Source organism: Carassius gibelio, chromosome A11 (genome assembly GCF_023724105.1).
Source record: "Carassius gibelio isolate Cgi1373 ecotype wild population from Czech Republic chromosome A11, carGib1.2-hapl.c, whole genome shotgun sequence".
Classification (NCBI taxonomy): Eukaryota; Metazoa; Chordata; class Actinopteri; order Cypriniformes; family Cyprinidae; genus Carassius; species Carassius gibelio.
The window spans coordinates 11,543,536-11,655,377 of NC_068381.1; the positions used below are offsets into that span (position 1 = coordinate 11,543,536).

The 111,842-nt window shown below is 36.6% G+C and overlaps 3 protein-coding genes across 20 annotated transcripts; all 3 read left to right on the forward strand.

The window, feature by feature from the left end:
- Positions 1-1,201: 1,201 nt before the first annotated feature.
- LOC128022356 (pleckstrin homology domain-containing family A member 6) lies at positions 1,202-81,650 on the forward strand. 18 transcript variants are annotated; one of them, XM_052609817.1, is made up of 29 exons: positions 1,202-1,372; positions 15,977-16,104; positions 37,100-37,319; positions 43,247-43,330; positions 46,121-46,253; positions 47,212-47,322; positions 47,498-47,570; positions 53,553-53,653; positions 62,157-62,356; positions 63,321-63,758; positions 64,361-64,859; positions 65,298-65,384; positions 65,739-65,792; positions 68,150-68,230; positions 69,000-69,068; positions 69,175-69,255; positions 69,439-69,588; positions 69,702-69,797; positions 70,185-70,296; positions 70,893-71,029; positions 72,254-72,436; positions 73,322-73,388; positions 73,586-73,689; positions 73,917-74,093; positions 74,467-74,616; positions 74,727-74,860; positions 75,212-75,354; positions 76,110-76,206; positions 78,779-81,650. In XM_052609817.1, exons 5-28 carry the CDS (start codon positions 46,137-46,139, stop codon positions 76,202-76,204), a joined length of 3,459 nt encoding a protein of 1,152 aa, XP_052465777.1. In that variant the 5' UTR covers positions 1,202-1,372; positions 15,977-16,104; positions 37,100-37,319; positions 43,247-43,330; positions 46,121-46,136; the 3' UTR covers positions 76,205-76,206; positions 78,779-81,650. The 18 variants fall into 18 exon arrangements, with proteins under 18 accessions (XP_052465777.1, XP_052465776.1, XP_052465769.1 ...); XM_052609816.1 differs by lacking the exon at positions 37,100-37,319; XM_052609809.1 differs by lacking the exons at positions 1,202-1,372; positions 15,977-16,104; positions 37,100-37,319 and adding an exon at positions 26,684-26,992 and having other exon boundaries at positions 64,370-64,859.
- Positions 81,651-82,957: 1,307 nt separating this feature from the next.
- On the forward strand, positions 82,958-84,613 carry LOC128022358 (vesicle transport protein GOT1A). Its single transcript, XM_052609826.1, has 5 exons — positions 82,958-83,105; positions 83,365-83,456; positions 83,792-83,970; positions 84,196-84,259; positions 84,461-84,613. Exons 1-5 carry the CDS (start codon positions 83,081-83,083, stop codon positions 84,500-84,502), a joined length of 402 nt encoding a protein of 133 aa, XP_052465786.1. The 5' UTR covers positions 82,958-83,080; the 3' UTR covers positions 84,503-84,613.
- Positions 84,614-84,756: 143 nt separating this feature from the next.
- kiss1 (KiSS-1 metastasis suppressor) lies at positions 84,757-86,752 on the forward strand. Its single transcript, XM_052609827.1, has 2 exons — positions 84,757-85,989; positions 86,293-86,752. The coding sequence occupies exons 1-2, from the start codon at positions 85,905-85,907 to the stop codon at positions 86,553-86,555; spliced, it is 348 nt and encodes a 115-aa protein (XP_052465787.1). The 5' UTR covers positions 84,757-85,904; the 3' UTR covers positions 86,556-86,752.
- Positions 86,753-111,842: the final 25,090 nt, after the last annotated feature.

Sequence of the window (111,842 nt, forward strand, 5' to 3'; positions counted from 1 at the left end):
ATTTATAGGGATCTTTATGTGCTGTGCACTTCTAAACATTTTCTCAGAGAGAGATTATCTTTCACTCGCGATGCAGAGGAAAAAGGAAAATAAAGAAAGTAGCTGAAAGTGTTTTACCTCATTTATAATATGTAACGTTAGGTTATTTTGTAACATCATATTAAACCACTGTTAACTGCTTAAATCTAAAATGGCAACATCAGTCATTGGCTCTTTTGTGTCTCGTGATTTTCATTAAGCATGAATTGTGAGTTTTCACAATGTTGATGTGTCACTATTTTGGATTTGAGTTGCTGTATTCCTTGAATTAATTAGAATATAAATCTTTTCAATATAGGCTACTCAAACTTTCTATACTGAATGAGTTTAATTGTTCAACATTCAAAGTGATTTTGTGCCCTCACAAGAATTGAATATGGTGCATGAGTCGCATGAACTACCTTTGCACTTTGTCATCTTTATTGTTTTTTTTTTGTTTGTTTTTTTTTAAACATTAAAGTGTGTTTTGTGTTCAGCCAAAGCGAGTCATATGGGTTTGGAATTACAATTTACTATTGCTTTAATATTGTTACAGATGGTTCATGTTGGTTTAACAGAAAAATCAAAGAGTCTGATCTTTTTCTAAAAAATCTTTTAAAAAATGATCAAATGTAAGTTTTTGGCATGCTTGCAATAACATTTGTCATGTGATTGATAATAATGAAAGTATATTATGTGTGTGTGTGTGTACGCGCACATGTAGCTCAGTTTACAAAGGGTTAATCCATGACTCTAATCCGGAAACACGCTTGTCATTGGTGGGCTACTTGCCTATAGGGTGGGCTGTGAGAGATTACAGTTTAATTTCTCCCCCTTTTTTAATTAAACAGAAGAAGAAAAAAACAGCAGCTATGATAACGCCACCCACCGGTCTGTTCCTCACTGTACCTGTCAACATAATGGTCCCCCATCCATCTCTCTCTCTCTCTCTCTCTCTCTCTCTCTCTCTCTCTTATGCCCCCTTCCCTCCTTTCCTTTTCCAGCCAGCAATGATTGACAGCTCAGAGCAGGTCATGTGACGCTCAAATACCCAGGGATTTTCAGTGAGCATGCTCCATAGTGTCCCTCCTCCCCCCTGCCTCCATTCGTCCAGTACGCTTGTCACTCCCTCCTTTATCCATCCTTTCCTGAAAAGGGGATGCTGTTATTGTAGCATCTTGCCGTGACTGCCTACACCAGTTAGTCTTGTTGCTGTTATCAGAAGCCTTGCGTATAAAGGGACGATTATTGATTTTTTTTTTCTGATACATTATTTTGTATTTTTAATATTATAATTATATTTACATTTTATTTTGTGGACATATCAAGGATATCCAAACAACTTATAGCAGTGGTAAGTGATGATATTTGTGTATGTGGGATTTTATTTGTTTATGTATATGTAAAGACATATTGTTTATTTATATGTCTTTTATTTTTATTAAGATTTTTTTTTGGGGGGGGGGGGCAGGGGGTATATCAATTGTTTGCCTTTTGTTGTTGTTTTTTTGTATGTTCACACACTTATGATTAATTGATATGATAAGCTTTTAAGTGAATATTTTATAGCCGTGGAATATTTTATAGACTGGAACATCCAGTCCAACATTTTTTGTCCTGAGGTTTGTCCTCACACATCGGGCACATTTTTGGGGTGTTGTCCATGATTACAGATGCTGAGGTTCCACCAGATGGGCTTCAAGCCTGTTTGTCCCCCCCAGCGTGCCGCCACCTGTCTGTCTTTCGTTCTCTTTTGCCTCTGTCCATCTCTTTCTTTTGCTCTTGTCAGTGTTGGGTTTGTTCCAATCAAGTGTCTTCCAGCATGCAGAGTATCCCAGCAAATCTGAGCGAGAACAAGCTTTGCCAAGTCAGAGCTATTTGGATGAACCACATTTAGATTGAGAGGTTAAACTCAATTGACTTCAACCGGCATCCTCTTTAGTGTCTGCTTGTGTAATGGATTTCTCCCAGTGGGGGTGTGCGTTCTTGATTCGGATAAACGTTGCTCATCTCTAAAGGAAAGATTTTCAAATGAAGCACTAATCGAATGTAAAGCTGTGTTTGGTACTTAAAACCATCTGAATCCAAATAATTGGAGGGGTTTTATTATTATATTTATTTATTATTTTTTTTTATTAAATGGCATTTAAATGGATTTGTAATGTGCTTTCATGAGGGAGAGAGTGTGTGTATGTGTGTTTGTGCGGAAAAGAGATGAATGCGGTGCTTTGCCCCTAAAAAAGACGCATCTGTTCTGGAAGCACACTAGCTCTCTGTCCTAGTGTATCTGTTTGTGTTGCCACTCTCTCTCTCTGTTCTGTTTATCTGCCATGTGATTGGTTTGTGCAAAGGAAATGCACTTTTGTCTCTGTTTCTCATTGGCTGGAGCATGTATGATCTGTTCTGATGGCTGGTAACATTGGTGGTGGTTTGTGTGAAGCCTGTGCTGTCAAAACAGGAGGGAAATGTGTGCGCGTCTCAGTCTCTTGTATGCATCAGCTTCACTCTCTAATGCAGTGCTGATACTATGAGCGCCCAGAGTGAATACTGAGTATGGAATGCGGTACTTCTAGATCAGGATGCTGGAGAACCCAATATGGCATAGATCCTATTTATTTTTTGGAATCATCTAGCAGTTACTGAAGGCTTGAGTGCATTCATGTTGCTTCAGTGTTTATGGAGGTGGTGCTATATTTTAGCACATGCTATAGTGTATTTAATTAGGCATGGGAAAATGCACAGCACTTAGCTAAATAGCCTCCATCATTGTCCTTCAGAGTAGATTACTGTGAGCCAGACAGTGTAGGTAGGAGAGGTGCTGTGCTGGAGAGAGCCTGGCATTAAAGTGTTAATCTGCTCAATCGTCACCTTTATTAGGAGGGTTCCCTCACTCAAAAGGCAACTCATTAAATATACAGTATGCCCAAAGGGTGGTTGAACACTTAAGCCACACTTAGCCACAGTGCTAATATATATTTTAAATACTTAAGCAAATAAAAAAAAATAGTTTAAGTACTAAAATTACTGAAACTAAAACTGAAATAAAAATAATTATATACAAAAACTATTAAAAATGACAAAATCATATCGAAACTTAAATTATTATTAAAGTTAAAACTGAAAATATGAAAATGAAAGAATAATATAATTATTCTAAGCAAAATATTAATAAGTACTATCAAAGTATATAAATAATAAATAACATGGATCCAGCTGACATTTATGAAGAAAATAATAGTATACTGGAATAAAATAAGCTGAAGTTGAAGTACCAAAACTAAATAATAATAAAAACAAATAAAAATGACAAAAGTGCATAACAATATTATTAAAACTATTAAAAAGGTCAATAAAAAAAGTCTAAATATTAATAAATATGTAGTAGTATATAAATAATACTACATATTAAAAACAATCACATTTCAAGCAAAAATAGGTTTGTTAGGTTTGAAAAAATATTTTGATACAATATTCAGAAAGTTAATTGCATATATTCATTTAAATTAAATATCATTTGTATATATAATAAATATTAAATACAAATTAAATGCAATTAATCTTTAAGTAGCTTAAAGGTCCAAATAAATGTTTCAGGGACAGCTGTATCCATTTGCTGAGATATGAAGGACAATAGAAGATATGGGAAGAGAGGGTGGCGTTTGAGTAAGTGGGAGACGTGAGGTGAAAGAGTGAAACATGACAGATGGAGATGGTTGGGGATCAGGTGCATTTTCCCTAAGGCGCAATGATTTTATTTCAATGCACACAGAACCTGTTTACGCTGGATTCTGACACCAACCCATTTATAAGATTATTCTTGCATAGAAATAAGTACTAATGCATATTTTATTATCACAGTGGACATCTGAGCATGGTGGCACAAGACAGATTGCCTCTGTCTCTGGTCCGTTTAGCACAGGGGACCACGTGGCCTGCCAAAAGCTGTGCCAAAGCCGCTACAGATCGCACTCAACTGGATCTTAACCCTTTTAACTCCTGTTGCTGTCTACTCCACACCAATAGGAAGTGACTGGCAAGGTCCAAGGGTGTCAATCCCTTTATGGATCGTGCAGTGGTTGTTTCACCTGCCTGGATGTTTTGGCTAATCACCTGACCAACCTTGACCAATCAGTCAGTTGTTTTGCTCATGTGAAGCAGATTGACTGACAGCCTGAGGTCCACAGAAGTATGGTAGTATACAGTGATAACCCAAGTGCCCTGCATGGCGTTCACCTGCTGTGACAAGCTATTCAACTGGAATAATTGAACTATTCAGCTGGAATTAAACTCAACTGACTCTGAAAACACAGATAAATATGCATGTCAGTCTTCAACCAAGCACCTGGCAGATCTTATCAACCCATTCAGGTCTTTACAGAGCTGAAAACAGATCTAAAATATCCTAATTTCCATATCATCCACAATATATGGTGACAGATCTTTTGTTGTAGTGTATGAACAATTTAATTCCCTGCAGTATAACTGTATGCGTTCTGATTCTAAAACTTCTAATGCTTTAAGGTAATTAAAATAAAGCTGAAAAACTTCAAAGTGTAGAATAAAAACAAAAGTAGTCTAAGTAGTCTACAGTAAAGTAACTGAATAAATAAATAAATAATGATAAAACAAAATTTACTGAAATAAAACTAGTTTAAATGACTCGAATTGAAATAAAAATAAGTTAAAGGTATTAAGCTTTTAAGAATTAAAAGGAAAACTGAAAATAAATAAAAATTATATCAAATTTAAAATAGCAATACTATAATATTTATAGTTTTGGAGAAAAAACAAACCTTATATTTATATTATATTGATAATTATTACATATAGTGGTGATATGAACAATCGTATATGATGCAGTATGAAAGAATATAGCATTCAACCGCCCCATAGTATACATTTTAATATTACACTTCCATTCAAAGACTTTTGAGTAAACTGTAATGTAAGGAGTAAGTCTCTTATGCTCACCTAGTCTGTGCTTATTTAAAAAAAAAAAAAACAGTAACATTTTTAAATATTTTATATATATATATATATATATATATATATATATATATATATATATATATATATATATATATATATGATTTATTCCTGTGATGGCAAAGCTGAATTTTCAGCAGCTAGTACTTCAGTCTTCATTGTCACATGATCCTACATAAATCATTCTAATATAATGGAAATATGAAATTATCAAAAATATTATCAAAATCAAGAGAATTATTATATTATATTATATTATTTCGGAACATACATATGTTCAAGAATACATTGTATTTATGTGTTTTTCTGTCCTGTCACACTTAGCTTGCTCTTTAGTAAAATGACACTATTTTCTGTAGTGAATTGTGAATGCGTGAGCATTTACAGACACAGCATGAGCTTTGCGACAAGCATTAATTGTAATGAAAACAGGCGTGCAATGGAACAAATGACACTTTTGTTTATCAAATGTATTTCTGACATCACAAAAGCTTTTATATGCCACTGCAATGAAACGATGAATTTCATTGTGTTATTTTTCAACACCCACACAGCACAGAACCATTAATAATAATACGATTTTGACAACAAATTAAGTTACAGTCACATCTAGTCCTTCCTGTAACTTCTATTGCTACATAGTTACATTCATATCTTTACATAAAATCCCATAATGTTTAGTTAAACCTCTACAGTTCAGCTTTAATGTGATAAACTTAAACCCACAGGTATTACATTTACAGCTTTACCAGGGAATGAGTCATATGAGGAAAAGAGATGGAAATACTCAGATAATTAGGCCTAATGTTACAGTATAAATCAACGCTAATGTAATGCTAATCTCTAAAGGATCCCAGGTCCATTCTGCCACTCAGCAAGCGATCTATTAAATGCAAGTGTAAGCCCTGCAGACAGTTTTATCAGGCACAGAGGATATAGACCCATTAGGATTTCAATGGCATTACAGATCCTCTTTACTCTGTAGATTGGTTGAGCATTGTGGGACTAAACCAGACTCCAAGACGCTCTCTGTCTTCTCCCTTAGGTCTAATTAAAATGCTTTTTAGTCTTGATTCCAAGCTAGGTGATGACACACCATAGTATGCACCCCAAATGCACTGGCAATTGTGTGAAATGTCTACATTTATAATGTGTTTGAACACTTGTGAGAGTGTGTTTACATAATTAGCTGGAAGTCTGTTATCAGCTTTGAAGTCTCTTGAGTTATGATGGAAGTATTCAACTCGACTTTACTGAGAAGTCACATCTCACTCTGTCAGCTCATGATTGCAGAGTCTCTGCATTGATGGCCTGCGGTAATGCTGTTCACACGCTTCTGGAACATTATATTCTTTCTCAGCTGAAGTGCAGTGACCCCAAAACATTCATGTTGACTTAATTGGACAGGCTGACATTTGCAAGTACAGCCATGCTTTTGGAGGGTCAGTAACAAAAAAAATCAGGTCACCTTTGAAGAATCTCAACAACCTCTGAAGCCTTATCTTCCCTGCAGAAATTTGTTCAAAGTTTAAAAGATCAAAGAACAGACCCTTTTTAAGGACAACAGCATATTCTTAAGAGGTTATTCATGGAGAAAACAGTAATGTGTGTGTGTGTGTGTGTGTATGCACGCGGCAAAAATATTGAAATAATAAGAAATGTTTCTTAAACACCAAAACAGCAAATTACAATGATTTTTAAGCTGTTTATCCAAAAGGCACCAGTGGTTTATTGGAACATTTATTCCATGTTGCAGATGCTACTGAAGTGTCCAAACAACTCTAGAAATAAAAGGAAAACATCTTTGCATGGTAAAGGCATGAATCATATATTAATTATACATAATCACAGGCTTTGTTCATTTGTTAAATGTGAAATGAGAGCGTAATTTTGGTGTCGAGGTCTTCAGGTTAGCCCAGAGGTCCACATTTGTAATTAGTGTTGAATGGTAGGAGGAGCGTGCTGATCAGTTTTGTGTTTTTGTGCTTCTCAGATGTACAGCATCATGTAATTCTCTCCGCTTACTGGATTGTAAATTGGTGGTCTGGTCCACTTAAGGCTCGGCCGGTCCTTGTCATATGTTGTAAGAAGCTTGAATCATCCCTCCACCACCTTCTGTTGCTTGAGTCTGTTGGGTAATTTCCAAAAGAGTGTGAGATCAAGACTATGCCTTTATAAATGAAGTTGCCAGTCCAGGCCTGGTCTGTCTAGAATATTGTTTTATTAACTGTAGTAAATTTTTAGTGAACATAAACACACTTGAAATGATCTTTCATTTCTTTTGTCAGGTCATGTTGGAGTGACCCATTTTTTGGGCACTGTATTATTTCCTGCTGCCATTAAAGTGAAAGAGAGTTTAATCTCATTGTTTAATCCTTCCTCTGAATTGTTTCGGCAAAGCCTTGACAGAAAGCTTAAAGAGGCCAAAACTTGAATATCTATGGATGCATTGCTGTGACATGTACCTTTTTATGGGCTTCTTGAAAACAGATTTGGCATCAATTAAGATGTACTTGAAAATAAACGTATCTTTTCAATTTCTTAGCCTTGTAGCATCCTCATCATTTCATATAGGAGCAAATGATAAGGACGTCTTTGCAATGTCTAGGCGAACATGTAGTTAAATGGATGCAAACAAGAAAAGAATAATCGCGATTCATTATGCAAATTTAATTTGGAGCATACAGATGACTGATTGTCTTTTGTCAAACATACTTCTGGGCCCCGTTTACTGATAAAACACAAAGCCTCCCCAATCATTTTCATATCATTTAATCCTAATCCCTGTGATCTACATCGACACAAATCACGCCACAGGACCAAGTCTGAGGGAATTACAGTAGGACGACAAGACAAGACCTCAAATGGCAGCATTAGCCTCTCTAGTACTCTTCAGAGTTTTGTGAGTGGACTTTCTCTACTGTCTACTGATTGTTATAAAACCTGACCAGCTGGTTGGTGCATGTGCATTGTCTGTCATATGTTCCACATTTTTCTTTGAATCTGTTATTTAGACTGTGGTAAGTCAAGATGATTTCCTTTTTCTCTCACCCTTTCTCTCTCAAGTCTGTGTTGTTTCTCTTTATTCATCCAGCCAGCCCACATTTTCATAAAGAGAGGGATTTTTGTTGAATAGGTGGGAGATTCAACACATTCTGTGAGTCATCAGGCTCTGCTAAAAAAAAAAAAAAAAAAAACACCACAAGGACAAAACCGGATTCAACTAGTAGTGTATTGTAGGAGAAAGTACCCAGTAAGTTTTTGAATGGTGTTAGCATTTAAAATGCTGCGTTAAAGGCACAAATTCCGAAGAATAGGAGAACAAAACTTGCTTAACAATTGGATAAAACAATACATTTTAAATTGTATTATTATTTCTTCATTCACAGTAAGTAACAAAGAGGTCCACTCGATTATTATGTTCCACTGACAAGTCTGGTTTTCGTCATGGACTACTGACAGCTAGCATAATGTATCATAATGCAAAAAGCAAGTTTTCATTTGCTGATGCAATTGTAAACATCTTTAATTTTACGAGAAAAACGAAAAGGAAAACAAATATATATAAATAAATTGTATCTATTATAATAGGAAGGTATTAAAAAATAAGATCCCAACAGGGCTTTTAATTTGAAGTCTGAAGTGTGAAAGTCAGTTGAACAGCTTGACAAGGTTGTCAAATAATATAATAGCACCATTATTTGTCAGACAGTTGAAGCATGTAAAGGTGTGGTCTCCTGTTAATGCGTGCTTCAAGACACAGAACACAAAAGAAAGAAAGAAAATATTCCTGTTTTCCAGAACTCCTCTGATAATCCACAGATAAGTTGTTAGACAGGTGTGTAGGTGTGCATCGCACGGAAGATGGAACAAACAGGACATAAACCTTACAGACGACGGACCTTTGATGGATCTATGATCTTTGGTTTTGCAGGACATGAACTGAATGATAACTTGCTGACTCAGCGCACGGACTAATGCTGATAGATAACACGTATCTAAAGCTGTAATCCACAGTGATTATTCAAAACTTTCACGAATTTAGCCACAGGCACCCGGCTACCGAATATTCAGAGTCATTTCACGGTACAACTGTGATTCCTGTTAATCACGGAACTTATGTATACAAGGTAAGAACCTTCATGTTACAGATGAAAGTTTTGGTCTCAAAATGTTTTGCTGGACAAAGGCTTGAAGAGTTTCATTAAGTCTACTGAAATTGCAGCTACAGAGTTGTTTAGAAAGATGCTGTTTTAATCTGAAAGCTGTAATATTGGTTTATCCAGCTATGTGTCTCATTTACATGCTTTGCAAATGATCAGCAATTCTCAAAGCTGCTCATTTGAAAAGCAGAAGTGCTGGCCAAACAGACAGTCAGCACAATATCCTCTTGGGGGTGCGATTTACTGTGAAATATGACTGGCAGTCTGTGTCAGCAGAGAATGATGGGATGTGGGTTTATGGTACTCCTCTAGTTGAGCTGGAGCTGGATAATCTGCGCTCTCCATTAAATGATGCCAACAGGCAGCTGGATGAGCTTTTAGAAGTGAACAGGAAGAGTCTGTCAGTTGCAGGATGCGGGAGCACGCTATAGCAACACTGTACAATCTAGTCTTTTTGGATAAAGATGTATTTTTGTTGACAGGAACAGTATTTAGAGGTCAGGAAATCACTGAAAAAAAGAGGGGGTAATGGTTTTGAAAAAATTATGTAAAAAGACTCGTGCCACACATGTGATGAGGGAAGTGTGCTAACTGCTAGGTATCCAAACCTATTAGCAATTGCATGAAAATAACAATTTTACAATTATAGCTTTTTGTACTGAAATGACTAACAATTGCACATTAATGGGAATGGAGCATCCTTTCTTTGTCCTCTCTGTCTCTCTCCTTTTGTGTTCGGTTGGTAAGAGGGTGGGGCAAGAAAGTTGGGAGGGGTCATCATTAAATGGCAGAACCAATAGCAAAACATAATTGACTTAAATAGCAGTGCCTACCCTTCCTCCACATCCACACAAGCCCCTCGCTGTGATCGCCTCCTTTTGTTAAACTCTCTTTTCTCTGTTGCGGCCTCCTTGCCACGTGCCAAGTGTTTTCGTCACAGCAGATGTCTGACACAATCTGCTCTAATCTCTGTTGTGCTTCTTTGATGTCACTGGCCTGTAGTGAGTTTGGAATAGTTTGAAACCTGTTTTAAGTCGTCTACAGAACATTAGTTTGATTTCGATATAAAGGCTATTGATTGAGTTAATGACCTGAAAGAATAAAGAGTCTGTTTAATTAACAGAGACAGGCAGAGGACAAATCTCTAACACACAGCAAGGACCAGGGCAAGAATAGTCAATAGACAGGGTGTGAATTCGATATGGTCCGTGCTAATGAATTTAGAAACCCTTTGATAAGGGCCAGCATGTGGTCTAATCATCAAAGATGCCTAACAACACGCTGACTAATTAGACTGAAGATTCAGTAGATTTGGTCTCTGGTTATCTTTCTCAGAGGGCTTTAGCCAGTCTCTCCACATCAGTATCTAAGGCTGGAGACTTGGGCTGTGTTCAAGGGATGGTTCACCCAAAACTGCATCATTAACTCCCCCTTATGTTCTTCCAAATCTGTTTGAGTTTCTTACTCTGCTGAGCACAAAAGAAGATATTTCTGTTCCCAAAATACTCCTTCCGGTTTGTCACAAGTTTCGGAAAGTTTTTTTTCGAGTATGGCTCTGTGTGATGTTAGATGGAGCGGAATTTCCTTATATGGGTCCTGAAAGCACTTCTCCCGGAAGAGCGCGTGCTCCTGTATAGCACAGCACTGAGAGCACAACAGACTTCACTGATCAGAGCGAGAGCGTCGCGAAATGTCACAAAAGAAGTGTGTTTTTGGTTGCCAGGGCAAGACAACCCTGCACAGATTACCAAAAGAGAAACAGCATTAAGGGACCAGTGGATGGAGTTTATTTTAACAGAGCATCAACGGAGTTGTGCAAGTGTTTTTGTTTGTTCCCTGCATTTTACAAACAAGGCCCAGTCTGACGCCGGATTTGCGTATCGTTTATTTCTTAAGGATAATGCAGTCCCAACGAAAAAGGGTCACGATCGTGTGCTGGAACCGCAGGCGGTGAGTAAAACTGCTTTCCTCACGGTAAAGCCACAGCTTCCAAACGCTTTCAATGCAAAAGCCTACTGGCGCTCGTGATTTCTTTAGCTCAGCCCACACGTCACGCCTCCAGCCTGGTCGTGTTTTTCGGGAAAAATCGGTACAGACTATCTTTCTCTTATGAAAATAATAAAACTAAAGACTTTTTGGAGTTATGAAGGATGCAGTACTACTCTATAGGTACTCAAGATTAACAGGATATTAAGTGAAAACGAGCATTTCACCCCCCCTTTAAAGAAGCTGAAAATAATAAGAGATAAATAATATACAACAAAAAAAAAAATATATATATATTTAGTTTTCTCATCAGACTACCCAAATGTCAAATATTTTTGAACAAATTGGATAAAAAGAACAAATCAGATTTGTTAACTAGATGCAACACACTGAATTGAATATTATATTGAGGAAGCAATGTAGCATATTACTTTTTAAACATTCATTGTTGGTTAAAGTATATTATTTCAAATGCTACTTTTAAAAATTGCAGCAGTATGAAGCTTGTACTTCATTTGTAAAGTTATTTATTATTTTTAAATGCAATGGCTGCACTGAAGTGTAACCTCTCTCTCTGTAGATCTTCCTTTATTATGAGCCAGTTTTACCACCCCAAGTTTCAGGAGCAGTCAGTGGAAGACCAAGGAGGGTTTAAGATGTTACATGGACTTGAATGGAAAAGAGGGCATGTGTCTTTCATGTATTACGACTGGCCTACTTTGATAGTTCTTTAATTGCTCCAGGAAAATATGGCCTTATTGTCGTTTGCAATTTATTAAAAGTCTTCTACACTCTGGAGAGGTTTAGAGGTTCATCTCTTAACTGAAGAAAATTAAATGGAAAAGTGCATTAAGTCATGGCCCTTTATATCTATATGTTATGTGAACAGGGGGGGTGATAATTGTTGTGTGTCATTGGGAGAATGGAGTTGTGGGAAATGGAGTTCTTTGGGGAATGAGGACATGTATACTCTGCAGGGAGGGAAGCCAGCACACAGTTTGGGAGAGGATGCTTAACAAGAGTCATCCTCACTGCTTCACATGCCAGAGCGGAAGTAAAAAGAGAGAGAGAGAGAGAAGAGAGAAGAGTCAGTGCTATGTATAGAACTGGAACTACTGGAGCTTCATCCCATTGGGGTCAACCACAGACAAACAGCCTCCCAAGATGGCATCCTGTGGGGGATAGAATGGGTCAAGGGCTCAAGCTTAGTGCACATTGTATGATTTAAGGCACAATTTTGCTGTGTGAGCCAAATTTCTGGATTTTTGCAGTTTTGGGTTGGCGGTTCATAGTGGGTTGCCCCAAGGGGATGCAAAGTGATGCAGTTTTTAAGACTTGAATTTCTAATGTGCACATACGATTAATTTTAACAGGATTATGATTGATTGATTTATTGTCTCTTTTTTTCTTTCAGTTTTTATGATATGATTTATTTATTTATATGTCCCCTTCAAGATGTCTTGCCCTCCACTGCAGTCCAGTGATGGTCACTGATAGTCAGTTTTATTAGCATGCAGTTAGCACATTTCCTGAAGCCCATGTCCTTCTCTCTTACAAGCTCATCTCTCTCAGGCACTGAATGGTCTCTGCTCATCTGTCCTGATTTACCACAGCTCAACTGATAGGGCATGGGAAAAGAGCCCGCTCTCATGTCTTCAGAGCCATTAAAATCAGTGGATGGCTTCCTAATATGGACAAATTTCCAACATAATGGCACCACCTCCATGTTTTTCCAGCAAAATCACACTCCTATCTAGATCAATGTTTTAGTTTTGAATATTATTGTTTAATTGATTCAGCTTTTTGTTGTTACTTTTAAAAATATTTTTTCCACTTTTGATATGCATCAGTTTTAATGGTAAAGAAATAATAAAACAATATTATTCAAATGCGATTAATATTTTTTGTGGTAATCCTTTTTCTCAGTACAATATTAGTATCATAAGTATCGGTATTTCCTATAACATCAATCTGCTCGTTAAACTAGCTATACACTACCATTCAAAAGATTCAGGTAAGATTTTGTTTATTTGGATATTAATTATTTTATTCTGCAAGGATGCATTAAATTGAAAAGTGACTGGTGGTGTCACTTAAAGACATGTACAATGTTACCAAAGATGTTTATTTCAAATAAATGCTTTTGTTTTGGATTTTCTGTTCATTGGTGACCATAAGAGACTTCTTTTAAAAACATAATTCTGGTCAACCCCAAACCTTTGATTATCAACCAAGTAAAAATTATAACCATAATAAAACACTTATTGTTTGAATACCTCAATATGTTGAACTTCAACATTTGTAGGGCTGAAGATATAAAGATTTAGTCTTTCTTGAATTCATTGCGCTTTGACATTTTATATCTTTCAAAGTTCTGTGTTTTTGTCAGGTCAAGACTGAGAAATTTTAACTGATGATCTTTCAAACTTTGCCATGTTGCAATGTTGATCATGGCCATGTATGCAGCATGTTCTCTGCACTGCCTGGTTAATGACCATTGGACAATCCAAAGGGTCATTTGGCTGTCCTCTCTGGATCACGTGTGCTGTTAGTGACAGCATCTGGACACTGTCTGAACTTTATTGGTCATAATACTGTCAAAGTTGAAGACACCATAATCTCTCTTGCTCTTTTTTCATCTGCTCCAACTAGAGACACATGGTTTTTCCATGTTAAGTTCTACACACTTGTAGGGGAGCTGTGTGTCAACACTCTGCGGTACAGTTGGCCAGCTCACCTGCTGTCTGAGAAATAGGTCTTTCTTGTGTCCTTTTGTCCTGTTAAACCAGGTAAGACCAGATGGGAAGGAGAAAATTGAAGGAGCAGCAGCTTGGGGAGCGTGCAATCTCAGCAGAAGCATGAAGATCTGGTACCAATAGACTTGATTTTACTTGAACAAAGAAGTATCATGGTATTTTCCCACCATTCTCTCTTGAGCAGAACACACTGATTTAGTTGCGAAGCAGAGTAATGCCATACACAGATGTGCTGTGTAGGTGAAGATTTTTTGTTTCCAGTGATAGCCAACCGTGTTCAGATAAGCAAAAACAGCTTTTTGTTGTAGCCTCAGTAAATGTGCCATTTGGTTCTCTGAACAACAATTATACAAAATATGAAAAATAGTTAGCGCACTCCCAGCAGGCCTGCAGTAGCTCGGCGTGAATGTTGGCTATTAGAATGGCTTTCATTGGCTTGTTCCAGCAAACATGACTGTTCTACAGTAGTGGGCCTGACGACACTTAACCTCCAACATTGCCAAATACTGTAGCATTAAACATAAGTAGAAGCGTGGAGAAGGCAGCGGAGTCTCGGGTGGTTTAGCTTGTTGGGTACAGTATGTATGATTATAGGGAAATATAACGCCTCAGAGCACTTCAGTAATTACTCACAGGCATACTGGCACATGTGCTGACTTTAAGGGATCATTTCTGTGGTTTTCGCGAAAACAAACAGGAAGGCTGCAGATAATCTTATCAATGTTTTTGTGATATTAGCTGTTTTGAAAAGATACAAATTAAAGCCAACTTGATGCATAAAGATTAGTCTCACTAACATTAGCCTACTTTGGTCGTTCACTGAATGCAAAATATCCTGTTCACATGATGAACTCTTATTAAAGCAACTTTAGGTTTCTTGTTCAGAAAAAGTTCCAAATAGCAAACCAAAACTCTGCATTATGCTCCTTCATATGGTTTTATATGATCTGATTGTTCAGACAGCTCAGTTAAGCTAGTGTGGGCAACATTCAGGGGAATTGTTGGTATAAAATGCATTATATAACACTTCTAAATAAGTTATTTTTTATACTGTACTGTACTGTGATTCCTAAATTCACTTGTTGCTTTTGAAATGACTGATTTTACTTTTTACTCAAATTTATTAATCTAATTTAACACTAAATACACCACTAAATAAATGTTAATATTGGTCATTTATTGGTTATCAGCCATAACATAAAAAAGTATCAAAATGTATATCAGTATTGGACAGAATTTTAATATTGCTGCATTTATTAAATGTGTGTTGAAAGTTCCAGTAATTGTAACTCAAACCCCAGATAAGCTAGATAAAATGTAATGCTTTTTCTAGTGTGATATTTGGCAGCACACATACACACAGAGATCTGATTGGGTGTTCTGACACAAGAGGCCTGTATGAAATCAAACATATGTATGTGTGTCCTCAGTACTTGTCTTTGTGTGCTTGCACGAGCACGTGAGGAACAATCAGAAGTATTCAGGGCGAGCGAGTAGATGATGATGAAAAGCGTGCAGTCAGTGTAATAAAGTCCTATATCCCAGTCCTCTATGCCTCTCGGGAGATCGCTTTCTTTAATATGATTGTTAGCCTTGTCCAAATGCTCAGTCAGACACTGTCTCATGGCCAGCTACAGTGCACCTGACCTCAGCCCTTTCCCTTTATTAAAAAATGTTGCTATGGTTTTTTTTTTCTCTCTGGAACAATCATGCTATTACGGGAGGGAACCAAGTGTGGGAAAATTACAAGTGCTCTGTTTCTGTGTGAGTATGTTTAAAAAAAGAAATCTGGCTGAAAGGTTATATTTTTACGTACGACCCTGTGGATGTACAGTTCACCTATTCAATTTTCTTTTTTGAATCTGGATTGGAGGGAAAAAAATAGCTGCTCTTACGCACCAGGAAGGGATCTTCAGGAGAAAGAAAGGAGAGGGGGAAATGATTGTCTGAGGGCCACAGGTGGTTTCAAGTTTCACCGTCTTTACCCTGGAGCTTTTGATTCTTTGAGCTCCCTTTCTCTCTCACTCACTCACTCACTCACCCTCTCTCTTTCTTTCTCTTCACCAGCCACCCCCCTTCAGACGACACCACCACACTTCAGGAGCACAGTAACGGAGAAGGGAGGGAGGCAGTGAAGGAAGTGCATCGCGAGGAAGTAACAGAGACGATTCTCAGCCACAAAAACTCCCAGCAAGGTAGGATCACCTCTTTCTTTTGGGGAATCTCTACCTGGGTGAGAAATAAGAAGGAAACGGTTGGTTTCCATTCTCTCATTTTCAGTTGCTAGCTCCAGGATAGATGTGAGGTAATCAGTAGGTGCTTGCGAGTTTGTGTGTGTGTTCAATATGTGATACAAGGTGTCTAGACGAAGAAGGTGGTTTGAATGCATTGTCTGAAGACCAGAAGAGGCTAGTCCAAATGTTTCTTGTTTTACAGAAAACAACATTTTGCAGATCTAGGGTAAATGTGTAAGATATCAGTGTTTAGATACAACCATCTGAAGTTTAAATGTGAACACCTAAAGGACTTCCTCTGATCTTCTAGAAGTGATCTAAATAATCCAAAATATCAGTGTTGTTTTAGTATAATTTATACTAATTAAGTTTTTATCAATATTTTGAATTACCTTTTGTTTGTATATTTTCAGTTTTCATTTTACTTAAACCTTTTGTCATTTTGTGTGTGTGTGTGTGTTTTAATAACATAAAAAAAGTTGAGTTATTTTTATATATATTATGTATTTATTTATATTTTTCAATAATCCCATTTTTAATAGATTTAGCGTTAGTTAACTACAATATCCCTGCAGCATATGCAGAGGTAAATGAACTGAATAAGTTATGATTCATCAGGTAAGCTTAAAAGCAGCAAAAACAGATGACATACAGTGAAGATACATGCACAAATGCTAAAACAGATGTTTTCTGATGTCATCCAGATGCCCAGGTGTGTGGAAAGCAACAAATAATATGCCCTCGTCACCTCAAAACAAGCGAAAACTGTTAATTATAGAAGCGAATCATTCCTGAATGGTGTTTCACCAACTCCAGATGCTTGATTTACTCTTTTCTGGTGAACCGAGCACCTTCTTTGTGACTGGTATATTCCAAATTCTGGAAAACAAACTGATTTGCAGAAGGGTTGATGCCCCTGTAGGCTTTTGATGTGCATCCTGCATTTTGGGTTTAAACCTCTGATTAGAATAAGCCACAAGACAGCTTGAAAATGTAAATGGGAGACCATAAACTCCTGGACTTAATTTAAGACTTGCTAATTGATACGCTATATTTGGATTTCGGTGGAAATGCAAAGATGCTAATTTGTGCTGGGGAGGCTGCCATCATCTGCAGAAAAGACTGCATAAATTAAACTGAAAAATGTGCTAAAAGTTATGAAACACCCTATTTAACCCACTTGCAGTGCAGTTTGGGTTATAAAGCCTAATTTTTGCATCCACAACAGCATACATTTGAAAGATCCACCCATTGCTGTAATTGCATGTTAATATCTGATCTTTTTAGCATTGTTGCTATGGCAGAAGTCAGCAGGCAGAAGTTGTTTTGGCAGTGGCGGTTGTCGGATTGGCCGCTCTTTGGACGAGGCTGGCGTCCTTCAACATAACTAACACAGGGTGAATAGTGGCCTCGGTGTCTGGATGGACAGACTTGGCACTAGCCGATGGATCACGGTGAACAAAAAGCTTGAAGATGACAGACGGGAGAGGGGAAGAATACCCCACTTTTGTCCTGTGCCTAAGGAGCTCTTCAGTGTTGCATGTGGAGGTGTGATGCTTATCTGAGTTTGTTTGGGGATAAAATCTTATTTAGACGCACATTTCCCCAAAAAGCAAGCTCGACATTTTAAGGAAAGCATTTAAAGTAAACATTGCCAAGAAACTGTCCTAGCAAGAAAGTTTATGCATACAAAGCAGATATCTTAGCATATCTAATTGGATGAGAACAACTGTTTAATAACCATATGAATCTCATGAAAAGAAACATTTTGGGGAAATTTAATTCAAATATACAGTGGGTATATTATAATAATTATTTTCTTTATTTTGAGGTGATATGTGACCCAGACATTTTTAAATGGAATTCACAGTTATTTAACAACTATTCCTTACTGTTCTTAAACATGAAGGAGCAGTATGTTGATGATAAAATACTAACCTGAAATAATTACTTTTTTCAAGCCATGGTAATATAAAAAAATAACATTTTTGATTTTATACTGTTTAAATACCATAGATCAGGGGGGAAAAAACATGCAGTACCATAGTATTTGTAAAAGTAACCAAGTATTACCATGAATGGCTACAGTAGCTTTGCCACTACCACAGTATTTGCTTGCAAAGTTTGTGAGTCATAAAAACTCCAGACGCAGATCCTTAAAAAAAGCTGAGACTAAATAACAAGGCAAAAAGTCTGTTGTTCAACAGAGAACACGGTCTTAAATAAAGGGCCGAAGCTGTGAGATGAAATGGCAGTTTTTTATTGTCTGTTCTTGATTTACTGTGCAAGGCCACCTGGGGTCCTAATTAGCCACAGCATTATTAGAAATAGCCAGTTTCCATAGGTGTAACCCCTCACATCCAGCACACACACAGAGTAAATTAGAGCTTTCAGTATCTGTGTGCACAAGTCACTTCCTCCCACGTCTGTCTCTGGAGCATCATCTAGATGGAATATTTCTATAACATCTAGAAATAATATTTCACAATGTTGCTGTCTTTAAGTTACCTTTATTTTAGTGCTGTATACAAAATAGAGATTGTTAGATTGTTTCAGGTGACACACACACACGCACACACACACACACACACACACACATATACACACACAGGACATTCAATCTATAGTCTTGTTGTCATATATTACAGTTTTGCTGTTTATAGTAACTCATATAAATTTATTTACATAACATATTATGGCATTTACCATTAAAATTATGATTTTTTTTTTTTTTTTAATGAATATGCATACTTCTCTGTTAGAGTAGACAACTTTATGTGAAAAGAGTAGTATGTGTGAATTCACAGCATTCATAAAAACTAAGTAGGCAGAAAATATTCAGTTGACATATCCAACTGTACTGCTTTCTCAAAAGTCAGATTTGAGTGTGTCTGGCCACTTTGGGATGTGTGATAACCCAGTGATTTGGAGCCGATATTTCCTCAGATCTGCAATCAGCTCTTTAATTACTCTCAAAGAGATTATAGTAAAGTTGAGTGGAGAAACTGGTCCAGAAAACAAAGATGACATTTGTGTTGCTTGTAGAGACCTGTTAATCACACCCCTAGTATTTCGCCACAGGCAAGAAGAGGAACGGGACAGAGTTAAATACCTCTCTGATGAGACGTCAGACAGATAGAATAGAATGCACTTTTGTCTAAACACGGCTGGATTTCATCAGGATAAATGTGTTGAAATCTTTTTTCAACTTGTACATGTGACTCATACAAGCCACTAATACACACAAACAAACATATGCTTTCCAAAACAAACCCACACCCTGAGATTGAACCTCGTCCATCTGGACATGACTGTTTGTAATCGTTTTCCAGTCCATGAAGAAATCCTTTTAATCATTTCCTGTGAACCGCTACTAACCTGACCTGGTCACTGTAAAGCATTCTGGATTAAAAGTTAGAGAAATCATTATTTATTTTCATTTCTCTCACCACATGTTGTTTCTGAATTGTTGCCAGGGAATGGTTTCCCTCATGAAATTAATGTGATCTCTATTTAGCGAGAGAGACAGTGGAGTTATTATTGAAAGAGGGCCACAGGGAGTCGACGTTAAGCATAACAAGGAAGTTTGTGTGCTTTCACAGAGGGTTTTTTTTTTATCAGTTTGAAGAAATATACTTAGAACTTGGTGTATTAATTATTTTATTTTATTTTTTTAATCTGCCTGTTCTTCTCCAAACGTTTTTTCCTATGTAGGGTTGCTGATTGCTTAAACCCGTCCACTTTATTTAATTACATTTTTTTAATCGATTCTTGTTTTATTTAATAAAATATATTTTATTTGTATTTATATAATACAAGTTTTTCCATTTTATATTAAAACATTTTTAGGCCTTTTTTCTAACTTTGAGGTGAATTAATGCTGTAAAATAATGTGAATTATTTAGTAAACAGCTTCATGAGGTGCATCCTGGGATGCATTTTAAACATTATTGAAGGAGTTTACATGCATGCTGGACACATGCTAAAGAAAAAAAAAAAGTTTTCAAGATAATAATATGAGCAAAAGTCAGAAAAGTGTATCCAAACTAAGGCTAATTTTTAAACAAGAGGAGCTGAAGTAGAATATTTTAGTGTTGGTGAGTAACATTCCGTTCTCTCATGCTCCTTTAATATCTAGCTGCTTATCAGAATTTTAATGCAAGCTCACGTCTCACTAGGGATTCCAAAATTAGTGCCACTGTTGATAAGATAAAAGGTTTAGTGCTCTTTTCCCATTGGGTTAGTCCACTCCGTGCAAGTAGCATACAAATAACTTAAATTCCGCTTGTTCATGGAACCTGCCAGTACCTGTTCCTTTTTATCATTTTACCTGTTCTGCTTAGGCTAGGGATAATGGGACTTTCTGTGGACCATTTCATCCTTCCATCCTATCAAAGTGCAGTCCAATAAACTCTCTGATGGCTAGGGAGAAAACAAACTTATCACTAATGGCATCAGATTGTTTTTGGTTTCCTATCGTCGACAACAGTAACTGAGAAAGAACAGGTGTCCTTTAAAGTTTTGTACCCTACACTTCGAGAAGAGAAGCTTGTGGTTGTGTCGGTTTACAGATTAGTGGTAAATTACAAGTTAATGGTCTTGAATGAAAACAAAGGATTGTGGTGCTGGAATGTTTTAATTGGCCTAAGAAGGGGGAGATTTGTGGGTCTTAAGAGACGTTAGACCCCAGGCAATGAATCAAGCTGCTGTGTGGTCGGACAAATAGTGATAAATAACATTCCCCAGCAGACCTCGCCCGAGCATGCGTGTGCCTCAGATTATCTCCTGTGTTGAAAGGACTCAACGTGTGAGTATGTGTGTCTGTGTCTGTGACTGGCCATCTGTGTTGGCTCGCTGTTGATAAAGTCACTGAATTTTAAGGCCGAGAGCCATGCCGGGTTGAAGTCCGACCTTGGCTTGTGCCAAAGGTGAAAGCACTCTAGACTCCTCATTTTGAGACATCACAGACATAAATGGACTGGAATTCCAGATCACATCATTTCTGAGAAAACCTTCCCCTGCTGTACTCAAATATTTGCCCTCTTGTTGAACTGTAGATACAACAATCCTTCAGGCTTTTATTTGTACACTAGATCCATGTCAAGTCTATTGTATTTGATCCTGTCTAGCTACTGTTCTTCCCTATGAACAGATTGTATGTTGACTGTGTGTGTGGTCATTTGCATGTGGTTATGCTTATGTAACCAGAGCAAACAAAGTGTCCTCATACTGTTGCTCTGTCCCTCTGTTGGTTTCCCTCGCACCCCTTATCCACACACACATCCCGTCTTTTTCTGAAATAAATGTGTGTGTTTGTGCAAGGCTAGAGAGCTGGCACAAACTCCATGGTGACCAGGGAAGCATAAATGAGCCACCTGTCAAAAAGCTTTGTAGGATGGTGACTGAGCATACACTTAAAAGCCAGATTGTATGGACTCTCATATTTATGTTTTTACAGAAAATGACAATTAATATTATTATGATATTATTATATTATAGATAATTCTGCTATTATTTACCATGGCCTGAAATTTGTTTTGGTAAATGGGGGGAATTCCCCCTTTAGGTGGTTCTTATGGGGATATTTTTTTTTATTTATTTGAGGGGGAAGTTAGGGTATTTTTGTTAGACATATTGTTAGAAACTTTAATCGTCCAATCGCATTTGTGCTTTACAATTTATAATGTTGTTGATTCATATTAAGTTGTGAGGAAGATTCTTAAAAAGAACTTTGATTTTAAACTCTGAATTTAATTTATTTGAACTAAAAAATACAAGTAAACCGTCATTAAATAAGAATATTTAAATGATAAGCAATGGCACAAACAAACACAATAACAAAGATACAACTAAAATGAACTGTCCTTTAAGTTTGTCAGTAACAGTAATATTCAGGTACAGAAAAACCACAGAAACTGAATCTATTTTACTGTAAAATAACACTGGTTAGTGTTCACTGTATAAATACCGATTAATTACAGACAGCAGCAGGTTTATTTAGACTGCTGTCTCTTTAAGAACTCGTGCACAGATCTGTTACACATACGTTTTGTTCCTCAACTGTTTACATTCACTTAATAGCCTACAGTATATACGTTTAGTATAAATCGACTTAAGAGGTTAAGTGAATGATCCTCAAAATGGGATTTTGATATAACTTTGCATGTTTTTGGCCGTTTACACGCAATAAGGTGCAACACAACTTCATTCTGTAGTCATGTGCTCTCAGATGCGGCTATGTGTGCGTGGAATTTCGTGTGAACTCACAGAAAGGCGTCACAGAGAGCGCAGAATTACTGAATTTAGTACTTGAATGTTTACAATTGTAAGACTCAAAAGCACGTGCAATTGATAAATTCCATCTTCTGTACCTAGCGCCTACCACAATTAAATATTGGTGGGAATTTCATGCGTTACAAGTGTGGAAACTGCGGGAATCAGTAGAATAACACGCAATCCAAACAATCCCGCTCCGAAATTCAAGCCCTATTCACAGTGCTGGTTATCGTTGTGATTTATAATGAATGGGAAGTGAAGTTTTCACCCTCTTAAATTTGTTTATGCTATAGCTTAATGAGCTATGATCTGTGCAAAATATTCTGAGTGTTCTAAAGATTTGCATGACAAACAGTTTCTTAACAAATTCTGTAACATTCTGTTGTACCTGAAAGTAGAGCCGTCTAGAATCTACATGCAGAAATGCTTCTCTCCTGTATGAATGCAAAGGTGTTCGTGCCAGAACTTCAGAGCACACTTTTCCCATGAGTCCATTTGTGTACTACTAGTCTGGTGTACAATGATGTGTGAATGAGGTGGTAATGGAACAGGAAATGGATATGACCTTGCCTCATGTCACAACTTGATATATTACTGAGATTTCAAAGGGATTTGAATAAATCCTCAATATCTTACTGAGAAACAGAATCCTCATGGGCATACAGGTAGATCAAACCAGTAAATGGTTGTTTTTGCAAATTTTTTCCACATTATTTAAAAAATAAATAATTTATTCATTGTAGTCAGTCCATGTTTAATTTCTTTTTACAATAGATCCATTTGTTGTTGTTGTTTCTTATGTTTTTAATACTTAAGTCAGCTTTTTCTTCATAAGACAAGACTTCATTAAAATACAAAATCTGCATTTATACTCATCCTGTTGAGAGCCAGCTGGATTTTGGGATGTTTCTGGCATGTTTTGCCTACCTCCCTTGTCTTAAACCTAAAATGTTTGTGAGAAGGCAGCCAGAGTGTCTGATAAGATGAACGCAGTGTCATTGAGGAATGTGCAATGATACGGCATGGACACAGAGGGCCTTATATTCTGCATATTAGCCTGTGCATTCTGGAAAACAAGTAGCCACATTGCAAGCAGTAAAAGGACATGCATGGCCATCAGATGAGGACAGTCTTCATTAGAAGTTTGTTTTGGTAATCAAGAGCTGGGACAGATGCCTTTTAAATGAAAATTGTACCCACTGCTAGGGAACAGAGACGGACTTGAAAGTGAAATTAATATTTTGTCATTATTTGCTCATTCTCATGATGTTCCAAATCAAATGACTTTAGGCATATAACATATAAGACATGATGTTCATGATTCTCTTTTCCATATAATGAAAGGGAATACTGACCAGGGGCTGCCAAGCCTAAAAAGTAATTCAAAATACCATAAAGTAGTCTATAATACCCGTGATGTTGAGTAAAGAATGAATATACATTTTTTCTGTGAATTTTTCCTTTAAATAGGATTGAGTATGCAAGGAGTAGGGGAGTACAGAGAAACTTTGTAGAGCTGGTTCTCACTGTTTTGTACACTTCTGATAAACAAATAGAAGACTGATAAAATGGTAACATCCGCTAAAGTAGCGATCTGCATGGTTGTAAATAAACTGTGACCTTGGAATAATTGAAAGGCCGGAATGCTTACTGGCAAAACTCCACACAGGCTCATTAGCTTATAAACAGTAGCAAGTAATGGCTTGTAGTTATGTGGCGATCCTCATGAACATTACATCCTGTTCTGTACAAGTCAGCCCATTCTGCTCTAATAATTACAAATTGATGAAATAACCACTGTAGGATTATGAACATTGCAGGCCAGAAAATGTAAATACAACTAATTATTAGTTATGTGGCCAAACATTACTAATAATTCCTAGGGGGTGTCCACAAACTTTTTTTCTTTCATTACCATTGACCTTCTACTATGACTACAAAGAAATCCCTGAAAAAGCCGTTATAGAGGCTAAAAGCAATCAAGCAAATGAGACCCTTTTAAAATTTCAATGAAAATTACTAAGAATGAATTGTGCTCGCTTATTGCACCCTTTACGTACACTTTGGCAGTAGGCCTATAATCTAATATAATATAATAAGTTTACTTGCCCAATTGATATACTATTTTACACACACGCATAGATAAAAATCATAAGTTCACAAGTATTAATCACATTGACAGTGTTTGCTCAAACTGATTTGCTGAAATCAAAACAGAGACGATAATTAGATGAGCGCCAGCCAATAAGATTGACTTTTGCATATTAGTTCTGCCTACTACAAGAGAAACCAGCATATCTTCTACTAATTCTAAATGAACTATTTTATTATTTTGACAGGAAAATACAACAAAGAATATTTTTTACATTCAGCGTGTTGATTCAATGTGGTATGTAAGACTCTCGCTCTCTCTCTGTGCATGTGTGAGAAATAGTGCTATCTGCAAAGTGACGGTGAATTGTGTACCTTCACACCTAGAGCTGAGATATGTCAATAATACAGGTTCACTGCGTATCCATTGAGATGAACTAAAATAACACAGATCGCTTGATGGAGAGTGAAACTAGCGAGAATATATCTATGCTAAACTTGCAGTTAGCCTCTAACACACACACAGCCGAGTAAAATCAAATTATTTTTTAGCCAATGGCTAAAGATAGACATTATTTAGTCACATATTGATTTACAGTGTAGAGGGTTGGTTTATTTGCATAATCTATGTGTTATATTAGTACCTAACTCAGTAAAGGAATTATAAAAATGATGAGCAAACATGGCCAAAAATTAATGCTGAAGGCTATTTGGAATATAGTGCACATTATTTGGACTACATTTTTTGTTTAATTGTAGGTACTAGACAGCTACTGGTCACAGTTTGCTTTCATTGTATAGTAAAAAAAAAAGAATAATACTACAAATTCTTTGTATGTTCCATATAAGAAAAAGTAATAGAGGCTTGGAACGACCATAGAGCACATTGATATTGACAGATTTTTGAGGGCTGGATAAACTAAAGAAATTGTGTTAATCAAATGGTGTAAATATATCTGAAAGTTTCACCAGGTAACTATCATTGCTGCTGTTTGGTGTAACATTTTCACCAGGCAAATAATGTTGTGCTTACTGTAAGTTAGTGCACTATTAATTTTAGAAATCAGATTAAATGTAGTTTACTGTCGTTTAGTGCAGTGTTAATTGCACCAGGCAAATTGCAATGAGTTTATTGCAGTTTAGTGCAACGTTAATTAGTCCACCATCACCAAGTCAGTAGTGTTGTGCTTACTGCTGTACAGTGCAATGTTAACTGCACCAACCATTGCTGAGTTTTGAAAATAAGATATTCTCAGTAACTTGAATATTTTCCTAGAAGGCATGTTTAAGCCTAAACAATGGCAATTACTAAATTTACATACTGTATGCTGCACTATTTCTGCACATTAAAAAAGTTTTGAATAAGACCCAAGTTTGGTGCAACTATACTAGGGGTGCATGATAAATCACATGCAATATTTAATGCACATCTTGTCAGTTAAGCCAGTTCTGTAATCAGTAAATCTACATCAAGCTGTGCAAAACACAATCATATTTTGCGCATGTTTTGCGCAGCTTGTCAGTGAACAACGGCTCTGTTCAATTAATGCTGCTCCATGTGAAAGCGCGCAGGTGATGGAGATTTACCGCTGATTACAGAACTGGCTTTACTGACAAGTTGCGCATTAATATCGCATGCGAGTTATTGTGCAGCCCTTAACTATACTTACCCCACGATATCTTAACTTTAACATAAAATCTAGCCCGCTTCCTTCAACCTTTAGCAGACATTCTGAGCATGAAGGGTTTGGACAGGATATGATTACGCTCCCACAAACCCCTGACAACGAATTGCTGGGAAGCCCTAGTACGACATAGTCCATCCAAACCTCTGATGGACTGCCCTACTTCACCATGTTATATAACATTTCTGCAGCCCATTAGCACTGAATCAGTGGCCCTTATATTCACTTCCACCATTCCAATTGATAGTACAAAATAATCCAGGAGTAAGAACAGTCTTTGTTTTGTTAACCCATGGGGAATGAGTGACAGGGGGCCACTGAAAGGGTTAAAGGACAGACCACCACTCCAATCAGAGTTAATGATTAGAGTAGAAACAGAAATGCAGAAATGAGGGAGCATGCAGGGGCTGTGCTGTGGGGGGATTTGTAGAGAGAGGGAGTGAGAGCAAAGGGGAGAGAGAGAAAGCCACTGTGCTTAAATCCAGCTGGCTGCCTCCCTGGGAATGTAATCCATATGTGAGCACGAGTTTCTGCAGGAAAAAGAAAAGATATTACCCGCAAAGAAGCGATTGTTTCTGGTTTTCTTGTTTAAATTCCACTCATTCTGGCCCCTGGATCCTGGCGCTGGTTCAACAGCCAACACAAAAAGAGAGGTATAGTGTAGAGAAGGACAAAGGGAGAGTTGTGGAAGTTGGAGAGGATAAAAACGAAGGCAAAAGGAACAGTAGAGAACAATATACCGATTAGGGACCTGAGAGAAGAATGAAAGAGGACACGCAGGAGGAAGGCGTACTGAGGTAGGTCTAAAGTTAAAGTTTTATTTTCTAATTAATACTGGTTTAGGTGCAGAGGTAGAACTTTGTGCTAGGCTGTTTGGACTACGTCTGGATAGGAAGCAAGAGGAGACCATGTGTTTTTGTAAGTGTGTGAATGCATGAAAAGTTGGGGGCGTGGGGCTTCTGCAGGATCCAGAAGCCTGGAATATAGGACCACAACAAAGATTTGACAATCTTACAGCATAAGGGTAAATGGGATTTGCTTTAATGTTCATTCATGCATAAACTTAAAATAGCATTGGTTATATTTGATGTTATTGGATAATCAGTTGGATTCTGAACGTGCCCCATACCAGTATAGTTTATTTGCTCAGCCTATTGTTTTTGTATGCTGGCTCAAGCATTTTATCAACTGAATAGGTTCTTTTTCTTTTACTGTAATGACTCTGAGATTTATTTTTGTTGCATGGACACTCCCTTCAGCAGTCCCTGCTTGAAAATCCATTTTAAGCTTGTAGCTGGTTTGGAACAGGGTAATTGGTGTAAATTAGTCATTAGCTGGTCCAAATGGTCATTAGCTGATAGGTGTCTTGGTGTCTAGTCAATCACCCTGGACCAATGTATAATCAGCTTGGACCATTAGCACACTTCAAGTAGTGGCTTAAAATGTGTCTTCATCTTGGACCTGGTGGAAACTGCACACTTGCAATGAGTTTCTAGTGTTTCATGCCAAGAAGGTTATCAGGTTTAAGAGCCACCTCCCATCCAGAACCCTTCACTTGTTTTTAAAACATTATCAATAATGGCTTACCTCTATGTTTTTTGAAGATATATCCCAAATAAAATGTCGGGCTGCAGGGATTATTGAACAAAGTGGGAATGGATATTTTCCTCATTGTTCCCAGATGCATAATCTGTGTAAATGTGGAGTTTACTTGCTGACGTGAACGACAAGCTCCAAGTCCTAATTACACTTGGGAAAAACAGGGCAGGTCGGGGTGTTTTGACTGGAAGAATTTTCCTCACTTTTAAACACAGTAAGTTCAAAGCATGAAAGTGCTGTTAGGCAAGAGCAACAACTTGAATTGTAGAACAATAATGCTAGTGGTGCAGAAACGAAGCCTAGTACAAAGTCTCGGTATTTCTAAACAGTGTGTATCATGAAGGATGTTTTGGCAGAGACCAGAGAAGAACCCCAGAGATCAAAGTTCAACAACTTGCAAGGTTCAGAAAGCTATGCTAGGAATGTCCATTCCTGTTCCTGGAGGGTCAATGTCTTGCAGAGTTTAGCTTCTACCTGCCCAAAACACACTTGCCTAGAAATTTCTAGTAATCCTGAAGACCTTGATTTGCTGACTCGGGTGTGTTTGATTAGCGTTGGAGCTAAACTTTGCTGGATATTGGCCCTGCAGGAATATGATTGGGACACCCTGTGCTGTACCTGTATCTGCTAAACCTTTTGTTTGTCCTATCATGCCATGAGAGGATGGCTTCTCTGGACAGCTACACAGGTGGACAGTTCTCTTATACATAAGTAAATGTGTGCTGACAGTGTTTGTAAGGGTGAAAAGACCAGAATTCCGTAAGGCTCTGTGGTTGGCAAGACTTAGGCCCCGTTTACACTCATGCATTTTGGTTTTAAAACGCATAACTTTTGCCATGGTTGTGCCTATCGTTTACACTACTCCAGTGTTTTTCGCCCTTGGAAACTGAGACTTTTGAAAATGCTGCAGACCCTGTTTTAGTTTGAAGACTCCGGGTTGCGTTTCAGTGTAAATGGATCAAAACTGAGACGACCTTGACGACTGTGTAAACAATAACGTAATGCGCTTTGTTGTAGCCATAGATGTATAGATAGATTCCCCATTCGATCACTCCAAGCACGTAGACGGGTCCGCGATCTAAATAATAGGGAATCTATCTATTCATATCTATGGTTTTACCTGTATGAATGGACACGTGACATGCGTTTTAGGGTGTGTAGTGTAAACGGAGATCGTTTCTGAAATGCAGTGGAAACGCCAGTGTAGATGAGGATAGTTTTCATTCTAAAACACCATTTTAAAATGAAAACGCACTAGTGTAAACGGGGCCTTAGAGGTATTATTGGGTATTTGTTTTGAAATGATCTAGTGTCAGCACAATATGTCTTATTTTTTTAAGATTGCAGCATGCTAGGCTAAGCCCTCAGCCTAGAGGATGTGTGTGAGGTAAGAATTCCATTGGATGTGGAATCGTATTCAAGATTTTTCTTAAAATGCCCCACTTCAGCCGGTGTTATTGTGTGCAAGTGACTACGTCTCATCCTTCAAAAAGGATTTGTCAGAGGAAAAATAATTAGTTCCTATTCAGGTGGTTTGAAGTGCTACTTCAGGCTTCAGGAGTGTCAGGAATGTATAATTTCATTGTATCGTACTTGTCTGAATGCCATCATCCACAAGGTGCATGACACGAAATGCAGTCTTATCAACATATCTCAAGTGAAATGTGGACATGCACGTCCTTACACAGTATAAAACTAAAGTTTGAGTTCAGGTGTGTTATCATCTCTCATGTTCCATTGCAGTCTTACTATAGTGGTTTATCTAGGAGTGGCATCTGTTGTAGCTCGGCCTAGATTTTCTCTGACCTGACACAGGAACAGGTGCACAAATAGGACTACTGCTGTATGGACAAAGACCAATCTGATTGGCATGCAAGTGATCTACACTGCCGTGTCACTTGCCTGTGCAGCATTTTGACCTTTTCCAGATTCCTTTACTGAGTTCTAAGCCCATTCACTGAGTAATGACAATAGTGATCTCAAATGTGCTGAGTATAAAGTATAAGTTTATCAATTTGTCTTTAAATGTATCCAATAAAACAATGTTGCTACAACCATGCACAGACTGACATCTTTTGCCGTTTTGTTGCTTGTCATTCTATCCCGCAATGAACATTTGGTTTTTAAGATGGAATCTTCAATCAACTAAGCCAAACTAACGTTAACTAATGAACCTCAGAGCCTGAATTTCGTTTTGGAAAATGGGGGGATCTTATGGGGGGGATATTTTTATTTGAGGGGGGAGTTAGGGTATTTTTTTTAGAAATACGCCATTTTGATGTAATTTTGGACGTTTATGTGCAATAATGATGCAACACAACTTCATTTTGTAGTCGTGCTTCACGCTTAACTTTGAGCTCACAGAAAGGGATCTCACAGAGAGCGCATATTTAAAATTGTAAGACTTAAAAGCATGTGAAAATTATACATTCCCTCATCTGTCCCGAGTGCACTTCGGACACCCCATGCAATTGTGTTTGTCTGTTTGAGATTTAGTTCAAAGGACACATGCTTTGTATAAAGTTGTGGTCTGTGTACTTACATTTTTTTCCCTTAACCCCAGTCTCAGTCTTAAGGCATGTCTTGTGGTTAGAGGATTTGCTAACTCTCCTATGTTCCTAAAAGGATATTGCAACCTCCTTAATCGCTTGTCTCAAGAGTGGTCCTTGATGAACCCTGGTTAAGTGGAAGGATCCTGCAACTCACAAGGGGTTACAAGAGGACTAATGAGAACATTTAACCAAAACAAATCTGTTTCATTTTTGATTAACCCTCAGGTCCTAAACTATTTCCTCTTATCTTTTATTTTTCCAAAAGCTTTTTTTAATCTTCATTTTTCCACAATTTCTTACAATATTAAACATCGTAATGTAAGGTAAGGTTTTTATGTTTTATTTCTATTTTTTTCCCATTGGACATTATTGCAAAAAACAGTATACCATATTATATTTATTTTATTTATTATTTTTTATTACATTTATTTTTTGTCGTTGTTGAATTACAGACAATAATGTTAAACTTGCTTTGATCTAATAGGATAATATTGTAAATGTGATACTGTAAAAATTTATTGTAGTTGTAAAACAGTTTTGTGAATATTCATAGTGAATTTTTGATGGCAGTGAAATATGATGTTTAAACCCATGCTGATGTAAACAAAACAGTGGTGCTGACTGAAACATCCGAAACGTGTGTATAAAGATGCATATGTGTCTTGTCAGACAGTGCACAATCCCGATATACACATAGAATTTCACGATAAACACAGAATTTTGGTGAATATTCGCGCAAACATAATTCTATTCATCCTGATAAAATAACTACTGCTTTCAACTGCTAAATATGGAGCCCCACACATGCCATGCAGGTAAAAATATTAGGCTAAATCGTGTGCACGATTTACTAATTAGTTCCCTCAATTTACTAAAATGTGCACACGATTACTATTGCGTTCCCTCGATTTACTATTTCATTCACTCGATTTATAAACTGTGCACACGATTTACTAATTCGTTCCCTCGATTTGCTAATTAGTTCGCGTGATTTAGCAAATCGAGGGAACGCAATAGTAAATCGAGGGAACGCAATAGTAATCTTGTGCACGTTTTAGTACTTTGAGGGAACGAATTAGTAAATCGTGTGCACAATTTATTTATTTTTCTTGCATGGCATGTGTGGGCCTCCATAGCTAACAACTGATTTTTCTGTTCTTTTCATCAAATAAATGCAGCACCTTGGTGAGAAAAAGAGACTTCAAGTAAACTTACTGACCCCAAATTTTTTAATTGTAGTGTATATATGGGAAAAACCTTGTTTTATGTTTTGTTTTGTTTTTTGGCATGAATCTACACACAGTTGTATTCTCTTGTAGAACGGTTTTAAAAGCTGAGTTGAATTTTTGCCAACAGAGGCATTCGATTACCCAGATCTCCCCTTGATCTGATTTTCCTGTAGCACCTCCACCTCCATCAACACTTGTCTTATTTCTGGCAGCGAAGGCCTGCTTTATTCATTCTGACAATCCTGTCTGTAATCGTAGACCTTTTGAGGTCTGTGTGTATGACTGTTTGTTTGTCTTTCCTCCTTTTGTAATAAGGCACCTATTGTTTGTTTAAATGAAGCACTGTGATGTGGCACAATTATTTGACTAAAAGAAATTACATAATGATTAGTGTTTTCATAAAGCAGCTTGTTTAATTGGAACCATGAATGCACATATATCAGTGTTGAGTGAACATTTGGCAGGTCTCTTCGTAAGTAAACACACTTGCACTGTTGAGCAATGATTCTCACAGTTACCAAAGAAAGCATAGCTCAGCAATGTTCTGGAAGGTACTGTTTGACTTGGTCAGGGAGAGAGCGATGCCCATCTGTGTATATTTCCAATAGAAAGAGAGAGAGAGTATGTGGATGAGGCAAAGAGAGATGGATTTGAGCTTCGGCCAGATAACCTGAGAGTGGGCACTAATTAATCTTCACCGCGGTGATGTCATCAGGGTGTGTCTGACAGATTTACTGTCTGCTGGACGACAGGAGGGATATTCACAAAGACCGATCTGTGAATCTTTTTACAAAATATTTGTGTAAGCTTTGTGTTTTCGTGGCCCGAAGCCAGTTTCACCCACATGATTTATCCATTGTTTATGTGCGAATATTTAATATATCATGATTTATTGAGTATGTGGCAGGCTATGGGAAACTACTAACAATCAAATTAATAAACAAAATAGATGGTGAGAAAGTCTGAGTGATGAGCTTATTGAAAATTGTAGTGCTTTAGGATTTCATTACTTTATAACTTGCAGCATAAACCTCTTCATTGCAAGGGGACTGACTGATCCTTAAAGGGATGGCTCATGTAAAAATTAAAATGTGGTAATTATTTATTAAGCCATATATGGTCATTTTGTAAAGAGTTGGGTAAAGATCATTCAAAATGTTTTACTTTCATGATCCACAGAAAAATAACTGCAGATGGGTTTGACATGACATGAGGGTGAGTAAATGATGACTGATTTTCATGTTTGGGTGAACTGTTCCTTAAAAAGTCAGGTATTAAATGCTGTTAGATTAAAGGAAAAGCATTTTAACGGACGGTCTCATGCCACACTGAGCACAATACTCAATAGGATAGTCCTGAGAGAAAGCTTTGTCAGCAGCTTTTTTCCACCAGTGTTCATTGATCCATTTGGGTGAGTCTTAACAATCAATACTCACTGCAGCCTCCATCATTAATTAGACACACAGGTACATTTCCCCACCTCTGCTCTTTTATTTTATTACTGCTGCCTTCCTTTCTCTTGTTCTCTCTCACTTTCTTTTCTCTTCTTTCTCTGTGCTATGAGATCACACTTGGTGAAGGTACAGAGGCCTGGGCAGCTCTTGGCAGTTCGAAGATGTAACCTTAGCTTTGAAGAACATGAAGGGAAGTAGTGGGAAACTCCCTGTATCGGTTTCCATGATGCCTCCTCCTGAAGACAGCCACTCACAGCAAATTATACGCTGCTCTGGGATCAACCCCAGTATTTGCTTTGTTTTCCTTTGGAGATATCTAAACTTTCTTAAAACAAAGTTGCATAAGTTTCCCAACCATTTTTGTCTTTTGTACCCTAGCTTTAATATCCCATTCACCACCTGAAAGAAAATGTGTCCCTTTCAACTCATATAAGAGCTATTTTCAGAGAATGTTTTAAGTCAGATTTTTCTTGTTGTTTTTCTTGTTTCAAACATTATCCTCTCTTAACTTTGGCAAATATGTATTAAATTGATAAAAAGTGACAGTAAAGACATTTTAAAAAGTTACAAAAGGTTTTGATTTATAATAATAATACATACAGAATCCTGAAAAATATGCATCTCAAAAGGTTTTCACAAAAAATTTAAGCAGCAATGTTTTCAATATTGATAATGTAAAAAATGGTTCTTTGGGAAGGCAGCAATTCGATTTGATTCATGACTCATACTGTAGGTTTTCGATTCGATTCAAGAACGATTTTTGCAAATTTAGAACAATTCAATTTGATTTGAGTCACAATTCAATTTGATTCGATTCGATTATAACAATTTAAATCTGCATTCTTAAAGTGCATTCACAGGAATATTTAATGTTTCCCCTAAATTGCAATCGCAATCCTTTGACAGTCTCGGGTGGAAAACAGTGGAGCACATGAAGGACAGTTTAGAGGCACAATTTACGAATACTCTTCAAGGTCTCCATTAATTTGTGCATGTAGCAATTTAATGTGTATATATTTTGAAAGCATTGAATCGCTATAGAAATTGTGATTCATTCGATTCTTAGTGTTTTGAATCGATTAATGTCCGAGATCGGCAATTCACGATTCAAAAATCATGTTTCAAGATCGATGCATATGAATCATCAGGGTTAGTTATCGATGCATCGAGAAAACGAGTGAATCGTTACACCCCTATGTAACACTGAAGAGTAATAATGCTGAAAATTCAGATTTGTCATCACCGTTAGTACATTAAAATTAATTCAATTATATTTAAATTTCAACATAATATGATTAATTTATATATTTATATACAATATATTAAAATAGATAAGTTAATTTAAGTTGCATTTATGTTTCACAATGTTATGTTTTAAAAAGTTTTTACTGTATTTTTATTTAAATTATTATTCAAAACTATGTTTTGGTGAGCATAACAGGTTTTCAAACACCCTTTTTCTTTTCTTTCTTTTTTTTTTTTTTTGGTAGTGCACGTTTACAACAAAAAAATTGCCATTGCGGTAAAAAACAAAATTTTTATTTTTGTTATATTCTCTAGATTTTTTTTTGTTTTGTAATGTTGTGCTCAAGTAAAATTATATTGAAATGTCACTAGGCTAATATTACTTGAAAACGATACAAAAATAAGAATCAAAATAATAGCATTTACAAAGGTAAATAAAGTGTTTGTTTTTTTGTTAGTTTTTTTTTCAGTCTATCCTAACTTAATTCATCGTGTGCCGTATGTTTTCCTTTTTTTAATTGTTTATAAACACACACACACACACACACACACACACACACACACACACACACACACATATATATATATATATATATATATATATATATATATATATATATATATATATATATATATATATATATATTCCAGCTGGTGTATTTTTCTGTGAATGTTTGTGGTACCTCCTTCAATAGCTCTGTCCTTGACGTTCTCATTGCGAGATGAGTCATTGCATGTGAGTGTGAACACGCGTGTGCGATCTTAGGATTGCTGTTGCTAGGAAAACTGCTGAAACACCACGTTTACTTCTTCTCTTACCTCCAAGACAACAAATACTGTGTAAAATGATTTAAAGCTATCTCATTGCATAATTAATATCCATGATTAATTTAGTCTATGAGGTCATGCATTATATTTGTTTGCATGTTTGTACCTATTCTATGTCTACGGACAGACATAAGAAGGCCATTTGCTCCATCTGTAGCATTGAAATAGACTCAGCGGAAACGTTGCTGTTGTGACCTTCAGTAAACAGCCAATAGTCAAGATTGAGCTTATTCGCATTGTGGTTCGGTGTGATGCTGCTGCTGCAAGCTCATCGGAGGCAGCACTCAAGTCTAATTATTCATCACCCATCACTCCCTCTTTCCCCTCTTATCATCCCTTTTTTGCATTGAACATGCATTTTCAGATCTGTCTGATGATATGAAGCTCAAGATTTTACTCTCAGCTGAAACCTAAAAACCTGCCATTATGCCAAACACCAGCAGCCAGAACATGCTGGTTCCTTTTACAGGAGCACTGTAGATCATGAAATACCAGTGGTGATGTTCAGGGTTAACTTGTCAGATGTATAGCTGGGTGTGTTTAAAATATTTTAAGTGCACAAATCTGTTTTAAATACTCAAATCTGACATGAACAGTTAAAATACTCTGAAAGTCAGAGATCACTCTGTTTTGTGTTTTTAATTTCAATGCAAAGACATTTGTAACAAATTATATTATCAGCCTGACAATTTGAGTAACATTCTTGAGAAAAATTATTTTTAATTAATAATAAAAAATGGTTTTCTGTCTTTTTTTTAAATGAAAACTCAGAACTCAGACTCCAAAAACGTATGTAAAACATCATGTGTAAAAACTGAATGATCAATGCACCTAACAATAGAATACAGTTTAAAACATTATTTTTAGAAATAATAATAATAATTAAATATTTTAAGTAAAATAAATGACATTTTCAATCTTATATTTTGAGTATTTTAAATATTAATATTTAAATATTTTTAATTTGGGATTCTGTATTTTTAACAATTATTTATTTAAAAATAATAAATAATAACAAATAAATAATAATCTCACATTAAATCTCACGTTTTGAGTATTTTAAAATTAATATTGAAAACAAAATCAGTATTTAATAAAATTTCCGTATTTTTATTGATTCTTTATTTAATTAGATATTAAATCCCATATTTTCAAAGTGGTTTCACCCCACAGTAAAGTGTTGACAGCAATAATTATTTCACTTTTCATTATTCACAAAAATAACACTCAGATTTCCATCTTGCCAATCTAAATGAGTAGATATTATATTTCATAGCCATAATCATAATTCCACCCCTGCACAAAACATAAACCACATATTGTTTTAAGTCTGTCTGTGGTGTTCTCAGATGATCTCTGAGTGGGCGTTTTTCGTGGAGACAGCGCTCATACGAGTCGTTTGAGTCCCTCAAGCACAGATGACAAACTGGCTCTCTGGCTGACCTTCACTCTTTCACCGCAAAGACGCTTTTAATTTGAGTGTGTAGCTCTCGATTCTGAGCGCAGCACAGAAGGAAGGTTTTTTAACAGCACAAACTCAGCAGGTAAATTGTTAGCAAATGGAAGTGCTGTTTAGACTCGGCATGCCACGTGTCGTTCTGTACAGCAAAAACCAGACACATTACAAGCTTATATGGTACATTCCATACCAACTCTGTCTCAGTGTTGAATGAATGTGCGCTCTTTATATCCAAGGTTTAAGAAAGGATAATAGCTGAGGAATGAATGCTGATGTCTTACAAAACACAATACGGATTAGCTGGGAATGCAAATGATTAATGTGAAATCTATAGGGTTAGTTTAAATATTCAAGAGTTCAGTTAAAATATTCATAATATATTCATGACCAAAGATCAAAGATAAAGAAAGCAAGAGATGGATATAAAGGTTTGAAATCCAGGGTGAGGAGGGGGTAACAATATGTAGGTTATGCCTTCAGAGGGCCAGGTAATCTGCCTCCTCCTATTTATATGTGTCCCTATCATATCTGTCCACAGCAGGGGACTGGGTACGGACACCATCTGGTGAGACCACTTATAATTGAGGCCCACGGATAGAAGAACTTGGACGACGGCCGTGTGTTTATAGTGGATTTGACAGCTGACACATCTCACTGAGGCAAAGTGCAAGACTGACCTCAGCAGATGCCACAGGCTTCTTTTATCTACGTGGATGGAAACTATTAATTTCTTCTTGATCAAGATACACTAGGAACAGGTATTACATAATCTTTCCACGGTCACTAAGGGTTCTTGTTTTATCTCAGCTGCATAGAAACTGTTAACTTCAAAACTATGATATAACTAGTCAAGTGGTGCGTGACTGTATAAACAATGCTAGAGTGTGGTGGGTGTTTGCCACAGTGTAAAGCAGTCACTAGGATGTTCATATTGGTTTCTAGGGTATCCTGGGGAATGCGATGGGGTTGCTGTGTGGTTGATTAATGGTTGATTGGGTTTCTGAGCGTTTGTTAGGGTGATGGGTTGTTTCTAGATACCTGCTAGAATGTTTTGGATGGTTGCTAGGGTTGAAATTGGCTGCTAGTGTGTTCTTGATGTTTTGAAAGGAACTTACTCGAAGATAAATGAGTCATTAGAGTGAGAGAAAATGGTTGTATGTCCATTGACATAATTAAAGTCAATATGACTTGAGTATATATGACAAAGTGGCATTTTAACCACATAAACACATTGCATTACACCAAATACACAAAATAATGTTATTTTTAGCAATGTCATATAGGGCTGCAACTAACGATTATTTTGATAATCGATTAATCTGTCGATTATTTTTACGATTAATCGATTAATCGGTTTATGTACTTATATTTTAGTTTTTTTCCCCAAGTAAATTATTGTAAGGGTCTTTATCATTCAGCATTGATTTTTAAGAGATTTTAACCATTTTGCATTGTCATATCCTCATCAAAAATATACCTGGAGTTGTTTTATTATGTTAGTAATCCTTTGTCGAACTCTTCTGCAATCAAAACACTGATCCATACTCTAGCAAAATTCACAAGGAGATTTCAAATATTGTTTTCACCATGGCAGTCCTTAGAGCTCCTAAAGTAGTTTAACATCCCAAACAAAGCTTAAGGAATCTTTGAGAACATATTTTCACGAAGTATAAGGATACAACAGAATAAAATTGCAGTGCATTGTATTTTATTATTTACTGGGAAAAAGCTTTATAGCTTATGCTGTGAAATTGTAAACAATCCTTCGAAAAAAGTGCCAATGGCATGAAACCTGAATGGAACTCACAATTTAAAGTAAAATCCATCAGAAGGTCGTCCAGAAAAAAAAAATTGGGACACACACAAAAAACCTGCTGTGTGAAAAAGAGCAGTGAATACTTAGAAAAGAAGTGCATTTTAAATATACTCAAACATTTACCTCTCTCATTCAGTCATAATTAGGCTGCAAGTCTGAATTATGAACTGGTAAACGACAAACTGATCACATAACATGCTTGTAAAGCTTTAAATGTTAACTGTTAAAAAGCAATGTTATCAGCTTTTACGACTAAACATTTGCAAACAACCTTGTACTGGAGAATCTGCACAAATAAAATTCTTAGGGGCCGTTCACATATCGCACCTAAAAACGCGCGGAAAACGCTAGTCGCGCCGCTTTCTCCTTCTTTCCAAAGCGCTCGGGCAGAAGCGCCCCTGAGGCTCTGCCTTTGCTAAGTAACCATGACGTGCTCTCTCCATGACGTGCCCTCTCCATGAAGACCCGGAAATTTCAGCAAAGGATAAATGGATGCGGTGTGGACGCGCCTGGAAAAACGGGCGCATCACACCGCGTGCGTGTCGCGACCGCGTCGCTTCCATTATGAGAGTGCATACTGCGCGCCTACATAGGAAATAACGAACTTGAGCACGCAAAAGACACGATATGTGAACGGCCCCTTAAACAGTTCAGTAGTGCAGAGTTTACAGGTTACTCTTCATTTTAAAGGCTCAAAGTAAAGTACTCCCACTTCCCGCTGAATGCTGCAGAGACGCTGTTCGGGAAGCACGTGACATAAAACGAGGCCAGCTATTGGCTATTCGCTACTTCACCTGCTGTACTGGCTGAGTAAAACCTCCGGTGGCTCATTACTGCCACACTTTGGTCACGCAGATTTGAAATATGCACGAAATGAGCCGCTTATGGCAAATAAAATTTATTTAGCGACGAATCGATTACTAAATTAGTTGACAACTATTTTAATAATCGATTTTAATCGATTAAATCGATTCGTTGTTTCAGCTCTAATGTCATATGATTCCTTGTTGATAGTTGGTTGGTGCGTTTTTTTGCCACGCCCCTCCTCCACTGTGATTGGTTAGCTGACTGAAAACTGACGGTGATGAGCGGTGCGCTTTGCCCAAAGTTGAACATTTATTAGCACTTTGTTGTTCTGCTGGCATCCTAAAAATGTGGCGCTCCCATTAAAAACAATTTTAAGAATATGCTAGCCTCAGGAAAAAATGCTTTGGTGGATACACTGCCTCAGTCTGTTAAACAAGTAGATCCTCGGCTCTCTCGGGGCCTACCTGCAGTAATGATGTGCCACTGTTTTTCTTCATTCGACTGGTCATGACATTCCGGTGTTTATATTTCATGATTCTTCATTTAAGTGATTATTTAGCATTTTAGCGAAAATTCTAATAGTGTTTTTATTTTTCTAATAATTACTGCAGATAGAATATTTGAATATACAACTATTCGTGCACACCCCTAATTTTAATATGCTTGAATTTTATTGTTTTTAATGCTGAGCTTATCTCTGTGTGAGGTACTGATCTAATTATTTCCTTGTTGGTGTTATATGTGTGTGTCTCTGGGTAAGGTTTGACAAGGGGCTGGTACAGATGCAAAGCCGTCTACCTGTTTTTTGCCTCGGTCACTCCCATTCACCACAGCCAAGGCTGTCATGGACATCTCAGGGGAGTTCTGGTCATGACTCCTCCTCGGTTAGGCTTGTGGATAGCATCTAAATCTCAATCTGATTTGTGACAGGAGGCCCAACTTGTGTTTGTGAGAAAGAGAGAGAGAGTCGAACGAAACCAGTAACCAAATAAGCTGAGCCGAGCAGATCTAGAAGGCAAGAGAGCCAGAATGAGATATAGAGGTTGAGCCAGTGAGGGAGAAAGAGAGAGAGCGTGTGTCTGTGTGAAGCTGGCTGGCAACAGCACACATGCTCAAGGGGAGAAAAGAGGACAGCAATTATTGTGTCCAGCACCCTACAGCTCCTGCAATAAAGGCTCGCTGCTGTCGGCATAACAAAACTGCTATTCTCTCCACCTGGCCTCATCCCACTGATTTATATGATTGATCCGGAGGAAAATGCTGAAGTTCCGCGCGGACCGGCGAGTGAGGTAGGTAAGGCAGGATGTTGGGAATGAATTTATAGCGGCAGACAGCGGTGTGAGGGGAAACTCTGAGCTGGAGGTCAGGCAGGACTGCAATGCAGTGCCTGCTTTCCCATGGAATATCTTTACGAGATATTGAGGTTTACTCTCAGCAAGTTTGATTTGTGTTGACACCTCATTTGTGTCCCTCCTGGATTCCAGTGTGGATGCCTTCAAAAGCTCTATTCTGATGCTGCTGAATCATTTCGTGTTCACTAACAAATCAAGTATTGATTAGTGGTCATATTAGCGATGTTTATGAGCCTCTATGACCAGTGCCTCTATGTAGGTTTATAGGTTACACACGAGCAGGTGTGCTCCATTGCAAAACCACATTGGAGCACGCACATGTGTGCTCACACATCTCAACCTGATTTTGGTGGCTGGGCTGTTGTGCTAGATTTACCTAAGTGTTTGTCCTCTGATGTTAAATGGAGTGCAGGGCTCTGTTATACGTACCTTTTTGGTGTCAAGAGGTAGATGCCTTCGGCATGAGTGTATTCTTGGCTTGTGTTTCTTGTCCCCGACCTATCAGGCCACGTGTTTGTTGTGTGTCTACAGAGACTGCACAGAGTTTGTGTTCTTTTTGTGTTCTTTTTGTGTTCTTTTTGTGTTGTCCTTAAGTGGTTAATGCCAAAATTTGGCATGTTGTTCGAGTGCACTTCTATGGCCTATTTAAAGAACACTTATATGGTGGGTTTGCTGTATGTAGGAATACCATCAAACTGAAATGATAAGACAAGAGCAAGAGGAATATAAGGGCCTTGAGTCTAGTGTCTTTTCAGGAGAGCCAAGAAATTGTTAACTGATGGCCATTGGTTACCACATTGATCTGGGGTAGTCAGGATTTCAGATTACAAATGTGTAAACTTTGGGTTAAAGTTTCTTACTTGCAATATTTATGAGGTTAATGATATTGGTCAAATTGAAGTATGTGACTTTTGCACATGTGTAATTATCATCTCATAAATTCGCTAGTAGTGTTGGCTACGTTGTAACCTTTTCTCTGGTAATGAAATTAAACGGAGCATAAAGGTTTATGCAACTGCACATGAATATTTCATGCAGCAAGAATTGTAAAGTCTAAGATTCGTTGTCGGTTCCTGTAAAATGCTAGCACCTTCACAATATACATGTAGTGTGTAGCTGAGACAGTAGCAAGCAACTGGAAGAACTAATAAAATCGAGTTAATGTTGTTATGAACAAAAACATCTCCCAGTTGTGTAAATGTAGACATTTAGCACTTTGAATGAAGTTAGCATAACATTTAGCATAACATGCTAACCCCCTTTCAAAATGTGAAATATTTACTTACTCAAGGTCGTAGTGGTCTTAACTATGGGTTAGCTTTTTTTAACCCCAAGTAAAGCATAGTGTGAAAAGCCTTAAAGAACTCATTAAGTCATGTTCGCCTGGCAATGATGTATGGTTTAAATGTGGATTAAACTCTAGCTAGTCACGTGACAGTCATGATATTAAATGTATATTTTTTTGCCTTCACTTATAAACATTTACCATGACTTTTAGACAACAAGGAAAATTAATTGCTAAATTATGCACATAATGAAATGCATTTAGCCATGTACTATAATTCTGCATCATTACAGTAACATATTACGTAGGTTCATTATCTTTTATAAGGGAGAAGTTAATTTCCCTTACTATAAAGTTTGGTGTCAGTGTCAAAGTCTGTGTGTCCAATACTTTTAGCTTTAGCTGATTTAGCTTGTTAAATTAGACAGATGCCAACATGGATAGGTAGTATATCTCTTATTCTCATATCTTTTTAGAGTTATGTGTTTTTGTCTTTTTTTATTTGTATTACTTAATTTCAAAAAATTTTATTTCAGTTTTAGTGTTAGTAATTTTTATACTTAACCATGTCAACTTATTTTATTTTAATTTAGTCTGTTTCTAATATTCCAGTTTCTTTATTTTTGTTTCTTCTCATATTTAAATGTTATTTTATTTTAGCTTCATTTAAATTAACAAAAACAATTTTAATAATTTAGTTTTGGTTCACAATAACAACGCTGCACTTGTCCAATGTAAAATCTGGTTCCTGAAGCAAAACAAGTCTAAATTTCACTTTACTCTAACTGTAGAATGACTGAAATTATATATTATGGCCTGGATCTCCTCTAAATGCTGGTTTGAATGTCTCTGCATGTCCCTCACAGAAAACAGAGAAAACGTATTTGCTTGCTCCCTGTTCAGCAGTTGTAAAATCAGTAGCCAGGAAAGTGACATGCAGCAATGCAAACACTTGTAGGATTTACACCCGAGACACAAGTTACAAGTGCACATGGGAGTACACACGAGCCGAGGTCAGAGAAAGTGTGACAGGAAGTTGAAGCTCCATTCTTCAGGCACTGTATATGGACAAATGACACGGGTTCTCTGAATATAGACTCAATAGGTGTGTAAGAGCTCTGACATGTTGTGCTGCTAGAACTGTTCTTGTTGATATTTTGACACTTTACACACTCTTTCACAAGAGCTGACAGCCATTAATTTCCACAGCAGTTGTATTGATCGGACCTAATGTTGTAATGCTGAATTATTAAACAGGTTTTAAGCCACAAGAATGAATTGTGGAGCATCTTAAACAAATGGAAAATCAGTTCCCAATGCTGTTGGCTTCATATTCTTCCAGAGAAAAAGAAAGATGGTTGTGGATGGATTGAAATGTGTTTGTCAATGAAATTCTAAGCAGTTTTTTCTTCTTCTTCTTTTCAGTCAAAATGACCCTAATGGAACAGCTGGACACCAGCAAGTGATCCAGACACATCTAGAAGAGAACGGACCTTTGAAACCCTTTCTGTGAGTGAGCTTTAGTTTATTCATTTGTAAATGTGCTGCTGCTTTTATACTGCCTTTGTTAAATCTGTGGGGGACAAAATCTGTTTCTAATAAAAGCTGCTCTTTTCAACTTTATATTCTGAAAAATAACCTGAAAAACATGGTTTTCACAAAAATATTAAAGGGGGGGTGCTAAAATGCTATTTCATGTATACTGAGTTTTTTACACTGTAAGAGGGTTGGATTCCCATGCTAAACATGGAAAAAGTTTCAAAAATTAAGTTGTACGTTTGAAGGAGTATTTTTGTTCCCAAAATACTCCTTCCAGTTTGTCACAAGTTTCGGAAAGTTTTTTCCGAGTATGGCTTTGTGTGACGTTAGATGGAGCGGAATTTCCTTATATGGGTCCTGAGGGCACGTCTGCCGGAAGAGCGCGCGCTCCCGTATAACAGAGCACTGAGAGCACAACAGACATTCACTGATCAGAGCGAGAGCGTCGCGAAAAGTCACAAAAGAAGTGTGTTTTTGGTTGCCAGGGCAAGACAACCCTGCACAGATTACCAAAAAAAAAAACAGCATTAAGGGACCAGTGGATGGAGTTTATTTTTACAGAGCATCAACGGAGCTGTGCAAGTGTTTTTGTTTGTTCCCTGCATTTCGAAGATGCTTGTTTTACAAACAAGGCCCAGTTTGACACCGGATTTGCGTATCGTTTATTTCTTAAGGATGATGCAATCCCAACGAAAAAGGGTCACGATCGTCTGTTGGAACAGCAGGCGGTGAGTAAAACTGCTTAAAATATCTCTGCCTCCTTGATAGTGCGTCCCCTCCCATGCCGGAGACCCGGGTTCGAGCCCCGCTCGGAGCGAGTCGTTGCTGCTGCTGCTCTCGTTCAGTTTCAGCCTCGGGATCTGATTCTGGATCATAAATAAACAGCTGAATCTGACTGTAAGCCATGGTTTGTTTTGAATGATGGTTTTTCCCTCACGATAATGTCACAGTTTCCACATGCTATCAACGCAAAAGCCTACTGGCGCTCGTGATTCTTTAGCTCCGCCCACACGTCACGCCTCCAGCCGGTCGTGTTTTTCCGGGAAAAATCGGTACAGACTATCTTTCTCTTATGAATATAATAAAACTAAAGACTTTTTGGAGTTATGAAGGATGCAGTACTACTCTATAGGTACTCAAGATTAACAGGATATTGAGTGAAAACGAGCATTTAAAGGATTAGTTCACTCCCAGAAGAAAAATGTCCTGATAATTTATCCACCCCATGTCATCCAAGATGTTCATGTCTTTCTTTCTTCAGTCACAAAGTAATTAAGATTTTGAGGAAAACATTCCAGGATTTTACCCATATAATGGACTTCAATGGTGGTCAACGGGTTGAAGGTCCAAATTTCAGTTTAAAAGGGCTTTACAGGATCCCAGTTTAAGAACAGGGGTCTTATCTAATGAAATGAAACATTTCAAATCAGCTGTATCTTAGGTAAAAATGAAATGTAATTTTATTTGGACAAGAAATCAGTTTACTTGCTGATAGAAACAGTGTTCTCAACGGTCACTGTCACTCACGTCGGTGGAAATCATCAACTCTCACTGAAAATGAATCATTTCCGTCTCTTTGTTGCAGCAAACGTCAGTGTGAACGCCCTTGACGAGACAGAGAAACAGTTACTTGTCAGACCAGCCCTGTTTTGTCTGCCTTTTTGTATAATAGCCACTATACAGTAATTGTAGACTAGCGGAAACACAAATTTATACAAACAAACAGCACTGCCCGGATAAATCACACGTAAAGCATTTTATTAATTAGTCTTGAACTATGTCATATTACATGTGGAGGATAAACACATCAGGATTTCATTGATTTCGTCTATAAATTTACTAAAATATTCCTCTTGGACAAAGAAAATGCACTTACCTCTGTCAAGATCCCACTCTCCTTTGGATCGATGTAATGCTGAGTCGAGAGCCGAGAGCACATTATTAAGGGGCAATGCCATTAAAACCGAGATCCATCCAGAATTTAATTTAATTAAATTCCTGGTAAGACACAGGAAGCAGCTGGAGCATACTCAGTATCTCCAGCGAAGGTGAAATAAAGCCATAGATCATTAGCACAGAGATGATTCTAGTGTGGGAATCATGTCCTAATGTATAATTGTTATTGTCATATGAGTGTTCCCACTTTGTGCTAATGATGGTGTGTGTTTTTATGTCTCCATTTGAAATGTGTTAATGCTCTGTTCCTTATGTTTATGTGATGTTCTTAGCTTCGGAGACTCATAATGACTTGCGTATGGCTGTAAACTGACTTCGGATGGTGCCGTGCACCACAGCAACCTTTCCAAGATGGAAGCTTTAGCCACCGAGCGGCTTTAGGGGATTGTAAATTCATCTGTCTTGCTGATCGGTGGATCGAAGGGTGTTGGAGAGGGCCTGGGTGTCCCAGTAAGGAGATCAATATGATTGACCTGGGACTGCGGGCCTGCATCCACCAACTCTTTCTCTTTCTTCCTCTTTTCGCCCACTCCAATCACATTCTTTGTGAACCAACGGCCTGTTTTTAAACTTCAACATCAGGGGTGCGGCCTTTGCGATGGTGCCAGTTGGGAATAAAAATAGCTGCGCCCCAAATGCCTGTGTGCTTCCTTCCCATAAACCCTCAGTTTTTCACCAGTTTGAGCTCAGTACATTGGTTTGAAAATGATTCCCCTGCATTTGTGCGCTGAACGCAGGCAGATGAGAGGTTTGTTACGTATCAGAAGCTGGGATGGCTCAGTGGCTTTGTGTGTGTGCTCACAGGAGCTCTGATTCGGAAATGAACGGCAAGGCGGTTGGCAGGGGGCCAGTGAACAAAGCCAGTGAAGCAAACAGCAACACCAACAATCTCAGCATGGTGTCTGAGACGCCCCCGGACTCCCAGAACTACTCACGGGTCAGTACACCTGCTGTAAATTAAATAGTTGACAGAACTAGAAATTATAATAATTATTTTTATTAGTATTGTTATTATTAGTATTATTATTATTATTATTATTATTAATAGTAGTAGTAGTAGTAGTAGTAGTAATAGTTAATATTTAATAGTTAATATTAATGATTAAGTTAATAATAATTTGTAATTATTTGTATTATTATTAAATTTTTATGAATTTTAAAATGAAGTATTCTTTTTGTATCCATTAATATTGTTTAATGGACCTCAGCTAACATAAACTTATGTTTGTGAACTAATATTAACAAAGATGAATAAATACATTTTGTTGTAACTGTAGAGTTTTCATTATTTTTATTATTATAAAATATATTTTTAATAACTCGTAAATACTTTGATAAATAATACTTAGAAATGATTGTTGTTGATGTTATTATTATTGAATTTTAAATCTAAAAAAAATATTTATTAATTTTTTTTTACTATATTACAATTTTGTAAGATTATAACTGTTAAATTTAAACTTAAAAACAAAGTTTTGTCTTGCTTTAATATTGCAACTTTAATATTATTTATATACTGTACTATTATAGTATTTGAATGATTTTATATTTATATATTTTATTTTATTTTATTTTTTGTATTTTTAATGTTTTTTTAATATTTTTATTAGTTATTTTTTATTTTTATTTTTTTTGCCTTAATTTATTTGCATGTCAAATTTCACAAATTTTTTTTTTCAGTTAGCTTTTTATAATTAATAAGAAATAACCTCTAACATTACCAGTTTTATTTGACGTCTTTTTGTTGGATTTTAATTAATAAATACTACAACTATTCATTTTTTTATTTATTTAACAATTACAACACTGGATGTCTGTCATTTATCATTAGAGTGTGTGTGTGTGATTACTGTTAGTGTTATTATGTAAACACTCCTCCGTGACTCTCCCACCAGGGCACACGCACACCCACACCCAAGAGAGCCGCCACGTTCGGGAAGCGCTCCAACTCCATGCGGCGCAACCCCAACGCTGAGGTGGCCCGGCAGGGTTGGCTTCACAAACAGGTACTGTTGCTCATCCTTAAACCTCATCATCATCCACACAAACAAAAAACACATACACAGCCCAAAGCCACCATTCCATAATCCGAATTTAAGCAGCTCTCTTTCAACAACGTCTAGGCACTTAGATGTAATTTCAAGGCCTTGATTTTTTTTCTTCTCATTTTCTGTAATGTAGGCAAGCAGTGGTATGAAACAGTGGAACAAGCGCTGGTTCGTGCTGACAGATCGATGTCTCTTCTACTATAAAGGTAAGTTGTTTGTGTACTGTAGATGCTGGTTTATGCATAAGGCGTGAATTAGGTTAAACATTTAGTGAGTTCCCAAGAGCTCAGAGTTGTATGATTTTAATTTTTTTTTTCCAAACCAGTTTGTTCTGCAAAACATTTGAATTTACCCCATGGCAATACTTCAGTGCTCAGGCTGTGTACTGCCAATAGTGAAGGAGAGATGTATAAAAGTAGATCTGTAATGACAGTCTAGCACAAGCACACATCCTCTATGAAGGCCTTAGGAAACTCTTATCCATGTTGTATCAAAGAAAAATTACTCTTGTATTATGAAGCACTGTAAATGCATGGTAAACCAACCCCAGAATTTTGAATGTAAGTATATATATATATATATATATATATATATATATATATATATATATATATATATATATATATATATATATATATATATATATATATATATATATATATATATGAAAACTTAGAAAGGACCACAGTACAGCCACTGACATTTTTTCGAAGGGTTATCTTGAACTTCAGTAGTTTTCATTACATTAAGTGCTAAAAAAAATAGGATTTCATGTTTAGACCTGTTTTGTCATGTCTGTTATCTCTCTTGGACACTGTGATGTTGTCATGACAGCCGCACGAGCTGATGTTGTCATGACAGCACTCTTGAGTTTTACATAAACCTGAAGTATCCAACTTGTGGTTGCCTTGCAGCCGAGGCATAGACAAGACATTGGTAATTAAATTTGATTTGCTTTGAAATAATGACATGTTTTTACATGAGATTTCGTTTTTTTCTTATATAATCAGCTTGTTGTTGGAAAGAATTTAATGAAGTGTAGCTGGATTCCTCAGGAGTGTGTAATATTGGAGATCTAAGAAAATAAATTATATTAAGACTAAAAATATTTTTAAAAGATTACATAATATTTTATGTGTTTGGGATAAGTCCTAATAAAATTTAAATAAATAAATAAATATATTTTTTTATAATATTCATCCAAAACAGTTTACTTTATTCAGTTTGTTCAGGTATCCTTAATTTGACAAAGTAACATTTGCTCTATCTGTCGTGAGTTTTGAATGGAATTTTCCACTCTTTGTCTGGCCAGTGGAAGACATTTTTGTTTTTGTTTTTCAATTCAGTTTGGTGCAGAAGTGACACACTTCACCTTTAAGTGTGAAACAAATGAGTGGAGAATAGTTCCAACTTCCTATACTATCCAATCACATCCATCACACGCTCTGGACTGTGTTCTGTGTGATGGGAATACATGACCTTCTCCTTTAGACTAGCCTCAAAGGCCTTCACAGCTCATTCATGGAGAATCAATCTCATCCAGATGCACTATGGGATAGAGGAGGATGTTAGGATAGTTGGTATACAGCCTTGTCCAGATTTACCTTTGTGTTCTTCTCTCATTTAAATCCCAGAGTTCTGTTCTGCTCAGTTCTTCAGACACTGGTCACATCTGGGGGTTTCAACCCTTTCATGATGTCCATGCTTTATGTATATATATATATATATATATATATATATATATATATATATATATATATATATATATATATATATATATATATATATATATATATATATATATATAATATATAATTTAAATTTAGACTCCATTGGCAGATAGCATGCCCTTTATAAAGGAGTGGGTTTGTACTGGGCATGTCAGTACATGAGAGGTTGCCCCGCAGGTGTGGATGATGCACGTCAGCTGACAGCCTGTCCAGCACATGTCCCGCCCCCTTTTCTGTAACCACAGACAGTATCTATCAACAGCAACACGCTAGTTCACTGGCTCTCATTCCTTTCCACCCTTCTTGTTTTTAGTTTGTAAAGCATGAATTTCTGTCTTCCACCCCCACCCACACACATCCCCACAAGAAAAGGTAGAAAAATATCTTTAATAGCACTAATTTTATGTAATAATTTTGTCTTGTCTATATATATATATATATATATATATATATATATATATATATATATATACATGACAAAAAGTAAGTCTTTGGAAGGAAAGAGGATGAGTAAATAACAGAATTTTTCTTTTAGTTCTTAATATTGTTTGTAATTTTTTTCTTTAGAATGTTTCATTAGAATTTTTATGTGTAAAAAATTACTACAAAAGAAAAACAATCCAGTTGGCTTTTCTTTCCTTCTTTTTTTAATCTGCATAAATTCCCTCATTAATCAAAGTAGCACTGTACTTTGTTTTTATTTTGTTTTCTGTTCATAATTTCCTTACATGGTTTAAAATCCAAGTACTCAACTGTACTTTTTTTTCATCTTGTTACATAATTTTACGACAATACTCTTGTCTGTGATTCATTGCGCATTGTTTAAAAAGCTAACAGCACTGATGGCACTATTCAGTCACGTAGTTCTGGTTTTCAATCCAATGACTGTATTTTTGTGTACTTATGTGTGCGCACCTGACAATAGTTGACAGTGATACTCTCTGAGGTAATGCAAATATGAGAAACTGTGTTCTCAGAGTCTCCCAGCAGCTCCAAACATGTCAGACTTCCTGTAAAACTCTCTTCGCTTGTTCTTGGTGTTGTTCTTAGTGTGTTCTCAGCTTTCAGAGACTGGCTTCTTGTTCCATGTGCATCTGTATTCTTACATTCCATATCAGAAACAAACTTGTTTTGTGAGATTGTGACGGCCAATCACCCATGTAAAAACAGTGAGGTTATCTTGGTTTTTGAGCACTATGTATTTGCTCAGAAGCATTATGCTAGCTGAAAGTGTTGAAGCACGTATCCCATTAGAATTCCAGCCAAAGCGGATTTTTAAATGCAACTAATTTTAAAATGTTATTTTTTTTTACTTACTATATGTTGCATGTCTGTTTTTGCCAAAAAAAAAAAAAGAAAAGAAAAAAGTCTTCTAATGGAATGCAAATTTACCATATAGTGAAATGGGATTGTTCACCCAACAACAAGAAATCATAATTTACTGACTTTTATGTCGCATATAACACAAAAGTAGATACTTTCATAAATTTTATCCAAATAATGTGTCCTTTGGGTCCATTGTTGTTTTGGACCCAATTAACTTTCAGTGAATATGGACAAACACATTCTGTCTGTCTGTTCAAAATATCTTCTTTTGTGGTCTGCAGAAGAGAGTATGTCTTCTAGGTTTGAAACAACATGAGGATGAGTAAATTATGACACAAATATCATTTTTGGATGATCTGATTTGAGTAATTTAAACCATTTCCATGCCAAACAAAAACTGCACCATGAGACCAGCATGTCTTACACTACCAAAGATGTTTTTAAAGCTTTCTGTGTGCAGCAGAGCAGGTTTAATAATATTGGTGAGTGCAGCAAGTAAGGCCTGTGGGGCTACAGCTGCATGATTCAACCCTGTTGACTTTGCCCACGTCTTTCTGGCTAATTACTTCACACTGCCTCTCTTTACCCTCATATTCTGAAGGCAACATCAAAACACGTGCTCCGTTCCCAAACCTATAAGCCTCCTGTGGAAATGGTCCCAAATGCATTGTGGCAACTCAATGAAAAAGTAAAGACAAGGTTGAAGACAAAGCAAGAAGAAATGATCATAAATAAACTTTCATTTCTTAAAAAAACGTGTCAATAAAAATATGGCTGTATTCCATACGTCTCCATAGCTGCCCTAATATCTTGGTGATGGTGCAACACCCTACGTCCTCTTCTCACCCCGGATTCATCTACCCAACGGTGCTGTGCAAAAGAGTTTGAGAATGTGTGACAGAGCGATTTAATGCCTCAATTGGTATTCTGAACACAGAGAGATGATGAAAAATGGCCCGCTGTTGTCGTCGCTGCAGATATCAGAGCTGTATGCCAAGTACGAGGAAGAGAGGGTAACAGAAAAAAATGAAACTTAGATGAAATGATTGATAAATGTGAAAATAGATCTGGGCAGAACCGTGGCAGTGCACATCCAGACTTTGGCTCCAGTCCAGAAACGCGATCGCACAGAACAGATCATATGCACGAAATGGCATATATTAAACACTTGTATATTAAAAACTACCCAGCCTCAGCATGATTATGAGCACTATTTGGTTTTACTAAGAGTTTCATATTGAATCTAGGAGGCAAGACTGTGGCTGTCAAATGCGGCTTTACCGAGCTCAACGGCTATGGTGAGCAGATGTAAACAAAACGCTATTGGCTATTTTAAAAGGGGGCGGGGCTGCTAGATATGTGCCGTCCTCTCTTCCTGTTTCAGTTGAAATTACATCACCACATAGAATAATGTTGAGTGTTTTAAGGCACTTCAGGGGACCTTTAAAGTGCAGATGCATGAATTAAATCTTACCGAAATTTTGCAAGCATAAATGTCCATAGTCAGTAGCGATCTGTTGGCCATCGTGGCAAATTTGTGTAGCCAGTTTGAACCCGTTGAGAAATCTGTATATTCCTATATAAATAAGATTTTGGGTGCAAAAAGTTGATGAACCGTGGTAAACATGACATCATTTTGTTTATAGTTATATTTATTTATATATTTAGTTTATAACTAAAATATAAAATAGACAATAATTACATTATAGCCTCGCCTTTTGTATTGACATGCACCTGTTATTATGGAGGGAGTGATTGATATGTCAGCCCGTATGTTGTGTAATATTTCTACTGTAAAATGATCCATCAAAGAAAAAAATGTAAAAAAAGATTGGAAACAGTTCAGTTTAAGAATAAAAAAATCTGTATTTTTACCTTGTTTTCCAGTGAACACATCTTAAAATATTTAACAGATAGTAAAAAAATGAGCAAAAGACTTGAATATGTATTTTTTCTTGTTTTAAACAAACAATTTTTTTAAGTTTAAGTTTTTGAATTAACAAAAGAAAACATTATGCCAACAGGGTACATAAAATAAATGTAAAAAGTTAGTTTAATCATTTCATGCAATTGTACTTGTCAGGTAGATTTATCTTGTGGAAATCAAGATTGAAATGCTGTATTCTTCGCAGTGTAGGGTGCGAATAAGCATAGTCAGGTTAGATTTATGCAGACAGTAACCACATTTCTAAGACTGGGAGACTAAGCATAATAATTCAGCCATTGAAAAAAAGTATAATTTGTTGACCACAAATCTGAATATGGGGAGTGACATTCCTTATCAATGTCTGTACTGATTACAAACCTGACAGACAGGTTTGGATTGTGCTTTTCATGTTCGTGTTCATTTCATTGTGTTTTCAAGCATTTTTTGTTGTGGGGTTAAAATAAATAGATTTCCATGTCAATATATGTTTCTTACACAGGATTGTTTTTGCCTAGGCTTTTGTTGACAGAATAATAGGCTCTGATTGGTTGTTCAGTGCAGGTACAGCTGGTAGAGAGCCAGAATTCCTGCAGCACTGAGTCACAAGAGCTATCTTTTGCCTTCTCTTTCTCTCTCGCTCTACCCACATCTATACAACACAAACAGCACCTGCTCCACCCCTCGTCTCCCTCCGTCCCTCCCTTTCTCTCATTCACACACAGTGCTGTCAGAAGACACGCGCGGGTGGGTTCACTGCATTTCCCCGACAGCAGCTCTCAGTACAGGAGAACGAGAATGTGAACGCTGGATCTCCGCTGGCCTCCACACTTCTGCACTTGCTGAAAATTTAACAATGTGCTCCATTATTTAACCAGACCGAGCTCTTCTCTCCAAGGCTGTGTGCTGCTTCTCGCTTCAGTGCCATTAGTGCTACGCTGAGATACAAATGGATATCTATTATGAGATTCACCTTCAGTTTACCTGCTTTTCTATTACCATTCCTTCTTACCACCAGTGTAGCGGCACACAACAAGAAGTTGGACTTTTCTGATTTAAGACGGAATCATCACTTAATTTTAGAATCAGCTTTTTAAAATCTAGGTTGGAATACAAATGTTTTGTTTTTATTTTTCATTGTCGTATTTTCTTTTTACTTTAGGATTAATGCTTGTTTCCTTTCATTTTTCAATGTTTATTGCATTCAGACGAGAAGGAAGAAGTAGTCTTGGGCAGCCTTCCTCTTCTCAGCTTCAAGATTGGACCAGTCCAGGCATCAGACAACATCAACCGCAAGTTTGCCTTTAAGGTCGGTGATCTCTTTCAGTTCTGATCAGTTTTGAATCCTGTCAGGAACAAGGGATGGGCGGGGTGACAGGTAAACATGATATTTGGTGTCAGTGTAGGTCATATGATCATAGGAAACTGCAAACTGTGTGTCTGAATTAATCATGATTCAATGACCGCATATCTGTTTTTAGTCCAAACAACTGAATCCCTATTTACCCTGACTGAGCACCCACACATGCAGTGGACTTTGCATCTTTGCATGCGTTCCCGAGTGTGTTTGCACACCATGTGCCAAAAGGACATAATGTCAGATTATATTTTCATCAGGACCCCAGGCAGCTGGGTTTGAGTACATAGACCTTTAGAGCAAGCATTCTGTACTGTACTGTGATTTCTGAGGAGATACGCCTATGAGAACGTTGTTGTGGTGAGTTATCATAATTTAGAAAATAAGATTAAGCTTGTTTGCGAGGCTTTATTAGATTAGACAGGGTGCATGCCGGGTAGCATCTGAGGACAAGTATTGAACTGGGTTTGTAATGATAACATAGGACTGTAGGTGTGCTCGTTCCACTTGTGGAGACCGTTATGTGTTTGGTAACCGTGTTTATGTCTCTTTCCTCTGACTCTGTGGGGGCCCCAAGGGCTGGGCTGGAGATGCTCAAGAATCTGAGGTCGTGTCTCTGCAGGTCTTGTTAGTTTTCTAGTAAAACTGCTTTTTTTTTTTAAATAGCTTTCAAACTGACCAATAGAAAAGAAGTATAATCTGAGGCGTTGATGACCTTTAACACTACTTTTAAAAACAGCAGGTGGTAGTTATTCAGAATTTACTCATTTGAATATTTGGTTATATATTTGGAATATTCAGGTGTACTCGTATACATTTTTGAGTTTAATATTTAATTTTTTAGATATGCTTTTTAATTATACTTATACTTTAAACATTATTTTTTACAATTATTAAAAATAAAAAAATATTTTGTTTGACTTATTTTATTAATATTACTCATATACACTACAGATCAAAAAGTTTAGGGTCAATATGATTTATTTAATGATTTTTAAGAGAAGTGGTTAGCAAGGCTGCATTTATTTGATCAAAAAGTACAGTAAAAATTTAGATATTGTGAAATATTATTAAATAAGGTAACTTTTACAGTATATTTTAAAATAAAGAAACATTTTGTTATTATAAATGTTGAAAACAGTTTGCTTAATATTTTATGCAAACCATGAAAAAACTTTTTTTGTGATACATTTGTTTATTCATCATTGAAGACTATAAAGTTTAAAAGAACAGCATTTATTAATTTATCACTTTTAATTAATTTAATGCATCCTTGCTAAAAGTATTAATTTATTTTACAAAAATGTACTAATCCCAAACCTTTGTATGATATAGTGTTTATTAATAATATAATATTTGTATTTATTTATTTGTATTAATGAATATTTTGTGTGTGTATGTACAGTGTTATTAAATATGATTCTAAATAAATATTTTTTTATTTAGATGTCATATACTTTTGCTTCTATTTGAATTAAATTGCATTATCATAGGCAACTCCTGTCTAATATTGTGTAGCATGTGGCTTGTCCTTTGCACAATATTGTTGTTGTCCATTAACTAATATTGATTTTTCAAGAAAGTTGGGGGTTTATCATTTCAGTTATTTGACTTTAAGATCATATTTACTTTAAAGCATATATATAGTTCTCAAAGTTCTTTTCTCAAAGTATTTTTACATCTCACATTTACTTCTAATGTTCATCCCCTGTGGAAATGGCGGGTTTGGAGACACAGCTTCACTAAAACCCATGTCTGCCTGTCCACGTGTTTTTGAAAACATATCCAAAGCTATTCAGTCTCCTACAAAAGAGGGACTATTTTATACTCTAGAGATATATTTGCAGAACAAAGCAAACTATCAGTCATAAGTATCCAGTAGCTTCTTGCATCTGCACCCTGAGGCAAAAGCTGTGCAGTGTGTCTTTTCCAAATCACAGACCCTTGTGCTGCGGTTTCAGTATGAAGCCATGCCAGTGCATTTTAGTGTTCTTTTCTTGGCAGTCAAAATAAAAATCATGCCTCCATCATATATGTCACACTGTATTTCTAAAAATGCCTGTGTGCATGTTTTGACCTTATAACCTTCCTCGGTGTTAATAATTAACCAGGAAATGATGAGACACATATGTGTGAGGGAGAAAGGAAGGTGTGTTAATTCAGCCATTCTTCATTTAGCTCTGTGACAGAGAACGGTTACATGTCTCATGTTGCCTTCACAAAAGACCCTGAAACACTGATGCAGTGCATCTTGCCCTGGGTCTTTTTATTCAGTCTCGTCTCCTGGAAGTGTTGCCAAATCTTTTACGAATTCCTTCTCCGGTGTGCAAGGATCAAAAGTGCCGTTTGTCATCTGGGCGCAGGATTTTCTTCAGTTTCTCTTTGTGGAGTCTCATACTTTCTGGTTCTGCATTGCTGTAGGCCTTATACCTGTCTCTGTGTGTGTGTGCATATTTAGATACACTTTGGGAACAACACAGAAGTCATAAGTAAACCTGACTAAATTCCTTCTTTCCTTCCTCTCTTTTAAATGTAAGATTGGAATTAATCCAGTTCATGCCAAGAACTATATCTGTAAATATATTAGTTTCCATACATACCATTGGACTAAAATGCTCTTTCAAATTTGGGTGGATTCTGAAGTTGGACATTCTGCTTTATCGTTTATCACCTCACCTCATCAATGTTGTGCCTCTGTGGACTTTGCTGTTGTCACAGAATTAGAACAATTTTTTTTTTATTAATAATCGTCAGCTAGATTTATTTTGCATCCTTGTTGCGTACAACCTTTTAGTGTGCAGTACTTCTAATTTGCTGTATATAAAAACAATAACTTTACAGTACTTCAGAGTATGGGTCACCATATTTGGCCATGTCACTTTAACTGATCCATCCATAATTTCAGCAATTTATTTAATTCAAGTATTTTTTTTCTCTCAAAATGTTGTTGTTGTTGTTTTAAACTTTCCACTTTGAAATGGCTTCTAACACCATTGTCTTTTTTTCCTATAACTAATTATTATTATTATTTTTATTTTAATCTACCAAAGTGAACTTGGTAACACACACACAATATAAGCTTTTATCTGCAGTAGTTCTCTAAAATACGTTGGGCTGTCAAACTATTAAAAACTGGAATTAGTTACATTTTTTGTAACTGTTGACTGACCAACTTATTTCAGATGGGAGTAAACATTTATATGTGTGTTTATGTGTTCTCTTTGGTTGTTTTTCTTTTACTCCTCTCTTGTTCCCATGTCCCAGTATAGAGCTGCTGCAATATTAATGAGTGCTGGTTGTGTAACTGCTGTGCGGTTGTAACTCTTTTAGCCTAAGATTCGTTTTTTCTTCAAGGGATGGTCGGCAGAAACATGAAAGATCAGGAAGTGAGTCTGTGACTCAGGCCATCAGACTTACAGCTGAGAAATCCTTTCCTGAGGGAAAAGTCTTCAGCAGCTGAACCTGCATGTGAGATGCACAGATACGGCCAGACAGCTTTCATATAGTTTGTAATCGATTCGTGATAGGCATATTTGTCTGTGGTAGAGTGGACCATGAAAACAAGTTTTCGCAGCCAATCTGAAGGAGCTGTTGATGTGGATTTGGATCAAACCTCCCGTTCTCACCTGTCTCTGCTGTTGCTGTTGTCTGTCCCAAGTTCACTTTGTTCTTCCCGGCAGCCTTGGGCTGGTTACCTTGTCCTACTGTGTGGGTCTGAGGTGTCTTTCTTATCAGACATGTCTGTTTGCTGTGTTTGAAGTACACATCAGAGTTTTCAGAACCGAGAGACACTATGCAGAGAGTGCATGTGTGTTTGTGAATTACAGTGGGAGACCGAACACACACACACACATGCACACACAAGAGCCGTCCATCCCTGTATGACTCCTATTCATTAAAGGTTGCTGCAATCATTCATTTTGCATCTCTCCCCCATATTTTTGCTGTTGTTTGAGCTCGTGCTGTTAACTGCTTTGTCAACATGTTGGAGAGCATCAGATTACAGCTGTGGCTGTAACCTTCCTATGTTGCATGTGGATTTTTTTTTTTTTTGTGCATCTGTTTGCCTTCCCCCAGCTGTGTTGCAGGTTGGACAGCGGGATAGGAGATTTTTGATTTATATAATAATAATAATACTCAAAAACAATCTTTATATTATTATATATAGACTTTTTATAGACTTTCAAGTACTTGTCAAGTTAATATAAGAAAGAAAGTCAGTCAAAGGGATGTGTATAAAATATTTAAGTACTTCTAAATAAATGTATAATAATAATAATTACATTTAAAAGCAGATGCTTTTATCCAAAGTGACTTACCTATGATGTGTTCCCGGGGAATCGAACCCCCAACCTTGCGCTTGAATGCTCTACCAATTGAGCCACAGGAACACAATAATAATAAAGCTATAATAGTATGATATATATATAATATTTATAATAATAAATATTATATATATAAAACGTATTAAAAAAAACTAATAAATCATGCATCTAGCCTTTCCGTTCAATTTGCATTCTTTTAAATATAATAGTTATGGATATGTAGTTATTTGGTATTTTTGGTACATTTTTGGTATTTTGAAAGCCCCATTTGGTGTCATGCTTTTCTGAAAGCTTTTTTGTCTACACAAGCACATCTCACATCCCTGAACTCCAGGATCAGCAAACATTTAAGCTCTGCATGACTGAGAGTATACAACTACCTGTCAGAGGCTCAGAAATAGAAAGAGAAGGCATTTCCATATCTGCTGAGGCTTGACTGTCTGCTTCCTCCACTATCTGGCACTCCAAAAAAAGCAAAGGCAGTTTTAACATTGAGCTGCTCTGGGCATTGGTACCTGCTGTCCAACATAACATGTCCCGCCATGTCTCATGCTCATCGACTACTGAGTGTGATGCGGTGAGTGTAGACAGGTGAGCTTTTCCTCCCAGATAGTTCTCAAGATGTGACAGTTTTGTTTAAAATTGAGGATTGTATGGGAAATAATACAGATATGATTCACTAATACTTTGCTAAGAAGTACAATTTGCGTAACCTTGCCTAACAGTTATACGAGACCACAACAAAATTGGTTTCTTTCAAGAAGAAAAAAAAAAGATTCTCCCTAAAACTGTTGTTTTGTTTGGTTTTGGATTTCAGAGGCCATTGAGGGATTCACCTGAAAAAAAATGGTAAACAAATCCCATCAGAAAATCCCATCTAAACTGTAACAACATACTTTATTTTTTATTTTTTTGTAAAAAAAGCCAAGTTGAACGGCTCGGCTCGGCCTTAGATCAAAGCAAAGACGGGAAAGTATGTCAGCTGATACTATACTGAAAGGAAATAGCCTACAATGAGTTTCATTGTGACCTGTTGAAATATATGATCAAACATTAACAATAAATTAGCAATCTTGGACATTCGATTAAGTCTACAGTGTAAACATGGTGCTTTTCCACCACTATGTAATAGATCTGTGTAGATAATGTGTCCTGGGCCGCACCTCTGTGCCAGTGCCATAGGAGACGGAGAGCTCTTGGCACAGATAGAGACAACAAAACACAATGAGACTATGTAGCTTGACCTTCCTTTATGTGCATTAAAAAGGTGAAATGATTGTCAGTTTTATCAGATCATCTGCTAGTCTGGTGTGTTACCATCACTTGCATCACCAAACGCACAAAAAGAGGGCGTCATTATAATAACACAGAACGAGATTCTAATACATGCTTTCCGATTTTCACAAGCACAGGCTTATATCCCCAGGCTAGTTACAATAAAAGTGATGTTGAGTGGCTTCTGTCTATGATCTTACCAAGCATGTGGTTTTACTGAGGACGATATTGATCTCTCACGTTCCTGAGAGAACTATGCATGATATTTCTCTTCACACACCCCGACGATGACAGACATTTTCTATTAGGTCATAATTAAGGTTTAACTAAATAAAGTCCTGCACTGACATACTATGTGACAGGAAGTCAGCTCTTCTTTCTGATTTGAAAAGAAGGAAAGAAGGCACCTGTGCTTGTTTGGATAGAAGGGTATCTGGTAGTTAAGAGGAATTCTGTAAAGATAGATCAGCCTGTCATGTGACGCCACATCTTCTATAAACCACAAATATTTCTCTAGGATACACTTGGACTCGACTCAGGTGGTTATTACAAGCCACCTTTGAGGAAGTGATTTACAAGCATTGAAGCATCACTAAAAACCTGTTCAACATGGTTCATTTGTCATTCGTCTTCCCAAAGCAGTATACTGTAAGATACCTTTTGCACACTTACCTCCTCCTACAGTTTATTTCCCAAAATAAAGTAGTGCTGTAAAGTTGGAAACACTTTAAAGAAGGTTTTAATGAAGACCGGCTATATTAAAGTTAAGCAAACATTGCCAAGCAAGTGCCAGCTCTGAGTCGCATAGTAATAATCTTTCACAAGAACAACGGCTTCTCTGTAAAATCAAACGCAAACAGTTAGCACAGAATTTGCCAAGCCCTGCAATGAATCAATTGTGCAGGAGTGTTTGACGGTTTCCTCTGGGAGAGGTTCATTCAAAGGAAACAAGGCATTCTTTTGGCAGGTACAAAGGGGATACAATAGACTTGCAAAAGCATGGCTAGATTTTTGTATCAGATTTCTGTAAGTTTGTTGATCCACCACTGCAATGCAAACTTTTGTTTTGACAGTCTACTTCCACTGAGAAACAGAAATTTAAGCATGTAAACAAATAGGAAATAAATGGTTTGATTAGTCTAGGTTTGTTATTCTCGTTAATCAAAGTTATTTTGATGGATGAATGGATGGTATAATGAAACGCTAAGGGATTTTCTCCTTACTAGACATTTCACAAATGAGCATTTTTATCTATACAGTACTATAACTTTGTGTGTTTGTAAAACAAACCCTGTTCATCAGGTTTTGTCCATTCAGAAATACAGTTTGTTCATTAATGGTTTGTAGTGTCAGTTAGCTAACTGTCCTGTGGAGCAGTTAACTATTAGATTGTATGAAACAGATTTTGGCACACCTTCAGATGACTAAGTGCAGGTTGTTGTTTTATGCGACACTAATTGATAATGTTTGGCATTAGTAGAGAAGCTTAGTTTTATGGTCAGATTATTGTAGCTTCCAGTGATTGTCTGGTTTCTCAGTGGTCACACACCCTTTTCATGCAGAACCTGCTGTGTGTTTAACTGTCATGTCTTTTATTGAAATCTGAGGTGTAATGGGCTTTCTGCATCATAAAATGACCTAAGATGCCACCTGAAAGTATGAAAAAAGGCCCCAGTTATTTAAACATTTCCTTTTATTTTAATGGTTTGGAGAAAACCGGTCTCTCAGGTAAAAGCTGGAATTGTATATTATATTGTATTATATTTGTTGTCCCTAAATACCAAAGGTTAGTTTTAGACATTAGCCATAAATTATGCTTGTAGATTCTGAGGTTTGTTTATTTCATTTTGAGATACTTTTAGCTGTGCATTTGTTGAACACTTTTCTTCTGTTTGCTACTGAATGAATTGTCCACAGTCAACTCTAAATCGTTCTGTATTGCCCCCATGTGGTAAAGTTCTGAACTGCAGGGTTTTGGATAAGCACGCGTGTGTGTAATCTATTGTGTTGCTTATTTAAATGTAACACATTAACACAAAGGTTTTACACTGTCAGGTGTGTGTGTGCTTCATAAAGCTAATGTTTTGTATCTGTAACAACACAACAAAACCACATTTTTTACTAACTGCCATTTCTTTCAGGATATTAATACACATTATGATCACTCCATTATGATAAACCTGCCCACATCTAACCTGCTCTTAAAGTTAATATTTGATCTAGTCATCCTTATGTAGTTTTTTCTCCTCTGTTCCCAATCCCCCCATCTTTGCGGACCCCTGAGTGAGTTTCCTCCAATATTTGGATGAGCCACATTTAGTAGGTATTTCAGAGCACCTCTTTTTGCTCCAGTAACTGCATGGCAAGAATCAAGATCAGACTCACCTGCTTACATTCCTAACATGAGCTGACAGTAATAATTATGTTGACAACAGTAAATAAGTATCTTCAACCCTCTACATGTCATAGTCTAAAATGAATGTCAGTTGTTTCTAGACAATAATTAAACTGGATTAAATTACTTTTTGAAAGTCTTCAATCGCATGTCAGCTAATGCTGAACTTTTAATCACTTTAATTGTTTGATCTGCATGTACAAAGCACACTTTTCTCCAGTGTTGTGCTGCATATTAAATATCGACACATTTAGATTCATGACTTTACATGAGAAATTTGGTCACTGCATGACCGATTTTTTTTGTTTGCATGCACTGCATTTTGCATGAGTTCTGTTGGATCTGTTTTGCATGCTCTGTTGTCCCTGTGGCATTTGGTTTGCAGTTGTTTTCTTGCACACTGGGAGTGGCTATATGACAGTACAGTAATATTCTCTTATTCTCTCTTTTTCTTTTGCAGGTGTGGTGTGAAACCAGCGAAGAGGAGCAGAAGGAGGAAGAGGAAAGTGAGGATTTAAAGGCTAGTATTGCGTTCTGTTTGCAGGTTGAGCACACAGGAATTCGTACATACTTCTTCAGTGCAGACAGTCAGAAAGAGCAAGAGGAGTGGATCCAAGCCATGACTGAGGCTGCCAGGGTCCACATCTCGGCCACATCCAGGTACACACACACACACACACACATACAGAGGCGGAAAGTAGTGAACTATTTTTCCTTTACTCAAGTACATTTAATATTGTATATTATATTTAATACTTAAAAACAATAAAAATGTAGCACTTTCTTGTACTCAAGCAAATCGCTTAATTACTTTTACTTGAGCAAAAGTAAGAAAGTAATAGATTTGTTAATTAAATTAAGAATTCAGTGATATTTAATATGAAATGTAGTGGAGTAAAAAGTACAATATTATGCTTTTGAATGTTGTGAAGTAAAGTTTTGGCCTTTTCAAAAGTGAAGAAATTGTTTAAAAAAAGTAACTAAAAAGGAATTAATCATTGTAAGCAACCAGTAACATGCTGTGTAGGAATCTTATTTTTCTTAAATAAAAACCAGGCAATGCTAATTTTAAATGTACTACAAAGTGATGTGGCATAAATAATATAACCACATAGTGGCCACATAGTTGGCTTCTCAAGTGCATCCATGTGTGTTTTCTGTGCGTCTGCACTCAGGCACCATGTTTTCAGCAATGTCAAAATAAAAGTGCCGTTTGCAACACTTGTCGGCCAAACAATAAAACGTATTGTCCAATGACAAGAGCTACAGAAAATGTAAACTATGGTGCTTTTGCGAACCTTTATTCAGTACAAATAATATTTTTTTTAAATAGAGTTCAAATAGTAGTTCTTCAAGGTTTCCCCTTTTTTCATAGTTGAATGTTATACGGTTTTGGATGTCTTAATGTCTTAAAAGACACAGATACATGCAGAGCAACAACAGAAATAGCACAGATGGAGCATTAGAGTATGTCGTTAATGCTGCTAGCCTGGTACTCTGGAACATCCAGTCATGTGCACTCCTTATAAAACAACATTTCACTGAGCAGATCAAAAGTATCACTCTGTTGATGAAAGGGTTTTAAAACAGATGTTTTGTCTTTCTCCTTCCTGCTGTTCTGCAGAAATCAATCTGAGCATGTCCATGCAGCAGAACAAAACGACGTAGTAGCCAAACGTCTCGAGCCAAACTCTCATGCAGAGAACGGCCAGAGGATAGATGTTCACGAGCTTAACGGCGTAGAAACCAGAGAAGCCATGCCCAGCACCCCAGTGACCCCAGCTACCTCTTATATAGAGGGCAAGATAGGGGAGAAAGGAGGCCTGGCACCCCATCACCCCAACGGCTGGGGTACCTATGGTCCTCCCAATGGTTCAAGATACCAGTCCCAAGACAACGTGAGGGACATGCGGGAGCCGCATGAGGAGAATGTTGTGATGCGGAGGGGCTTTGTGCCTAGGACGGCACCGGAGAGACTCGCCCAGAGGAAGAGCTCCATGACGCAGCTGCAGCAGTGGGTCAACCAGCGGCGGACCACAGTGACTCAGGACGACGGCCGCAGGTGAGGTCCAGACTGCCTTCCAAACCTTAGCATTTTCTTCCCAGCAGGGTTTTTAGAGTTTATATATATATATATATATATATATATATATATATATATATATATATATATATATAAGCTTAGTAAGTTTAGTTTTATATATACGTTTAGTAAGTTTAGTTTAGTTTTAATATGTGTTAAACTATTTTTTTGACAGTGTTGAACTAAACTAAATAGAACAGGTACATTAAACTGATTATCGTTTAATTTCTCTGCGGTCTAGTTTTATTGCTGTGTCAAAGAATCCTAAATTAAAAATGCATCATGGTTTTCACAAAAATAATCAGCCGCACAACTGAAGACTGGAATAATGGCTGCTGAAAATGAAGTGTTGTCTTCACTGAAACAAATTATGTTTTAAAATATATTCAAATAGAAAAAAACTGTTACTTTGAACTGTAATAATTTTTCACAGTATTACTGTATTTGCTATATTTTCATCAAATAAATACAGCCTTGTCACCAATAAGAGACTTCTTAAACCCCATACTTTTGAATGGTAGTGTATTTTTATTTACATTTTAATTCAGTTTTCTTTGAATGATAATTACACCTCTTCTTAGTCCATCCAGGTACTACACAGTAAACCGCGCTATGTCACCAGACTGTTACGGTGTGTACAGCGGCCCTCCGTATGTGGATGACTATCCCCTCTACCCACCGGGTGTGCGGCCTGAGAGCATCTGCTCCATGTCTGCTGCATACAACCGACCACCTCCTCACTGGACCATGGAAGAGAGGAAGCGGTCATTGCGAGACGGCCCCTTATATGGTCAACCTCGAGACCCGCAGTGGATGATGGGACCCCACGGTCCTGCCTTTTACCCCCAGTTAGACTCAGCACAGAACTCTATGAGAGGGCTTTCCATACAGCCACGCTCACGGTCAGTCCCTCGTTCACCCTCCTCTTCATCAGGAGGACACTATTCTCCGCACAGCTTCGCCTCACCTGCCCGATCGACCAGCGCCAGGTTTGATCGGGGACCCGGAAGAATCAGTGAGGAAGGTATATATGCTGACCCCTCAGTGTACGGGCTCCGCAGGTCACTGAGCTCACCCAAGGTAAAGCACCTGTCAAGCAACTTAGTATCATAACCAATTATCTTGTGACAATTACAATTTATTCTGGCCAAGAACTGCAAAATATATTATACACTGACAATTTATAATATATAAATTACCATAATTAATTCTTGTTTTAATATTATTTCCCTGAAGATAGTCACTCCTGTATTAAATAATCAAAGTAAATATAATATGTGATGATTTATATTATATTATATTATATTATATTATATTATATTATATTATATTATATTATATTATATTATATTACCCAACACCAAAATATTACAGAGGGACCTGCCTTTTCTTGTCTAACACTACCGTTTATTATTAAAACATATAATATAATATACAGTAGCATATAATAGCATATATTCAAGCAGATCTTGCCTTTTTATGTCTTACTTTAAATTATCATTATTATTCTTGTTTTAGTATGATTTCACTGGAGATCGTCGCTCCTACAGTCAAGGAATGTACCACTACAACTACCCAGGATCCCCTTCGGTCCATAGAAAAATGGTAAGTCAACACTTTTAAGCATTTGTGAATGTGTTCAGCATGGTACATCCATTTACAGCCTTGTCAATTGAGAACCAGAAATCATGTGATCACGTGACTGATCATTGGTATGTGCAGCAGATCAAGTGCACTAGCTTTGCTAATTAATGATTGATGAGGGCATGCAATTGTCTGGTCTTATGAGTATGAGCGTGCTGCACCACGCGTCGCTGTGATTAGCAATGCCATGATAAGCATGTGTCTGTCCTTACCTGTGTCTCAATTTCCATTTCTCCGTCCAATGCTTTTGCGTGCTGTATGCTGCTGCTGGGTTTAACACACTGGGCTTTGCTGCTGCTTCACTGCACACATCAGGAGGACATTTTAGACGTGCAGCTTCAGAGGAACCTGGAGTACCTTGATCAGCAGGTAGGAGGCTCGATCCAACAACCAAACTGAGATTCAATGCTGACAACACGTTAACTCTGTTACGAAACCTAGTGAGCTGCTCAACTAAGCAGCATTTCAAGCATGAAAAGAATATGTTCCTGTGGCTCAAGTGGGAGAGGATTGCGTTAGCAGTGCAAGGTTGTGGATTTGATTCCCAGGGAACATGTTAGGTAAAAAAAATGTTAGCCTGAATGCACTATAAGTTGCTTTGGATAAAAGCGTCTGTTAAATAATTTAATATATTTATATTAATAATAAAAAGGATGCTTCTTTAGAAAGCAGCTGCATATAGACATACAGAGGCAACTTACTGGGCCCTATTTAAACGATCTGAAACGCAAGTGTCAAAGCGCGAAGCGCAAGTAACTTTGTGGGCGGGTCTCGGCGCTGTTGCTATTTTCCCGGCGGGATAAATGCCTCTTGCGCCCGGCGCAAATCTAAAATGGGTTGGTCTGAAGTAGCTTCATTATTCATAGGTGTGGTTTGGGCGTAACGTGAAATAAACCAATCAGAGCGTCATCCAACATTCCCTTTAAAAGCAGGTGCGCAAGTTCCATTATGGATTGCTATTATTATGGCGTATTTACCAGGCGCACGCCAGGAGCGGTTCACAGCCGAGGAGACTGATGTTCTTGTAAGAGCAGTGAAAGACAGAGAAGTTGTGTTGTATGGGGAAGAGGAGAAACCCACCCAAAATAGCGTCATGATTTCCGTCATCTCATGTGTTAATATTTTTTTAGTGTAACAATTTATGATTTACAAAAATAACTGTTGCATCTGTGTAGATTACATGAGCAAAGTGTATGCGCGTTGTGCACGCTATACATTATGGTCAAGCATGCGCCCCTAAAATAGCATAATGAACAACGCGCAACGCGCCACTGACTTTAGACTAGTTTTTTTCTGGTCAGTGGCGCAATTGTTTAATGGAACAGCAAAATAGCTCCAGGGATTGTTTGCGCCGGAACACGCCTCCTTTTTTGCGCTGAACCGCCCAGGGAGCGCAAGTTCATTCACTAGTTTAGCGACGTGCTTCTGTGGAGGGAAAAGCGCGCTTTGCGCAGGTGCAAAATAGGAATGACACATGCGTCGGTGTACAAAGTCAATTGCGCTGGGTGCAAGATAGGGCCCACTAAGTTTTCAAAGAGAGCTTTTGGTTGTTGGCTTCACATTAAAGGATGATAAAGAACAAACTGACCGTTGTTTAGTTGTCCACCTCAAGACATTATCAACCATGTCATTAAGTAGTCACAGTCCTCTCAAACATTTTTCTGAAGCTCCACCTCCTGCTCTCACTTCTCTCCTGTCTCCTCTCTGTGTCAGTTCTCACATTGATTTGAAAGCGTTTTCTAATTTTATAACAGCTGCATGTTAACAGCAGCGGCTTCTATATACGGAAGGCTTCTTTGTAATTGTCACATGGGGAAGTTGTCACGAGGGTTATATCTCAAGAACTGTAAGGTTCTGAGTCAAGAGTCACAAATATGTGATTATTCTAGCAGTGTTGTTTTCTTATGTTGGTTTTGAAAAATCTTGATAAAACTGTTTTAAATCGTTATTTTGATGTTAGTTGATTTTTTTAGTAACAGATTGAGGAATTTTTACCCAACATTTTTTATTGGGGCAAATTGTCATGTTTTCATTTAGTAAAATATACATTTACAATAATTCCTTTAATTACGGTTTCTTTTGCTGTTTTGTGAATTGTGAATTGTTTAATTTATTTTACTGATTATATTTTGTTGATATGCCTATTATAATTTGTATTTTTGAAATAAGTCATGTTTATTAAATGGCGTAGAAACCAGAGACATTAACTTCCTTAGCATCAAAGAACCCGAGAAAAGTGAATCACAGCTTAACAAAAATATAAAACAACAATTGTTTAAAACATTGATTGTTAGAAAGGCTTCATTATTAAAATCATTTCTGATGGATCATATGCCTGAAGACTGGAGTAATGGCTACTGAAAATTCAGAAAAACCGAAATGATTTTACATTTTAATAATATTTCACAATAGTATTATTTTTACTGTATATTTACTGTATAATTTTTCATCATGTGATTGCAACCTTGGTGAGTGTAAGATATTTATTTTAGAAACATGACTGCACCACAGTTTAATACTAGTATAGTGTAATGACATTCAAAAATAAACCTACCATAAGAAATATTCGCTACAGTTATAAATAGTGTGACAACTTGCCCCGGTCTCTTCTACAGTATGTCCTCTGTCTGCTGTGGACATTGTAAGTATAAGCTAGGTTCCATCAAAGTCGGCCGTATTTAGAGTCAGGCGTATAGCCAGGTGAATGAAATTGTGTTCTGCCCTAGATGACAGATGGTGATCACCTAATCGGCATGGTAACCAGAATGGTTGAGCGTTCCTCTCCTCGAGCAAAACTATTTTCACAAGTAAGAGAGTCGAGACTCGTCCAGAGAGGCAGGCTGCTGTTCTACCTGCTATTCCTGCACTACTGAAGCTCAGTTCAGCCTCTTTCTGGAAAAGTTAGGCTCACACGAGGCTGTTCTGAGGCTGTGACGGAGCCTGCCTCTCTCTCTGTGCATCCCGGTCGATGTGGCATGTTGGCTGTTTTAATAGTGCTTTAGGTTTAAGTGAACAGAGATTTCGTTTTAGAGCCTTAACTTTTAAGTTCAGCTATGAGAGCCACAAGTTTTTTTGCTTTAATTTATAATATCTGAATCCCGCCATTTCCAGTGCTTGTTTGCCCAAAATCACATCCTCCATTGATTGGTCATTGTGTATTGTGTCGCCTTGCTATTGTCCTTTGTGTACAGTATTTGCCTCATCCACTCATACCATCAAGCAAGAAAGCCATTTTCAGTGGATTGCCTTCACACGGTGGGGCTAATCATTGACATAGCATTTGGGATGGTTTTTGGTTGCTGAATAATGCAAACAGCACATTGCAGTGGCTATTTATTTTATAAGTTTTGGAGTTTATTTATTTAGAAAGGTTTTGGTCTTTAATTTTTAATAATTAATTAAAAACAATTTCATTCGTTTTTTTATTTTTATTAGTCTTGTTTTATTGATTGTTTTTTTTTCATTAGTATTTTAAATCTTATTTACTCCTTATTTATTCAAAAACTGCTGGTCTTTTCAAATGAGAAGACAAATTTTCACTATAATTTCCATTTTACTTATTCTCTCTTGTTATAGGTGCCTCCATTCCATGATGTGTACAGTGACCTTCATCCCGCACTGAAGCGCAATGAGATTGAGACCAGTGTACGTCACGTTGTCTGATCAAAGACGTGCATAGATGTACAGCTTTGCAAATCATTGTCATTCAATTAAACAGACCCATGAACTCATTCATTTTGTCTCTGTACAGAAACTTCTGGACGGCTTGTGTGAGCAGAATCGACTTGTGAGAGAGCAGGAGGCTGTAGTGCATCGCTTGCGAATGGAAAAGGTACATTTGTAGCTTTTAGGAGTTCTCTAAAAAACTGTTATGAAATACTATTATAATACATTTTAATATAATATTTAAACAAATATTAAAGCATTAATTTAATATTACATTCTCAATATAAACCACCCAATTATGCCTAAAACTACTGTCCTTACATACTTGACTGCTTTCTGCAATTTCCAGGACAGCCTAGAGGGGGTGCTGGTGGCCACGCATCAGGAGATGGAGCTGTACAGGAACCAGCCGCTGGCCATGGAGAAACTTCAGCTGAAGAAGGAGAGTCTACAAAACAAGCTGATTAACATCAGAGGAGAGCTGTCTCAGGCCTCCAGTGTAGGAAACCAGACAAATTTGACACTTTTATGAAAACACATTAACACATAACAGAAGCTCATGTTTTTGATTAAATACATGTTGCTGTTTCTTTTGTTACTTGTACTTCCCAGGCCCTGACCAGCACCTGTATGGAGTTTGAGGCACTAGAGGATGAAGTAAACAGCATCCACGGGGACTTATGGGAGCACCTGAATGCTGGAGGGCAGGTATGTTGGATACTGGCTCCAAATTTATCATCATCATGATTAGTTACCAGGAAACATTGAAATGTTGCACTACAAGCCATTTGCCATCTTTCCATTAAGGCAAATCATGAGCACATGCAATTATCATGCGAATGGCCTCCACTGCATGGTCATTTTCACATGATTGATATGGTGTAATGGGGCATTATTGTAGCAAAATAGGTGACCTTGATGGTACAGATTTCATTTGAATATTAAATTAAGATCTGTTTAATGCAACAAGAACTGCTCAAATCCTTTGAATGCAAATGAAAAATGCAATCAGTACTTTAATGACAGTGCTTTAATAATGCACGTATCTTTCTGTTTCAATGATTGAGTTGTCTAACAGATTCTCTCTCCTCCCAGAGTGAGCTGGTACACAGGCACATTCAGAAGGAGTTCTGGAGGGTTCAGGATGTTTTGGAGGGGCTGCACAAGAACAACCCGTCTCGCGGCACGGATACGGCCAAGCACAGAGGTCAGATGATCTCCATGCTGCACGGCATCACACATAATCTGCAGAGCAGAAGAATAACTTATTTCTGGCCAATTTCTGGCTATTAATTATAGTCAGAATAAAATGAAAATTCACCTTATTATTGATCTCATTGTGAATGGTTCACTCCATGTTTAATTAGTAAAATTGGTTTGTAATGTCATAACTGGTTCGTCTGTTGAAACAGCATACTTCTTTTATGACTTATGCTTCTATTAACTTACTTTTTTATTCATTTGGTCTACATAAACCCTGTCCCTTACACATTCAGATTCGCTGTACGTCACAAAACAGATGAAAAATCTGTCGCTACTTCTGTTCTGTATTTTCTTTACAGAGCTGCAGATTTCTTATATAACACGAATGTTGTGAGACCATTGTGTGCCTGCTGTTGCAGTTAAGCTGCTGCTGCAATGCTTATGCAGTGTGTACAGTGTGAAACAGGAAACATGATTATGATTTGATAATTTGTTATTGGAATACAACTGCAGAAAAGTAGAGTATATTACAGGAAAGAGTATTAGGTTACTTTTGACATTGTGACATTGGTCTTTAACTCTGTTATCTGTCTTCTGTAGCCAGTGGAGCATCCGGCTCCTTCAGCACAAACAGTCCTGCAAGCCCCTTGAGTTCAGTGAGTCTGACGAGTCCTCTCAGCCCCTTCTCTCCCGTCCCTGGCTCTCAGGCCTCTCCAACTAAACAGCTGGCCACAGAGGTATTTCACACAGCATTATTCTTCAAGACTGTCTTATTTATTACAGTGTAAAGAATACATTGCAGTAGCATATACTGTATGCTGTAGAACCAGTCTTAGCATAGGACGTGCTATTTTTTTTTATTTTTATCCCAGACATTTATTCCCAAAAAATTGTGCGATTAATTAGTTAATTTTTTTTATTCGATTGACAGCACTAATATATATATATATATATATATATATATATATATATATATATATATATATATATATATATATATATATATATATATATATATATAATTTTCAGTTTGATTATATGCTTCACAGTACTTCATGGGACTTTAGTTCTATCTTGTACCTTTGTCTTTTTGTCTGATTTTCAAATAGTTTCCCCTTCAAATCAAAGTTTGTGATCTTTTGATTCACTTTGTGTTTGTTTGGTTGGTTGGCTTATAAATCCCGAACAAAGATTTTTCCTATGGGCAAAATGAATTAGAAAAATAATATTCACTGAAAAAGTAGATGGGCACTATTGCACTATATTGTCTTTTTAGCTTAAGAGAAAGCAATTTTAATCAGTTGAATAATTCTACATGGAATGATGATCAAATGACCTGAAATGGGATTCAAAGATTATTTCTGTGTCTAATACCTGTTTTCTGGCTATATGATTCTGTTTTTTGTTGTTACTTAGCTGTAGTCACTCTTAAACACTTGGTTGAGTGTGTTTGCTAGTATTCATAGGTGACCCACTCCCACAGTGATACACTACCAAAATATCCCCAGAGTTTTGGCACATGCTGTTTATTCAGAAGAATCAGCCCCTGACTGAACTGCACATTTTCAGACTTCAAATTGTACATCAAAGTAGAATTCCCATGTTAAAGCGGATGGCCTAAGCCTTTTATCGGAGTTCACAGTTGCCTTTGCTAGCAGAGATTTGTTAAAATCACATAGTTCACGTGTGGGTCATGTGCTGGGTCATGTGCAGGTCATTGTTTATTAGTGGTTGTGGAGAGGGATCCATGCCTCTATGCTTCCCATGATTCTCTCCACCCTCCACCTGGCTTAGTCGCTCCTGATGCACAGCTCACTCTCCACCCTCTCCATCCCTTCTTTTCTCTCCTCCTCCCTGCCTATCTTTCTTTCCCTTCTGCTTAATTTCTGTTCTATCCATATCTTTTACTCTCTCTTCCCAACTTCCTGGTTTTTTTTTTTTTTCTTGCCTTCCTACCACAGGAGGTTGGTCCTCCGCGACCTCCACTTCCTAAGTCTTACCAGCCCCTGGAGTCTTCCCAGTCTTTCCCCCCCTCTGTCCCACTCCTGCCCTTAGAAAGCAATGCCTGGCTGCGCAGCATGGGCCCCCATTCAGGCATCCACCAGGAAGGCTACAAGGACAATGAAGATTTCCACAGCAGAAAGGTACCTCAAAGAGGCGGCTGCGCTACGAGAATGAGGACTGTGTCCATTTTCACACCATGAGCATCACTACAATGTCAACAACATCTTCCTTTCCCCTTCACCAATTAACTTCATTATTTCCCCTTTCTTTTCTTTTCACTACTTCACTTCATAAAATATCTGTTTGCATTCACATATTTACAGTTTTGTCACATATTACTTTATCTCAAACCAAAAGGCATCACAATATAACATCTGTTGTAAGATATAGCAAATATTGGAATAAATAAATCAGAGTAGCTTGTCTTCCAACAGCTCCCATTTTTTTCTCTTTGTTTGTGTGTGGTAGACAGATCAAGTTACTTCATATACACACACTTGTGTAGTTGCACCATTTTTGTCCTTAGTACCGGTTTTATTTGTGCTTGCTTGTTTCTGTGCTAGTGTTGCATTTATTCAAGGTTGTGATAGTACTGTGATGTGTAAAATGCTTCCATGGCTTTTACTTTTAGCAATATTTGCCTCAAGAACCTAATGCATTTACAGGCTGCTATTCATCACAATGTTGAACAAACTGTAGAAGCCTCCACTGTGCCCCATGCCAACATTTTTTTTTTTTTTTTGAGCATGCTAATATGAATTGGTGTGTTTTTTGTTTGTTTTTTTTGGAGGGGGGAGGGGGGTTCCTTAAAAAATGTAGGTATGTTTTTTTTTTTTTTTTTTTTTTTTTTTTTTTTGAAACCAGTCTGAAAAGAATTCGATTAAGAATCAAAAATAGATTCATATAGTTTTTTATTTTTATCCTGTCAGGATGGGATTGCTGGTTTCAATTATTTCATTTGCAATTCTTTATGTTACTTTAGGATATTTTTTACTTGGGTTGACATTTGCTATGTTTTGTTCCAGCAGAACTACAGCTCACAGGGACAAAAGATCAGCGACTTTGATACAGAGCAATCCAACCAGAATAGAGGTAGGAAGAAAAAGAGGCTGACATTTTTCATGATATTTCCTGAGCATATGAAATTAATTATATTTCACTTTAAGATCATTTATATTTAAACCACGGTTATGGTATGAACAAGTGAAAAACTCACAAACACTATTTTATTGCCTCACAATGGCGCCTGTCTAAAAAAATTTAGTTTGTAATTGACTTTTTCTTTGCAGTCGGAATTATTCCACCCAGGACCAAGTCGCCTTCAGAAGACAAGAACAATTCTGATGGCGTCCAACGGAGAAATGGGAAGGTGTCCAATGGTCACATTTCCAGAGTAAGTTAATTCTGTGCTAGTAAACTCTTCATGTTTTCAATAATAGCTTCACATTTTATGAGGAAATATGAGGAACTATAAAATATAGCCAGTACCATTAGTTTAATCAACATAAATAAGTTACAGATCCAATTTGTGGGTTCTGATTCGGTATGTATTGGACTAGGTGGCATTATAGGTAGTCTTTTATAAATGCGTTGTCTAATGGTGTTGGATGTGTGTCCCAGGAGAGGCCAAAGAGTGCAGTGTTCCCCGCAGAGGTGAAGTCTAAAATGAGTGTGGAGGAACAGAACGAGAGGATACGAAGAAACCAGAGCAACTCCGTCAGAGACAAGAGGCGCAGCCTCAACATCTCCAGCAACCAGAACACTGATGGCTACAAATCTTCTGCTAGCTACAGAGTGGTTAGTGTCATATTCTAAAGCATTTTTTTCTCCGTACTGAAGAAGTAACACATTATTGCAGGTTTAGCTGGTTATTAATGCACTTATTATTACTTTATATATTAATAGCTCATGTTTTTGAGACACTACTGGGAAAATCTTAGTGAACTTGAAATTTACTTGAAATAAATTTACTTAAAATGCAGCCAGCCTGCAAAATATACTATTGATATATTCTAAATATAACTATATCAGGTGCCATAAAGTATATGCTTAAAACAAGAAAAAATGCTGTAAGACAAATAAAAGATATTCTATGAAACCATTTTACAGTGTATTTTTGCAGTATATGTCACGCTAAGCATTGATCCAGTTGTCCTTCCTGATTATCCAGGTGCGGAGGAGAGTGACGGCTGATGAGGTGGTTATTCAGGATCTCGAGGCGGCTGTTAGGGGAGAAGGTTTGGAGTCACCCAGGGAAGAAATTGCTCGTCTGCGACGACAGGTGGAACCTGAACACTATGACCTGGATCTCAACAAAGAGGTAAGAAATCTCATAGCAGCACTGCATCTTGCACCACGAACATTGTCCAGTTTTTAAGTAACATTTGATATGAAGATTAGGCAAGGACATTTGTTTCATTGTTTCTCTAGTTGTCCATGCCGGACAAAGTCTTGATCCCCGAGCGATACTTGGAAAATGAGCCCAGTACACCACTCAGCCCAGAAGAGCTGCGGGAAAAACAGAAGAAAGTTGAAAGAATCAAGACACTGATTGCCAAATCTAAGTATGATGAACATCATGTCCTCATCCACTACACACTGAGTAACCTTTATTTTGTTTTGTCCATCCAAACCCATTTGTTGTTATGCCATAAACCATACGCAGCACTTGCCGAACAACCAGGGACTGCCAAAGTTCTAAAATCAAGTCAAGCTCTCAAAATATTAGTACAAAAAACACAATAAAAGATTTTTCACTTTTGTGTTCTTTGGAAAATACAAAAGGTTTGGTTTCAAACATCACTGAGTAAACGTTGGCAGAATTTCCTCCTAAGTGAAATCGATACTTAAAAAAATCTGTGTGTGTGTATACATATAATTTTTTTTTTTTTATTATCCTGTCTGTCTTTCTCCAGCTTGCAGAATGTGGTGCCAGTGTTGGACGGGCCAGTGGAGGGACACAGTAACCCAGAGCAGCAGCTTCAGGAGCAGGAGAAACGCATTGAGATGTCCTGTGCTCTGGCTGCCGAGGCCTCCCGCCGTAGCCGGCTAATCTCCGGTGAGGAAACCTGCTGCCCTGAGGAGCCTGGGCAAACTGTGACCCCAACTGTCTGACCACTGTCTGACCCTATTGTCTTTCAATGTCACATGCTCCACAATGTCCTCAATTTACCCTTCACCACACTTCAGTGCTGAGGTTGCACTTTAATCATAGTTATTTTTTGACTTAGGAGAACTATTAGATTTGCTATTTTGCAGAAGAAATTTAAATTGAACTGATATATAATTGATCTGGTTCAGAATTCACAACACATTCATCTAGATGTGTGACCCCTGTACTGAAGCACACTGTCTAGTTCCATCTAAATTCACTGAGGAACTGCTGTAGAGTGAGACATTTTCTCAAATTAACAACTATGAATATTGCTTTGTTGTTGTCACTCAATTTTAAACTTGAGAACATATGAATTGACAAAGGCAGAGAGGACGAACATCAGTTATAAATAGAGAGAAAAATTACAATATATATCTTTTTAATTCATCGTGCCTTTGATCTCAGTTTCTAGATTAAGATTTATGGACAACCAAAATTTATAATCATACATTGGACTTTCCTTCATAGTTTTCTTTCATTTCATTCCCTATTTTTTGTAGCCAAAAATTCAATTAGCATGGATTAATTTTGCCTTGTGACTCTTTAGAGAGGACAGTATACGTATATCCACCTCTCTGTCCCACAATTCCTTTTTCATTTACTTCATGGCATATGTTTTCTTTTGACATTTTGCCCCCCATAATTTCACTGCATTGCAGCACAGTGCGTCCCCAGCCCCCCTGCCTCCCCAACCAGCCTGGTCCCTCCCCCTACTGCTGACTACTCTGACTCCTCCCACATCATGAAGGTGTGAAGGTGAGTCCCGCCCATTGCACAACAATCCCCGCCCCTTCCTTTCTCTTCCTAGTTCCTCACACAAACTCTCTTCCTGGTCCTGCTCATCACTGCCCTTGCTTTCTTTTACTTTTAGTAGAGCTAGAAATATAACAACACTGAATATTGCTGCATTTACAACACCCTGTTTTGGTAGAAAAATATTCTGGTATGGAAACAATTGCAGCAAAAGTTCTAATTCTTGATCTTGGTTAACTGAGCATTTATTACAGGACTTGTGGCTATTCCACAAACAGCTCCTACAAATGTCTTGACTAACTTTCATTCTTTCAATATTTCATATTATCAGCATAAGTTCCAGTGATCAAGTCTTAACACAGTGTTAACAGACTAACTGTAAACTTTGCTGCAATCAGCTCATGGCAAAATAATAGTCAGCCTTGATCAAAACCATGTGACAAAAATGTTGCTGAGTCTTTGAACTATGTTGATCATATCACAGTGGTCTTTCATAAACACTAAATTTCTCTTCTGGTCCATTAACAGTTTATTAAAGAACATTTTCACCTGTTATAATCACAGAAACCAGATGCAGCTATTTTGGCAACTGCTGTACAATTTGTTCACCTTATGAATTGTTAGGTCAGAAACACTTGACACAAGTATGCGAATGCAGATGTGAATGTTTAATCATTCACATTGCAAAAGAACAACTATATTAAATGTATTGTATTTGTGTTTCGCTGTTGGTAGCAAACCTCCGAGTTCAAAAGACTCAGGTGGGTAGTAAAGTGTGCCATTAAGCCAGAGATTATTATTCAGGTAGCTATTTTTATAAACATGTTAGCTTTAACTATGTAGGCCCTATCACAAATGGTGTGTTTAATGTATAGTGGGTATAGAAAAGAATCACCCCCGTGAAAAAGGATCACATTTTGTTGCTTCGCAGCATGAAAGGAAGACGAATGCAGTTTTTGTTTTATTCAACTGTATTTACTCAGTGCAGCTTATAACATCCAAGTGAAAGATATAACACCAACATGTCAGAATAATAAAAAAAAGAAAAATAATTACTAAGTTGGAAAAAGGACCATCCCCAGTTTTTTGTTGAACCACAATTTGCATTAATTACAACCTTTAGTCTGTTGGGATATGACTGTACTAACTTTGCACATCTAGACTTTGCAATATTTGGACACACAATGACCATGACTGTTTGTCATGCTTCAGAGTTGCTGTCGGCCTCTCTGACCAGTTTCCCCCTGTCTCTTTCATCCAGTTTGAGTGACGTCCTGATCCAGAGAGGGTCAGTGTTGTACCAAATACCTTTACTGTACTTCTTAATAGTAGACTTCAATTCTAGGCATTGATAAAGCCTTTTTTTATATCCATCTCCTGACTTGTGCCTGTCCACAACTTTATCCCAGAGATCTTTTGACAGTGCCTTGCCACCAATAGTTGATTGTTTGCTTCAGATGCACAACAAGGACTGAAATGCCACAGGAAAGCTCTTTTCATGCTGAGCTGATCAAAAATACCACAGCTGACCACAAGCTAAAGTCAAATTTGTGTACCATTGAGGTGATAAGCTACATCTGATTGAGTTTATAAGCCATTTTTAGGAGCGGGGGTCACTTTTTTTTACATGTTGGTCTTCATTTCAGGCTGCAAAACAACAAAATGTGATTATTTTAAAGGGGGTGATTATTTTCTATATACGCTGTTCCTCTTTAGTTCTCAACCAAGGGTCGGGGGCCCACTAAGGGGCCTTGGCAAACTTTCAAGGAAGCTTTTAATTGGCTTAATATTTATTCACACCCTAATTAATTAAATCCTTCAATACTTCAATAGCATTGTTTATATTTATTCCAAGCTCTAAAATATTTAAGTGTGCAAAAAATTGTGAATACTTTGCATTCTTAATATGCTCTTTTGCCAAACCCACCCTGATTGGACTTCCCACCGCACTACTACACAGAAGTCTGTGTGGCCAAGTGTAGAACACATGGCTGAGAGTGCCATCTGAGACAGATTCATTCTTTTAAAATGTTTTGCTTTCCATGACATAATTAAAAATTGTCAGTATAAGAAGACAATTTATACTTACTAAAGCATCCCCTGGTGGCAGCACTTTGCATTATCAATTGCAGTCTGATACATCATGCATTTTTTTACCCCAAAATTAGAACTGTCATCATTTGCTAAGCCCTTTCACATCCTGTATGACTTTCTTCTGTGGAACACAAAATTATCAGTACAATGAATATCAGTGGGGTTCAGTGTTGTTTCAGACTCCTTCATTGACTTTGTATGGACAAATGAGTTGAGTTGAATCATTCTTGAAAATGTCTCCTTTTGTGTTACGCAGAAGAAGGTACTTCATACAGGTTTGCAATGACATGATTAAATGGTGACAGAATATACATTTTGGGAGAACTATCTCTTAAACATTTATAGATGCATTCACATTCTTGCAAAGAGTGTGTTTCAGCCCTCGTGAAAAACATTCAGCTGAACCAAAGAAAAACAAGTCTCTAACAATACATTTGTTCTCCACTTATCTTTGTTCTCTCTTCTTCTTCCATTTTCCCAGCTCAAGCTCTTGCAGCTGTCAAATTTGAGGGTGAGCCCTTCTGAGTATCCAGCAGTCACAGAAAAGATCACTGAACACCAAGAACATTTTGTTTTGCCTCCGCCAAACATTGTATTTCCTTTGATTATTTGCTCAACACCATGCAGAGAAATATTTAAAAATGTTGGGATGTCTGTGGAGGGCTGTTCACAAGCGAGGTTATCTGCCTCCACATCTCCTCACAATCCTCATTCGGAGTACGTAACCCACGGCAGAACTTTGAATTCAATTAATCATCTGCTTTGACTTGATCTCGGAGGATGGCAGTAATATTACAAAAGCTACAAACTAGCCAGGAGTGGACGATGTTTACAGATTCATATCTACTCTCAGTCAGATTACTGACTGGAGTACATACAGCAGAATCATGCTACAAATGCTGGGTACAGCTGCTCAGGGCGGATTCTTGCAGACACAAGCACGTTTGCGACAGGACGGAGCATGACAGAGACCGAGCTGCAAACAGAGGAAAAAAGCCATGCTTGAGGAAGTTGTAAAAACCAGACTAGGGAATACAGCAAAGTTGTCAAAGCTCAGTTCATCTGTTAAACATCAGAAGAGGGATTTGGAACCATTAGTATGATAATGATCTGTGTTCAGAACTAGCCGCAATCAACCCCTGATTTTTGAACAGAACTCTCGGGCTACGCTTACACGACAACGATGTAGTTAAAAACAGAAAAGTTTTTCCCTTATGTTTTTAAAAAGTTGAATGTATACACAACATTTTAACATATCCGCTAAAATCGCCAAAAACGCTATATTACGTACGGCAGGCCAGTAGTTGGCGCTGTCACCTTGTTAGTAAACAGTACTTGTAGGGAAGTGATGTTTATATATTTTATATGATGCTTCTCCGCTGTTGGTTGTAATATTGGCGAAGTAAATCTACACAACAGTACCATGTGCTCCGCCATTGTTTTGTATGTTTGTTTGCGCATTTAAAATCATCACATACTGCGCATGTTTGCATAGCTAACATGTACTATGCACATGCATGACGCCATTGTTTTCAAAGATTGCAGTATTGGGTGTTGACACGGAAATGATAACGGTGGCGTTTTCAAAAATGTACGTTTTCACTCCCCTAATCGCCGCTGTCGTATGAAACGTCCCGGCGAAACGCATAAAAAGTTTCCTGTTTTTGGCTGAAAACGTTGTCGTGTAAACGCCCCCTCAGTAGGAGCTTGGAACTGTGGATGAATCCTTTGTTGTCTTGATCCAAAGGGTGTTGTTGATGAAAGAAGACTTAGCATTGGGCACTTCTCCTCCATCAACTTTAAGGCCAGACTCACTGTGACTCCTCCTGGCCTCTTCTTTTCCCACTGTCCTTTCTGGTTTCAAAATAGGGCTTGAGAACCCCCTTCCCATCAACACTGCAGTCTCTCAAACCATTGTCAGGCCTTTAAGTACCATGTGTATCTATTAATAAATCAGATATATTGATATGACTATTACTTTAATCTTTGCATCAAAGCCATGTGGACTCGTCATAGTGCTTTTACTGCTAGGAGAGTACCAAATATCGGTACCTTAAAACTTTTGAGCGTGTGTGTTAGATTAATAAGATAAGAAAGCCGAAACATTGAAAGTGTCCTTAGAGTTGTAAGTCTGCTTGTTGAAACAATGCGTGTTCATGCGAGGCCAGCAACTTGCATCACAGCCTGTACATACTGATGTTAAATTATGTAACCTGTTGCCCCAAAAGAATATCAAAGCCCTTATTTGTGGATCGTTGTGCCATTTGGAGATTCATTTGGCTGTTTCTTTTCTGCTGTGACACAGTTTTTGTGTAAATATAGATTAACGTGGAATGAAATGGAACAATATTTTGGATTATTTTTCTATCACAGGTAATTACCTCTGTAATCAAGCAGCTTGCTTATAATTTATCGTAAAGTAAAGAACAATTTGCCAAACCATATAAATCTCCAGTTTTTTTTACTTTGAGGTGATATTTCCCCATATCGAAACCTCTAAAATGCCATGCAAGTTGTTAGCCCATTCTGTGCTTTCTAATTGTCTTTTTTTCATGTAAAATTATTCTGTTTTAACTCTTGACTAAACACTGGCCTCAGCTTGTGTATGATCTGTTTTGTGAGAATTTGTTTGATGAAATTGCCATGTCATAATTATGTCTCTGCAAAATCATGTTATTCTTATTCCAAAAACAAAAAATTACCAACAACCTGAATCACGCTGATACACAGTGTGTGATCTGGGAAAGAGAAAAACAAAGAGTAGCAAATTATTCATTGTAACTTTTAAGCAAAAACAGCCCTGAATGGGAAGACAAAGATCTATTTTTTATCCTTTTTCAGAAAGAGAAAAACAAGATCAGTGCATCGCATATTTTTATATGTACAAAATGAGGTTTTAAAATGATTAAAGAGAGTTTTGATCTGATATATTATGGAGATACTGATCGAGGCTGATATATTTTTAATTTATTGATCCTTTTAAAGGCCTTGTTTAAAAGTCATTTTTAAGTGTTTGTACGTAATTGGACAAAATGGTTGCAGTTGGACAGTCAAAGCAGAGATGTCTAATATTTGATAATAAAAAAAAAATAATAATAAAAATTGTAGCATATAAACTGGAATTAACTACAGTAATCAAAATAAGCACATTGGTCTGTGTAAATATGTTTAAATCAAAACACTGTATTTCTTCATATTTGCCGTAACTAATGTTATTTTAAGGGAAAAACGAGTCTGCTTGAGCTATGCAAATCAAACAAAAGACTTCATGTGCTTGCTTTAGAAGTACCCTCATGCAATAAAGTGAATGTATTTAAAACCTTTTTGTAATTAAAACTCTTCATTTATTCATATTCCTTCTCTTCAGTAGAGTTTGTACATCCATAATTGTATTTCGAACACTGTGTTCACTCTACCATACTGCAAATGTCATGATGTTACTTCAGGGTCCAAAGAAATCCAATTTGTCAACTTTAACCAAGAGACATGCTTCTAAAACAAAGATTTCATTCACTTGTCATTGCAAATATGCAAATCTCTCTGGATGTAGATAAGGTTACGCTGTATTACAAGTTAAGTTAAACAGAAGCTCTTTTTAGCAACTTGTGAGGTACGCTGGATTAATTTCAGCCAAATAAATATATGAAGCCTATTTATTACACAAATTTGAAGCCTTAGTCTTGTTTTGGCTGTTGTAAATGTAATATGCCGCAATCAAACCCATGATGTTGAGCCAGAAGTCAGACAGCTCAACATTCCAACATGGTTTTTCACAAAATTCCCAGCCACTTATTAAGACCACAATTTTTTTTCTGGGCCATTTGTAACACTGCTTGTAAGAAATCAAGCTAAGTAGTGAATATTTGCTTACATTTGCATTCAATTTAAGGATCAGACCTTGCTGGAAAGCAACTATAAACTCTGTGTATTCTGACAATAACAACACAAGCACGAAGTGAAAGCCAAGAAAAATGTGTTGGCAGTTAATGCTACATTACTACATACTACATTATGCGCTTATTTAAGGACTATTCATCAAATAAAGAACACAAATTATTGATTTGTATATTTATAACACTGCAATAATATTACAGTAATATTAATACTGAAGTCCTTCATGATCATGCTCTCTACATTTGATAACATACAGAAGAGGACAGCAGTTGTGTTTGCACAAATAAGAAAGCGACACTAATTTCTGAAGAAAAAAATCGGAATTATGAGATAATAACTGAGAAAAAGTCAGAATTGTCAGATGCAAACTTGGAATTATGAAAGAGAGAGATAGAAGCCGAACATAACTGTGAGATTTCAATTCGGAATTTTGAGGGAAAAAAAAGTCAGATTTAAAGTCAGAATTATCAGGGTAAGAAAAGTCAGACTTGTGAGATGTCAGTTCGTAATTCTGTCTTTTAAGTAATAAAGTAATAATTACCCTTTTCATTTTTTTTTTTAATCCATGGAAGGAATATTTTTTCATGGGACGCTGCTCTTGACTAATCGGGATCAAGTATTCCAACAAGCCAAGAATTTTTTTTTCTTGTTTTTATTTTTTCATGGATGAGGGTGGAAGGTGAGTGGACACGAGTGAATGGACTGAGATTGAGTGTATATGAGATAAAGTGATCATCAGGCAGAGCGTTCGCTCTCATCTGTCTAATAGATTTGGTTAATGTTCACCCTACAGTAGGGTTCAAAAGTCAAGCATTTGTGTGAAAGACACAAACCAGTAAAAACCAAGGAACAAAATCCAGGAGATACGAGTCGACAACAGAGAAAAACCATGATCACAATCACAGAGTTTCAGAGTGAGTGTCTTTCTTTCACTGAATATACATTAACCACTGTATGAGTTATTGTACAGTCACAACTCAACTCAGACACATTGCTATTTTCACAATGTAAATTATTGGTGTTCAGTTAAATTAAAACAATGTAAATCAATACATTTTGGCCAGTTGACATGTTCAACACAGTGTTCTCCTTTTTAAATGAGCACAGAAATATGTGTTTTATTGACTAACTAAGAATGCAACTGTAACCAATCTATTCTGACTTGGATTCTAGAAATCGGTGTAGGTCTGTCAGGATTTGGCGTGTTCTTTGTGCTGTTTGGAATACTATTGTACTTTGACTCGGTCCTGTTGGCATTTGGAAATGTAAGTGAAGAAATGAGCTGTTTAGACATGACGCAAGAAACTATGTAGATCTTTGGTCACGGGAAATGTTTCTTAAAGGGATAGTTCCCGCAGAAACTGAACTCATTCTGTTCAATCTTGTGTCACTTTTATCAAATATTTAAAATTTTGAGAGTGAGGGTGAAAGACATTTTTATTGGATATTCTTTACTTTTTTTTTTTGGTTTGACTATCCATACATTGCCATCCAGAATGTGGTTCTGTATATATTTATATTCATAAGAAACGTCAAAAAATCTTTCGATAGTGTATAGGCATATATTGTGTATTTTCCAAACTTTTCACTCCTATATCAGATTCTGTTTCTGTCTGGTCTGACCTTCGTCGTTGGCTTGAGGAGGACGGCCCACTTCTTTTTCCAGAGACAGAAGCTCAGAAGCTCCGCCTTCTTTCTAGGAGGCGTGGCTTTAGTTCTACTAAGATGGCCTCGTATTGGCATGCTAGTGGAGACCTATGGCTTTGTGCTTCTATTTAAGTAAGTAAATAGTTGAATCATATCCTGTCCTCATGTCAAGGCAGACGCCTCCAAGATGCTGCTACTTCTAACCAACCAAGATGCATTTTGCCTGAACTAACTGTGGAACCTTTATTTTATTATTCATTAACCTAAATACATGCTATTTCTCTGCTGGAATCGGCATTGTTTTTAGATTGTTCCTCTCCTAAACTAGCAAATAACAAAATCCGTTATTGTTTGTAGGTCATTCTTTCCAATGGTTTTTGGATTTCTTGCAGCAGGCTTGAACATTCCTTTTTTAACTACGGTATGGAACAAAAGCCATTTAGCATGCTTGGATCAAAACATTGATAAATGCAACCTATTAAAGTGCAATCAGATGGATTGTTTTATTGTTTTGAATATATAACTCTGCAATTAAACATTCAGTGAGTGACTGAAAAATCTCTATTGTTTATATATTCTCTCTCTCTCTCTCTCTCTCTCTCTCTCTCTCTCTCTCTCTCAGATTTTAAACAAGTTATCTGGAAATAGTTCCTCAATGGTGTAAGAGCAGATGCTGGAAATCTGGAGGTTTTTCTACAGTGAACTGTTCGAATTTTATTTGTATTTTATTTTATTATTACCTGTATAATATGTTGAATAAACTCACCATAACATGTCCAGTGTTCTAGTCAAGAATGTTATTTTTGAGTTTATTTTAAAAATATTTCTTTTTTATTATTAAAAACAAAATTAGGATTTGAAGTGCACAAGATAAGTCTGCACTTTAGTATATTTCCCTCCCAAGATGAAATGTCCAGCGATCTTAAAATCTTGTTGCTCTCAGCCCGCCAAGGTATGAATACAAATGCTTTTCCAATCATCATCATTTCTATTTCATCTGTCTGCTCCCTACAACTTCAATGAACTACCCTCAAATAGAAAATGATATTGAGTTCAAATATATAAAGGCTTTGTGGTTCCGGAATGTTCCTGTGAAAGGGATGGGTGGTGGACCCACCCCGGGGCAAAAAGACAAGATCAGAGGGAAACAGGGGAGGGTTGTGGAGGTCTGCGAGTCACTGAGGAGGCTATGACGCAGGTAATATTGTTGTGTGAGAAAGATAAATTGTATTTGAAGGTTGAATGAACCAAACACATCCTCCATACCTGCAAGTGTAAAGGTAAGCCATTTACTCCCATTGCCATGTCTAGTTGCATAGTTGTCAGTCTATGTGTAAGTTATATGTATTAGGGTTTGGATGGACGAATGACATACAGTATTTACATTTGTGCATTTGTCAGATAATTTATCAAAATGATTTACAGTGCGTATATATATATATATATATATATACATACATATGCATGTTAACATTTTGATTTTGAATAGGTGGTTTGGTTAGCCAAGTAGGAACCAAGAGGTTCTGCTCTGAATCTGCACTTAAATCCTTCTCATGGAGCTTTTTTTTTTTCTCATGCAATAGACAAATGTACAGTACAGTTCCTGTCAATTTCAGCAGCCTTTTAAACTGTTCTTATTTACCTTTTATGTCATTGTATAATTATTGTTTGTTAGATAGATCAGTAGCGTTTTGGTTATTGCAAAATATTTGTATTATAATATTATTGTGTTATGTTATTATTTATTTGTACATTTTTTACATCAGTGAACAGCATTGCCTAGGAGCAGATGTGAAAGGCTGATTTCTGATGCTTTTGATAACTTAAATTCTCTTTGAAGTGTGTATCTCCTCTCTCTGTTTGTGTGTGTGTGTGTTAGGGTTTGTAAGTGTGTGTCTGAGCTTATGAATTGTGTATGAAAAGATACATATAATGTCATTAAAATGTTTGATCTTATACATAAATCCTCTAAAAAGTACCCATGTTTCAGAAAATAACCATATGTGTTGGTTTCTAATTGCATTGCTTTCTTGCAGAAACTAGTTTTGGTTCCAAACGCATTAAAAATGAAGCTACTTACCATCATTTTGATGTTGTCAGTGGCAAATGGTGATCCATACCCTTCAGGCCATTTTCAATATTATTTAGAAGGTAAGTTCAGTGTTGTCTTTGTTAATTGGCAAAAACTTCTAACGTAGCATTAATATAGTTAATATACTGTAGTCTTAATGTAACAAAATACAATGTAACTTCAAAAAATATATATCTAAAATTCTGGATGCATTGTTAAGTTTAATGGAAAAATACTCTTCATGATGTTGATTAAAAAGTGGGATTATTATACATATTATAAGCCTGTATTGGAGACTAGATGAAATGCAGGAACTATAAAGCATAGCTTCGTAGGCCTTGGTCTCATAAGCTGTATCTCTCAATCTTTTGTTGTATTTCTAGATGAAACTCCTAAAGAATCACTCCAGGTTCTCAGGGGAACTGATACTCGTCCCACGGCTGGATCTCCATCTCCCAAGCTCTCAGTGCACTTCTCCATGAGTGCAGATCCTCAGCGAAACACACGGTGGTGGGCTCCTGTAAGACCTTACACAAAAAGGAAGCAGAATGTTGCATACTACAATCTCAATTCCTTCGGCCTCCGCTATGGAAAGAGAGAGCAGAACATGCTTGCTGAGTTTAAACAGAAGATACCTATGAAGTGAGGACCACTGGGTCATGCTAAATCTTGTGTATTGTTCTTTGAGGTTTTATATTAATTAGAAATGATCTGTAGATTGATTTCTAGACAAAACATTAGTGCAATAGTTCACAGACTTTAGTAACTGTGAGGACACGTTTTGCTAGTAATAAATACAAATGTTTTGTCAAACAATCTGAATAAAAGGATTTTATTATATAATATGATTGAATCAGAGCCTTTTTTCATGGATTTGCAAACTTCTTGTTCACACATGCTGATTACAAACATTGTTTAAAAAATTTTTTACAGTATACATTTATTCAAATATTGTACCTTGAATAGATTTTATAACCACATTGGGTTATCTGATCATTTCCACACACACACACACACACACACACACACACATATATGTTGTGTGTTTTTCTTCAATGTGCTTGAAGGCCTGTGCCATAGGTTTTATTTTATTTTTGCGGATATATTTTCAAGTCAATTATGATGATAGTTCAAAACAAGAAATGTATACTATATAGTTTAAAATAAAGCACATCATAATAATCATAATAAAACCTTTATTGCAAAATTAAACATTTTCTAAATACATTTTAAATCATTGAAAACGGTTAATGATGTACTGGATGTACCACTATATTACAGCAGTTATTTAAACAGTTAACCCGTTTCCTGTAAGATTTGAAAGTTACAATATAATAAAACAGATTTATTCATTTATTTATTTAGGCAAGCACAGATATACAAAAATAACATCAAGTTATTTATAACATCATTTTTTTTTTCTTGACAGAATGATTTCATGTGAACAAATATATGAAGATATGAAGATATAAATGATGCTTGAAACAAATCTGTGACATGCAATTCGTAACTTTAGAACAAAGAAATATAGAAATTGAATAGAGAAAAACAGCACACATTGCATAGCTGATAAACTTGCGATGATTCCAGATATCAATATTTATTACTGCATTGTTTTATAAAACATCTTTATCCATCGATTTATGGCAACATCTGCTTCCTTGCTGCCATATTGTAGGCCTAGTTCAAAATTTCCTGATACTTCTGTAAAAAATTTCCATCCCGATGAAAAGTGGTAAATGCAGCACAGTATGTTTAATTGCTTATTTATTGCTTAATATCATAGTGAATGACAAGAGCTTGTCAGTATTATGAGGGAGTATTTTTTATTTTTTATCTTATTTATATTTACCTCATATGTTAGATGAGACCCTATTTGCGTAACCAGTGACACAAGAGAATCAAATGCTTTGTGTCAGAATAATGCATTAGGTGTTTCCCCTACTTCAGGGAATGGTAAAAACACACATTTTACTATAAGTCTTACTGTTCATCCACTGAGGCTTTCATACTAAACTTTGGCCTTGTCAACAATTCAATTCGTCAACTGCAGATAATTCATCTTCTACTAGTTCTCTGACCACTGAAGGCTCGGAAAGTCATTTGAAAACCATTAACCTCTTCCTCACACATCTGAAATCCATCCATGAGGTATTCCAGATGTGTTACACACCGTTTCAAGAACGTTACAATTCTTCATTGCCATTTTTGTTGGTGTTGTTGTTTCATATGTTTTTTTGTTTCTGGATGTCAGCTGACAGATCTTTACACTTACTCTAAATGGTACGTAAGCCTAGACTGTCTTGTGGACTTGGATGTAAAACTGGATGTAAACTATGTGAATGTTCATGAAACCCGACAGAAAAAGATGGAAAGAAAAGGCCAAGTGAGCTGTTTTAGCAGCGATGTGTCTGCTGTGAATTACTCCATGGTTGTCTTTACTAAAACGTGATTAGTAGAAACCATAAAAATCTCCCATGTAATGCACCATCTCTCAGGAGAATTGTTATAAAACAACCATTTTAAATGTAACTTTGATATATTCCAATACCACCACATTTTATATGATTTTTGCAGATTTAATATTTGTCACATCAAAAATACCAGTATTATGATGGATCCCATCAACTTTCACTGACAGTGTCCCACCACTTGGTGGTATCAATAGCTCTACATGCATGTAGTAAACACGATGAAAAGCATATTAGGATGTGAAATTTGTGTTAAGCTGTGAAGTTATCTGTTAAAAATTCAGCACACTGAACCAAATTCAATGTTATATCATCCTTCTAATTTGAAGGCCAATTCTAACCACACATAGCAATATCTGATCAACACAGACTCTGAAACTAAGCCATAAGGAGTGTAAAAGTCACCCTGTTTATTCTGATAAGACACAGATGGTTAAATAATTAGAGGAGGCATCCAAGTTCCAAGAAACCCTTCTATTTTGAAGTAGCATTTGAATTGAATTCATTACAAAATGAGTTGTGTATTGAGGCACTCCAACTGAGGCAGATTCAATCTTTTGTGCGACTGCTTTAAATTTAAACTTCCAGAATGGAATAATTCTAGTTCAGTGATCTTAAAGTGCATGTCTTATGCTATTTTTTATTTATTTTTTTTTTGCAAATTTTGTGTCATAGAAACTTTGCAACAAACATGCCTCCTGCATGTGGTTCTGTTTAAGGTTGAAATACAGTTTATTTCATAACAGATGCTGAAGTTGAAGAGTGTTCTGTATCTTGTGGCAGGACAAGAAAGAAATGCCATTGCATTGTTTACATCCAACCAATAATGGCCTTTGAGTTTCTGTTTCATGAAGTCCTCAGCTGCGAGTGAATCATGTTGCTAGTCCAAGATAGATTGCTTTTAATAAATCCTTAATAAAATCCTATTTTTTAAGTGTCATTGTCACATAATCAAACTTTTAATTACAAAAAGTGCTTTTCCACAGGCAGTAAAAAGAGACTGACTATTGTGCAACGTAAGTCAGTGATACAGGGAGGATTCCAATCATTTTTGGCACGTCCACAGAGGTTTTGCATGTGAAATTGGAAGGTTTGCTTAAACAACAGCACTCTGTTCTCAGAAATCCACCAACACATGCAAGATCTGTGTCGCAGACTAAAAACAAAACCTAAAACACAACCTTATTGAGTTGATGCGGCCCTAAACCTGTTTTTCAATGTGGCTTCGTTTTATTCTCTTAATATAAACAACACAAATGTTAATTCCAGTTTCTGACATTTAAACACATCCTTTGCAAAAAGAAGCTAACTTTGTTAATAAGCCATTGAATAAAGTTGTAAAACTTGCGGTATAAACAACTGAAGATAAAAAGGAAAAAACAAAGAACAGTGGTGTATATCAAATGTTTTAAGCTGTCATTAAATCATTAAGTCTTAATTGCTCTAATCTTTGATGCTTTAGGCTTCAGTATGTAGACAGTATTGCAATGTCTTTATTTCTTGTGCACTGAAAGTTTGACTAACGAAACCTCACATCAATAAACTTCTCTATTTATATACACTCCATATAATTATTTTTTTGTGTGTGTGTTTGAATATCCAGATGAGTACAATCTTAACTGATATGAAAGAAAAAAAGAACTCTCTTCTCTTTTTATAAGAATTAATGATACATTTCAACATTTCATGGTCAGTTTGCCAAGTCAAAACGTGCAAAGAGTAGATGAATGTGTCAAGTTTAGTTTGTGCAGGAATTTTTCATATTTCATATTTTTCATATTTCATACAAATGGACCATTTGCCAGATCAATAATTTCCTGTTCTAGTACTCCTCATAGCTGTAGACACCGTTTGAGCAATAAAATATGTCTTTTAAAATGTATTGTAAATCCATAAATATACAGAATGAGAAAAACCAACCTACCAATATTTTGTCTCATAAAATTTAACTCCATCATTTCTCGGTTTCTGTTCTCCATGGTGTGTTTTTCTTCCATATTGGAAACTTCAAAGAATGTTTTTTTTTTAAATTATTTTAATGTTTATTTTTATGTTTGAACAAGATCACATGGGACTGAAAAGACCACCAGAGCGAGTCACCGGCAAATGTTTTGGCTACTGGTTACAGCATGTTTTTTAAGGCCAGTCCAACTCCAGACCAGCACTGACCAAGATGCCGTTCTTTTCAGCAGAGCAAAAATGAATTGTGAGTCACTTACTTTTTTGCTGTCTGTAAAACAATACAGTTATGAGCAGAAGTCCACCACTCCCTAATATAATTATGAACATGGTGCCAAAAGAGATGATTGTTCTGGTGGTTTGTTCTGTGGCAGAGTTCCTGTGTGTTTCTCTGTCTGGATGGTCTGGTCCCTCATCTCCTGCCTATCCTCCTGGGATCTGCGGTCTGTGAAAACCAAAGGCATCTTTGGTGAGTCATCACAGAATTATTAACACATGACTGAAGAGAAACATGTTTGATGTCTACTATTTAGGTAGAATAGTTATTTAAAATGTAGTGTTTAATCAACTGTTTGATTACCAGCAATCTTCAGAATATCTTCTTTTATGTTCAATATAAGAAAGAAACTCATACAGGTTTGGAACGACATGATGGTGAGTAAATGATTTCAGAATAAAAAAAATTTGGGTGAGCAATCCCTTTAAATAAAATAAATAAAATGAAGTATAAAACTTAAAAAATAAAAAAATAATTAAGCCTAAATAGTGAAGCCTAAAGAATGACAAAAGCACACAAAAAATTACAAAAAGATTAAAATGGAAATGGAAAAAACAAAAATAAAACCTAATTCAACATATTAATAAAAACTAAAATAATACTAAAATAATGCTTCTACTATCTTTCTCACTTTTTCGGAGCTTCACCTCATGAATGGTTCTCATGAAATTCCTCGGCACTCTCACTGGACTTTGGGTGTGTGTTTGGAAATTTTCAGGAGGGCTCTTTAAATGACCAGGCTGTTCAACGAGGGTGCTCAGGCCTTCTGATGAATGTGCATCTGCTTTAAAAGACAGAACTGTGGTTGTGACTGGTGCAATGTGTTTACACAGTTGAAAAATCTGGAAAGACTTGCCTTTTATCTCTGTGTTCTTAAGATTTTTATATGTTGACTCAGATGTTGCAGTATCCCGGTTCTGTGATGATTTCACACTTGATGGTTGTTCTTCGCTTTTGGAATCTAAAGACCTCTTGTCGAGTAAAAGCAGTGTACTCCTCTCCACACTGTCCTGCATGCTATCGCTTTTATGACTGTGGCCAGAGGAGGCTAACTCAGCTCTGGAGTCAGTTCTGCTCGAAAATACATCCTGAAAATTTGTAAGTGAAGGAAAAAGATCAGGTGAGGGCAAATGATCCATCTCTGAATTTGAAGTTTCTTCATGAAAAGATGGAGTGCTATCAAAGAGGAAGTTGGACAGATCCCCTTGTGTTGATCTCCATGTGACAGGCGTCCCTAGAGCTAGTGGGACAGCAGACTTGAATTGTTTAGTTCTTTCATTACCACCCTGTAATGTTACCACAGGAGAAAAGGATGAATTTTGTGGGGATGGAGTAGGTTTCAGGTGAATATTCCAATGGCTTGTGGATGCAGATATCTTAGATGATCCAATGCTCACTGCTGGTCAAATGCAGGGGCAATCAGAGGCACCTAGAGGAAATGTAATGCAAATTATGATAAAATCACAACTAAAGTAAGAATACCTGGGGCTTCACAAATCTTTTGCTAATGAGATTAATTTTGAGAACCTGTTTTGCCCCATTTCAGGTTGTTTCCCCCTTTTTAATTTGCATTGTGTTGTGTGGTCTAGATAACTGTCTGGCTGCATTACTGATGGGTATTTGTAAAAGGATTTGATCAAAAGTGTTGATTCATTCAAAAATGAACAAGCAAGTGATTGTTTATGAATCAGTTTTGGATCATTTTCTCAAACGAGTCATTCAAGCACACACATAAGTATGAAGTATGCCAAAAGTTCACCAGATAATGCCAGATGACATATTTTTACAAACAAATAAACAAGTAGTTCTGAGTGCAGGTACAGTAACATGGAGAGAAAGACTCATTTGCAAAGCTCATTTGCATATACGCTAGTTGTATATTGGCAAATTTGTTCTTTAACTTCTTGTTAAACTGTTGCGTGAAAGCTTGTGAGCACGATAGCGTATGATTTGAGATGCAGTTGTGTTACCTGCTGTTTGGCTGAGAGGTTCAGTGTTGGATTCTGGGGGATCTTCTGTGTACTCCTCCGCACAGTTCCAGTCCACAGGCTTGTCACTTTGAGTCATCAGACCCATAAACATGCGAATCACTTCCTCCGCTTTCTCCAAAGCTTCCCTGGGCAAAGTCATGTGGGTTCTTAGGAACCTCATCGGGCTATTCTGTAGGGTGTAAAACATGTTTGTTTGTTTTTTTTTCAGCAGAATTAGGCTATTACTCTCTGCAGTGTACTGAACGCCAACAGCTGGCAGGCTACACAGGTCACTGGCTACGTTTACATGCACAATTTTTGGTTTAATCGGACTGAATACATTCCGATCGATGAATCTGATTGTAGTGTTTACATGAACGCTAAATAAAGTGATCGGCTTGGATGTGTGCATTTATATGTCACAAGTTTACACTGCACATATATAGAGTTTCCTGCTGTTTGCACATAACCACTCTCCTACACAGTTTTTAACAGCACAATTAATATTTATCCATATTTATGGATAAATATACATATATAAATATCCAAAACAAGGACTGGTGGAAGAAGGTTGTCATGCTCCACTTCACAGTTGCAGAGTGAAAGCAGAGTTTTATAATGACAGGACATTCCTTTTATACAACACTTTATTCAAAAGAAAGAGAAATTTGTTCCGCACGTCATACGTCATTACGCTATTTCTGCATTATTGCACAAACAAAGTCATTGCACTCTCAACCGTATTAGAAAAGGAATATACCAACCTCTTCAATCTAATTGAAATTTAATTCATATCAAGCTAAATCAGATTGATTAAGGTTTTTACATGAAGGCTTTTTTTGTCCGATTGAGCCATCAATCTGATTACAAACAGATTATTTGGTTGCATGTAAAAGTAGCCATTGCAATACTATTTTACTGCAAAGTTTTAATTAAAGCAGACCATTAAATGACATATCCATTGCCTTTTGAGGTTAAAACATTTTGGTTAAAAAGGATAGGTCTATAAAAAAGTAGCTATGTGATTTACACTGGTTTTCCTGTGTGTGCATCCTGCCAAAGACAACAAACTGTCTGACTTTGGTTTTAAAATAGTGTTGACAAAGAAATATGATGCACCATGGCAATTATATACGATTTAATTAGGTAATTAGGTTTCCTCTGCACTTTTTTTAGACATGCTTCAGTAGAAATAATTTATTTAGCTGATACAGATCACATAAGCATGTGGTCCATTTAACTTCATGTTGGCAGAGGTTAACTTAAAATAGGCACCACTCTGAATTCCATGTGACCAGGTTGTACTATATAACTAGGCACAGTTTCAATATTATGTTTTCCAAATGTTTGTGGCCCCTTTAAGGAATTTCCTTTGTCCACAGCTTTTCTCGCGACATTATTTGTGCACGTGTGCACGATCAAATAAGCCATTTAGAGCTCCACGTAGTGCTTGCATAGAGTTAAGATATTACTGCAATGAGGTCGAAGTGCTGTGAAGTGCTCTTCCGGCACACATTATAGTTAACATTATTTTATCGACTTAGAGAATGTACACGTTTTATTTTGTGTCACCATACTTACTCGTGTAACTACGCATGTAACCATCTTTAAATAGGGAAAACATGGAAGTGTTTGGTGGCTTCTGAATTCATCCCTGTTTGGATCGTAAGGAATGAATGGTACTAAGCTAAGCTTTTCTAAACTTTTTGTTCAATGAAACTTTGTTCCCATGCATCAACCACTGTCACTTATCCAAACACAGCAGTCAGAATAAACCCCAAGAAAAACACATTTAGCTTTGGTATGTACTTCATAGTTCCCTCAGTTACAACCATATTACAAAAAAGGCCAGAATTTAATATTTAGTAAAAAATTTTAGCAATACAGTCCAACATTACTGCAAGAAAGTCATCGTTAACAAAAGCCAAAAAAAAAAAATCATTGTTGCCAAACCTACTAGCTACTGTCCAAGACTCTTGGTTTGTTGACTCTTTCCCCTTGAAACTTTATACAAGTCAAATTAATGTACCTAGAATTCAATGCCTAATGTTTCTGCTTATTTATTTTTTCTTTAGTTTTTCTCATTTTGTTATTTGTCATTTAAAAGTCTTGCAATTATTTCGTATAATTATCGTTCATCATTTTATCACAAACATTTCTAAACTGCTCCATGAAGTAATTACTCTTTCAGTTCCTGTTGACTATTTGTTGTTATATTTGTAGACATTTGTAGACATTCATGTTGTTAAATACACTAATGTATGAAACTTACAGAAGGATGAGGCAAATATCATCTTCTTCCATAACATTTAAGATTTTAAGAACCAATAAAGATGGACTTACTTACCTCATTCTCTTCATTGATTGGAGGGATGCATCTCTGGGAGTAAATGTTGTAGATCAAGTTTTTCAGTGAATTAGTATAGCGGTAATTGTCTGAGTCCTTAGCGTATCTGAATTGGGTGTTGAGTAGCTCCAGTATGTGAGGGAAAGCTGCTTTAACATAACACACAACACTCTGGAACACACAAACATATGACAACCTAAGTATGAGTTAAAATGTAAAAAAAAAAAAAAATGTCTGAACAAATAGTCTCTTATGCTCATTTGTCTGCATTCATTTGACTAAAATTATAATTTCCGGTTTGGTATGATGGTTTAGATCAATGGATGCCAACAACGTTTTATTTTGAGATGAATTGAGAGCTTTTAATGTGAAAAGTTTTAAAAGACATTTAAAAGAGTCTGTAGATTGCTAGACACACCTCTTAAACGGCCGTCATGAAATGTGTGGTATGAAATAAAAACTTTCAGTGAACACTTGAAACGTAAGGTAGGCCACATCAAATAATTATTGCAATAAGTTAGGCTCCATTGTGTAACAAGCTGATTAAAATGATACACATTTATTATTCACATTTTTGAAAGAGGAATTAAATGTTAGATTGTTAAGAGCATGACTCGTCACACACATATCTGTATCGAATTATGGCTGCTAAATCATCAAAACAAGACGAAACGAATGTAAAGCAAAGTTGAGGCATATGGAGATGACGGTAAAGATGTTAGCTTTCGCCGCGTTTCCACCGCAGGAACTTTACCCAGGAACTAGGGACTTTGGCCTGGTACTCAGTGCGTTTCCACCGCAGGAACCAGGAACTAAATAAAGTTTCGGGTAAAAAAAATGCCCCTCAGAAAGTCCCTGCTGGCAAGGTGATACTTTTTTTAAAGTTCCAGAACTTTCAGGGGCGGGACTTGGGCGCTAAACATCCTGATTGGTTGAGTTCAACCATTTATTCGGATTATTTTCAAAATATTACTGTTACTGTGTCATGAAATGTAATTTTAAAAGTATTTCAGGCGAGAATGTAGTTGTTTTAAACTCAGCGCCTATTTAAATATGTGTTTCGCCGATCTCGGAGACGGTGAGCTCCACGCGACTTTAATGTTTCTTTAGTGGTTAAACATAAAATATAATTCATTTTGGGTAAATCTAACAGGTTATCTTTGGTCTGTATTAAATTTATCTATATGTTAAAATGAAAATAAAAAAGGCAAATTTATATAATATTTTGTTTCACTGTAATGGCTGTATATTTTCACATATCCCTGAACTAAGTACATTTCTGCAGCTGTTATTATGTTTAAATGAAAACGAAAGGAGGCAGTGATATTTGATATCCTTTTTCGTTTTATTGTCAATATACAGAGAGGAAAATGGTCAGCTGACTGAAGTTATCAAGTACGCTGCTGTTTGCAGAATTACCAGACTTGCGTCGTCGCGGACATCACACTCCTGAGTCGAATGCACAAAGTCTGAAATACAGAGCAGGATGCAGGTCCAAAATCAGCGTACTTTGTATTGAGAAACGCGCGCAGACCTACGTCACCAGTCTATTTGCCTAATCTTCCTGGTACTTTAAACCACGGTGGAAACGCTGAAAGCAACAGGTCTGAGGGGAAAAAAGTTCCTGGGGAAAAAATTCCTGGTACAAATGTTCCGGGTAATTTCGGTGGAAAAGCGGCAGTAGTAGCTATATCTAACCTACTGGAGGAGGAACACTGGGCTGCTCGCTTTGGAGACTTTAAAACCACTGTTTCGACATTCAAGATAAAGCTGGACAAAATTCAAGCTACTGTGATGGAACATGCCTCAAAGATTGCTTCGCTGGCAAATTCACAGGACGAGTCAACACACGCCTCAGAAACTACCTGTGCTATGTTATCAGAAAGCAATGCTAAACTGCTTGCCAAAGTTGTGTCGAGTTCCATAACCAGCATAATACCATAAGAACCATTGGATTACCTGAATCCAGTGAAGGACCTCAGCCCTGTCTTCTCAGAGCTACTCGCAGAAGTGTTTGTGGATGGAGTCCTAGAATCTCCACTGAAAAGTAATAGAGCGCATCGGTCGCTGTCTGACAAGATGAGGCTGGGGCAGAGGCCTTGGCCTGTTATTGTCTGGCTTCAAAGTTACAGCAGAAGGCCAGATCGGCACTCATCTTTCTATCTACGAGGACTAGGCTCTGTAGATACTGGAACAGTGTTCAGAGTACAAAGAAGTGCTGTCTGAACAAAAAACTGGGCCTAAACCAACGCTTTTGTTCCTGGCCAGGCTTACTATCGTAATGAAGGATGGAGATATAGGAGAAGGCTTGCGTAGGTCACTGAAGCCAAGGACTACATTAAGTCTGTACGTTCTGCTGAGGACTAAATCCAAAGTGACTGAGGCAGTGATTTGTGACTAGTTTAGTTAGTGACTCAAGACGCAGCATTTGCTAGATATTTTGATTCCTAGACAGATTTAAGTGGATGACTGGCTATTGCTTGGTTATCGCATATGAATATGCTTATGTTGTCTTTATTGTAGATGTATGGATAGCTCTCATTAGGCATTAGGCATGGGAAGTCGTGGCCTAGTGGTTAGAGAGTCGGACTCCCAATTGAAGGGTTGTGAGTTCGAGTCTCGGGCCGGCAGGAATTGTGGGTGGGGGGAGTGCATGTACAGTTCGCTCTCCACCTTCAATACACGACTTCAAGGCACTGAACCCCCAACTGCTCCCCGGGCGCCGCAGCATAAATGGCTGCCCACTGCTCCAGGTGTGTGTTCACAGTGTGTGTTAGTGTTCACTGCTCTGTGTGTGTGCACTTCGGATGGGTTAAATGCAGAGCATGAATTCTGAATATGGGTCACCATACTTGGCTGAATGTCACATCACTCACTCATGCATTATGAATGGGCTGAGTGCACCCTTGTGTTCAAATTACCTGTTCGTTTCTAAGATTTTTCGATATACACACCCACTATAATATGTACTTTTATAATACTTTAGATTGGTTTTGTACCCTTCATGTTTATATTATTTGTATATTCAGTTAATGCCCTTTATACATGGGTAGTTAATTTTGATTAATTTATGTTTGAATGTACTCTTATTTATTATTGTTATTATTTATTCTCTTTTGGTTTTCTGGGTCTGTTAAGCTGTTATTTGTCCAGTTATTATTATTATTATTTTTTTACATTTTTTACATTACATTATTTACATTTTACCTTTATGTAAGTGGTGGGAATGAGATGTTGGAAGTCTTGAAAGCATTGAGATGTATTGCTTGCATAATGTTTGAAATTTGTAGGATATCTTTAAGGTCACAATTTTTTCACAGTTTTTTTTTCTTTCTATCCCTCCTGTTTTCTGTCTTCTTTCCTTTCTTTGTTCCTTTCACATTGCAGGAGGTCATACAGTACAAGTCACCTCAACCCTATACTGTTCATTGTTCTAGATGACTGCTGATACTACAAAGATGGGTAAAGGTGTGTGTCTGATTTCATCGAATGCAAATGGAATGAACAAGGCCATTAAGTTTGGTAAGGTAATAACACAGCTGCATCATTTGAAAGGGGGTATTATATTTTTATAGGAAACCCATCAAAAGGGACGTATCAAAAGGGCTTGGATGAGTCATGTTTTATTCAAAATTCTCTGCTAAGACTAGAGGGGCTGCTATCATTATAAGTAAGAATGTACTGTTTGAGCCAGTACAAGTTACTGAAGATGTTATTGTCTGTTATGTCATATTATCAGGCTTTATAAGGCAGGTACATTTTTAGCCCAGCAGGCTCATGCAGCCAGTGTCTTTAGGCTTATTCCAGAAATTTGCATCCCCGAGTGTCAATCTCACTGCACATCTGGCTGATTTCAACAATACTTTTTGGATTTCTACATTAACCTTTATACCTCCGAGCACTCTTCAGATTCAGAAAATATCCCCAACCCCTTAGACCTTAGAATAAATTAAGAAATGGCTAAAGTATTAGGTAGCCCCATTTCCCCTCAGGAGTTCTAAGAAACTATTGGGTGGGTGGGTTTACAAGAGGGACAGGGTCCCCACATCTTTTGGTAACTATCATCCAATAAAACAATAATCCAATAAATCTAACTTGGAAAAAGAGCCATTTTAGAAGAAAAAAAAAAACTACATTGGTGTTCCCCAGGAAAAGACAGTACATGATTCATGAGTTCTGACTTTCTGGCATTGTTGATTCAGACAAGCCAAAAGTCTCTTTTAAACAAGTCCTCAAAACCATTTATTTTGCTCAGGAGGATTTTGTATTATTCACAGTCCCTCAACCTGCAGTAGAGCTACTGAGAGACACAACCACATAAAAGTGAACTCCAGGATCATTCCCCTGTGGAAGAATTGAGCTTCTGCTTGTGCAAATTGTACAGTCATGTTCCAAAAATTCAGAGAGTTCTAGTGCAACTGCTTCGGATGTCATGAAATGTAAATGTAGATGGTTAATGTAACGATATATGCTACTGTGTGTGTGTGTTTGTGTGTGTGTATATATATATATATATATATATATATATATATATATATATATATATATATATATATATATATATTAGTTAGTTAGTATGACTGTTAACCTGCTTAAATATGGTTTTGCTGCCTCTCTGGCTTGAAACATGATCTTATGGAACATCTGTTTCAGATAAGTGTCTGATTTTGTGGCACAGTAGAAGGATCTATTATACCAGAATGTCAATGACGATCATATCAGATCGATATATTTACGATATATTTATATATACGATATATTTTATATACTGTTCATAATGGTTGAAATGCCCATAGGAATACTGGGTAATCCATATCTGCCATTACATGAAAAAAGTGAAAATGTGCGCACCAGGTTCTGCCGCTCAGTGAAGGTGAAGGTTACTGAACAACCATTTCGCAGCTGGTTCTTCATCTGCAAAGGAAAGCATTGTGTGAAGAAAAAAAAAATCATAGTTTGCCATATGTTAATCAATTTTAATAGGTCAGACAATTTAATGCAACTTTTTCCCATTAGATGGCATTTCGACTGTCAGCACTATTTAGTGCACTGCCATTCATTTAGAAAAATTTAATGCCAAAATATTTCTGAACTCCATCTTAACTAATGATTTATGCATGAGTGATCATTACATACAGCTGTGGTTTGCTGTGGGATTTTATAAAAAAGCATAATGAATCCCTTTCTGTATAATTTTATAAGTACATTTTGATAAGCAGCTTATCTTACCAGACGTCTTAAATTTAAGAGATGGTCCCGGGTGACAGAGTGCTTACATGGACCTGGCACACCAGCACACACCAAATAAAAGCACATGATAAGGAAGATGCACAGATGCCTTACCTACAATCACAAAACAATTATGAGTTTTATTTACAAAATCGCACCTGAATAGAAGTAGTTTTGTATGTATTTGTTCATTCCTATTGCAGCTTTTAAGTTGTCAATTCTTATTTTAAGGTCATGTAATTCAGTTTCCCCATCGATTGATAGTTTTCACTTGACGTCACACACTCATAGGAATGCCCACCTTGAGGGCAAAACAACGCTTTGCTCCACTGACCGCCAGTTATTTTTACGCAGTTTGCATTAAGTAGTATTGTTGTAAATCGCAGATATTAAAAGGTGAAATTAAGTTAACTCCTTATTGATGATGTATATTTTTTACAGGCAAGCAGATAAAGCCAGAATTTAAACACAATGTGCAATGGTTGATGTTAAATGGTTTCCCATAGAAAACCATAATAAGGAAAACACTAGACCATTAAAGGGATAACATTAGTTCACGCACATTTTTTAAAATGTTTTTCTGTTTACCCCCAGGGCATCCAATCCACCATGTAGGTGACTTTGTTTCTTCAGTAGAACACAAACAAATTTTTTTAAGTCAAACCATTGCAGTCTGTCAGTCTTATAATGACTATATATATATATATATATATATATATATATATATATTTTTTTTTTTTTTTTACCTCAGATGCACAGCCCCTCCTCTATGGAAGGCATTTTCTGCCAAATTTAAATAAATAAATTAAATGATTAAAATGAAAATTAAAACCAGATTAACAATTTCATTACAGAAAATTGTACGCAAAATATGTGACAAAATTGAGAATTAAATTAAATGATTTCATTTTCACAGTGACATCCCTGTCAAATTGAAACATAAAATGCAATTGGTGATTTCACATTTGATTTTCAATACAGTCTCGAGGCAAGACTGCCAATATTAAAATGAAAAGCCAAACTTGAAAAATAAACTACAAATACAGTTTTTACAAAGCTCTTTATTAACGCTCACGCAATAATGGTGACACAATTCAAATTTAAATGTAAATTTTACTTTTCATTTTAACTCCTCTTTTATTTCACAGTTTTCATTTTCGTTTTCATTTTCAAAGACAACCTGCATGCAAATTCTATGTTAATGAGTGGGTGTGGCTCAATTACGCTGTTACATGGAGGAGCTAAAATGGCGGTTATGGCCAGTATAGCAGCAGAATTAAACCAGCTAGCAAACATTTCGGATGATGATGACTTCATTTTGCTACGAGTTGAATCTATATTGGATACACTTGGACATTTTGCAGCCGTCACAAACTCCGATGTCGATCCTCGAGTTATAAATAGTCTTAGTGAGGTTGTGCAGTGCCTTCAAGTTCGGTAAAACTGGCAAGATATTCACAGATTCGACTTTTCCGGATCAATAACTCGCGAGCAAAACGTTTTTGGTACACGAATTATGCCTCTTTTTACTCGTAGTGATGTAGTAAACGAGCTACAAGCGAGTTTGCCTGAAAACAAGCTTTCCTCCGCTCTGTACAAAATACGTTGATCTCAATGCGCTGGCGTCTGAGAGACAAGTCCTAAGGGACCGTCTGCAAAGTGCGAAATGCGAAAAAGGTTACTAATAAAATACTTAATAACTTCACAGTAACACACTGTAGTGTCACCAAATTCAGTTCACACATCACTGCTCTCCTGCTGCTTATACTACAGTGTTGGTTTTAAAAATAGTTGCTTTTGCACAATTTTACGATTTTTTTTATTATGAAAACGTCAATAACGTTACTGTAACACACTGTACTTTCACCAAATTCATTTCAAACATAACTGCTCTCCTGCTGGTTTTTTTTTTCATAATAAAAAAATCATAAAAAATGTGACAAAGCAATTATTTTCAATATGAGTGTAGTAGTATAGCCAGCAGGAGAGCAGTGATGAGTGAACAGAATTTGGTGGAAGTAAAGTGTGTTACAGTAAAGTTATTAACTATTTTTCATAATAAGAAATCCTAAAAAATGTGCAAAAGCAATTAATTTCAAAATGAAAGTTGTAGTATAACCAGCAGGAGAGCAGTGGTGTGTGAACTGAATTTGGTGAAAGTACAGTGTGTTACAGTAAAGTTATTAAAAAATTTTCCTTAATTAGTATTCATAAAAAACATTTGTTAAAGGAATTATTTGCAAAATTAAAGTTGTTGTAAAACCAGCAGGAGAGCAGTGATGTGTGAACTGAATTTGGTTGAAATACAGTGGGTTACAGTAAAGTTATTAACTATTATGTTCAATAATGCTGACTTTATTTTCCATAATAAAAATCATAAAAAATGTGCCAACGCAATTATTTTCAAAATTAAAGTTGTAGCATAACCAGTAGGAGAAACGTTAGGTGTGAACTGAATTTGGTGGAAGTACAGTGTGTTACAGTACATTTATTAACTATTGTTCATAATTAAAAAAAAAATCTGCCAAAGCAATTCCTTTTAAAATCAAAGTTGTGGTATAAACAGCAGTAGAGCAGTGATGTGTGAACTGAATTTGGTGGAAGTAAGGTGTTACAGTAAAGTTATTAACTATTATGTTCAATAACAGTGAAGTAATTAATTATTTTTCATAATAAAAAATCATAAAAAATTTGCAAAAGCAATTACTTTCAAAATGAGTGTTGTAGTATAACCAGCAGGAGAGCAGTGATGTTTGAACTGAATTTGGTGGAAGTACAGTGTGTTACAGTAAAGTTATTAACTGTTTTTCATAATAAAAAAAATCATAAAAATGGTGCAAAAGCAACTATTTTCAATATAAGTGTTGTAGTATAACCAGTAGGAGAGCAGTGATGTGTGAACTGAATTTGGTGAAAGTACAGTGTGTTACAGTAACGTTATTGACGTTTTCATAATAAAAAAATCGTAAAATTGTGCAAAAGCAACTATTTTTAAAACCAACATTGTAGTATAAGCAGCAGGAGAGCAGTGATGTGTGAACTGAATTTGGTGACACTACAGTGTGTTACTGTGAAGTTATTAAGTATTTTATTAGTAACCTTTTTCGCGTTCCGCACTTTGCAGACGGTCCCTTAGGACTTGTCTCTCAGACGCCAGCGCATTGAGATCAACGTATTTTGTACAGAGCGGAGGAAAGCTTGTTTTCAGGCAAACTCACTTGTAGCTCGTTTACTACATCACTACGAGTAAAAAGAGGCATAATTCGTGTACCAAAAACGTTTTGCTCGCGAGTTATTGATCCGGAAAAGTCGAATCTGTGAATATCTTGCCAGTTTTACCGAACTTGAAGGCACTGCACAACCTCACTAAGACTATTTATAACTCGAGGATCGACATCGGAGTTTGTGACGGCTGCAAAATGTCCAAGTGTATCCAATATAGATTCAACTCGTAGCAAAATGAAGTCATCATCATCCGAAATGTTTGCTAGCTGGTTTAATTCTGCTGCTATACTGGCCATAACCGCCATTTTAGCTCCTCCATGTAACAGCGTAATTGAGCCACACCCACTCATTAACATAGAATTTGCATGCAGGTTGTCTTTGAAAATGAAAACGAAAATGAAAACTGTGAAATAAAAGAGGAGTTAAAATGAAAAGTAAAATTTACATTTAAATTTGAATTGTGTCACCATTATTGCGTGAGTGTTAATAAAGAGCTTTGTAAAAACTGTATTTGTAGTTTATTTTTCAAGTTTGGCTTTTCATTTTAATATTGGCAGTCTTGCCTCGAGACTGTATTGAAAATCAAATGTGAAATCACCAATTGCATTTTATGTTTCAATTTGACAGGGATGTCACTGTGAAAATGAAATCATTTAATTTAATTCTCAATTTTGTCACATATTTTGCGTACAGTTTTCTGTAATGAAATTGTTAATCTGGTTTTAATTTTAATTTTAATCATTTAATTTATTTATTTAAATTTGGCAGAAAATGCCTTCTATACTCCTCAAAACACAGCCTTATAAGTGCATTACCGCTACCTATCTCTTTAATGGACCATTGACACTCTATCTACAATCTCAGTTAGGAGTGTCTGTGGTCCATTTGAGAGATAGGTGGTGGTAATGCACTTTTAAGTCTGTAATCCACTGTAAAGCAAGAAGAAGAAGACACCTCACCCGCAGGCTGTGTTTTGAATAGGTGCTCATACAGTTCAGACATTCCCCATTGCCTTCCTTTGCTTAGATCGAATCACCTCATTCCCTTAGCATTCTCTGAACTACTTAAGCCTGGTCGCCACTGGTGTGGAAATGTTTTCATGTGCTTCAGACGCCAATCATACTGATGGCATTCCCCAAAAGTGTACTTATTATTGCAGTTTTGGAAGCTTTTAAAAATGATAGGCAGTGGGTTGTACATAGCGATGAAGAAGGTAAAAATTGTAAATAATATAATTAAAATAATATAAAACATCACATAATCAATAAAACAGCAAATGTGACTGGTCATAAGTAATGTTGTTGACCAATTTCACATTGTATAGGGTCTGCAAAAAAAAAGGCCATTTCTTTGTAATTATTTGTGAAATTTGCTAGCAAAATTAATGATAACAAACAGCTTGATCTATTTTTTCCACCAACTTACATGCAACTTCAAATATATCCAAAGCTACTTAATATTATATTAACAACAGTGGCAATAGCCCTGAAGCAACCTGGTGTTGAAAGGGAGAAGATTTTGATGGAAAAGGAATGTAACCTCAGTAACTGCCCAATCAGTCATGCCAAACTGGGTTTAACTAGAAAACATCTAATTCTTGCAATTTTTTTTGTTGATTAAGTTACTGCTTTGACATAACTACTGAAACTAAGTTCTGTCTCCAGAATCAAACCAAGATTCCTGACTTGATTTTTAGTTGTTTGACCCCTAGAGTCAAGGTATGCATTCACCTTGAAAACATCATCTTTGTTTCCAAATGAAACGACTTCAGTTTTTTTCTGAAAAGTTCTGGCACATCAAACTATTAATTTCATCAGTGCATTGTTAGAGGGAATCAATGGGGCTGTAGTCATTTGGAAATAAGGCTAGGTAAATCTGGGCATCATCAGCATTGCTGTGGCAATTTGGTTCTTCCTCATTATTTGACTTAGTGGAAACATACAGGCTAAACAAGAGTGGTGCAAGATTTGAGCCTTGTGGAACTCCACATGTCATGGATGTCCACTTAGACTTATGCTCTACTAGACTCACATAATAACCTCCTCCTTCTAAGTATGACCTGAACCTTTTGAGTACCATACCAGAAAGCCCGGCCCAGTTTTCCAGTCTCTCTTGTAGTACGTTATGATCGACAGTGTCAAACGCAGCACTGAGATCTAGCAGATATGTAGATAAATATGTAGAAAAAAAGGGATTATTTTACAATACAATAAGAATAATACTATTGCAGTATTTTTTTCAGTCTGTAATGTTTATTCATTGTGTCCCTTGCTATAATCAAATCTATAGAAATAAATGAATATAAAATAGATGTTGGAAATAAATGTATGAATAATTATATTCTTCAGTGTGTTGAAAGTCCCCAACAAATAAATGTACTGAATGTATCATTCAGAGTGTTGAATGAATGAATTCTTGTGAATGAATGAATATAATATATAAGTCAAGGTGTTGGAGAGAAAAAAAAAAAAAAAAAAAAAAAAATATATATATATATATATATATATATATATATATATATATATATATATATATATATATATATTATTTTAGATTTATTTTTTATTTAGGTTCAAAGAAATAAAACAGCTTTAATAAAAACTGTAAAATCCATTGGAAACAGTGTTTCCCGCATGGGTCTGGGAAGTCCTGGAGGATTTAGCCAATAAAGCATAGTGATATCAGGTGACATGAATAAAGACCCCATAAAGTGAATGTTTCCATCACCTGATCTTAAAGGCTGTATTAAACAACTTGTGTGTAAGACGAAATAAGAAATACCAAGGAGTAAAAGTGGACATAGCAACTCAACAATCGACAATCATATAGCCAGAATATCTATCAGGAATTACTCAAAAGTTGCCTAAAAGGACAGCTTGCTGAAGCAATGACGTTTCACAGTCCACAGTTCTCCTCTGTAAGTTCTGTCTCGTAAAATTTGTTCCCAGTTATATAATAATTTGCCATTCTTACATTGAAAAAGTTTGATGACAAGAAATAAAAATCTATGGTAAAAGGTTCAACAAGAAAGGAAAATCGTGTTCTCAAGTTTCACAAGAGGGAGATCAAATTGAGTCTCTTCAGGGATTGTATCTGGCATTAAACGAACCTCATTCTACACATCAATCTAACATATTAATCGCACAGAAGGCAGAAATAGAAAACGGGTCTTAAAAAAACAATGATATTTTTAAATGACACAAGCAGTCACTTCAACACTTCCCTTAAGTAACAAGCATATGTCAAAGGAGAGCAGCAGACTTACCTTGGCTTTGTGGGCTGTTATGTGTCTGTTCATCTGGCTGACCTGAGCAAACAGAAAGCAATGAAGTCCACATGTAGATTCATTGGATTAGTCTTTTTGTTTTACGTTTGATTCTAATGAAGATAATGTCTGCCCCTCTGAAGATTTTTGTAGGCTTCAAACATCCAGATATTGATGTCTGTTTTGAACAAATCTGCATGTGAAACAGTTGAGGTGTGCCACATTAAGAGGGTGAATGTTTCTTTCTCAGGTCTGGGGTGGACCAATAAAGGGAGCTGTTGTAAAGAGCTCCTCCTCTTTCTCCCCCTATTGGGCTTTCTGAAAAGATCTCACTTTCTCTTCTCTCAGATAATTGTCACCATCCTTCAATTTTATTGATGGAGAAAGTTTTAGCTCCCTCCAGACCAATATAAGTGACCTCCAAACCTTTTTGGGGATGAGTTTAAAATCCAATGAAGATGCCAAATCATCTGCTCATTCTACAATTGTAATGATTTTTTAAAGGCTAAGTTTTCATTGAAAGAAACTTGTAAGATCGTAAGTAGTTTTCTTATGAAAGATATATTAGAAGGTAATGGTATGTTTTTATCATTTACTCTCGTGTCACTTCAAACCTTGTAGAACTTGCTAACTAACTATTATTTTTTTATGGAGATCAAGTAGTTGTCTAAACTGTGATCAGAACCTTCTAGTGAACTATGAGAAAATCTATTGAAAAATTGTGTCTAGTCCATCTTGACCTTGTCTTCTACTGTCTTCGAAATGGAGTCAGTGCAGAATTATAAGTCACATTCTGTGCATGGGTGAGTAAAATATGCATATCTCACATGAACCTCTTTACACCACAGTAACCATATGCACATGGGTCACATATGTGCTGTCTCTTTCAAGATGGAGAGAGCGAAATCCATTACAGGTCCAAAGCATGTGTGCTGTCACTGTAGATCACTGTTCTTTTTGTCCCTTTTTGCTTTTAGGTGACCCTGGTTATTTCATATATGTAAGTAGCAGCTCTCAATAGACAATGTAAAGCTCTGCTTTTGCACATGTTTGGCAGAGTGACATAATTCTGACAAAACCTAAATGTGTTTTTACTTAGATTAATCTTTATGATCTTTTTCTAATTAAAAATTATTTGGCATGTGTCAGAATATTAACAAAATGCAAAAGTCTTAAAATATGCACATAATTAACATGTAGATTTAAATGTATTTGTAAGTTGCCTTGGTATTAACTTTCCAACATTCTAAATTATGATCACTCAAACTCATTAAAGGAACAGCAAACTTTAATGATTTTGTTTTCAGGTACATCACAACTTGTAGCTCCTGAATTAGTCCTGTGAGATGAACCACTGTGAAATCTATTTGGCAGCGAATCTGTCCAGGCACCCACCGTCCTCTTTTATCCACTAGCTCGATGTTGTTTTCCATTTGGAGGCTTGAACAGATTCCGCATTTTAATCCAATAACTCCAGATGTTTCACATGGCCTTCAAAATAACATCTAACTTTACTGTTTTTAGAGCTTTTAGTTGTTCTTTCCCTCTCTCTGACACACTCTTGCTCTTCTAGCCTTATACCATCTGATTTTCTTTTAAATGATCAAATTTCTAAAGCAGATGCACATTGTGTCACATGACTTCCCAACAATGGATATTTCATAGACTACACTGATGTCCTTTTGGATCTGTTTTGGCTTTATAATTCTTTCATCAAATATTCCATTCATCTTGGAAATTTGGCAAGCTCATTCATCTGTTTTCAGGGATTTACTTCAACCTTGTCTCAAAAAATATGTAACTCTGTGAACTTTTCGTGCAACACCGTTTTTACGTACCTCATGCACATTTCACCGCAGTTTCAAAGAGAATTTGTGTGCATCGGGAATAATATTTTTCAAATAAAGCCAGGATAACCCTCACCTTACATAGAGCACACAGAGAAAATTACGTGAAAATGTAGTGGGCAAATGCCAATTAAAATTAGGGCAATTGTGTGGCCAATAACTTGTTCCTAAATACATAAAATAATTTGTATTCAGGCGCAAAGCCTTTACCATAGCATTTGCAAATTATGATGTTTGCAACAAAAAAATATATAAATACACACATATTCATGTATATATTTAAGAATAAATATTGTTTATATGTAACATATGTTTATATATAATACAAATTACATGAATATAAATATATGTAAATATTTAAAAAATATATACTTTATGTGTGTGTATTTATATATACACAATAAATATACACACTACACAAACATAAACAAAAACATTTATTGCCCAGCACTAAGTTTTTAATATATTTGAAACATTTTTATTTATATAAAATAATGAGGCTTAAAACTCAGAACACTAATACCATATACATACTAACATAAAACAACTTAAGTTAGGATGTTAGGATGCAATTCGTTGAATAATTTTACCATGGGCATGTATGAATGTCATTTAAGTGCTGAAAAACCACAGCTTAGTTACACAATGACCATAACAATCAGCGTTTATGATATGTGGTGGTTCCTTTGCTGGGGAAGGAAAATGTTTGGATCAGTTTTGAGCAGAATAATACAATGTTAAATGTCGCTGTAGATTTAGCAGCACATTACTGTAAAAACCTACAGTACAATACTTCTTTTTTTATATTACAGTAAAATACTGTAATTTGCATTGCATTCTGAGTAATTGTTTGAGCGGGAACATTTTTCAGATTATTTTAGTGTTGCTGTAACCTAGCTGTAACTTGGCTGTAATATGCCAGGCAATAATACAGAATTGCTGTAAACACCGCGTCACCTGACAGACGATGTCACAACACAACTGCTGCAGCTCACTTACAGATGTCTGAACGTCTCTCTCTGTGGAAATCTGGAAGTTTGGTAAGTTAATTTAAAATTTTATAATCAGGTTTAAGGAGTACATAGCTTTTAGTGTGAAATGACAGTGGAAGTTTAGCCAGCGAACGTTGCAAAAACACCGTTAGAGAGTTAACTTTAGATGTCTAACATTACTAGCTGTTTCCCGCTTGTCCCTTCATTTTCATCTAACGTTAACTCGGTGAATTATACCTGATTTATTTCGACCAAACAAGACCTAGTGATTGTTGAAACAATAAAAAGACAAATCAAGATGGTTAATGTGAGTTTTATTTTGTTTATGTCGAATTTGAATGTAGTGTGTTTTAGGATGGTCTGTGAGGTAAAATTACTATATTAGCTTATGGAGTCTGGCAGGATTAATAACTAATATGTCTCTGTAGGGATCCTTTCCATAATGTTCGATCCGAGCCTGTCACCAAGAAATTATAGTATTATAATAGACACTGTGCTCCAACTGCTAAAAAGATTTGCAGTCTATGACTGTTTCCCGGATGACGTGCTGCAGCGCGTCGCGGTCTATTTGAATAAGTCGTTTAGAAAAAAAAAATCATCTAAAAAAGGCTTAAAAAATACGTTATTTTCATCTGCAAGGTAAAAATGTGATTTGGGCTTGAGGGATTTCATTTAATTTAGGCGGGAGACCCAGTTCTGTAGCATTGCGATTGAGATATTTTTGATCCAAGAGGTATATGACTCGTCCATAGACAGCAATAGTTTTCATGGAATTTTACAAAATAAATACATTTATTGATTGATTTATTTAATTATTTGATTAATCAAATGAATTATTTAATAATTAATTATTTCATAAGAAACTGGTACATTAAAATTGTTTTATTGAATTCATTATTTAATTATTTAATTTAGCCTGCAAGGACATGAAAAAGTTTGTACTCCGCCTGAGTTTTTGTACAATGACAATATTTTAAATATTTTTATTAAGATAGGAAATTTAAATAATAAATAAGCAGTGGAAAAGTATTTTAAAAGAGAAAAATATCACTGACAATATTTGACAAGTTGTACTCCTTATACTCATGTTTTATGTATAGTAGCTACTTCATATTCTGTACTTTGATTCATGTTGTTTTAATATGTTTAGGTCACGGCAACCCAGGCAGACATTGAGGCACAGCAGGTGATACCAGACACACCCAGGCTCATTATGCTTGGTAAGTATGTGGTTTTTCACTACAATTTATTATTTATGTACACACACACATATCAAACATATCATACACACTGAAACACACTAACACACACTTTGTAAACTCACTCACACAAACTCAGACACTCTCACAGACACACACTAACACACACTTTGTAAACTCACTCACACAAACTCAGACACTCTCACAGACACACACTAACACACATACTTACTCATACACACTCTCACAGACACTCACACATACATGCTCATTCACCCACACACTCACACATATGCATACTCATAAACACTCTCACTCTCATAGACACTTACACATACAAGCTCATATTCACCATCATACACCCACTTACAAATACTCTCAAACATTATTCACACTTACATATGTTTGTAACGTTACATCTAACATATAGTACAAAATTATAAGCCTGTTTCTACATTTTTTTTACATTTTTACACTTTTTTTGGCATGCATTGGTCTTTGTTGACTAATAGATTATTATTAACTTTGATAAAGGCAATTTATACCTTTATTCATATTTTTAATTAACAGGGCTTAAAGTATTCCGGCACCGTGCCGGATCTCCGGCGTGTGGCCGTGAGGGAAAAAAAAAAATTATATTTGAGAGCCTGCGCATGCAGTTTAATATTTTTCGAGCCAATTTATTTCTTCTACCAATCATATGAGAGGAACGCAGCTTTAACTAACGTTGCAAGCAGAGAAGAAGCAGAGAAGGGCGTGTCCTTGCAACACAGTATGATTGACGCCCATACGTCAATATCACGTTAGCGTTGTCGGAGAAAAAAAAATGGAGCGCAAGTTTATGAAGCCTGGGGATGCTGTCCTAGACTTCTAGCAATAGATTAAAGGACTCAAAAATAAATGGCGCTTTTTGGCAGTTGGTGCAAGAAACAGAGAGCCCTGGGCTTGTTTCTGCATTATTTGTTCGAGGAAACTTCTGTATGCCGGCAGCGGTAAGAAAGTGCTTGCTCGCTATGATTTATGTTGCGTTCCAGGCAACCCGTAACCCATGTTTTTCCAACCTTAAACCCGGGAAAGTGCACTGGAACGGCAGTCATATCCGTGACTTCCCATCCGTGAACTCGTACTAGAACGATGTACTCTGGGTTTTGA

What these genes read in the sequence shown, in the direction of transcription:
- LOC128022356 (XM_052609806.1), top strand. Translation starts at nt 26,958, where the DNA reads ATGAAAGAGGACACGCAGGAGGAAGGCGTACTGAG. An exon ending in CAGGAGGAAGGCGTACTGAG is followed by an intron (nt 26,993 to 43,246) that starts GTAGGTCTAAAG and finishes TCTTCTTTTCAG; the next exon opens with TCAAAATGACCCTAATGGAA. An exon ending in CTTCGGTCCATAGAAAAATG is followed by an intron (nt 65,385 to 65,738) that starts GTAAGTCAACAC and finishes TGCACACATCAG; the next exon opens with GAGGACATTTTAGACGTGCA.
- LOC128022358 (XM_052609826.1), top strand. Translation starts at nt 83,081, where the DNA reads ATGATCACAATCACAGAGTTTCAGA. An exon ending in GGCTTTGTGCTTCTATTTAA is followed by an intron (nt 83,971 to 84,195) that starts GTAAGTAAATAG and finishes TATTGTTTGTAG; the next exon opens with GTCATTCTTTCCAATGGTTT. An exon ending in ACATTCCTTTTTTAACTACG is followed by an intron (nt 84,260 to 84,460) that starts GTATGGAACAAA and finishes TCTCTCTCTCAG; the next exon opens with ATTTTAAACAAGTTATCTGG.
- kiss1 (XM_052609827.1), top strand. Translation starts at nt 85,905, where the DNA reads ATGAAGCTACTTACCATCATTTTGATGTTGTCAGTGGCAAATGGTGAT. An exon ending in TTTTCAATATTATTTAGAAG is followed by an intron (nt 85,990 to 86,292) that starts GTAAGTTCAGTG and finishes TTGTATTTCTAG; the next exon opens with ATGAAACTCCTAAAGAATCA.